General features: G+C 33.7%; 2 protein-coding genes across 2 annotated transcripts in view; both read left to right on the top strand.

The window, feature by feature from the left end:
• Positions 1-39,660, top strand: part of LOC129231624 (synapsin-like) — a 47,363-nt gene extending 7,703 nt beyond the window's left edge. Inside the window, exons 3-6 of the mRNA XM_054865989.1 lie at positions 2,245-2,422; positions 19,266-19,375; positions 28,210-28,285; positions 39,622-39,660. Coding sequence (XP_054721964.1) covers positions 2,245-2,422; positions 19,266-19,375; positions 28,210-28,285; positions 39,622-39,660 — 403 coding nt within the window. The remainder of the gene's footprint in view (positions 1-2,244; positions 2,423-19,265; positions 19,376-28,209; positions 28,286-39,621) is intronic.
• Positions 39,661-64,340: 24,680 nt separating this feature from the next.
• On the top strand, positions 64,341-127,217 carry LOC129231500 (short-chain dehydrogenase/reductase family 16C member 6-like). The gene is made up of 5 exons (XM_054865827.1): positions 64,341-64,411; positions 71,519-71,984; positions 108,833-109,077; positions 122,656-122,772; positions 126,980-127,217. The coding sequence occupies exons 2-5, from the start codon at positions 71,529-71,531 to the stop codon at positions 127,080-127,082; spliced, it is 921 nt and encodes a 306-aa protein (XP_054721802.1). The 5' UTR covers positions 64,341-64,411; positions 71,519-71,528; the 3' UTR covers positions 127,083-127,217.
• Positions 127,218-144,179: the final 16,962 nt, after the last annotated feature.

Here is a 144,179-nt window from a genome sequence, read left to right as displayed (position 1 = left end):
GAGGGTTACAAAGAATAACAAGAGGTTTCGTCTATCGTTACTCACAAATAGAATACAAAATAAGACTGATAGATCCGAGGTTGAACTAACCTCAGAAAGTAATGGAACTAGAAGTGCAAAACTGAAATAGGTTTATGCTACGTATAAAGTTATACATTGTATATTTAAATCCATATAAACGACTTTTTGAAGATTGCTCGAAACACAAACTAAAAAACCAGCCAAGGGACTATAGCTATGATTTTTATTTAGGGTTATTGAATAATATAAGTTAATAATTTTGAAGGTGTATTCAAACAACAAATTGATTTAAGTTTCATTTCATAGAGTTAAGTTTATCAACATTTTATTATATCGTACACAATCATCCTACATACTAAACAAAAATATTACAACATAACATTTTGATATGGATTACTATAAATGAATACAGAAGAGATTTAAAAAAAACTTTAAGTTTCACTAAAATTCAATTATTTCCGGAAAGGTAATTTTTATCGTATTGAGACTGATATACTGTATTCGATTTAGATCACTTAAAATACTCGTGAACAGCTCATGAGAAATATGTTTAATATAAAAATGACGCATTTTAAGAATTGAACGCGCTCGACCAACGGAACGCTTTTTTTTTATGTAAGTTTTTTTTTTTGTTAAATCACTCCGGCCGCCAAAACGTTCCATAAGAAGTTCAGCTTCAAAAGCAATCATACAACACAAGAACAAAGTAATAATCAAATAAGCAAGTTTTTTTCACTGGAAAAAAAGTACAAAGGACAACGATGCCGAAGAAAAAGTAATAATAGGGAAAGATAAACATTTTACTTAATCTACGCAAATACAACTGAAAAGAGAAAAATTGTGTTATATAGGCCCGACGAGAGGTTATGTCAACGTAGTCCGAAACTAGGAGCCCGGCCTTGGGGGGAAGCCCGGCTTGGAGTGGGAGTATTATTAGTTTCATAAGTTTTGTGAGGAGGGAGCAGCTGGGCGACCAGACTGACAAGGATCCTTGGCGATTATATTTTATAATGACTATATAGTTTTTCGACTCTTACCATACCTACTCAAATCATCTATATATATGAAACGCTTAAAAGGTGGCACAAAATGATTCTCTATTTGTTTCTTTCCGTCGGCACCGATCAGCTTATTTACGAATCTCGATCAAGGGACTGGGAGTCCGTCGTCATTGTTTTCGGTATTTTTGCTGTGTATGTTCTTTGCTCACTCGCTTCTAGCGTTTGATTTGCACCTATCTGTCAGGATTTTGATTTTAGAATGAGTGTCTTAAAAGCACTTGAGTAAAAAAGGTGCAAAATGAGCCTATAATTGTTTCTTTTTGTCGATAACGACCAATTTATTTACGGATCTCGATCAAGCGTCTAGGCATCCGTCGTCTATGGCTTCGGCTATTTCGCTGTCTATGTTCTTTGCTCACTCGCTTCTAGCGTTTGATTTTCCCATATTTATTAGGATTTTGATTTTAGAGTGAGTGTTTTGAGAGTACGTGAATCTAGTTTACGAAGAAGAGAGTAGCGGGCTAGGGAGTCTTTAGATGAAAGATCTTAACATAGATCGGTCAGAAATGTTGCCGCTATGCTTAGGCACGCTAATGCAGTGTGAGCTACAAATTGAAAAGAGTGAATTCCCAAACTGAAACAAGTGTTTCCGAACACAATTTCAGAAGGATGACTGAAATTTGTGATTTTTGTTCTGCACTTTACTGGAGAAAAAAGTTGAAATCCATAATAAATACACAAAATACTGTCACGATGGTTAGGTGCGTCTATGGTTGTAAATTCAATTCAAAAATGTTTCCTTTGATACTTCTCTCAAAAAATGACGGAGTTGCATATTTATGCTTCATAATAATCTGTAATGCACGAGTTGCATGTAAAAGTAATTGTCCCTTTTAGATGTATGAAAATAAATAGTATTTCTTACAAGATTCACATTTAAAAAAAAAAACACTATACGTTTTTTAATATAAATACAGCTAGACTAACATTTAGTGAGCGTAAGCGAGCAGGAGGCTTACTAGTTTGTATTTAATTGATTTATGGCCTATTTACCCATTTTAACAGTGATTTATTTCTGAAACTAATTTTTTTTTCAATTTTGAATCGATCTCGGTTGATTGGTCGAATGAGAACAAACTGGAAATATTTGGTGTAAGGTAAGAATATAAGGTAACTTTTCTTCATTTTTTTTTTGTTGGTTCAGATGATTTTTATAATCTAGGCGAAAATCGATTTCTGGAAACTGGAAGGCAAATATGGGTTCCGCCATGCTGGAGCAGATTCCTATGACAGAAAGATACAAGAAATGGGTAGATGAAGTTTCGGAGCTTTTTGGAGGACTGGATATTTGTGCAGTAGAAGCTATTCAAGGCAAAGACGGCAGGGAACATATTATAGAGGTGAGTAAGAACAAAATTTATTTAATTATTGGCACGCTAAACTACGAGGCGTGTTTTTAAAGTAAGGTCCGTTTTGAAATGAAAAAAGAACGAGTACAGATAGAGCAAAGAAATTTATTGCACAGAAATCTACCACCCTCACGCTATTTTCCGACATTGCTCCCGTGATTTTCCAAGCATTTGTCATAGCATGGTACAGGTTTTTGTATACCTATTCGTACAAAGTTGCCGCCTGTGTAGTCAACCTTGAAGACTCTTGGGGGGGGGGGGGGGCTTTGGCTGGGACGTTTTTGAACATCCTCTGGTCTGCTCCCACCTCGCTCGCAGCAACTTTCATTTGTTTAGGCATCTAAATCATTTTCTAGGTGGTCTGTGGCACAACAGCAATCATGGGGTCAGAGAACATGTTACCCCATGGTTGACTACACAATTTTCTACGAATAGTTATTCAAAAACCTGTGCCACGCTATGACAAATGCTTGGAAAATCATGGGAGCAATGTCGAAAAATAGCGTAAGTGTGGTAGATTTTTGCGCAATAAATATCTTTGCTCTATCTGTACTCTTTCTTTTTTATTTCAAAACGGACCTTACTTTAAAAACGTCCCTCGCATGCATATAAGAATCTTCCTCGCTTAACCTTTCATGAAGCAAAACTTTTTCAAGTGCCAAATTAGATTTATTATTAAATACCGTTCTGCAATACCATCTATAGTAGGATCTAAGTTAAATTAACTTGATTGGCACGTTAAACTACGCATTATGTTTAGCACGAACCTTTTATGAGGCAAAACTTTTTCTGGTGCCAAATTAGATTTTCAATTAACAACATTTCTCGGATACATTTATGTTAGGATTTCATTTAGCTAAGTTTATAGGTACGCTTATATATATCGTATATATCACTCAAATGTTTGTGGAGCAAAGTTTCTTCAAACTTTGACTTCTTCAATTAACTATTATTGAAGAGTTCAATATGTAATACAAGAAACTCGGGAAGGCTCTGGATGAAAATTGTTCATTAATTCATGCTGATATTACTACTCCAGAGAAATATTTTCAATTAAACTATCATATTTAGCTTTAAAATAAATTTCTAGTATGCTGTATGCTTTTAGAATTTTTACCTTTAGAAAATAGTAGCGATATTTTGACCTTAACGTTAAAACGATTGGTTGGCTTTAGATAGGTAAGTCTGAATTTGTAACTATTTTATTTTTACTTGACCTGGCACATTGTACGAAAAAGTTTCGCATCATTTAAGGTAAGTCTCGTAATACAAATTTTTAAACCAAACCTTTAAGTCTATCTGTTGTACATGTTGTATCAAAGTTACGTAAGTTTCAAATGTGAAAATTATTTAAGAAAATTTCTTTGAATGCTACTAATTTTAAGAAGCTTGCTACTTTTCTTGCAGTACTTCTAAATGTAGTACAATTGAATGAATCCAAACTTGTGGAATATCATGATATTTTTTTAAACTGCTAAAACTAAGTACGTGCAAAGGAAATCATTTTAGTTCCGTTTTAACGAGAGAAAAAAGAAACACTTAACCAAATGCGGTTTAAATTATATTACCATTATTTCTAGCCGTAAACTTGTTCAGAAATTTCAGAAAATTCAGCATAAGGCATGATATAACAAATTTTCATCTTTAAGTGTGCTATTAATAACGCGATTAATTTGATTTTTTTTTTTTTTTTTAAAGCTTGGAAAGAATTACGAAGTTAAAAATCAATTAACTTTATAAAACGATATTTTGCTTTCAGATTTAAATGTTTTCGATTGGCATTTTTTAAACCAGAATTGTTTAGTTACAGTATTATTAGTGTTATTTAATATTGGTGTTCCAAAAATGTACTATCGGAATTGAAAAGAAAAAAAACGGACAGAAATGTTTGGATAATTCGCTATCTGCAGTAGGAATAACTTCTTCCGCTGATTTTAAAGTAATTTCATTTACTTACCAAATGATAATAAATAAATAAATTTCAGGAGACTGAAATCGGTTAAACAAGGTTCCGGCTAAAAGACTTTCGTATAATTGACGATATACTATACATTATACTGATAAACAGAAAGAGAAAATGTGGATTTTTTATTTTTTTCTTATGTTTTTTTCCAAGATAATACTTTGTTCCTTTTCTAATGTGTTTCACATTGCACATTAAACTGGTAACTCAGGTGTTTGCCTAGACTTCATAATCTTTGAATTGTAATAAGCTGTACTGCATATCAACATTTTCTTAAATCAGAGACAAGTTCTATTTTAAAAATTCCCGTAATGTGAAACAACGACTAACTAACATTAAAATTTCACGGTAAAACAACTCGCTATGTGTTATAGGAAAATCGAACTGTGTTTAATCTGACATTTTCAAAATTTTTCTCGATGAGTTTGAATATGTGTTGATTTTGTTTTTAATATAGAGCTCTAGTTTTATAGAAAAGTTATGATAAAGTTATCATAGTTAGTTATCATAGAAAATCTACTATTATGAAACCATTGAAGATTTTTCTATACTGAGCAATAAGATGCATATTTTTTTCAAAAGTAACCAATATGTAATTTGTATTAATTAGTTTTGATTAAAATTACCTTCTTTTAATTTGTTAATTATAATTAATTGGTCAGTTGATATAAAAATTCTTAAACTTTAAAATTGCTTCGAATAAATTACGAATATCCAAAAAAATATGTTTAAAATTGGACACATCTTAATGTATCATTTCAATACACTTCTACAAAAAAAAAAAGGCATTTAGAAATAGTTCAAAATCAAAATAGGAGCTATTAATAATGGCATAAACGCCGTGTTTTTTAAATAATATCATAAATAAGCCTTAAGAGTTAGAGCTGTGTTGCTTTAAAAGAAAGTGAAAACTAATGTCAACCCGTCTTGTTGAAATGCGAACTTGCTGAAACATAGTTTCAAATATACTTAATTTAGCAATTTGAATGCAAGCTACTTCTAAAACAAAATTTGTAAATAGCATACGTCAGTTTTATTGCTTATAATTTTAATGACCTACACTTGACAACATGTCAAGGTTTCAACCTTTCAACGACTCATTTTACCATTACTTTTATACAATTTTGTTAGTTTTCAGTTTCATGCAATTCTTGTCAAATTCTGCTGTGAAAAAAAAAAGAGTAGTTCTGCCATAGTTCAGTGCAGAATTAAGTGGCTGACGTTATACATTATGAGTTGCCATCATTCTTCGAAAAAATTTATTTACAAAAAAGGTTATGACCCTGACCAATTTCATCATGACCAGGTATCAAAGTCAATGAGAAATTTCAATTTTATGCAGAAAAGGGATTTGTCACGAAAATGTAAAATTAAGATTATTCTCAGTTTGATATCCAGAAATTAAATGTAATATAAATTTAACAAAAAACTGATTTTTGTGTTACCTCGCGCATGCTATATATCACTAAAAGTATTGTGACACATTCTAGCCCGAAAACTTTTCAGCTTTATTTTCATTCAGCAAAAATTTTCCGTAAAAAAAAAATAAAAAAAAAAAAAAAAAAACCTTAGTTTTAAAATGTAATATTGGTTCTGGAGTCCCCTATATTTCCAGTTGGGAAGGGGCTCGAAAGCTTTTCAGCTTTCTTTCATTCAGTTACACTTTTCCGTAAAAAAAAAACTTAGTTTTGAAAGTTTATATTGGTTCTGGCACCCCCTACAATCCCTACTGCCACGGTAAGAAAGGGAAATTTCTGAAAAAAAAAAGGAAAACAAGGGAAATATCCTAACCGTAATGGAGCCCGAATAAAAACAAAAAACCCGACTGCGTAGAAACCAAAAAACCTTTTTAAAAAATATAAGCTCAGTAGTTTAGAATGTTATTAGATACTACTGAATAACTGCACCAATGAAACGGTTTTATAATCGATACACACTTAACAGAAATCATAAATTAAAAAGTAGAATAGAAGGATCAACAGTCGGGGCCTGACCAATCAAAGAACCCCGTAAAATTAAATGGGCCCCGACTGTTGATGCATTTATTCTGCTTTTGAAATTATGATTCGTCTTATGTGTGTATTGATAATGAAAGTATTTTAATGGTGTAGTTATTCAATAGTACTTAATAACATTCTAAACTACTGTGCTTAAGCGTTAAGTGCCCTGATTCACGAAAAAAAAAAAACGAATGCAACACGTAAAAGATGAAAATCGAATTAGTAGACTTAGTAAACAAAACATTCAGGCAGTGAAAACGCTGCCTGAATTATTTGCACGCTAGGTTACACGCAGGTAGCGTGCGAAAAGATCCCGAACTGACAATATGGTGAACGGTTGTTGATATGGTGAATTTCGATTATTGTCATGTTAGATGACACTCCGGAGGTTAAGACAAATCAAATGACGTAAAATCATCAAAATTGGCCAAGGCATTTCCAGGAATCACTCATTAATTTGCCATAAAAGTCTACACCAAGTACAAATACCGTACTTGAATTGAATTATTTTCTTTTAATCGTTATTCCAAAAAAAAGTAATAGATTGATATTGTTAAAATGAAGACATTCGTCAATCAGTATCGCATGGCTACCACTTTTGTTAGCGGGTGACCACAGGCAAAGATTATGAGGCAAGTTGTGCCATGTAATTTTTTTTTTTTTGAAAGGGGGGGGGAGATGATTTTCGATTTTTTTAAATTTATTTATTGATTTATTTTTAAATTAAATCACTTGTTTTGTTTTATTCAGAAATATTTTATTTCATTTATTTACTTAGTTTGTGTGTCTTTGTATTTGTTTAGGTCATTGGCGCAGCACAGAACATTTTCTAATAAAATAATAATAAATAAAAATAAGAAATAAATAAAAAAATATCGTAAAAAAATACATAAATAATTTCAAAATAAAAAAGGGTTGAGATTTTTTAATTTTTTTTGGGGGGGGGGGAATGGGGCAACCCTGCTTGTCATCACAATTGCAGTGCACTTCTAATATCTTTCTGTTTGCTCTGAAGAAATGTTGTTAGATCGGAAAAATTGTAAAATGTGTGTGTGAGGCCCGTTAGAACAAAAACATGAGGGGTTTTTTTTGGGGGGGGGGGAGTAGGCGGCAGCTCGTGTTTATGCTCGAGGTGGCAAAACTGCTAGAGCCGGCCCTGACTGCCAATAATGGTTTAAAAAAAAAAAAAAGAAAACAATGTCGTTAAAGACTGGGTTCATTTCTTCATATTAAGTTCATTCGAAAATAAAAACATATGACGCTATAGCCAAAGCGTAATTGAATCAATAGTTATGTTTCATGTTTATTTATGTGTAAAGCATATGCATATACCCATTTTCATAATTGTTTTAAAAGAGTTGTTTTCTGATCCCAAAAATTACATATGCTCTCCTTCTCATTGTATTTTTTCTTGACTGTCAACAGATGGCGTAACCTTACAACTAAGGTTGCTTCAAGAGAGTCTTCGGTTTAAATATAAAACTAATGTTTTTTAGTAATGCATATCATTATTATATGTACAATTCTTCTTCAGAATTGCTTTGAGAATTGTAATCTTTTCCTAATATCCAATATATCGTATCCCTACAAGGAGAAATACATTAGCAAAAATGGAGGAAATCAGGGTCGGTTAGTTTTTAATGTCTAAATAAATAGTTCGTATTTAAAGTTCAAAAATATGTTCTAAATCATGAAATTTTAATGAAGTGTCATTATTGATAATATCGTTTTCACGCCACCATGCAAAAGTTGCGCAAGCTAATTTCGTGAAAGTCTTTGGATAAGAAAGAGCATTAAATTTAGTTTTTAAATCAATAGTTAGTACGTTTTCCCAAAATTTTCAGTTGTGTCACTTTCTTCGCAGGCGTACGATATGTGTTACGTTTTTCTTCTCTTTGAATTCTTCTTTTATTTTTCATAGATGAAACTAAGTTACATTTTCAGTGAAGCCCTACTGTGTGAGGGCTTGCAAAAAAAAAAATCCACATGTGGATATAAACTATCAAACTAGGACTGGAAATATGTGATAAAACCAAACGTTCAATAGGTTTAGCCTTTAAAACCACTCTCCCTGCGCCCCTGGAGTTTATCCTGTCATTGAAGGAAGTTATTTTCAGTTTTCGATGTTAGCGCCAGCTAAGATGCATTTAGTTAATGTTTTACAAATGAGGAAAACAGCTGGATTAGATAAGAAACTAAAAATCAAAAAGAATTACTTGTTAATTTTGAATAGATTTTTTTTTTTTTTTTTTTTTTTTTTTGCATAAATGTTAGACTTAATACCCTGTAGAACTGTGTATAACTGCTATAGAGCTTTTGGGTGATGACATTTTAAAACACTGCCGGCTAGTTAAAAAATTGCCTTTCTGTGATTTAAAAAAAATATTTACTCATCATTTATGAACGATAAATTATTTTAAAAATCATATTGGTGTAAATACAAGGTGTCAATAAAGAGGAAGATTTTTAAAAGCTTCATGAAAATCTGCCATGTTGATTCAACAGGGAACGACTCGAATGTTTGATATTATCTACCAGTTTAATATTTTGAAAAGTGCTTATTAATATAATATGTATGAATTCGCATGTCTAACATCCAGATAGTGATCTCATCTGTAGGGGATGAGGTCAGCATTGATAGATAATTAGGGCGGATAGTGGCGTCAATTTTTCAGGGTGAGTGTGTTTGTAGGGAAATTGAGTTTACGACAAGGGGGAGGGAGTGGGTAACAAGAAGTGCGACATCATGCATTGTTTATTAAATGATTCAGTAATACGACATGACTTCTGACAAAGGGGAAGGAGTTAAGGTGAAGTGAGACACTTTGTGAGAACAGGGGGTCAAATATGAAAATAAAAAGGTGTGACATCACTTATGTACTGCCCCATAAACTATTCTAAAAACACAATTTTAGATGATTTGTGGTCATATAAAGAGAAGAGGAAGTTTGAGGGCTCTCCCTGGATATTTTACGAAATTGAAATCTTAATTAAAAAACTAAAAACACGGTTTAGTAGCAAAATGAACTAAAACGTTAAAAATAATCTTTGCATGACAAGTATATGAAGTAATTGACCAAACCCTTAACTTTACTGAAATAAAAAAAAGCGTGGAGGGAGGGCTGCCTATTTACATTTTTGCATGGATAACAAATGGAAGAAATTTAAGACAACTGAAAAGAAGCCCCCCACGCTTTTTCTATTACAGTGAAATTAAGTGTCTGGATGACAAGTATGTAAAGTAATTGACCAAAGATTATTTTCAACTTTTGAGTTCATTTTGCTACAAAAGCGTGTTTTTTTAGTTTTTATACTATTATTGTATTTATTTCTAAAAATATAAAATCCTTATTGTTTTTTTTTTTTTTTCAAACAAGATTTAGATACTAAATATTGCTAACACGTGTAACTCTTAAATGGAATCTTTGTGCGTGTGTTCGATTTTTATATTGAAATGTATATTCTATTGCATTACTTGCATCAGACATTTTGAATGCTTTCTGGTAAATTCATGTGCAAACATTGTTACATTCCGCAACTCTAATTTGTACGTTGTAAGTAATTCTAATAAGCCACTGGCTATTTGTCCAAAGAAAAGTTGTATCCACAAACATACAAGTTAAGCTAATAAAAGCGTGTTAATTAGAATGAACTATTAATTTATGGTTGATAAATTAATTTGATTACAGAATATTGCATTTTCATCGGGTCTGAGGTTACATTCCAAATTTTAAAAGAATCCGATCACAAAAAGTGGGCGAAAATTGAGTTGCAAGATTATAAATTTAGTTTCGGTGTAGATGGTATTAAAAGGCACGCCCAATGATTCCCGGAGTTGGACGTCAGCGAAGACCCGCGACTTAGACCGCTCGACTACGAACGTTCCTAAAGTGGTGAAATGTACTAACACTAATAAGCCACTAGCTCTTAGTCCAAAGGAGAGTTACTCACAAACATTCAAGTGAAGCTAATAAAAGCGTGTTAAAAATGCAATTGCAAGCCATTGTTGGATATGTTTCGGGATGGGATGATGTTCAGGAAATTTTTTGAAATTTGAAGTTATGAAAAGACTATTTTAGATGATCATCGATGATATTAGAGAAAGGGGAATTCGGGGGCTCTCCTCTGCAATTTATCCAAATTGAAAGTCCCAGAAACAAGTCTTTTAGTGATCTTAGAAAGGGAGGCAGTTTCTGTGAATTAAAAAAAAATAATAATTACTCATCATTTATGAATGATAAACTATTTTAAAACTGATATGCGTGTAACTTCAATGTCAAAGAGGAAGATTTCTAAAAGCTTCATGAAAATCTGCCACGTAAATTCAAAACGGGACGACTCAATTGTAATGAAAACAAAAGTCCTTAAGTGATGTTAGGAAGAGTGAGGCAGTTTCGGGGAAGCGCCCTTAGAATTTTTTCGAGATTGAAATTCTAAACACTCAATTTCAGACGACCTTCAAAAACGTTGGAGGGCTTCGAAAAGGTTCGGAAGCAGCATTCCTCTTCAGTAGGCTAACTTTGATAATGTTAGGTTAAAGAATGGAGCTCAATGAGTTTCAATGATGATGGGGGTAAGTGATCGGTGGCACTCCGCCAGAAATTTTTTGTAATTGAACTAAATTTTGAGCCATCTTTGAAGACGCATGGAGGTGAGTCAGGATTCAAGGCAATATTATGATCCCCGAAGAATATTTTGAAATTGAACTTCCAAAAACTCTATTTTAGGCGACGTTCGATGCTCTTAGGGAAAAGATAAGAAAATGATTCGGAAATGATTCAGAACTCCTAAAATCGAAATTTTAGTTTTATTTAAAACTGCAAGGCACTCCGGATATTTTAAAGTTGAAGCTAAAATAGCAGTTTTAGTCCATCTCGCATGACGTTAGGAAAAAGGATGTAGTTCAAGAAGTTCCCCAGAAATTTTTCGAAATTGAAATGCTAAAAATCCAACTGTGGACAATCTTTGATGACGGTAGAGCAAGGATGGCTAACCCGTGACATGTGTGCCACGGTGTAGCATGGCGGAGTACAGAGAGAAACACTCGAAGACTTATTGAAAATTTCCAAAAATTGAGAAATTTATATTGTTTTTAGGAACTTAGTCCAACTCCGTAAACCCTACTCATATTCTAAGAAAACATTTAAAATCTTACTTGTAATTAATTTTTACTTAACTATAAATATAATATAATGATCAAAATATAGTCAATATGATGATCAAAATATAATCAATATAATAGCTTTACCAAGAAATACAGTTATGTGTCGCTTAGAATGACATGGGCGAAAAGGTTGGCACACAAATCATCTGAAGGACAATATTAGAAATTCTGTCATTAGATTCGATTGAAAACTGATATTACAAAGAATGCTCAGTTAAGTAGCAATACGTTACGCAAATCGTAATTTCTATATTGACGAAGAACTTCTGCATTTGCGCCAATTAGTTTCAATTACAAAACAGGACATTTTTAAGGAACTTAAAATTACAAAATTATATATTGTTTTTACACATGAAGTCCTTTGCATGTTTGGCAGTATAAAATGTTTTGTTCAACTGCTTGAAAGTTTTTTGGGTTGAAAGTTTTTAAGTAAATCATTTCATTACCAATCAGTAAGCAATTTTTTATAAGGACTTAAATTTATCTTCCGTTGCTGACCCTGCAATGCGCCGTCAGAGCAAATTATAAGGTCTAGCTCGTATTTTTAAAGTGACGAGCTTTTCCTGTTCTGAGCTTCTCCACGACTCTGGCTTACATGCAAAAATGGGCTATTTCAATCAAAATCACATAATCAGCCTACAAAAAGCATCCCCCCCCTCCTTCCATTCTTCATTATGACAAAACAATTGAATGTGGCACGCAGAAATTCTCTCTAGAAAAAGTTGCTCTCTTCCCAAAAAGCGTTGTCCTCCCCTGCGTTAGAGGAAGAGATAAGGGTAATTGATTTTTTTTTTCTAATTTGTAGTTTTAAAAACTAAAATTTTGATTCATTTGTACTGATATTGTTGGGAGGAGAAGGGATCCGAATATTTTGAAGTAAAGCTAAAACAGAAAGAGTAGGCCATATTTTATGACGTTGGGAGAAAGATTAAGGTTAAGGACTATCCCCAGAAATTTTTCTCGAAATAGAAGCTCCTAAAACTCTCTCTCTAATTTTTAACTTTTCTTCTATACATAGTACATTTCGGCGACACCTGACACATGTACTTTTCTTCACTTAGCTGTAATTTGAAAATTTTTGTGATGATATTTTTTATTCAAAAATTGAAAAAATGATTTGTCGGCGGTTCCTAAATTATAGTGCTTTTTTTATCCAATCATTTGTTTCTTCCGAACTAAGGACTTTCACCTGTTCGCGAAATTTGGCGACATTTAGCAATTTTTCGCCAAATTTGGTGTTAAAAATAAGTTGCCAAATATTACGCCAACTTAGCAATATCTCTTTAATTTCTCGCCAAGTCCATAGTAGCCACTCCAAGCAGATATGACATCACCATCGTGTAATTCGCCGCAGGACCCGAACGTTACCGTCGAGCTGAATCTAGTCAGAATAGCTGCTAGAATAATGCCTATATTTTATAACATTACTGACAAGTAACCCTTACATGAAAAATGTTTAATAGTTTATACGGGGTGTCCAAAAGTAACTTTTCCTATATACGGAGTCCTAGCGGCCTATTCGCTGAACCTATTTATATGCGTTTGAGATTGGTGATTTTAAACAACGCAGTGATCTCCTGGCTGCGGTTCCAGTGATAGAATCTCAAAATTTTCAAATGACAACACCCACTTTTTCCTTGTTCAAATTGATCAGTGTATTGATGAGCCAGAAATGGCATTGTGACAAAAATTGTTTGTTTGAAGAGTTAAGCACCAACTGAAGAAACAATTTTCCACTCTGCATTTTTAAGATTTTTTTATTAAGCTTTGCACATGGTGTTTAGTGGTTGGTGCTTCTACTACTGTCTTACCCTGTAAGTTATGCAAAATGCTTCTCTTTACTTTTCGATTGTCACTAGGATAAACAATTTTCATAGTTGCAGTTTTTGTCACACGCCACTCGTTACAACGCAATTTGAGGTTTTTCAATACGCGGATCAATTTGCGCAAGAAATATGTGGGTGTTGCAAATCGAAATTTCCAAAATTAGAAAACTATAACAAAATCTGTGTTAGTACTGCTTTGTTTAAAATTTTCGCAATTAGGAGAACATCTGTTCAAATAACCGTATTACATATTTTGGTTCTATTGATTCAGCGGACAGGCGGCTAGTCAATTACTTGCAAAAATCTTAAGTAGCATTATATTTTTATTTTAAGCTAAAAAATGTTTCTAATCACTTTGGTTGCGAGAAAAAAAAAGCTTTTAAACCAACATAAGTTCATTACTTGATCGTTCTGGTCAACTACTGGCATTAATTGCATTTTAGACAACCAGTAGTTGACCACCAATCAATCCCAGCATAAATGATCAGTAAACTGATGCAATTTTTTTATTTACTTAGTATAAACATGGATGATCAGCATATATCAATAAATCAACCTGAAGAATTTAATTTAACGTCGAGGAATACGATTAAATATTTTATTTCATGACAATTCTCACTAGTAAGAAAAGTGATTTTCTTGAGATTTTTTACATGTCTTTGTAATTGTACCGTCCTAACTTCCGATCAAAACTTTAGTTACAACTACAAATTATAAGACAACACCTCGTGGGATGCTATAAATTATTTCCACAGCAATCAGATTAAAAATATCTACTTATTTATTCTTGTATTGTACATATATGTGGTCGAGTGGTCAACTACTGGCAAATCACCCTATAACAACCTTTTATGAGCAAGAGTTAAAAATTTTCATTTCACTCACAAACCGAAATTTTCCATCAATACGTAAAATCTCGTCAAAATAGTGAATACAGGACAAGCCTCTAAAGTACCAAAAATTATTACCCAAGGAAGCGTACGCAGTAAGTGAATCAGGTTCTGAAAATCATCTGTCTCCAAGCTAACATTGGCAGAAGCGCCATCTAGAAACGAGACTTCTAACTATATATATATAAACCTAACCTACACGTAAATATCCGACAGAACGGAAATTAGAATTTTCAAACAGATTAACTTTAACTCCGCCGAGTTAAAATAATTCATCATCATAATTGAGTTATAAAAACGTATTTTCACAAGTAACTCGACAAATCTAAATTTTTTAACTAAAAATTATCATTTTGGTTGTTAAATCTCAATCATCATTTAATTTCTACCAGTTTTATTTCGCTTGCAATATAAAATATATTCGATTACGCTTTTTCTAGAATCAACAGTTTCCTCAGTATATGGTCTTCGTGTTATTGCGGGAGCGAAAATATGATTTGCACCTGCTTAATAATAAAGAGGTAGGTCAAAGCAGGGACGTGTCATTGGTTTGGCGGGTGCCAACATTGACTTCTATGGGGCGCACTTCAGAATAGAGGGTTCCGATTAGATACCCTTTATGTGGAGGGAAGCCAGGCGCGGGATGTCCCGCTAGCCCGTCCCAAGCGGTGTGTGTTTTCTTTACTTTTTTTTCTTTTGCGCAAACTTGCGCGACTTCATTTATCTCTTTAATTTTTCATTTCGCCCTTGAACCTTTTTTATTTTATTTTGTTTGCCCCGTCGAACGTGCGCGTCTTTATTTTTAATTTCTTTTTACTTCCTTTTTACATAAAAGGAAGTATTGTATTCGCGAAAAAAAAAATCACTCAAAAATCGACCTTAATTTCCATTTTACTCACCCCCGAATGAATGATGAGTTTTTTTTTTTTTTTTTTCGACTCTACCACACATAGAAAGGTGCCTAAGAACGTATAGACACGCGAAATATCCATTTTGACGATTTCCGAGTTAATTACAACGAGTTTTCTCGGGACGTCTGTATGTATGTGCGGATATGCGTATGTATGTCGCATAACTCAAGAACGGTAAGTCCTAGAAAGTGGAAATTTGGTACGTCGACTCCTAGTGGGGTCTAGATGTGCACCTCCCCTTTTTGTTGCATTCGGGTGTTTCTAAAGGAGTCTTTTGCTCCTTTTTGGGGGAAATCATTGTTAATTTCGATGTAAACTCAAGTGGTACTATTATTTGGCGGGCACTTGGCGATATATCGCCAGTCTTTTGGTCGCCAAGTTTTGTCGCCAACTTGGCGACAAATTTGTCGATTTTTTTCAAAATCTGTTTCAATTTGGCTGCGGTTGATGATATCTAGAGAGTAAACTAATGAATCACATTAAAATTGCCAATAATGGGGAAATGACATTAAATTGAAGTAAAAGGAAGTCATGTGAGGCACACATCAGCTCGTTTCTTTTATTTTTCTGCGGCCTCTAAACTGAGCGCCTTCGTTTTTTTAACACCCTCAAACCCGTGCGCCATCGGTTTTGTTGCAACCTTAAAACCTGTGCTCCCTCGATTTTTTTTTCATCACAATTGAGTTATTAAAACGTATTTTCACAAGTAAATCGACAAATCTAAATTTTTAACTAAAACTTATCATTTTGGTTGTTAATCTCAATCATTTAATTTCTACCAGTTTTTCGTGCAATATAAAATATATTCGATTACGCTTTATCTAGAATCATCAGTTTCCTCGGCATATGGTCTTCGTGTTATTGCGGGAGCGAAAACAAGATTCGCACCTGCTTAGTAATAAAGAGATAGGCCAAAGCAGGGACGTGTCATTGGTTTGGCGGGTGCCAACATTGACTTCTATGGGGCGCACTTCAAAATAGAGGGTTCCGACTAGATACTCTTTATGTGGAGGGAAGCCAGGCGCGGGATGTCCCGCTAGCCCGTCCGCAAGCGGTCCTATACGCCCTGTGTGTGAGTGTGTATGTGTGTGTTTCTTTATTTTTTTTTCTGCGGCTTTAAAGTTGCTCGACTTTGTTTATTTCTTCAATTTTTAAACTCGCCCTCGAATCTTTTTTTAATTTAATTGATCAATCATGAGTTGCTTATTAATTTCATTTGAACTTTTTGAATGACGTTCCTATGATTTTATTTTCACCCCGCCTTTCTCTGCAGCACCACCGTCGACCGGCCTCTCCCGATGCTGCTCCTCTAGCGAAAACCGTCTTTAGTTTGCGTCCATATCCTACACACTGTTGCACACATACACACATGAATGCCTACACACTGTCGAACACATATACACATGAATGCCTACACACTGTCGCACACATATACACACACATGGCCACATACACACACGCGTGCGCACATACACATACACACGCCTACATAAAGTCATACTTGCCTATATCTACACACACGCCTACACAAAGACACGCCCGCCACATACACACACACGCTCATGATTGCGAAAAACGTAATTTTCATTTAAAATGCCAAAATTTCAAATTTTTTTATTTTTTTTTCGCCCTCGATTGTGTGCGTCTTTGTTTTTCTACCCTTCTTTCTTTCATTTTTCTGCGGTCTCTAACCTGAGCGCCTTCGTTTTTAAAACACCCTCAAACCCGCTCGACTTCGGTTTTGTTGCACCCTTAAAACCTGTGCTCCCTCGATTTTCCCCCCATCATAATTGAGGTTTAAAAACGTGGTTTCACAAGTAACTCGACAAATCTAAATTTTTAATAAAAACTATCATTTTTATTGCCAAATCTCAATAATCCTTCAATTTATACCAGTTTTCTTTTTGCATGCAGGTGAATTCCAGGAAAAAGGGGACACGACACTTGAATTTAAAAAAAAAATAACATTCTGTCACTTGTCATATACCATTCTCTTCAGAAATTAATTAACTTCTTGAATATTAACTTGTTTTTTCCCAATAATTTGATGACTTTGAGAAACTTAAGTGCAAAATAGAGTTTTCTCTTTATGTTTTTACAGAGCAAAAAAATCTCTTTGTTACGTACTGTAATTTCAATATATTTGTTATCAGCATATAATATTTAGGTCAACTTTTATCTTTTGAATATCTAGTAAAACTTTTCGGTAAGTAATTTAATTTTTTTTTTTCAACCATGAAATAGGTCTATTACTAAGGCGGCAGTTTGATGTCCTTCCGTTACCAAAATACTACATCTCCGTTAGTTCACCAAGAACCTATTGGGTATAGAAACTAATGTTTTTTAATGCAAAGCAGAATTATGTTCCTTGTCAAGGTGGATCTGTTAGAATTTTAATAGATTAAATTTACATGGTTTTTAACGGTAACAGAAGGACAAAAAAATACGATAACGGAAGGGCATTTATTTATAAGCTGATACAGGGTAAAATTTTAGCATGCTATTGGAAAACAATCTATTGTTAAAAGTTAGTAGTCACATTTAAAACATATGTAAGTAATATTTATGCAAAAACAATGTGTGCTTTAATTTCAAAAATCAACTTTTATTTAATTTTTTAAAAAAATGTTTTGTGATTTTACTTACTCTAAAAAATCATGAAAACTCCACTTAAAAGTTCCTAAGCATGTGAAAATCATTTCGGTATGACATATTTGTAATATGACAAGCCAATTTAAGCAGAAACAATTGCTTACAAACTTGATATTTATATTGGAACAATACAATATTGAAACTGCTTTCAGATTTGTTAACACAAGTCACGGGAAAGCATTGGTCAGAGTATTAGTTCATTTTTTAAACATACTGCGAAGAGATCAATGAATTCAAAGATTAATTTTCAAACGGATGGAGTAATATCCATTCTTATACTGACACACAAAATATGCATTATTTGAACCCTGTAAATAAAGTCCCCCTGAATAAAGTCAGTATTACAATAAATCGAAGGAGATTTCACTTCAGACTGACAGTCAACAGACTGACAGTTACAAATAATATTAAAAAGAAGATACAGCTGAATCAAAAGCACCAAATAATGAGAATATGCGAAAGGATTCATAATATTTGGACAATTTTTGTTAGTTGAATGGAAGGGAAAGAAATTTACAAAGGGCAATGTTGGACAGGCACTTCATATAGAAGATGGAGTAAAAATATCTTGTTTGAGAAAGCTTAATAATTTGGGAATGATCTTTGTATTCCCTGACAAAGAAGATAAATGTTCTATGGATTCTGATAATATGAGTATTTCAAGAATTTTCAGAATTGTAACAGATGACTCAGGTATTAGAGGTCATTGTTTCAGATTGCTGTATTAGCTGAATAAATGTTTGTAAGTTGAATTTTTTCAAGTTAAATTGTTTTCGACTTCTTGTCCTTCCGTTACTGTCCCTCCGTTACCCTTAACAAATACATAATTTATGCGCTTAAAATAACTATTTTTTTAAATAGGTGAAATTTAATGGTTGAACACTCCTGTTATGTGCTCTAGTTTTTATAGAATTTTCCCTTTTATAGTTTGGCTGAACTTTTGAGAAGAACATGATTGCGTGAAAATCATGTCGCAAAAATGTCCTTCCGTTACCGCTTTTTAAATTTCATTTAAAAGAAAGGTTACTGGCAAAAGATTCCTGACTATTACTTTTTTAGCAACTTACTATGATGTGTATAAAAGTCGGTGCATCAGTTTTTGAAAAAAATATATTTTTTGAAATGCTCACAGACAGAAATACATTATAAATACTCTCCTTGGAAGAAACCTTTAGAGCAAATATCGTATGATACCTATGTAGGATACTCATTTTTGTATCTAAGTATCAAATAAATATCTCCACAACGAGAGCTAAACAGCTTATTTGAATGTGATATCCATGTTCAGCGAATCACGTTCATTCAAAATTGAGTAATTTTCCTTGAAAACCAATTTTGTCCTTGTCTAAAGCTTTTATCAATAAGGGAGAATTATTGTTTTCCTGATACATTCTAGTTATGGTAATCATCTTGTTCCATATTTTCCAGGTGAATACGTCTTCAATGACTCTTTTGGGAGAAACACAAGAAGAAGACCGTCGTCTAATTGCAGATCTAGTCGTACAGCGTATGCAGACGTACTGCAAGCCAGTACTTGCGTGAGTATCTCAATGTTTATGAGGATACACGTGTTGCATTAATATGACAAAAATACGAAACATAAGCTCTCCAAAAACGCGAAATTTGTTAAAAATAGAATTTCAATTTCATGTTGTTTGTACCATAAATTGGTGCACATATTCGAAACTGCCAGCATGGTGCAACCAGCTGCTCCAATATTTAGTTCTCTGCTCTAGCTGCTAAAACAACTAAAGCCGGTAAACTAACCAATTAGAAAGCGTTTAGTCACTGAGGCCAAGTTTTTCGTTGGCTGGAAAATAGACGTTCAAATATCACAGGCGGTAAAACATGTAGACACCAATTCTTTGATCCCGAGTCCGAATCCTTTAAATACTAAAAAATTTGGAGACATGCTAAACAGTACAAGAAACTGGTGCACGAAAAGTGAGGGGGTGTCAAAATAGGAGCAGGGACGGCAGGTTAGGTGCTCCCCCCCCCCCATTTCATGCCGTAAGAGCAGCATATGTCCATTCTTCCAAAAGTTAAGAAGAAGACAAAGTAAAATTTCACATCAACCAGCTAATGTTTCTAGCAGAAACACATAAATTTCCAAACCGTATTTTGCAAAATTAACATTGTGGTTGCTGAAATATTCATGTAGTCCTTTGGGGCAGAAATCTTCGGATGAAAGGTTGGAATGTAGAAATGTTTTTTGTGTTTGAGTCAAGTTTCTTAAAAAATGAGTACTGAAATATTCAAGGCCCAAAAAGTGAAAAGAAATAGATATATACGTATATTTGCATTTTTCAATTCATCAATATGGTTAAGAATCTTGGTTCTAAATTTTAAATCTAACACTAGTTAGTTTTATGCTTTAGATACCTTTCAAGTTTCCTGAACTTTATCAGCGAACATACTCGACAGCCGAGAAAGAGCCGCGGCAAGGTCTCTCACATTACATGCATAACACGAGAAAACCTCTCAACAATTGACATGTTTTGAAAACATTGTGCCCAGAAGTAGTACACTCTCCTGTTTGAAAATTGCAACACCACAAAGGACTTACGCGAGTGAGCTGAAAATTGCAGGAAGTTTTAAGTAGGGCATGATATACAAATGATTAGAATTGCAGACCGGTAGCGCATGCGTATGCTGAGCAGCTCCCTCTGGAACGGCGGATCGAACCGAATATAAATAGACGGCTGTAGCAAGGCGTGTATGATTATCGGTAGTTATATGCTGGAGTAAACGTTAACTGAATCTTTACTATGCCTCTTCGACGAAAGAATGCGAAATTTAGGCAAATTTCGGAGTTTGAACAGGGCAGAATCGTCGGCCATCGTTAAGCTGGATTGTCTTATCGTGCAGCAGCTTCTCGTGTGCAGCGTAACAGCAGCAGCACAATCATGCGTGTTTGGAAGCAGTGGACGGACGAGGGTCGGACAGCTCGGAAATCCGGGAGTGACCCCGAAATGTGACGTCAGCTCGCAATGACAGACACCTGGTGCGTATGGCGCTGACGGACCGCACAGCGGTCAACAGCTACAGGTGTTTCATTGTGTGCTTCATCAATTTGGAGACGTCTGCTGCATTGCGGGCTGCACGCAAGGATTCCTTTATCCAGGATTCCTCTCACGCAAAACCTTCGCCGCCTGCGGCTACAATAGGCCAATGTGCATAGTAGCTGGCGTGCTGATTGGCAGCAGGTCGTCTTTTCTGACGAATCCCTGTTCAATTTGTGGCACCATGATGGCCGAATTTCGTGTCCGGCGCTATGCCGGTGAACGGCACATTCCGGAGTGCATTGCCGAACGCCACAGTGAACGAACACCCGGAGTTATGGTCTGGGGTGCCATAGCATATCATGGACGATCACAATGGTTACGAATTGTGGGCAATTTGAACAGTACCCGATACTTAAACGAAGCTTTACAGCCCCAAGCTATTCCTTTCCTGCAAAGATTGCCAGGGGCTGTATTCCAGCGGGATAATGCCCGTCCACATGTCGCCAGGACTGTCAAATCCTACCTTGATTCGCAGCAGGTACAGCTTCTTCCTTGGCCTGCATATTCCCCGGAAATGTCATCGATTGAACGTGTGTGGGATTTCGTTGGGCGGCGTCTCACTCGTGATCCTTGTCCTGTTGCTTCGACAGACGAACTTTGGTTGAGCATACAAACAATATGGAATACTCTTCCGCAGGCAGATATTCAAACTTTGTTTCATTCCATGCTGAGTTGTGTAGCAGCTCTTATTGCGGCGTGCGGTGGCCACCCAAAATACTAATTTCTATCTCTTTTTATTGTTTGTTTGGTTTGAAAATGTAATCATTTATTTGTACCATTACCACTCAACTGTGTATTAAATTTCAATCAACTATGATGCTTCCTTCATGGTGTTGCAATTTTCACAAACAGGAGTGTATATTTAAATATAGTCATTTATTATTAATACAAATCATCACTGATATAGAATGTAAGACCCAAAAACTTAAGTCTGAAATTTTACAGAGTTTATTTTATTCGTCAATTAGTACTGTAACATTTCAAACATCTTTTTTTTATTTAAGAAATATTTTCAAGACACAAACTCTCTAACGCATACAAAAAATACTTAAAGATTTTTGTTCAGGGGGACAAAATTTCTAAACCCGGTCGAGGATACAGAGATTACATTGAAAAAAACCGAGAAGATAAAGATTTAAATACTTTAATACCGCTCCATATTTATATAAGCAGCCGACGAAGGCGACTACTTAGAGTAAACTAGTAAATGTCATGAAAAGCGAATCAGTGGCGGATGGGGCCACATGAACCGGCCCTGGTATTTACAGGTTAACCGGCCCCTCAAGACTTGCGCCTTGAAGAGGAGACGCTCCCACCGTCCTTGATTTTATTTATTTATTTATTTATTTATTTTTTTCAGATGTAAAAGATAGAGCGGATACATCTTCTAGTTTTAGTTGGGAGTCACCATTAGAATTTCAGTATTCAAATTAGGAGAACTGCGTTTACGAATGTGAAGAAAAAGAATCAATAATACGAACACCTGCTACCTGCATAGTAAAAATTAATATTCTTGCTGACGATGGGGGAGGGGGGTTTCGGGGGCACTCCCCCGGAAAATTTTCAAAATTATAGCTTCAAAATCGCATTGTTAGATTTATTAAATGATCTTGGGCGATGTTTGCCGGCGGAAGCATTTGGAGAATTCCCCCAAAACTTTTTCAAAATCAGAGCTCTAAAACGTATGCGTAAGCAATGTTTACACTAGGAGGGAGAAGGGCGTTCAGGAATTCTTTCTGGGCAAAATTTCTCAATTGAAGTTCCCAAAGCGCCAATTGAGGTGACAATGGACGATCTTTGGGGGGAGGGCCATGTTTTTGAAATTGAAGTTCTTTAAAAAGTTTGTTACCTATAAGTTGCCCCCCTCCCTCCTAAAGTCAGTATCTGAAGGTCTTATGTGCAATAACGATTGATGAGGAACTTTTCACGCGATATTGCGTGAAAAGAGAACGTATAATTTTGATGAAAGTCTTTAAACCATCATTAATGAGAGCAAAGATCTGGTGTCCCCATCTTCCTTCCGGGAATTTTTTTTAATTAGTTGTCTTAAATGCATTCTAGATGATCTTAGGTAATGTTTGGGAGAGAAGAGGCTCGAAGGTGCTCTCCAGGAATTTTTTCGTACTTGAAATCTAAAGAAAGGGATTGTAGGTCTTCTTTGATAACGTAAAGGGGACCGACAATTCTTGGAAACTGAAGCTTAGAAAACGTTATTTCGTCGACTTTCAATGACGAGAGGGGGAAGAATTTTCGGGACATAATTTGCAATTGAATCCCATAAAACGAAATTTGAGAGGACCTATAGTGATGCTGGCGAGCGTAGAGAACAAAAATTTTTCCAAGTTAGCATTTAAAACGCAGTTTTTCTCGATCTTTGGTTATGTTAGTGGGTGAAGCCGCTCGGAGACTTTCCTTCGGTAACTTTTCGAAATCTGAATTCTAAAACGCAGTTGTAGATGATATTCGCTGATGTCACCAAGGGTTCAGGGGCTCTTCTTAGAAATCTTTTTGGGATTGAAGCTCTAAAAAATAAATTTCATACCATCTTTGGTGATACAAGGGGGAGGAGAGATTCGAACCTCTGAAAAATTTCTTAATTGTAGTCCTAAAAACGAAATTTTAGATGATCCTTAAAGATGGGGTGAAGGCGCTTCTGCAGGATTTGGGTGATCACTCTCCTGGAAGCTTTTCGAATCTGAAGTCCTAAATACGAATTTTAGGCCATCTTTGATAACGATAGGCGATATGAGATGGGACTGGGTTCCGATTTAGAAACTTCTCCTGCCCTCTTTCGAAATAAAAGTTTTAAATACGTTTCTAACCTATCTTGGAGGTGTAAAATGAATGGTAAGGCTAGAGGATGTTTCTCCCTGCCGCATTCTTTGCTAAGTCCCTATCTTTTTATCAAATTATTGATTCAAATGTTATGGAAAAACCTCCCCCCAGTATATCTTTTCCGAGATCAATTTAGTTCTTTGGTTTTTTTTTTCCTAGTACATTTTTCAATTTCACACCTGATGTTTGAATTTGTTTGAAATTAAAGAGTTTGGGATTCGTTAAAATGATTTTTTTAACATTTTGGACTGATGTGGTACTTTTCAGGGACACCAGGTCTTCTTCCAACTTTATTTTACTTTAAATATCCTCCAGCTAGAATATTTTAATAAAGTTTTATTTTACTTTCGTTTTATACATTCAAACACTTAGTGTACATTACGTTACAATGTTTTAAATCTCCCTTACTACATTTTAACTTTTTCTCTATTTAAAACATGCTTCGGTGGCCCCTATGAAACTGCCATTATTATCTAGCTATTCATTCATTGTATTAAATTGAAACTTTTCATAGGTTTGTTATTACGTACTGAATACTTTTTTCGTTGATTTTTTTTTTTTTTTTTAATTTGTCAGAATGCCTCGAAAAATTCCAGCTGCCTTTAGTTATGTAAATTATAATAAAGAACCGTGGATGTTCCTAAATAATATTTAAAGGTTTAATTGTTTAATATTCAAGGGTTGCATTTTCTTTCAAAATTTTGTTGATAAAATATTTTTTGTCACGGGAATTCAACTTGGTATTTTGTTACTTCTATTTAATTTTTTTAAATACTGAAAAAGGTTTCATTTTTTTTTTAACTTTGTTCATCCCTAAATTAAAATTGGCAACCACGGTTCTACCCCTCACCTGGAGGCGGCCCTGCCTTTACGTGTTCATTGTCCCCTACAGACTATTATTACAGGCAGCTGTTAGGGCCTTAGAAGGTCCTGGACAGTTATGCAACAAAGTTATCTTATCGGCCAACCAATGAATTTACAGACACACAGTAAAGCATCTTATTGTTCACAGAATAAGTTTGCAGAGTTCTTTTTGTTTTTAAATTTTTCAACCATTACTTTTTTTTTTTTTTTTTTTGCAGCAATTTTCTTATTAGTCGTTTAGAAATATACCGGGTTATAATAATATTTTCAGAGATATTTATTTATTAATTTTTTTAAGGAAGAAAAAATGAAAAGAAAAAAAAATCAGTTTTTTTTTTTTTTTTTTTTTTTTTTGTACTATTCAATTGAAAGATTTAATGCGGCCTAAACCGCGGCGGCCCACCGGGCATTTGCCTGGCTGCCCGCCCCTCCCATCCGCCACTGAAAGCGAATTGAGTTCAATAGCAAACCAGCTATTGGTTAGAACACACATTAGAAATTAGAAATTAGATAGAAAATTAGAAACACACATCCAGCCACATCGAAGGTGGCTGGATGTGTGTTTCTAATTCTTTTGGAACAGTTTATTATTTTTACAACATTGTTTTAATAATTAACGAACTTATGATTAAAATAAACCATTTAATGAATCGTGTAGAATATTTTTGCTCTTATTAGGCCATTTATACTAATTAGTAGTTAAGTTCGGTTCTGAAAAGTAGTCTATTAATTTGGGACATTTTTATCACTCTTTCAATGAACGCCAAAATAACAATGCGCGGCAAGAAAAAGAAAACCTTCAAAGTTCTTCTGACATAATTCTTGCTAGTTCTTATGTAAAATGCCCCTGTGAATCCTAATATGACCACCTTTGTCTATAACTTCGAAAAGTTAAGACAAAGGCAATATAAAAGTAAAATTTCACATCAATCAGTAAATGTTTCTAGCAAAACAATATAAATTTCCATACCATGTATCGCCGATTTGTCGTATGGGTTGGCTAAATACTCCTCTGGGGTAGAAATCTTCGGAGGATAGGTTGGAATGTAGAAATGTTTTATGTGTTTGATTCAAGTTTTTTTCAAAGCCCAAAAGATGAAAAGAAATATATAGATATATGAATGTATATTATTTTGCATTTTTCGATTCCTCAATATGGAAAAGAATCTTGGTTCTAAATTTTAAATCTAAAACTGGTTAGTATTATGCTTTAGAGATCTTTGAAGTTTCCTGAACTTTGTCAGCGAAGATTCTTGACAGTCGAGAGTGGTTGTCCGGGTCCGGTGCAACAAAATTTGTAAAACCGGTCCAGGATGCAGAGATTAGATAGAAATAAATCGAGAAGATAAAGGTTCAAATACTTCTTATTCCGCCTCATATTTGTATAAGCAGCCGCAGAAGGCGACTACTTAGAATAAAATAGTAAACGTCATGAAAAGCGAATTAAGTTAAAAAGCAAAGCAGCTAGTCGTCGAAGGTGGCTGGATGTGTATTTCAAAGTATTTTGGAACAGTTTATTATTATTACTATACATTGTTTTAATAATTAATGAATTTATTATTAAAATAAACCATTTAATGACTGGTGTGAATCATTTTTGCGCGTATAAGCTCATTTATACTAATTAGTATTTATGTTCGGCTCTGAAGAGTAGTCTATTAATTTTTGGGATATTTTTATTCCTCTTTCAATGAACGTCTTAATTACACTGCGAGGCAAAAAAAAAAAAAAAAAAATCAAAATACTTCTGATATAATTCTTGTTGATTCTTATGTAAAATGACCCCCTGGATCTACATAAACATATTTATTTTTCTGGGTATGCACTGGCTCCATTGCTTATCATTTCGGTGAGAAATAATGTGGGCAGTGCATCCCTTAGAGACATTATTTGTTAATGCTATACTATAAGCCTACTTAATTCACATATAAAACTGAGATCAAAATGATCTTAAAAAGAATAACAAGGAAAGTTCTTCATTGAAGATCTGCGAGCGATTCTTGACTATGCAAAATGCGATGCTTCCAATATTTTTTAAATTTTTTTAATTTATAACGTTAAGAGTTTTTCGGTTATGGGGCTCATAGTCCCATGCTCTGGTTTTATGTCGAAAAATAAGGGAAGAAATTGTAAGACAAGCCTCTAGGGAAAAATATCGGTTTTGATGATTTTTTTTTTATAAAAGGGGGAATGCCCCCCATGAGTCTTCCACCTTGCTCCAAATATGTTCATGGTTCTGAAATTTGCACCTCTCTCTAGACCCTCAGAAGAGAGTTAATGGCTAATTTTTCTCTCCCATCCCTTCCAAATAAAAATAATTACGATGACATTTTCGAAAACAGGAAAAAGTGGGGGCGCTATTTCAAAAAAGTGGAACGTGTCAGACGGGGGCGGCGGTCATATTTGTATTCAGGGGGTCATTTCACTTAAGAATCAGCAAGAATTATGTCTGAAGCATTTTTTGCTGCACAGTGTTATTACTAAATTTGCTACTTGAAACCGATTAAAGTTCTTTCATTAACTAATATTTTTCAAAAACGTCAAGTTTCTTATTCTAAATCTTCTGAATTCAAAGTAATTCATAAACTACGCCATTGGTTTGACGAAGAAAAATGACATCATTGCATTCGGTACTTTATTTCACATCCTTCGAAGCTTCGAAACTGAAATCTAACGAGAACACTACATTTTTCACATGATTATATCGAAAATTTTCTCCCGTAAAATGAATTTCTAAAGTAAAATGGTAAACTACATCTCCTAAAAATGTATGACTGTTTGGTGGCGCCATCTCTTTAACAATAATAAAGTGACACATTAGTTATCCCTTTATAATCCTGATGTTTCAGAAGCATTGATTCAATCCCTAAAAAGTTTAAACTTCTTTAACCGTTTATTTATCTATATGAAAAATATATATATATATATATATTGCCATTAAATAATTATTTTAATTTGAAGAATTTCCGACGAAATTCATCAAAGAGGATACTTTAATCTGAAGAGATATTTTTTAATATTAATATTAGTCGAATAAATTCTCTGGTGAAGTTATTTGGCTTATTTAATGGTCAGAAAAATTAAATTCCTGTTCATTAGACGTTCAAATCAAGTAATTCATGTGTATCAAATTTCATATTTTTTATTTTACGCCAGTTATTTTTAAACCAATTTCCATTCATTCTATAAATGTGTTAAATTTCAGGAGAGGTTTCAAACGAAAGACCCAAAGAAAAAAAAAAAAAAAAAAAAAGTTATCTTATGGAGTATTTTATCACTTTTATTGCCATGATGTATTTTTTTTTTTTTTTTTGATGTAAAATACGAAATTGTTTTAAAAGCGGACTTGAGACATGTTGATAAAAAATATATTAAAATGATTTTACTAGAATCCCTTAATTTTCCCTGTCCTTTTTTTATTTTTCTCTTTGTCCTAAATGTTGTTCTTTTTTTTAATGCATGCTATTGCATCCCTTTCTAGTAATGGCCAGTTTGTTACTCATACATGTCGAATTCGTGGAACAAAACAAGTACTAAATCATAATATACGCACTAAAAGCCCTTCAAATTTGAATACTGATTTCTTTTTTTTTTTTTTTCCTTCTCAGGAAACAAACTTCTAGAACTAGCGTGACGAATTTTGGTGCTGAAGAAACTTCTACTGATCACGTGCCAGCAACTCAGGTAAATGAAGTTATAAACTTATTTTACTGCAGTGCGGCTTTGATAAGTTGAAGCTTGACCTTGACAACGTTTACTCATTTTTGAGAAGTTTAGTGAAAAGGGGAAACGTTAATGTCGCGGAATTTGAGTTTGAACACCAATGCCAAACTACGAAAGCGATTCAGCTCAACTCAGCGTGAGTCCTTCTTCCCAATAACCCGCAAAAGAAGTAAATGTTGTCAAGACCAAGCTTCAAGTAATCAGAGTCACTTTATAATATAAGATGGAAAAAATCTACAGCCTGATCATGAGAACTGATAGCCGAAGCAAACAAAAAAAGGGGTTGCTATTTTGTCGCTAACATTTGCCACATATACGGATTCTTCGCTGAGTGGACGAAGTTCTTAAGATCTTAAAACAAGATTAATCGACCTTTCTCCTTGTATAGCACCATTTACAATTATTTTGATGCCATGTTTATTTCTACGTCTCTATACCTAACATAGGTAAAGTTCGGAAACACCTCTCCGGTCGCACCGCGCGGTTGGTCAGGTTGCGGTAATGACATCACTGGAATTTTTCTGGTTGCCCGGTGGAACAGCTGTGTTTCCGAACGCTTGTGGTTACAACGCGGTAGTTTTAGTTCAGCAGCAGACGACGCTCTCATAGAAGCTCCAATCACAGAGCGTGTAAAATTTAAAACACGATCGGATTGGCCGAACCATACCACGTGATCTCGCAAACCACTTCGAAACCGTGGTAGGAACGGTTGCAACCGCATCGACCGCTGTAGAGCAACCGCATGCGTTTCCAGACGCTGGTCGGTGGCACCGAAAATCAGCTGATTGCGTTTCCGAACGCTTGCGGTGGCACCGGTGCGACCGCGGCGAGTTTCCGAACTTACCCATAATTTCTCCTTATTTATTTTGCTCAATAAACGTTGACTTTCTAAAGCTCAGGAGAAAATATCCCCCCAGTGATTCATTTTTAACATTTCTTCCAACTTAAATGTAATCAAATCCGAACAGGGGAGTGAAAACAGAATCCCATTCTGCAATCATACTACACATGCATGCTATTTATATTGACTTCTGGGTCACAATGCACCCAAATATTATGCAGTGGCTTTAAATGTCTATTTAAATACATAGAGGACTCTTCCAGGCTGAACTGACAAAGGAAAACACTATTTTAAAAAAAATTACAATTCCTCGCTTAAACCAATTGTTACTCATATGTTTATCCTAGTATGACTCCTGCGTACTTTCAAAGCATCAACCTTTCAAAAAATAATAATATTATTGAAAAACTCAAAATATTTGGGTTTGTGGCATTAGTGCACTGCAATAAAACCTGCAAAGTTGATCACCCTTGGTAGCTGATCACCATTAGTTGATCACTTTTGTCAGTTACAGAATGTCCTATAGCATATATAAAAATATAGATACATCAACCTCTATAAGTTGAACACTACAATATTTCGCAGCAAGCACAATTTCACAGTACTTTTAAATAATTAGAGAGTTAATATTGAGACTATCACCCAACTAATGGTGCAGTTCCAAAACAGGTAGGAAAATCATTTCATATGCGAAGCGAGAAGACATAGAAAGTGGAATAAGGAAGGGAAGCCGGTGGACCCTCCATTCACTACACCACTGTCATCAACCTCTCAGACATTCTTCAACGTCTTCAAACCTTTTTTCCCCTCCCCCCCCCCCCCCGTCTATTCATTCTCTGTCTTTCTTCTCACGTCCCTCGCTTGGGTTTTTCTCTCTCTGTATTTCTCGAACTACCTTCTTTTCTTTCTTTCTCTCTCTCTCTCTACTTAATTATTCGCTTTTCTTTGTCTCTGTATTTATATGTATATATTTCTTCTTATTTTTATTTGCCTTAAAAAGAGCGGCGAGTTTAAAGTTTTAAACCCCTTTCATGGTAAATAAGATTACATTGAGATATTAGTAATAAAATTATTCACAAAAATATATAGAATTTGTTAACTCTACCTCATTCGGGAAACAGTTGAAAAAGAAATAAAACAAAATATGGGCATGTAAAATACAGCATATCCGTTTTTTTTGAGCAATCACGATTGCTTATTGCTTTCATTTGACTGTTTTGAGGTCCTTTCATTTTATTTTCCCGCCAGCACCCTCGCAGCATCACCGTCGGCCGGCCGCCTCACGATGCTGCTCCTCTAGCGAAAACCGTCTCCAGGTTGCGTTAATATCCTACACTTACACGTATACATACACGCACGTACACACGCCTACACACACATACACAAGCACATATACACGCCTACGCACACATACACGAACACATACACACACACAATCAAACACTTACACACACAATCAAACACTTACACACGCATACATACAGACACCTACACATACACACACACACCTACACAAAACTACCTACACACTCATGCCTACACCAAGGGCGATCCAGAAATTTCTTGTAAGGGGGGTCAACTTTCGATGGCCTGCGTTATTCTTCCAACATAAAAAAAGTATCAGTTAAGGGGGGCAAGGAGGATAGCAGACCTCCTCATATGCTATAGAGCCCCCTCCCCCCAAATGAGATCCAATTTCTTATCATTTCAAATTGCCCCCCACCCCTCCCTTCCCTAAAATTTTGTGCAACTTGCGACATAGATCTTGGCGCAAGTTGCCTTAAAATATAGTTGCCTTAAATTTTCAGTAATGTCATACTTCTTTAGGTTAACAGGTTGGACACGTTGTCGTTAACTTTGAATATATTTTTCTTTTCAAAATGAACAAAAATCTCGAAAGAGCAATAGCTTAGTAACCGAACTCAGTCAATCCTCTGAAATATGACATGCTGAGAAAAAAGTCCTTGCAGATAGAGCCAAACAAAAAAAGGTTATCATTGATTTCATGTACTATTTTTTCAGATCTAAAAATTCAAGTTTAGTAAGAGTCATAATAAAATTCATGCCACAGGGGGATCAGCTGACCCTTTGACCCTCCCCTGAATCCGCCCCTGGCCTACACACACATACACATTCCCCCACACACAAACACTCGTACACACAACTACCCACACATTCATACTAAATATTAGGAAAAAAAAGGAATTATTCCATTTATTTGTTTTATTATTTGGTTTGGCTACACTTTTTACTTCCTTTTACAACGAGCTGATGTGTGCATCACATGACTTCCTTTTACTCCAATTTAATGTCATTTTCTCATTATTGGCAGTTTTAATGGGATTCAATAGTTTACTCTCTAAGTATCACCAACAGTGGCCAAATTGAAACCTGATTTAAAAATAAATAAATAAATAAAAATCGCCAAATTTGTCGCCAAGTTGGCGACAAAACTTGGCGACCAAAAGACTGGCGGTAGATCGCCAAGTGTCCGCCAAATTATAACACCACTTCAGTTTACATCGAAATTCAAAATGATTTCTCCCCAAAAAGAGGCAAAAGACCCCCTTTGGAGCATCCGAATGCAACCAAAAAAGAAGGTGCACAACTAGGCCCCACTAGGAATCTAAGTAGCAAATTTCAACTTTCTAGGACATTCCGTTCTTTAGTTATACGACATACATACACACATACGCACATACATACGTATATACAGACGTCACGAGAAAACGCGTTGCAATTAACTCGGGGATCGTCAAAATGGATATTTCGGGTGTCTGTACGTTCCTAGGCATATATCCACGTGTGGTGCAGGGAGCAAGTCCAATCAATTGCCTAGCAAAAGCTGAGGCAAAACCCCCAAGTCACGTGACTCAACAATGACGAATGCTTGACACTTTTTGCGTGAAACTAGCGAAAGAAATCTGATTTCTTCCAATGCTTTGCTCTAAAACCTATCGCGTGACTTGGGATTTTTGCTTCACGATTGAAAGTTTTCACTCCTTTAATTGTATCTTTTTTCAATGCTTTGAATAGAAGTTCCGAAAACAGAGACGGCTAGTGGGAGGAGTTACGACCTTACAGCAGGAGTAAATGGAGGGAGCAAGTCCAATCATTGGCTTAGAAAAAACTGAACCGAAGACCCCAAGTCACGTGACTCATCAACGACGAATGGTTGGCACGTTCTGCGTGAAACAAGCGAAATAAACCTGATCTCTTCCAACGCTTTGATTTAAAATCTGTCGCGTGACTTGGGGTCTGGGGCTTCACCAATAAATCTTCATTCCCTTCATTATATATCTTCTCAATGGTTACGAAGTCCATCCGAAATAGAATGCTACCGATGTTTTCTGGAATAGGGCCCTATGGTTCGATTTCTCTTTTACTTAACTCTTTCTTTTTTTAAAATTTAGACTCAGATCTGTGTAACCGATTCCAAACTTCTCTTTCTCAATAATGTCAACCAGAATTTCTGGCGTAAAACTTCAACATTTATCTGAATCCTCCCCAAAACCCCAGATGGCATTGTTTTTTTTATCCTTAGTGTCTGCTCTTTATTTCCGAATGCCTTTCTCGTTGCTCTTTCCTTTCTTTAACCTAATTAGCTTCTTTTCTATCTGTTTATCTGTCTTTATTCTCTGTCTCTAGTTCACTCTTTTTTTCTCTCTCTCTCTGCACTTTTCTGCTCTCTATATTTCATAACGGAAGGGTAGCAGTTTGAAGTTTCGCCTCTGCTCATAAAAATCGAAGATCCGTCACTGCATGAACTATGTTCAGCAAATAAATGCACTATTTAAAGAAATTTCTTTGAAATTTTATGTGTTGTGTAGTATGTTTATTATGTTAGATAAAAACTAATTGAAGCACTTTGATCATTTCAGCAACGAATACCCCATCAAAATGTAAGTATTCGTTGAAGTATATTATTTCTGTAGGTAATAGTTCATTGCTTTGTGTAAAATCCAATAATGAAAAAAAAAGTATTTCAAGCGTTCGTTTCCAGTTCACCATTTAAAGAAAAAATCTTGCTGCTCTGATGGTCGAAACTTACAATAACGCGACCCATCAGAAAGTTATCGAATGCGCAAATTAAAATTTCTCTAAAATCACTCAAATTTATGTTCATCAAAAATCAAGAAATGAATTTTTAAGGAAAGCAATTGAAAGTAGCGAAGTTAGGAAGACATTTTCATCGGCCACTCTGATGATAGTTTCATTTATATCGCACAGAGTGTTTAACAATCAACTTTTAAATGTGGCTAAGACTGAGACAAAAACATATTATCATAATTTAAAAATTTAGACGCTAAATGGCTTGTGGCTTGAATGTCTTGCGCATTTTTCTTGTATATTTCAGAAGATACAACGTTAATTGTCATGATTGTCGGAAAACTTAAAAGGGATTCATTCTTTAAAGGATAATTACTTCGGCAAAAACAATTACGCTGAATTCAACGAAGGAATCAAAATCAGAGGATCATATTTTGATTTTAATAAAAGAAAAAATACAACTACAGTGAAGCACGGTTGATAAGTTTTTCATTTATACTTTTTAATCATTTATACGATTTTGTAATCTGAATAGGCCTCCTGGCCGGGTCTAATGCATATTAATGTATACATACCAATATTATGTTTCAGTTACTAATGTTCAATGTATGAGCCATTGTTGTTCGACAAATATCTAACCTGTAACAGTAATAAACAAGGTAGATCAAGCACACACAAGCAACTGAATTGCTGACACGTGTTTCAAGGCTCCACTGAATCCATTTTTCAATGCAACAAATGAGTTTGGGGATATAAAGTCATTCGAGAAAAGCAAATATAATCTGCGTGCGGAAACGGCTACAACCTAGTTTATTCCACAGGGCGCGACGTAAGATTTCTTTTGACAGGGTTCCATAGGGCACCATTTATCAACAATTGCTGCAAAAAAGAACAACTTAAAGAACGCATCTGTGCAGTATTATGAAGCATTTAGAACATGGTACAAAACACGCGGAGCAAACTGAATTATAGATTAGATCTTTGCCTTGAAACAAAAAGTTCACAAAATAAGCATTATAACTGAAATAACTTATGACATATTTTTTTTAAAGCTTCGAGTATCAGTTATTTTACTATTTCTGATACAGTAGAACCTCGATTATCCGAAACTCTTTTATCCGAAACTTCATTTAACAGAAGTCTCGGATTTTACTATGTCTGTTACAGTAGAACCTCAATTATCCGAAACTCTTTTAGCCGACACTTCATTTAACAGAAGTCGTTTTATTGCATTTTTATCATTTTCTTCTGTAAGAAAAAACATCGCCTCATTTTCACGTCAGACACAAATTTCCCATGCATTTCTATCATTTCTGTTTTTTTCCTCTTGTAACCTAGCAGTAAGTTTTTGGAATACGAATAATTCTGTTTCTTTAAAATGCCATTAAATTCGAAAAAGCAATCATATGTGAAAGTAAAGTATTGTTTGGTTAAGTATTTATTTTTAAAGTACATATCGTCGCCTCGGAGCAACAGTAGGATATCTTACTGTTATTCCTGGGATTAGGTATCTTAGTGTTGCTCTGAGAGAAATGATATTATGTTTCAAGTTAAATTTAAGAATGCAGTTCGTTCTACTATTAACAAAGCAATGAACATTAAAATTTACTATATGTCTTATTCATTTTACATTGCATTTTCTGACTTTTGTGGCATTACTGAACAAATTTGTTCATAATTATATTGCACTGTTAAAACTGTGGATTGCATATGGCATTTTTTAGGGTGAAATGTTGTAGCACCAGCAGCATCTCCGTAAGGGTGCCAATTAACTCCTTATGCCACTCCTAGACACCCTTAAATGTGCCATTTGGTTCCAAATGGTACCCTGTGGCACTTCTAAGGGGACCATTTGGCTCCCTCTGGTACTCTTAAGGGTGTCATAGATAGTCAAGTAGCACCCTTAAGACGGTGCCGCTGATTCTACAATGTTTCACCCTTGTAAGTGCCATGGAGATCCAAATATACTGCCCTGGTAGAAGAAGTTGAAAAACAAATCTGTCAGTGTTCCTCTGAATGGGGTAACCACGTTAGGACCCAGTGACGATAATAACTCATTTTTAATTAATTTTGCAGTTACGTCAATGTTCCACCGGAACATCGATATCTAGTAGTCATTTTGCAAATATGAGCATATTTAAAGCCAGAGCTAAATTTCTGCTGTCTCCTAACAGTCATTCTTCAAGTGTCTTTTATCCGCAATTATCGATTTCCGAAGAAAACCCGGTCACAATCACTTCGGACAACCAAGGCTCTATAGGGGAGAGTGTTGTACCTTGGGACAGTTTTATTATTTTAATTTTTAACGTCAATTATTCGAATCAAATTTAAAATCTAAAAGTCACATTAAAATGCCCTAACATACTTCTGTGCAATGTATATTTTTGAAATTCAGACAGTTTGAAAAAAAAAATATTGCCAGGCATTTAAAGTGAAAGTTCAACTATCCCAAGGTACAATATCCTGTTGTACCTTCTGACACATCCTGTTAATTATGAATTATTATCTAGCATTAAATTTCTTTAAAAGACTACATAAGATTAGAACATTGCTCCTAAACATATCTTAATTAGCAAGAACCATGCATATATTGTACCTTGGAACGCGTCCTAAGGTACAAAATGTTAGGCTGTCTCAAGATACAATCAGCACGTGGCTTAAGTAAAACCAAATAATTGTCAATCTAGATGCACTGTCATTATTTTCTCATAAGCTAAATATTTAAAGTACTTCTCTGTTATAATAAAATTCAGTTGATTAAATTTACAAATGCAAAGACAGAAAATGAAACAATATTTACTTTGGAGTCATGAAATTTTCTTTCTCTCACAAAATCGTCAATTTTACTCATTTGATGCTTATTTTTACTATGGCACCATCTAGTGATGAAAGTTACTTATTGAGATTACAAAAACAAGGCTGCCAAAGAAAAACAGTATCCCAATGTACAACACTCTCCCCTACTGTAGTTAAAAAGATATAAGTTTATAAAATATCTTTTGTGCTATTCACGTGCAGAAAAAAACTGACCTTTTTTTTCAGCCACCTGGTGCCCCACCACCCGTGCCCCAACGTCAAGAAGCAAGTCGGGGTCCGCCAAGCGGGCCACCCCCAGGTCCGCCCCCCGCAGCTCCCCCTCCAGGCCTCCCGCCCCCGCCACGCAGAGCCTCCCAAACTTCCGCCTCGGACATCGCTGCTGCGGCCCCGGCAGCCATGAGCGGGGCCCCGCCTTCTCGGCCCTCGGGCCCCTCCCTCTTCAGAAGAGAGTCGCAAACAGATGGTGAGAAATCGGAGAAAGGCCCTGAAGACAGCGAAGATACAATGCGTAACCTACGAAAAACCTTCGCCGGTATCTTTGGAGACATGTAACCGATCACTATCTTCTAAAAACCACTGTTTATTTTCATTTAGTGTACGGATGAAATATTTTGTTTATCCTTCAACCACTTGCTGACGAAAAGGTCTTGCTGTAGATAGGAATCTTCGTATTTGGGGTACTTTATGCAGTATGTGATATATACATATGATAGATGTAAAGCGTGATTCAGACATCGTTCGTACGACACGTGAGCTCCGCTTTTTTCTCCCTAAAACCAGTTTTTAGTTGGCGTTGCCATGAGAGCAAACCGTATTATACGGGACCTGTCAACGGGACGAGAAACTAGATATCTGACGTCCTCTGACGTCCGTAGAGTTGGAAGTCGCATTTCATTGGTCTACACGAGATGAGTGCGCTCTCTCTATTGGGTGAGAGTACTGACATGTGCTTTACTCGCGTTTGCAATGTATGAATGCTTCTCCCTTTTCGGAAAACGTACGTCTGCCCGCGATACGTGGCGAACGTGATGTGCGGACGATGTCTGAATTACGCTTAAGATGTATTTTGCGAAACTCTTACGTGCTAGAAAAGGAATCTATTTAAAGAACATAAGAAACACATTTCTTTAGCACAGTAAAACTCTTATTGCGCTTTTAGTCGGAAAATTATGTTTGAAGAGACCCCATTACAGCAAAATTTCTTGATGAAAACTTCAAATAAATGATGACATTAAAAGCAGTTACATAACGACTTTTTCAAATGATGCTTCGAGTCTATCTCGAACATCATGTAGTTTGAAGATAAAGTTGTGGGGTGTAAACATTTTCCTACACACAGACTTTAATTACAACTAAATTATTACTAATAGGAAGTAAATGTCGTTCATTGATGTAAATTGTACAAGTAATGAAAACATTTAGTGCCTTAGTTTCTTTGATGGCGCGATAAATTCAAATTAAATTTTAACCAAATAGAGACGATCTCAAAGTTTATCCAGTTTTTCCAACAAGCATAACATTTAATTGGTTGCAAGTATTGCTTATGATTTTTTTCTCCCATTGCTGTATCGATTTTCGTCTCTAGAAAACATTGGGATGAAACATTTAAAGAAATCCATATGTTTTTTTACATAGAATTACTAGACATTACCAAGTTCGAGATAGACATTTTATTGAAATTTAAGGAACACATTTTAATAAAAATATAAAAAATTGGTGAGAATAGAGCATTTATGCTGCAGGAAGATTTTCTTCAATGAAAATTTGAAATGAAAAAGCAAACCTTATATATAACTATTCGAAACAAATACTTTGTAACTAACTTGAAATATAGACTGCAGAGTTGTAGTTTACAAGCATCCAGGATTGGGCATATAATTATCACTGCCATTAAATCAAGAAAGCTAGTTTGAATATTGCTTTCAGAGTTTATATCATTTTTAAACTACACGTAAGGCTCGAGTGCTAAAAACACCAAAATCATGCTCTTTTTTCGATTTAAAACTTCAAGAAATGTACCCATTTTGTTAAAAATGAGTAATATTTTAAACATTTATAATAAAAATTATCAATAATCAAAAGTTGAAAACACTTTTAAATGTAGTTTCTAAATTGATTTTAAGATTAAAGCAATCGTTAAGTAATTCTAAATAAATAAAAGTTGATATCGTCGAAACTGCTGTTATTTCAGAAAGTATAGTGTTTAGGTCATAAATAAATGACAATGCCTGAACGGCATTCGATTGAACTTAAACTGAATTTCAGCTTAAAAAAAAAAAAATCAAATTTGCTTTATTTTACATGTAACACAGATGTGTTTACGAAAACGATCTTATAATTACTATGGAGCACATTTTAAAGAAACTATCAGACACACATTTCTCAACATTGCACATCATTTGAGGCAGTGAGAAGCAAAGGGATGCAAGTGGACTATTTTAAGTTTCGAGTAAAACGCGTTTAAAAATCAGATCCTAGGTAAGCTTTCATTGAATTTTTTTTCTAAATCATGCTATACAGCAGCACCTACCAGGGCTACTAGTACAATCTCTTGTCCCAATACAGAGGAGAGGTTCGCCTACCATTTGTACTGGTTATCTCCAAATTTTTAATTTTGTCACTTGTGTGCATCCCTTTGTTTCTCACTACCTCATTTCAGAAAATACTTATTCCGGCATCCGCACGGAATCATTTCGCTTCGGATGGACGTCATAACTCCTCCATCAAACACTCTCCTTTATTAGAGGAATTTCTAGGCTGCGACGGGAGGGAGTTCAATGACGTCAATTTAAAACGGAATATTTTTTTTCTCTGGAATACGACCCTAATATCTTTTATAAGAAAGACTTCGCTTATTTAATGAAAAGCTCAAGCGAAGACACCTATTTTTTAGTTTTCTGCTTCGAACAGATTATGTAAAGAAAAATGTATTTCTCGGTATTGTTTGTTACCGAAGCTAACAACCAATAATTTGCTTTCCACATCATATCAGTTTTTATTTTTTCTTTCGCTTTACAAAAGCTTATATTAAAAAAGAAAAAGATTTTTAGAAAGTTTGTAGTTAAATATGAAAATTAGGTTTCAAATGACGCACAATTTTTTAATGGTAGAATATTATATTACTTTATATTAAGAGGAAACATTACGTGCAGTAGATCCTTTTTATAATTCAATTTTTCACAAAACATTAACTTCCTTTAAGGACCAAAACCTTTGCGGTAGAATATGAACATATTTTAGTTGCAAAAACGCTATGTTTGTTGAACTTTTAAAATTGAGTCAGTCGATTTTGTGTAAATGGGAGATGCCTATGGATCATTACAGATGCAAAACTTCAATTTTCCGAGTTTTGATTCATTTATCATTCAACTCGGAAGTACTTGGATAATTAAAGACATTATAAACATTTAATCTTCAATTGAAAAGTAATCTTGAACAAATGTGATGTCTGAGTAACATGGAAAAAGTACAGTTTGAAAATTATTTCTATTCGAAAATTGGTAAGACAAATTTTGAACTTAGTACACACACATATGTCCCGTGGTCCTTGAAGGATTAATATGTAACAATGTTGGTTTGATATTTTCAGCAAAACAATTTTGAAATTGGAGGTTCTGATGAGTACTGAGCTGGCAAAATCTATTAAACATTGCTTTTGCGCTCATTTTTTTAACACACTATTAATTCTACATTTCATTATTGTTCATCCCATTACAAGTTTCTTCAATACAGTATACAATTGAAAAACTGAAGGACTGAAAATGTTTGTTACAACCAAGCTATATGATGCCTTTCAGAGGAATGTGTAAGTTTTCCTAGACATCGATGTAGCAAACATAATCGCATGTGTAGCTTCTTAAATCATCGATCTTAATAAAATCTGTTAAAATCCGTTTCGTATAATGCAACCAGAAATCAGCAGGAGGGTTGAAAGGATGTTGTAACTTCTAAAATTAGCAGTGTGGAAATGCTGTTTCTACTACATAGTGAGTGACTGAAACAAGTAGTGTGATTTTCCTATCCATCTATATGTTCATGTCTAGACACCTATGTCAAATATGAATGTATGTTCTTGGTGTTTGTTGGCTTAACGCGGTTTCTTACTGCATCTCACAAGGGAAAGTGAGTTATAAATTAATTATGAAATTTGTCATGTTGATTTTTTTATGTGTATAAGCAGGTTAGTTTATGATAATGATGATTCTTGTTAAATTTTATGCACGTTAGTTGAACATTTCATATGTTTTTAATGATGACTATTTATTGATTCGAATGGATGCTGTGGATCAATGTGAATAAAATAGAATTCTTTACGAAAGTTGCTTGTTTGCAGTTACCTCTTTCCCGTTATTACGATATAAGTATTTAAGAAGAAAGTCCTATCATTTGTGAACTTAAAAAACATTTGTATTTGTTTGCAAAATCAAATACACTAGTTTAAACTTATTGCAAAATTACTGTGTAAGATTCTAATGTTTCTATCATTGAAATTTTTATTTTTATTACACTTGTTGGCATTTTAGTGTAAAAAGCAATATGAAAAGCTGTATTGAGTATATATGGAATTAGGAAATGTCTTATTATGCTTCATTTTAAAACGGAATAACAGTTTACAAAATATTTCACTTAGAAATATACATAATCACCGTACTCTTTCCTGCTTGAGGGGATGCAAAATCCGATTCAACATATATCAAAAATGTTAGTTTCTATTAAAGCACTCTTTATCAAAATCAGTTGAAATTCTATTCAGTTTAAAATGTATAGTATGTGTCAATGAAATGAGAAATAAGTTTTATTAGCTTTTCAGAATGATAAAAGTTCAAAAAATTTATTTCTACCATCAAAGCGTTATTTACACACACATACATATTATATAAATATAGTAATGCGATTAAACATGCTTTATTATTATCAAAAAATGTCTAATTGAAATGTTTCCCAGCGTTTTTCTTGATGAAAACTTAAATAACTGAAATTATTACAGAAAAACAAAAATATTTTATTTTCTTATTCTCTGTGAACAAGCAGATGCATCTTGCACATCTTATACGTACAAGATACAATTAATAAAAAAGGAAAATTAACTCTTTAAGCATCTACAAGTAGGTGAAGTTATGTGTTAAGCTTCAGAAAAAATATGGTTGCCTTTAGTTAAAATGAAACTCAAAGAACATGAGAGAGATGGTATTACAATTTAAAAGGAGTATACAGTTTAAATATATTTTGCATGCAGCTTTTGATTAACTAATGTAAATGAATACTCATGACAACACTTAGTATTAATATTAGTATCTTTCTCTCTCTTTTTTTTTCTTTCTTTTTGCATCTATCCCGACTTACAAATATTATGTTTGATTCTTTTCCTATTTAAGGAAAAAAAAGTAGAGGAAAATGCCGTTGCTTATTATGTTATGAATATTTATCCATTTATATAGTGGGGAGGAGTGAATTTGTGCCTTCAATTTTAAGAGGTCATCGACTTCTCTATCGGCCCTTTTTCACTTTTGATATTTTCATTGAAAGCTTTTGTATGCAATATGTCCTATTACAAGTTGACATTTAAATTCGTGTTATCAAACGAGTGATTACATACAGTTATTGTTGCTTGCAGGTTGAATTCTTTTTAATGATACGCCACTAAACGGAGAATGACATTTTAGCTTTTTTTTTCTTTTTTAAGTATAGTTATATATGCTCTTTTGCTTTCAAATTGGATGAAAATTTTGTTTTCTTCAATAAAATATACTAAAATAAGAAGAAACTTTTTGCAACAGACGTGTAAAATAAGGGCAGTTGAAACAATATTTCTTTAAAGCATCAATACGATTCTTTCAAGTAAGAGTTTTTCCCCCGTGATGCGTTTATTATACGTTTCAATACTTTAAAACGGAAGACAGCTTCTGAAAACTAATAACTTATGACATTATTTAAGATAAACCAAACTCCGGAGTTGAAGAAAATTCGCTAAGAAAACCAAACAAATGCTGATTATTTGATTTAACAATATGGTGACAGCCGTTAGATTGTATTTACTTACTTTATTTGATTTTATACTTCAATGTGTCAGTCATTTTTGTCAAACATTTGTAAAATTGTGGTATATTTGTGCGGTAAACTGGCCTTAAATTTTTATCCTCATATACATCGTAATTATATAAATTGGCATATTTTAAAGAACAATTTGCGTGAAAATGCATTTATTTTATTTTGTTTATTTATTTATTTGATTAATAGTGTCCCTGATACTTTAGCAATACATTTATAAAATCGTTCTAAAAAAATTCTAAGCCTTCATTATTCGGAGATAATTATTTGTTGAAAACATTTTAAGGTTTTGATAGTATTTCCAAAATGAACCCAACCGTCAAATCAAATCTGACTCGCAGATTAAATCAAGCAAATGATTCTTGACACAGAAATTGAATGACAACTGAAAGATCTAATTTCGTTAAATGAATTTTTATTTTGTCGGTTACAGTGTTGAGAAAAGACAACCGTTGAAAAATATATTCGTCAGGAAGTTTAAGTTTACAATCTTTTAAACATTCCAACTTTACACTTCCTACAAATATTTGCTACCATTTTTATAGATGTTCGAAATAAATCTCCTAATATTTTCCACAAATATAGCCTCATATATTTGCTACCATTTCTATGGATGTTTGCAATTGAAACTCCTAATACTTTCTACAAATCTAGATTTTTTTTTTTTTTTTCATTTCTACGAAGTCATATAACATCCATCTTTTTTATTTATTTTTTATTGCTTTTGGAAACATCATCAGGAAAATTGCTCATTACAAATAACGCATGAGTTTACTAAGCAGAATACTGTACAATAATGCTTCATTTGCCTGCAAAGAGAATTCAACTGGAAAAAATATGTAAATAATTAATCTATTACCTGTGGTTTTTATAAACCACAATAAGCAAGTCATCTGTATGTTAGCGAGATTTCACGTTGTTTAGAGCTGAAAAAAATGATGTTTATTAATATTCGACAGTTTATCAGAGTAGATGTTTGAAGTTTATCTAATACTTATATTTCGTATGCTTTTGTTTTCACATGTGTATTTGATGCAAACTATAAACTTTCCAACAATGCAGTGTCATGTGTGTACGTTTTGAGATTTCCCATATAAATGTTCTTCGTATTTAATGCAGAAATAAATCAGATTAATACTTGGTGCTTCTGGTACAATGGTTCTCAAACACATCAACACAATCTTTTTTTTGCATTGCGTTTCAACTCATACTGAAATTTAACGTATTACAAAATATCTAATTCCGGTAAAACTACCAAAAGCAAAAGGTATTTTAAACTAAGTGATATTTTTATCCTTATAGTTTAACTTCCTACTTCGGTATTTCATAACCTTATAATGATTTTAAACATAACTTTGCCTTTACTAAATGATCATGCATGTGATAAATAGAAGCCCAGTACGCAATGACAAACAATTGGAAAACTTAAAATATATTTTCACAAATGCGTTAAAGAAGTCATCCATTTTCGGTTTAAAAATAACGAGTTAAATTTCAGTTATAATGAAAGATAATTCATGAACGGCTTTTTTTTTAGTCAAACAGCAGCTTATTTAGCTTTTAAACTACTGCAGGCATTTAAGTAAACGATGAAACAAACTCTTTATGGGAATTAGGATGCAGTGTCTCTAAATGGTTTTCATATCATAGAAACCAAACATCATGTGAACCACTAATATATATTTTTATTATTTTCCTCAAGTAAAGTTCAGAAATTTTATGTCTTTTTTAAATTAAATTTTGCTTGCTTATTTTAGCCCCGAAAATAGTTGTTTTCATCGAATGGTAGAAGAGAATTGTATAGATATATATTGTTTCCTCTGGAGTTCAAAAGTTTATACTTCATTTCAAAATTTTCTAAACTTTCAATAGAAAGTCTTTTTTTTTTTTGTTTGCTACTTAACGCATATAAATCATAATTTGCTTACTGAAATGCGTGTGATTTCAACAGTTTTTATTATCAATAACAAAATTACTTTTCGAGCTAAAAAATAACATTTTAACTCTATGAGAAGAACTTAAGATTGATTTTTCTTTCTATATATGAACTCGTAAGTGTAATAATTAAAGTAGTTTTAAACATAGGATTAGATGGGAGACAATGAATGTGCATGCATTTATTTCCACTTTCCAATTGAATAGATTTTTTTTAATCCTAAATACTAAATATATTAGCACTTAAATAACATTTTAAATTCAAATTTCAAACCATATATCAAAATAAATGCAATAAATCAAACTGTGACCGAGTATTTATTTTCTCATAGTCCATTCAAAAGGCTGTGCCTATATATAAATGAACACGGTTTGACCTTGAGAACCACTGTAGTGGGTGAACATGTAAGATCTGTATTATTGTGAATGTCAATTATTGAAAATAAATGTCTGGTGAAAACATGATATGCGTCTTAATTTAATCAATTTTTTTTTCAAGAGCTATTTTATTCTTTGATGGAATTAATCTGGACTGTTACAGGTAACTTTTGCATTTTGAAAAACTCAGAAATGAAATTTAAAAACCTTTTTAGGTTATGGTTGATATTAAGCAATGTCATATTTAACTAAAAGTGCTGCTAGCAGAGTAACTTGACAAATATGAAGTTGTAATCAGAAGTTTTTTTTTTAAGAAAACTTCGGAAACAATTCGCTTATCACCCCTTATACTTTATACAGTGCAATATCATACATTTGACAACCTCAGACATCCTCGTACCTACCAATTGCTTGGTTTATCGGTTTTAAATGCTCAGATAAACTGAGCAAGTGGGTCCCTGAGGAACTATAACGATATACAAAAGACCTATCGCATTTAATTGCCTTTAACTTTTTAAGTAATCAATAGTACATTTTACCAAACACCAAGATTTTCAGTACTATACTAAAGTTTATTCAGTAAAGGTTTCTTGTGAGTGACTGTCGTTTATTTTCTTTTTCACATTACTAATATTTAAGAATTGTTTCCTGTTAATATTAAGTCTCAAAGGTAAATGAAAATGAGTGACGAGCGAAAAAGGCTGAATAATCTGACGACTAAAATACGTCCAGTTTTTGACGCTTCTGCAAAAGACGAAAATTCAGTCTCCCTGAACCATTGCTTAGCTACTGGACCAAACTATATTGAAATGATCCCTTCCATTTTGAACAAATTTCGCAAAGATAGACTAGGAGTCATTTCAGACATTCGCAAAACATTTTTGAAGATTTCAATTTCCCCTACAGACAGAGACTTTTTGCGATTTCTGTGGTGGAAAGATTATGAAAAACGCGAAATTGAAACGTATAGACATTGTCGAGTAGTCTTTGGTCTTTCTTCCAGTTTATTTTTGCTTATCATTTAGATAAAGAAAGTAGTAATGAAGTTGCAGTAAAATTGAAAGATTTTTTCTATGTCGATAATGTTGTTGCTAGTGTTCGAAATGAGATAGAACTTCAACAGTTTCGAACAACAGCTTGTTTAAATAAAGGAAACATGCCTAAATTAAAAACCGATGAACATAAAAGAGTCTTTAAAAAAATTTTAAACGTGATTTTTTTTTCTCAAATGGACAGTTTTCAAAAGCGGAAACTTTGGACTCTTTGCTAAGTAATCCAGTTACAATTTACTAATGAAATACCATCGAACAGTGAGGAGTGGAAAGAACACAATTGAGTGAACGTAATAACAGAGGAAACTATTCAAATCGTTGATTCTGATTCGTTGATGAAAAAAAAAACAGGATAAAGATGCTGTTATAAATAAAGATGACAACTGATGAAGTGTTTAAGGCACAAGACATTTAAGTTCAGTTAAAGTTCACTGCTCATCAGAGATTCAGCTATATAGATATTAAATAACTAAGCTAGAGTTTCGATTTTAAAACACAGTTTTGATCACAAGAGCACTAATACGAAACATTTAAAAAAAGTAATAAAATTGATTCGGAAAATAATCGTTTTTTTCTGTTTTTTTTTTCTTCTAAAATCAAAATGTCTTTTTGAGAAAACGATAATGAATAATGGAACAACATATTTTTTTTTCTGAAAATAAAGATGCTGTCGTATGTGAAACATACTAACATGCTTAGCATTCGAGAAAAATCTCGATTATTCTTTATCTCCCCCTTTTCTATCGTTATATTTGCCCTTATAGGTCTAACTCAAGTCTATATCATTTTTCAGTAATTCAGCTGCGATGTCATTATAGGGAAATGTTTTAAAACTTCAAAGAATGAAAGTGAACATGTTTTAAGAAACTATTGGGCCATGAAAAAATAATAACCATGCTCTATTAATTGGTAATGGTAGATAAATATACATATTGTAAAAAAATTTAAACTCATTTTATGTGAATCGCTTGATAACCTGCCCAAGAGCAGTACTTGAGCCATGAACCCCTCCCCCTCCCCCCCCCCCCCGACGAACATAATTAAATAATATAAACGGAAGCGCATCGAACTAAAAGTTTTGGGAGGAGGGAAATTCTAATCGTACCGAATAATAACACAAGAGCTTACCCGCATATTATACATATTCGTACACAGCATCTAATGGAAAGGAACGTTAAGTATCATTAAAAAACAATTAAAAAAATTTTAAAAAATTAAAAAATATATGTTTCAATATTATCTCTAAATTTTCCGAATCAGTAAAATTTGCCGAATAAGGAATTTTTTGGGAGATCGCTGTGACCTCCCATTGGAATGCCCCTGAATGTCAAACGTCATCATTTCCTTGACAGTTCAAATTTCGGGAACACTTTTTTGCTTGTTTTTGAATTGGAGTTTTTGCTTCTTTTAGAGGGTAGGGGCAGCAGATTTCAAATGTGCCTAGGAGTAGCATGGAGCTAAATTCGATCCTGCTGTTGTTCCACAAAAAGAGTAACTAAAAATATCTTAATCGTATAAATTGAATTTTGGAAGACTTCAGTCATCCCTGAATTTAAAAACTTTTTACGTTCTATTAATATTTTTAAGATAATATCGTTTTCCAAATGCCTTAATTTTTGGATCAAATTTGAAAAGATTTCCCTTTCATACCAACTAATGTTTATGTTAACAGCTGTTATCCTCATTTGATGTCATTCAACATGATTGACCAAATTCATTTACTTTTTCAAATTAGAAAAGAAACTGATATGCCTGATTAAAGCTCAACAGGTTTGAAATAGCGAAACTGTAAGAGGAGGGTCGTTTACAAATGATGTTACACTGTGAGGGTGGGGGGAGGTTAGTGAAATTGTGAGTTGGTTTCAAAGGGCAAGGAGTGTGGCATCCCACGTTTTGGTTGAAGTAAAAACATGTTTGGTAGCGAAAGGTTCACATAATATAGTGCGACACGTGCCGAAAGGACAGGGTTAATACGAAGTGTGACACTTTATGACAAAGGGGGAAGGGATATCAAATGTCGAAATAAAGTGACATCATTTTTCGCCGATGCTTCGCGAAGTGTGACACTTTGTGGCAAGGGGGGTGTCAAATGTTGAAAAGAAGTGTGACATCATTTTTCGCCGATACTTCATTCTGATCCTAAGCATTTCAGTCCTATCCCTTTTGACACGCTGAACGAGGAAACCATGCTGGGCAGAAATAATGATTCATCTGTGCTCGGAATTGATAATATGCAGGTGAAGCTGCGTTTTAGCTATTAGGTGTTGCAAAATAGCCGCGCTTCCTCAACATCCTCACGACACGGAAAGTCCTCTCGAGAAAGAAAAAGAATTACGGCTACTTTATGAAAAGTTAAACACTAGAAAGCGAAAACGAAACTTGTCATTGAACTTCATTTCTGCTTATCAGAAGCTGCAGTAATCATAAGAACGGTCAGTCTGATATGCAACTCAGGGCCCGGTGAAGGCATGGTCATGGGCCCCCGGGGCACCATAATTCAGGAGAGGGGCACCTATTTTGCAGCTGAAGTTCAAAAAAATCGGAGTAATTTCATGTCGCATTAAAGCAAAATGAAGACATTAAAACAAAAAAAAAAGGCATTTTTCCTTAAAATTTTAAATCTCTTTCACAAATCTCAAATTTACTCCAAGCTTTACACTATATTTACACCGGTTGGCATGACTCAGGATTTAATTTTTTTTTCTCGTTGACGTTTTGGTAGTGAAAAATTTACGAATTCACACCTAATTTACACTGTTATTTCGGAAATAAGTTACAGAAAAGATGCTTGGAATGTTAACATCTTGTTGCAACCAGGTAAATTTGATGACATCTTATATTTTAATGTATTGTTTTCATCATATATGCATCGCATCAACTTATATTTTTGCTATTTCTCGACTATATAGATATTGGTTTCACCAAATTTGGCTGGGTTGCGGTAATATGTTAGTAACAAAACATTTTGTAGCTTCACTATATAGCAGGGATTCCCAAACGTTTTCGATTCGAGGCACCATTTGAAAAATTACAATTTTTTTCAGCGGCTTCCTAATCTATCTCTATTATTAATTTTCAAATCCCTGCTATGGGGTATAAGTTTCGGACTTCAGTTTCCCATTATTCCTGATTTTCCTCGCAAAAATCTTTTGTCTTGATTTGTAATGAATTTTTAGATTTTGTCCAAATATTTCTTTAATTTTTGAAAAAGTGACCTTGATCTTAACTCAAAAGGGCAGATATTTGTGATGCACTGATTAATCACCCGTAATCGGTAATTGGCAAATTTGCCGATTTACCTATCGGCCAATTGTAGCCAATTAATGGGCAGACAAAATATTTTTATTTAAAATTACTTTTGCTCAGAGCTAAATGAATTTCAGCCGATTAATTTTCTTTTTTTCAAAAAAAAAAAAAATAAATAAATAAATAATAATAATAATAATAATTGAAATTAATTTGCTTAGAACAAGAGACTAAGCTGAATGAATGTATTATCCCTAAATAATAATTCGAACGTCGCACATAAGATTATTTGTGAAATGGAATCAAATTAAGTTCGTGCCCAGAGGGCTGAACATTACGGTATGTCATAAAATAGAAATTTTTGAACTTTGACTGGCACATTTATGATGCACTGTATTTGCACCCGAGAAATTCATTTCCAGCATTATTTTTGAAAAATATTATGATTTAGCTACCGAGAAACGAGTTTAAAGGTTTGAAAAGAAAGGGCAAAAAATGGCAATTTCCAAAAAGTTTTATGAAAATACAAATGTTTAAAATTCTTGTTCTAAAACCATTGAAATGCTTCCTTTTAAAACTTTTCACACATCTTTATGATTGACTACATTTTACAGTTTTTACTGCGCGAATAAACCGTACATTTTCGTGAAATTAAAAAAAAACTGATTTTTTTTTTTTTTAAAGCTTTTTTGCACATTGCAATATTTTTTTTATATTTCAGCTGTAATTTTTTTCGCAATAACTGTGTACTATGCAGCTCTTTGTCGAAAATGCAATTATATTTCAAGTACATTAATAACCGCACAACCATAAGGAGGTGGCTGCATTTCGAGTTCCATTCTACCCTTCCCATCGCAGTAGCCTAGTTATTTACCGTATTTACGATTACTATATGACTTTAAACACGTTTCTACTTTTGAGTACTGGTTTGAAGTTGGATTTTGAGTTAGTTTTAGCATTGACGATCCGAAGTATATTGTGTTTCTTATAAATCCATATCTTTCATCTCCTCTAAATACCAATCTACCTACTCTTTAAAACCAGTTTCATTACCCTGTCAGCCAGTGGCGTAGCGAGAAAAAAATCCTTGGGGAGGGGGGGGGGGATTTTTTTTGAAGTTTAAAGTATAGTTATCTGAAGTTTAAGATTATATATATATATATATATATATATATATATATATATATATATATTAGGGTGGTCCTTATTTTTGAAGTTGTAGATATTTGACACGACGCCCCCTCAATTTGTTCCATTATACAAATAAATGATCCATGCAAAATTTTAAGTCAATCCATGAATATTAACACGTGCCCCTAGGGCCCTCTTTTTTGAGTTTCGAAGAAAAAACTGCGGATTTTCTCATTTTTATGTAAAAATATTCCTAGGTTTCATATTTAAAGTAATTTTGAACCTCAATAGATGTTGCTACTTCCAGACCAACCATTCTCTCACTTTCATTCTGTAAAATTTTACAAATTACATAGGGTACATGTACACCAATGGCCCTGGGACAGGCATACCACTATTCGCGCTCATTTCAAACCAAGCGGCAGGGGAACATTTCTTTCCATCAAGATGGGCACAAGGGTTTCTAAAGGCCATTAATGAATGGCCTAGGACATTAATGAATCATTTTTGACAACAACAAATTGCCTTCTCCAGGCTTTAGTGGTGTTGATTTAGAAAATTTTCTGTGTATGTAATAGGTGTGGTATATAGGGTCACTAGGTTTCCATGCTATAAATATAAATAATGACAATTATATTTTAATTCGCTGTTCTTTAGTTATATACTTAAATGTTTATGCATTCTTATAATTTAAACTTTGAAAAATCCTCGATTAGCCTACGATAAATATAAACTCTATTTTCCATATCTAAAATATAAATTTAAAAAAATTCTAGATCGGAATTATGTAAAAATCTATACTTTAAACTGTCTTCCATTTCAGTACATAGTCCTTTATTATCATCAAATTCCTCTTGCAATTCCCAAGATTTAGAAACCGAAATGGGTATCTATCCTAACCTGTTGAACTTTTTTTTCTATATCTGGTTTAAAACAACGCAAAAAATCTTGACAACTATTGATATCTGCTCGCATTTCATCAATGTTAGACAAATGCCATATTAGGGACAAAGATGCTGCTCATTTATTAACTGCCTATGTAGATGCAGTAAATTTAAATCCAAATAACCTTATGATCAATCGTACATCCCTTAAGAGAGCAAGAGAAAATCTTCGAGAGGTAAAATCAGATTTCATGAATTTAAATTTAGATTTTTTAGTTATTCCCTGGGATACAAAGCTACATCCAAATGAAACTGGAAAAAATGCCGATAGGCTTACCATGATAGCTTCAGGTCCCAAAGTTGAACAGCTACTCAGAATTTCTGAGATATTTCTTCAGTTGTATATAATATCTTAGATGATTGCTCTTTATTGCTAACTGTTCAAGCTGTAGTGTTTTATATAGCGGCTTACCGGTCGTATAAATTGTGCATGTAATTTTTTAGAGCAAAAGCTGAACGGTGATCTATTGCATTTGTATTGCTATCATCATGCACTTGAAATCGTACTGCAGAGTGTCTTTAAAGAAGTTCTTGCCTTTCTTAGTTCTAGACTCGATATTCCATTATTTAAGTGCTTCAAAATTCAAAAACTACACATACCACTTAATTTCTAAAAGAAGAATTTGATGATATATTATTGTTCGTAGAAAGCGGAATTAAGAAATATTACAGAGAATTCTCATAACGTGTAATAATATTTCTTGGTGAAGTCCTCCCTCCTACAGCGATATGTTTTCGGCAACCTGGAGCTTATCTGTGAGCCAGATGGGTGGCAAAAGGAATTTATTGTTTGAATATTTATATATTTAGGAAACAATTTAAATTGACCTTACATTAAGAGACTGCCCGTAAATGCTGTTTTACAGTTAAATGTTGTATGAAGATGTAGTTTATCGCAGCAACCCATTCTAGGCGTTTTAAATGAATATAAAGTCTAGTGTCTAAAAAACCTGCTTCGTACAAAATGATGACAAACATGCAGCAGAAGCAGTGATTGAAAAATTCCTAAATAACTTATGGTACTTATTAGGAGATGAACTAGTAGCTTTGTCCGTACTGGATGAAGGAATTAACTTTGAAGATAGGAAAAGATTAGTTCAAAAAAATGCTTGCTGAATAGGAAGACGTGTCTGATGACTGTATAAAAAATTTCAGATAACAGTAGATGATTTGGAATACTTTCTAAGTAAAGCTCTTCTTCTTTATAGAATCAATTACATGTCAATAAAACTATTTGATAAGTTACAAACACCAAAAGACATTTTCCTATTTGATCCTGATTCATGGCAAAATGAAGGAAGCTATTTAAAGGGAAGAGATATCGTTAAAATGCTGAAAGTTGTGAATGATACAACTGAAAGAGGAGCACAATTAATCGAGGAATTTCACAATCAATTTACCAAATATGAGTCACAAAAGCAATTTAGTATTTTACAGACAGTCCAAGACTATCGGGAAAAAAAATGCACACGATTGATATACATTGAGAAAAGCGTACGATTAAGGTAAAGTTTCTATTGCACTATTTCATTCTTATTGAATATAAAATCTTTCGACAATATGAAGTAATTAAAAAAATTAATTTTAGTGCTACCTCGCTGTAAAAATATTATGCAAACATAGGAGAAACGATGTACGGGGTCTGAAGTAAAAACTCGAAGATTTGTGAGAAAATTATCAAAAGTGTTAAAGTTCAACGACCTAGGGGCACGTGTTATTATTGACCAATCGAGTTCAAATTTTGCACTGATTACTTTTTATTATAGTGTCACAAAACTAGGGGGCGTCACTTGTTGAATTCCGAAATTTTTTTTTCCCATATAAATAAGGACCGCCCTAATATATATATATATATATATATATATATATATATATATATATATATATATATATAGTACTCTTTATCAATTAAACAACAAAGGACATTATAAAACAATCTTTTCTTTGAAAATACCTTGATCAATACTGCCGTCATAAGAAAGTCCTGTCTCCAAGAGAAAAAATGTTGCGCAAAACAGGAAAACATAAGCTTTTTACCGTCATAAAACCTATTATATTAAATACAAATCTTTTAGCTCATAAACAGAACACTTCAAGTTCGACTGAAAAATGATTTTTTGGGGTTCATGGGGGGGAGGGTTCTGACCCCCCCCCCCCCCCCCCCCCCCCATGGCTACGCCACTGCTGTCAGCTGCCGGAGTGTGAAAAGGAATCATTCGTTGAATTAATGATAAAACTTCAACTGTTTTTGGGTTATCATCAGCTGTTCTTGACGAATATTGTCTATGTAATACAGGAAGAAAATATCACCCTAATCTTACTGTCAAAAATTCGTGACATTTCACTCATCATCGTTCGTTAACGTGAGCTAATGGAGTTAAAGCTGCATATTGTTCAAGCTGAACTAACAAGATATGACCAGTGGCGGCGCTAGGCCTCGCGCAGATATTGCCTCACAAAATTCTCAGAAGTAAGTTATCAGGAGTTTTAAGTTATTTCCATGTTTTCGATTGAAGCTCTTATTAAATACAATAGACGCAAAAGAAATCAAAATAGTGTGTGCAGGGGAGACTGCACAGAGCCCAGTCTTAGCAAATGTTTGGCCCACTTCTGTCGGAGCCTGAGTTAAAAATATTCAACGGCAACAGCTTATTGATCAGCTAACTCTACCCCCCCCCCAACCCCTTCTTTTTTTCTCTTTACAGTTCTTTTCTTTTTTCTCTTGTTTCCTAAGTTCATCTAAAAGTAAGAAATCATTCAAAATGCTGCTCCTACGAACTCCCCCCCCCCCCTCCACACGCACACACACACACACCGAAAGCATTATGGAGCAACTGAAATTTTGCTTCCAGATCTTAAATTTCGCGATATTTCCCGCTTAAAGCCCTCAAATACTCAACAACATCGGAAATCGCTTAAAATTGCGTTTTTTTTTTTTAGCTTGAATTTTAAAAATTACCGAGCTTAATATTACAATAAATGGCCCTACAATCGCATTTTTAAGGCTTGAATTTCAGAAAATATTCGGGCAAGGGTCCCCATATCGCCTTTCTTTTATATCATAAGCAATTAGGCTTTTTAAAATACATTAACAAAAAGTTTAAGTGGAATGGCTCCTGAATATAAAATATTTCTATAGTTTTTAGGACCATAATTTTCAAAATTTTTCGAGGGAAGGGCCCCCTTCCTTCCCGTAAAATCTTCAAAATTTGTCTAAAATTCCGTTTTTGAAACTTCAATTTCAAGAATTTGAAGGAGATTGGTTTTGACCTTTTTTTTTTTTAAAGAATCGATCTGGGATAGTCTGTGACCCTAAAGTCCATAAATATGGCCAATAATTGCGTTTTTAAGGCTTCAATTTCTGGAAATTTAAACCGAGACCCAGTGTACCTTTTTTTCCTTAACATCAGCAAAGAAAGCCTAAAATAGCGTTTTTTAAGCTATAAATTTCAAAATTTTTCCTGGGGTTCTCCCCCGGACCCCCTTTCTATCAGGTAATTTTTTTTCTCCGTCAATGTGCTGCCTCCTTCCCCCTACCACCAAAAAAAATTCTTTTTGACTGCGCTACTAATCTCGAAATGTTTTTGTCCTAACAATTAAGTGAATTGGGAACCCTAAGTGCCAATATTTAGTACAAAAATTAATTCCATGAATTCAATCATTTTTCTGAGAATATTTTACGATTAAAAGGGCCTCGCAAAACTGCATCGCCGACGTCTACTTTTGCTCTCGCGCCGCCACTGGATATGACGATGTTCTTGTCATATCTTAAATTATTCTTCATATCGCTAAATATACGGGGGATTAAGTGGATCTTTTGCTTATGTCCACAATTACTTAAACTGTAAAACCAACTGCTGTGGAGCCATATCGCGCGTTTTCATCAATCGCATTATTTTTTGAACAAAAATCCAGTCCCATTCTATCCGAAGCGAAGAGCACACTTTTACTTAAAAAATAGATAGTTGCTAATTATTATCTGACTTAGCAGTCCTCTACAAATTGTGTACGGAATTTTAGAAAACGATTAATTCAAGTAAAAAAAGCAGCCATTCATAAAAAGCACAAATTCTTCTATTTGACACTAAGATTAGCTTTAAGAAGAATAAAGTCAATCCCGTGGGATTGGCTCTAATCACAGAGAAGCTAAAATCACCCTTCTTTTATTAAAATAACAAGGGCTTGGAAACTGTCTATTGAAAACAGCAGCTGTGCATTTTCCAACCCTCACACCTCAGGGAGTCCCATCTTTCAACAATGTCCTTTTCTGCTATTCCCTTTAGAAGCAGAATTATGTCAAACACCTTTTGAACTAGCAAATAGCTTTCTAGTACTTTCCCTTTTTAAAACGCTGCGAGACAATTCCTGAAGGAAATCAAATCCTACTGATTCGTCTAGATTAAATGAATCAGAAAAACGAGGTAAATAAAAAGAAGCACTTGTATTATTTGAGATCTTTATTCATTTGTTAGAGTAAAATGGAGAAAAACTGCAATATTGACAGTGAAACTTCGATTTAGAATGTTACTACCTGCTGCTTCGTTGTTTGGTTTGAAAGCGTAGAATGCGCTCCTTGGCTTTGAGTGTGAAACATAGTCGCTTTCATGGTAGGGTTTATTTAAAAAGGGTTCGCAGAAGAAAAGAGGTTTTGCCCGATACAGATTCAAATACAGAGAGAGAAAACTACGGAAAAGGGACAAATTTTCCCCTGCAAATAAAAACTCAACGTTCTTCCACTATAATCACTACTAATGAAATAGTCTCGGGGAAAATTCTCAGTTAAGATTGGAGGAGGCTTTATAATACATGCAAATACAAAATTACCTCTTCATATGCGGTAGAAAGCTAATGTTTCAGGGGAGAATACAGTAAATGCGTATGAGTATTTTCTTGCCCCATTTCAAGACAGATTTAAGGTGTATTTTGTTTCTCAATTGAAAACTGAAAAACAAAAAATAAAATAAGACCGATTTACTTCCAAACCAGCTCAATCTAAATTATTTTCAGCTGTAAATAATGAAAAAATACTGCTAATTTAAAATCGAAAATAAAAATGAAATCGTACTCTGAAAGTTTTTCAAGCGAAAGATAAGATGTTTTGGGGAAAAAAATGACGAGCTCTTTTTTTTGTCTCTCCCGTAAAATTTTCAAAAATGGCTTGAGCTGGTTTTTGATGCGAAACACTCCACTTAAACTTATGAATAATCATATGACTAGGCTTTTAAACACCACCCAATGCCCAACGAATTAAGAAGTAAAATGTTTAGCACAATCTAATCAAAATTCGCCCTAAAGCTTTTGCACAAGTATAGGAGAACTGACGACTTCACATTACGAGCGTTACATTAAGATACATTCACAAAAATAAATCTGAAAAAAATCCCCTTGCGTAAATTTTAGACCTGTCAAAGGGATTTCAACTCATTAACAAACCCGTACTTGTAGTTAAAAAAATAAATAGATCAATGCTGCCCTCTTATTGGTTGGGTTACCAGAAAGCACAGAATAAAAAACGATTTTTTAAAATTTCTAAACATAAATATGTGAAACGTGAAGTGATATTTCTTATTTATTTTACTAGAAAAACCCAGAATAAGAAAAATAAAATATTTTACATAATAAATGCGCCTCCCCCCCCCAGTGAAATGAAAGATTACACGATTTAAAAAAAAAATAATAATAATCAGTGACGTATGCGCAAAATGCCAGAGCAGAGTTATGCAATTCAAATATTTCCAATAACGCTTTCAAAATTATGAGCTGAGGGGTTTTCTTTAGAGAATTTTGTTTTTCGTGTAAAACTTATCTTTCCTTCATTCCGTCTTGCTAAGCACATAAGTAGTTACTGCTTCCCGATGCCAAGTTGTACTAGAAATATTTTTAGCCATGAGTATCAAGTGACATTGATACTCACGAGATCTTTAACATGGAAGTTGACAATTTTCTGTATCACGAAAATCCACGGACTGGAGCGGGGTTTGAACTCGCAAAAGAGACCAACGCCTAACCACTACGCCAATTTTTCCGGCACATCGGAGTTCAAAATAAGAAATTGCTGACATTAAAGTTACTATTGGTGTGATGTTGATGTTCTCGAAATACCGACATTTTTACCATCGATGTTCGAGGGTCGATGTTATTCTTTCGATGTTTTTCGATGTCTATCTTTTATATTTTAACCATAAGTGTCCTTAAAAATAGGAATGTGTTCGTAATTTACAGTTATGATGAAAGTTTTATTATTAATTCATTATTGTGAAATCTATCGCATCGGAAAGAGTTTTCTATTGTTAGTTGTCTATAGAAGTAGACTCACATTGAAAAAAAGGTAAATCTTTTTTGCAGCGCACTGGTAGAAAGAAGGTTTATAAAGACTTCCCCAAACATTTTAAGGGAATTTTTTTTTTAATTGTAGAACCTTATATCCTTATAATATTGTATCCCGTTCTCAATAAGTCGTTGATTTTTAAAAAAAAATATGTTACTTTAAATATGTGCTTAAAATGTATTTCATTTGCTATGAATATTTATAATATTTTGATATAACTTGAGTTTTAAATATAGTTTATACAATTCTTTCATGTAATTCCGCTCAACTTTGAAAATGTTTGCAAATTTCTCCAATTGATTTGCATTTATTATTAAACTAGAAAATCGCCCCTCAAGGTACAACGGGTGAAAATTGCTTCTACATTTGAACGAAGCAATTGCCTGTTTGGTGACATTTTGATAGTTGAAATTTTAACCCTAACTCCTGTAGATTAACCCGAAACTCCAGTAGATAGCGTTCAATTTTGATCACTTTTTCGTTTCTTCATTTTCCTAAAATTATAAGTCATTTATCCCTTTGCATAACTTAATTTGAAATGGTAATTATTAATCATCATTATTATTGACTATCATTTGACTGCTCCAAAATCTTCTTAAGTAACAAATTGATAACTGAATTTTTTTCTCGCATTGAGATCGATATATCGACACCATCGATGTTTTAATGTTTAACATCGATGTTTTGAAGCGTCGATGTTTTTCAAAGGTGCACAACTACCGTATACTTGATTCAGATTCCTTTCAGATTTTTTTTTCAGTATATTTCCTATTCACAAATGTGTGCAATTTAATTAACAAATAAATCATTGTATTTAGGTAAAATATATTAAGAAGAACGTATTAGGGACAATAATTCAATTTTGCCAAAAGCTGCTGACCCGACGTTCGAGCTTAGCACGGCATCACTATACTTATTGTTGATGAATTGTAAGACTGTACGATGTTTTGCTTATGAATAAGTATTTTGGCCTATGAAATGAACATATGCTTAAACAAAGAATAAATAATTCTGGAAACTTGAAAAACGTAATGGATGTGAGTATATGCAGCTCTTCATTTCCAAATTGTCTTGGTTACTGAGAAATGCGCTCCCACGTCGCGGAGAATCTCAGGAAATGACTGCTTCTAAGAACACTCTGTAAAACCTTTTATTCAAAAGCAACAAATATAAAAAATTATACTTTTAATACGCAGGTACCATGAATTTTAAAAATCCAAATACACAATAATCTACAGAAGACGCGTCAAGGGATTTGACTGGGATGTATTTAATGGGAGAATCTTTAATTCCAGCTCCATCTTTCTTTTTTTTTTTCAAAAATTATAATCAAAGTTATAAAAATTTCATGTAATTCAACCAGCTATGCCTGGTTAATGTCTAGAGTACTTCAAAACAACCGAAAGGCGTGAAATATTTAGTGTAAAAAAGTCTGCGAAAGTGATCCCAATAAGTACAGAATTAGCATAAAGGAACATCAAAGGGTTAAAAATTCATATTTCATAAACTATTACACTTACCACCATAAATGATACATAAAAATAAAGATAAACTGTCCAAGTTTTTTTTAACGAGCGTAACTACTTAAATGTACACTCTCCGCACTAACGCGGGGGGCTTACCCCCCCCCCCATTCGCGGCGGCACTGACATTCCGCAACGCTGGATTGGCCGTACAGGTGGATGATTTACCCTTTACGAGTTGGGCAGTCAGATCCCCAAACCTAAACCCATGTGAGATAATTATAATGTTTCGGTAAAGATCGTGTTTATACGCCACCATTACCTACAACATTGCAAGAGCTAAAAGATTGCATATGTGTAGCAATACGGAAAATCAACAGTGAAACCCTCCAAAATGTATGTCGCGTTACGAAAGGCGGACAGGGGCCGTGGTAGCCCGATCGGTAGAGTGTCGGATTCGGGGCCGGAGGGTCCTGAGTTCGAACCTCGATGGTCGAAGATCCACCGTCGTCATTAAAGGGGACTGGGCGACGTTAAATATGCTCGTAGTCTCAATGTCCTCCAAGTGAAACGATACCTCTGGGGGCGCTAGCACAAGGTAGCTATTAGCTCCTGGTCTAGTTCTAAATTCTCATTAACTGTTCGATCCGGTGATGGTGCTGCCATCTATCGGTATAAAAAATAATGGAGGCAAGGCACTTAGTATGCAGTCCTCGACATAAATACAGTTGTAGTCAGTGGTGACTCGGAATCGAAATCGAAAGGCGGATACGCCGAAAACTTTCCCAGTTAATATTTATTGTTATGTATCATTTATAGTGCTAAGTGTAATAGTTTATGAAATATAAATTTTTAAAACCGGGATATTCTTTTATGCTAAACCTGCATTAACGCACAAGCCGGACTAAGCCTCGAAATTGGTTGAAAGAAGGTTCGTTCGCTTTTGAAGAAGCTTATTTTTCTGTTATAAAGATGATTAACTATAAATCTAATGGATGTAACAATTAAAGGGAAACATAGAACTTCAACAATAAGACTTTTAATGGCACCAGTTTTTTTTTTTTTTTAAAAGGCCATTTAAATGTTGCAAATGATTTCAAGTTATCTACACCTTCAAATTTATGACTACAGAACAATGCTGAGCTGATATAAATCTTCATCAGTTTCTGGTTTGATTGAATATTCAGTAGAACTCATTCAATTTTACTAGCCTCGCGAAGTTTCTAACAGGTTTTCAACCATTTTTTTTTAATATCCTGATTAACCTCACCAGCTGTTTGCCAGATCCATAGCTGTTAAGTTAGAAACAAAAACGTTCTAGAAAGAATGGCATTGCAAGGGCTTTTTTGTTTGAGGCAGATTTAATCCTCTTTAGAGGATCCTCTATGAAAGGAATGTCTAATTGTATAAAACTAGAGTCACTAAAGCCTGATGAATGAAAAAGGAGCACAAGTGCTAATACCCTGTCTTTGTATCTGTAGGGTTACTGCGAAAGTAGTTATAAATATTGGAGGAGAATCGAATAAAGCTATTTTGGCGGAAGTCTGGTGTTTAAAGAACGACTTTATTCCTCATATTTTTGCTCCTCTTCATGAATAGAAAACTAATTATGCAACCAAGTCTTACATAATGTAAAGAAGAAATTACAAGCATTAACAAAAATCAACTGCGCAAAAGAATCACTTGCTAATTACAATCATATGTATTATTTCGCAAATATGCTTTTTGAAACAACGCCAAAACTTCGTCAAAACCTTATCAAACTTCGTAACTTCGGCATTATTTTAAAGAGTTTTCTTACTCTTTTCGGCGAGAAATAAAGAAATAATACTCATTTTGGTGCAGTTTCTTTTTTTTTTTTTGTCGAAAAACCCGATTTATTTATTTATTAATCATGCATTACTTTAATGTCTTCCCGAAATAAAGACTCATTGGCTCAGTTGGTGAGCGGGTCGTTAAGAACGACGCGCTAACATGCACGACTCGTGTTTAAAGGTCGTGAGTTCAAACTCCCTGGCCCGAAAAATTGTGTTTGATGACTTATTTTCTCCAGCGGAATTCTGATCCAAATCTCCAGGAATATATAATTCAAACTCAACGGGATTTACAGTTTTGCTCTTGTACAACAAGACATTATATTCAACATGGCAAATCGCAGTTTAATTAAAAAAAAATATTTTTTGACGAAATTAAGGCATCGATTTTCATTTATATTGCTTAATTACGCATTGCTTTAGTGTACAGCAGCCCGAGATGGATGCCCATTAGCTCAGCTAGTAAGATCCTCCTGCTATTAATGTGAAGGACATGAGAACGATCCTCTCATAGGGTGAATATGTAGATTTTGAATGAGTAACTTTTCTCAGCTGAAAAATGATTTCAATATCCATGAATATATGAGGCCCCTAGTTTCAAAACCGGATACTTGCAAAAAATTAGATTTTCTTTTTTTTTTTGTTAATCTTGTAGAGAATCATAAGGCCTATTTGCCTGCTCAATAATTAGGTTCAAAAACCGCTTCTTTCCCCCTTGAAATGGGGCGGGAAGGTCTGCCTCAGTTTCAAAACCGGACTTTTTACAAGTTGAGCGTTTGTCCGCTCCTACAAGTATCCGGTTTTGAAACTAGGGGCCTCATATTATCTTTACTCATTGGGGGCAGGACTAATCCACAGTTGCATTTCATTGAAATCAGAGGAGAAAACACGTTTATTTTGACATCGGAAATTACGTAATCACATATTATTTCTCAAAGGTAAAGGAAAACATTATTTAAAGATGTTTTTACCTTTATCAGCGAAAAATAAGCAAACAGGTCAGATTTTTGCTGTTATTCAAAACAAAAAAACTTGAAAAATACTGAGTTTTTGAATTCCTCCTGTCGAGCGGAAATGCTTCGCACGGGTCAGCTCGTTCCACTTTCATATAAAAATTGCGATTTTAATCAGTGAACATTGAATAATAAATAGCATTTTCTTCTCAAATTCGATAAAAATAAACTTTTTATTTATGTAAAAATAATAAAAATCCAATCAATTCTCTTTAGAACGACCTCCCATGATTAAGACTTTTCCGTTATAGCGACCGATGCAAGAAATTTCATTCCAAAATTGTTTCAGCTTATTTGTGATTCTCAATACTATCTATTCCAAAACTAATGGTTCACAACATTCCTGGATCTGAGTACCCACAGACCCCGCGGTTCGGGGGGGGGGGGGGCGTGTCCTTAAGGGACCCAAAGGCTCAAGAAATTGAAAAAAGAAACGAAATTGAGAAAAACATCGCTGTTCTCTTTCTAAAGTTGATTTAATTCTAAATTATTTCACACCTTTTCTACACATTTAAAACGATTTTCAAGAAACAATATTATGTCTCTTATTTAAAAAGAAATCTTTTAGCTAATATAAGAGAGACACCAAATTTGTTCTCTAAAACGTTACGCGTTTTGTTTCAGTAAAGTCCAACTTTCGAATTAATGCCCTATTTTCTCAATAAGAAGATTTGAAATTCAAGCATATTATTTCTCAGTTTATAATATGTTAACAAACGAAGGAGGAATAAGTGATATAACTTATAGAAGAAATTTCCCCCAATAAAGTTTCGCACCTCAATGCGTAAAAAATGAATTGAATAAATAAATTCATAAAGTACAAAACATTGTATACTATATTCAGTAAATTACCGTCCATTAGCCAGGGCTAAAGCAGAAATACGTGAAATACACCGCCAGCTTAGTCATTTCCAGTCGAGGACTGCAGTTTCGTGCTTATTAGCACTCATCAGCCCGGCATTGAGAGATTTTCCATCTCCAGCTCAGTCACTTTCCTATGCCGGGCTGATGAGTGCTAATAAGCACGAAACTGCAGTCCTCGGCTAGAAATGACTGAGCTGGCGGTGTATTTCACGTATTTCTGCTTTAGCCCTGGCTAATGGACGGTAATTTACTGAATATACCTTGCCTCGCGTTCAATCTTCAAGTTGAACCGAACCATTGCTTCGGTCACTCGTCTGGTCTGCTAATTCTATATTAGCTACCAGTTTGTTTGGCACTCTTGGCTTCCTTAAGAGGTTTTCCATCTCCAGCTCAGTCACTTTCCGATGCCGGGCTGATGAGTGCTAATAAGCACAAAACTGCAGTCCTCGGCTGGAAATGACTGAGCTGGCGGTGTATTTTATTGTATACTATATTTTATAAAGGTATAAAATTTCAATTAAAATTAAGATGACCTGGGTTTAGTCCCAGGGGCGCCCATATGCAAAATTGTAAGGGGAGGGGGGTCAGATATTTTAACCATGGTTAAGTAGGATATTTTCCCCGTGGAAACTGATTTCAGGACAGATTAGAGTCATTAAAATTTGACATTTTTAATAACTTATTCATGAATGGCTGGAGAAGAACTGTTTTTACATTTTTGCGAAGAAAAAGGTACAAAAAGCAAGGAAGTTCTAATTTCTAAGGGGGGTTGAGCCCCCCTTGCCCCCTTATATGGGCGCCCTTGGTTAGTCCTGATCACTACATTTCTGGAGTAAATGAAGCGTGTAGCTGCAAAAGAAGGTATCTTCATTTTTTTCGCAAATGCGTTTTTTTTTTCACTGGTGTTGCAATGCTTAGAAAGGCCAACAACCAGGGAAAATCAGAGAGTTTCAAAATGGTCCCTTAAATGGTCTAAATAAAGCAGGAAAAGTTATTGTAACTCGTTTCCTTTTGTAGCGACAGATGTGATTGCTTTTTCTAGATTTTTCTGAGATGAGAACTTTTGCAGCCATATGCTTCAAATAATGATCTCCTAGTTTTTATTTAAAAGGAAATAAGTTTTCAATGAAATATGAAAGTTTTTCAGGAATCCTAGAACACGTTATTGCAGTATAACTACATCTACTCAATTGTAGAAAAAACTGCTTAGTTTATAAAATTAAGCATTTTTTAAATCTATTTAACTTCTTATTTCAAAGATAGATTCCTTTCCCATATACGCAATATCTTTAAAAATTCTATTATATGAGTTACTTTTTTTTTCAAAGTGTTTCCAAAAAGACTGTTAACTTTCGATTAGTCTTTCCAGATCTGTTGTAAATATTAAAATTATTTTCAGTCAGGTATATTAAATATCGTCCCTTATATGTAGGCAATTTTTCATCACTGGGGTAAAAAGTTACTGATCATGTTCCCTTCTAGCGGTAAATACGATCTGAAAAAGAAAATGGAGGACAAAATTTCAGTTCGTTTAGCCGACAGTTAACATTTATTTACGGAAAACATTATAAACTTACTAAAAATGCTAAAAAATATGGAAAAAGAAACAAAAGGTTAATGAACAGGATTCAAAGATGTTTTGAGATTTTAAATTTATTTATAAATTTCTGTAATTCAAAACTAATTATAAATTTAGTTCAACTATTTGAAAAAGAAAAATGCAGTATTGCAAAATGTATTAATGCGAATTGAAAACGTACATAAAATATTGAATATAGAATATTGAAAAAATTATTTAAAAGCAAGAATTTTCAAATCAAAAGTAGTTTGTGATAAGGGCAAAAAAAAAATGTCTTATTGCAATTGCTTTTGATGTGATTCCCCGTACTTCAACAATACTTTTTATTAACACGTACCAAAAAAAAAAAAAAAATAGAACCGGAAGCTTTACCGAACATTTCCGAATTCCGGAATAGCCCCAAAAAATCGCAAAGTTTAGCGATTGGTCAATCCTTCTTGTAACCCCCGTCAGAATGTATTACCTAAGCAACCCTATTAAACCGCGAGGCTACTTTTCTTTGATACCCACTCTCACTGCGTGCTTGGAACTCAATAACTAAAGAGGTCAATTTTGACTCTTTTGATCCTAGGAGGACAGACAAGGTAAGAACTTTCTCTCTTTGTTTCTCTGTCAGAAGTAACAGACGGATTCGCTTATTACTAATTGAAAAGCGTCAGGCGCTGTCAAGTTAAACATTTGCCTTAATTGAACTATTCACATACGTCAAGAATATATTTTAATTAATTGGAGAATTTTGTTTGTAATGAACTAAAATCAATATTACACTTAATAAGTTGCTTCATTTTTATCACAGAACCAGGAGAAATGGGATTGCGGCATTTGAATTAAAACCGATTAGACAACGAAAAAAAAAATACATATTTAAATACAATACTTAAACAATATTTAAACTATTAAGTATGCCTAGAAAAAACTATGCGAATAAGTTCATAAGCAATGAATGTAATTTTCTGCTACAAAAAGATATATCATAATCTTAAAATAACAAAAATTTTTTTTTACAAGTTTAAATCATTTTTCAAAACATTTATTGAATTAATTTTTCTATTTTTTTTTAAGTAAGAGGTTATTAGATGGTTTTATGTGCTTTCCTGTCAGTTTCCTCTCTCCTCTCAAACGTTTGAGGGAACACTCACTCACACACAGATTATTTTTCTTTTCTTTTCTTTTTTTTTCTTGTTATTCGGTTACTGCATTCAGTGTTTTTTTTTTTTTTGCATACAACTACAGCACACATTTTATAATTTGCCTTTAAATTAACTTCCTTTTCATTAAATTAAAAATTTAATGCTATCAAATCAGGCAGTAAGAAGCAAAAGAATCTAAGTACCAAAATTAAAAATTTGGAGATAAACAGTACAAATTGTAGGTGAACCTCTCCTTTGTTTTGGGGCAAGAGACAGTAGTAATAGCACTGGTAGGTGCTGCTACACAGCATGATTTAGAAAAACTTTTCAATAAAAGCCTATCCAGCACCGGAGAGCTTTAAACGCATTTTTTTTTTCAAAAACTTGAAAACAGAATTTGCTTTTCACTGCCTCAAATATTTTTCGATTTATTTAATTTTTTTTTCATTTTAATTTTATGAACATCCTGAAGCAATGTTATTCTTTTAAATTTAATTTTTCTTCTTTCTGTTGATGTGCAATGTTGCACACATCTCAAGTGTCAATATTTTTCTACACACACTAACTTTAACTTCGTGCTACAAGATTGCTTTATAATGGTCATGCAGATTACACGCCTGCATTGAATAGATACTAATACATAGTAATATAAAGGTCAAAACTACACTGACATACATGAAATACACCGCAAGCTCAGTTACTGAAAATACACTGACATATTTGAATTTTCATGTCTAGTTAGCAACAGAATATAATTTTACTGAAGAAAATGATTTCAGAATTAGAAATAAATTTAGAAACATTTTTGAGAAAAATGATAAAAATAGGAAAATAAAACATCATTCAAAGAAATAAACAAATTATTAACTAATTCTGAGAAGTCGAAAATGTAATTTTAAAAAAGTTGGAGAAATTTCATAAGTAAAAATTATTATCATTGTGTAATTTATCGACAGCCTGTAAATAGACATCGGTCGATTATCTTTTGCTGATTAATAGGTAATCGGCCCATTTGCCTTTCCCAGTTTCCTAATTTATATTTCAATACAAAATAGGAAAAAAATATTTCTAGCTTCTGCAGTAGATGTAGCAACTACAAACTATTGCTGCTATATTTACTAAACAAGCTTGAAATACTTTTCATGTATTAGTTCGGCATATAATTGCAATTAAAACTAATCCCAGTTCTCCTCAGTGATAAAAATCATTTAGAAGAATATATATCTCCAATTAAAATACTGGTCTTACAATTCAACATCATGTAAGAATGAAACTTATCTACATGAAAAATACCATCAAATTAAATAATCAAATGAAGTAAAACTATTTTTGTATTTCGCGTGATTCAATAATATTATCAAATAACACGAAACGTCCTTGTTTCAACGTTTTTGTAAATATTTATCACATAACTTCCGATGCATTTAACCTCTTCAGATTTGACGTCCGGTTTACCGGAAATAAGCTTTAAACAGCTGCGAATCATTTAATAATTGATTCCATTACTTTTTTTTTTGTAATCGACTCTTTAAATTCTGCTTATTATTATCTTAAAAAAAAAAAATATTTGTTTTGGGACTGACAACACTAACATATAAGGATTTGGAGATATAGTGACTCATTTTTACTACTATCGAAACTATCGATTTTCGTCGCAAAGGCGAGGGTTTTCTTCTGATTTAAAAAAAATATATATAATATTTTATTATTTATTTCAAACGCTTATATTATGTTTTAGCATTGTTTGAGAACATTTTACAATGAAGTTTGTTTAATACTTCATCATTTTTTTATCTGAAATATTAATTTCAAAAATATAAGTCCAGAATGTTAGACGCATCATAACTCGCTTAATTTTTTTGCTAACAAAATTGAAATTTTGTCTGTAAGATACTCATAAACATAGTACACTGTGTATCAAATGCAAACATCTTTGGCTAATTATTTCATAATGCCGAATAAAGGGGTAAAAGAGTCATAATATTTAGAATCCCTACAACTAAATTTTCGTATAGAGCAACAAATTCAATATTTATCTATCTATATCTTCAATTTAGCAAGGCATGATCAAGGATATTCAGTGAATGCTGAATTCGGCTCCTCAGTTTGCAGCAACATTTTGAATCAATTAACGCATTAAACATTTCTAAATGTTTGCGGATTTTTTCTTTCTTTATTATAAGTAGGTATCTAAAAAAAGGGGGGAGGGGGACGAAAATATTTGAGTAACAATAACTTTTTTCCTGTTATGTTTGAACCATGTAGGAGACAATTCAGAAACCCTGACTATCTCAAGTTGTTGACCTACATAAGTATTGCAACGGAAAAAAAATGGAAAAGCCATTTTTTGATAAAATTGGAACTGGACATTTACTTTTCCCAGTTACACGCCTCACATATAACATCAAAACTTTTCAATTTCAGTGCAACAAATAAAATTTCCTTTTGCGTTTTCTTTGTTAAGCATATAACATTTTGATTTTCTCTTGAAGAAAACATTTTATGGTAGTTTCGTTTAATCGAACATCCTGTTATTATTTAGATTTTTTTATAAATCAGATAGTATTAATTTTTACTGAACTTAAACGAAAAAAAAATCCACCCAGATAATATTGCATAACTTAGGAGTCGTTAACTACAATATATGTAGCTCAAAGATTGATATGCCTTGTCTTTCAACATTATTTAGTTTAAAAAACGCAAAGATTGGTTCCAACATGATAATTCATCTGAATCTAAGCAAATTAAGTGAAGATTTATTTTATCTTCTAGATAAAATACACCATTGTATTTAATTATAAATAACTTTTAGCATCCAGTACACCTTTTAAACAGAAATAAAAAATAAGCAAATAAATTGAGATAAAAAATGCAGAAACACCACTGAAAATACAATGAATCCCTTATTAATTAAAAGATAGTAAAAAGCAACCAAATTAGTGGGTGTATACAATCGATAAGTATGGATTCCTCGTATTGTTATACAATGTTTTTGAGCAAAACTCTCCGTCCCTAAAAATAAATCACTTACTGCGTTGTTTGGATTGAGTGAATAATAAGTATGTCCTTATATTAATATTCAATAAGCGTAGTTCTCTGCGAATCTAACATGTATTTTCTTTCGTTATGTTAAGCTTGCAAAAACAATTGTCATTCTATCGCTTCGATAGAATGACAAATACGAAACAAACCTCATTCGTTCATTTATCTGAAGATGAACTAATTTTCTTTCTTTAAAAACTATGAAATTTGCTACCCGCGATAACCCGCACGAAAATTCACCGTAAAAAAGCAAATTATACAGTATTTGAATTATGACTTAGCTTTATTGCATTTTCCTTTTTTTTTCTTGTTACAGCTAATGTAATAAAAATGAGTTACAGCTGCTGTAATTTCACATCAATGTTTTACTTAGTTTATTCTGAGACACCTATAAATTCAGTTTCCTTACACTGCATGATTTATCTCGTGCATAGACACCGTACATAGGCACATACATTATATGAATCATATATGCTCACTTCTTTCAAAAAAAAAATAGCGATTTTGAATTATGCTTTTTTTTTTTTTTTTTTGAATTGCTATGAATGAGTAGCATATCTCTAAAGACCTGTATACTAAGACTAAGATATATAGACTAATTTCAAGAACTTAGTATTTGGCCGTTAGAGAGCAAAAATGGCATATTTACATTTTCAAGTAATGTCGGAATACTCTTTTAAGAATGACACATCTTGGTTTGTGTTTGATCCATTAGGCATGAAACATCCAAGTCATTTAGTGAAAGATGTTACTATTTGTTCCAAAAACAGTATTGCACACAAAAAAAGAGCATTTTTCATTCTTACTTTAAGATCAAGAACGCACTAGTTGAATTTATGTCGGTACTGTCGGTATTGTAAGGAGAACAAATAGTAACAATAATGACATATTTTAAAATATTTCAAAGTACCTTTGGAATTTAGTGCAAGAACCTCATAAATTGAAAGCAACTTTAAAAAAAATTACATTTTTTTACACTTCTCCATGTCATGAAACAGAAAAAACACCAGATTTTCTTGAAAAGACCTTATTGCGTGAGAAAAGGTTCAAACAGTGGCTTGAAGTCTAGTTTTACTACATGATACCTTACATTTAATTATTAAAATCGATCTCCTGATAAATCACGTTTTTTGAGATAAGATGTTGAAAGTAGTGAGCAAGATGTGTTGGTCTTTGTTGTGTTTCTATCCTTTGATTTCATTTTTTAGGTCGCGAAAGACTAAAAACACTACTGCAAAACAGACCTAAAAACTTTTATTCGGTATGTGAAATATTTTACTCTTACATGAAATACACCGCCAGCTCAGTCATTTCCAGCCGAGGACTGCAGTTTCGTGCTTATTAGCACTCACCAGCCCGGCATAGGAAAGTGACTGAGCTGGAGTTGGAAAACAGTGTTGTTTTTCATCTCCAGCTCAGTCACTTTCCTATGCCTGGCTGTTGAGTGCTAATAAGCACGAAACTGCAGTCCTCGGCTGGAAATGACTGAGCTGGCGGTGTATTTCATGTATTTCTGCTTTAGCCCTGGCTAATGGGCGGTAATTTACTGAATATATTTTACTCTTAGTTAAATTGTTGGGTCTACCTTGAAATTATTGATCGTTTCTTTCTTTTCTCTCTCTTTCTTTTTGCGAGGAATTTTAAAATTTTTCTTTTTTTTTTTAATAACTTGTCCACACTTACAAAAAAAAAAAAAAAAAAAAAAAAAAAAAAAAAAAAAAAAAAACAGAAATGTTTTTAAATTCATTCCCTACTTCGGCATTCGGGAAACAGTTTACTAAATTCAAATTTTACTTAACGTTCACATTTTAAGCACGTATCTTTCGACAGTACGTAAAACCGGGACGCGTTTTGTAGCATTAAATATAATATTGTAATATTTTGGGTTATATCACGCGTGATTCTTAAAAAATCCAGTTTAAGAGTCAAGCGTTATAAAATGATTTTTAGTAGTTACAAAAATAGCATACAGTGAAGTCTAATGACGATTCTGACAAAATTGACTCGAAATAAAACATGAATGCATTTTCACCTTAACAGAATCAGATTTCACTAGTGTTCGCTTTTCATTTTTTAATGACTTTGAAGTTAAAAAGAAAGAAAGAAACAAGACTAGATAGTTCCAGTATAAAGCATTGGCGATACTTTATTGTATAACCCTTTTAAATTGTAAACTGATTTGTGAAGAAAAAAAAAGAAAAAAAATCAAAATGGTAGATTTTTGTTTTTACAAAATTAAACTATATAAATAATAAAAGATATGCAAGTAATGTCAATAAATAACACTTAAGCTACTAAGTTGTATTTCTTTGGTGGAACTTATGCAATCAGATGTATAGCATTAATAAGTTACTCTAACGAAGAAAGATAAAACTTATATCTTTAGTGCTTATCGGGCTAGAAAAGTGATGTCGATGTCGTTTAAAATAGTTAGGACTAAGTTTATTCATCGATTCATCCTGAGTTTTTATTGTCGAAATCTTCACTACATACATTATATAGTATATATAAAAATGAATGTTTGTCTGTATGTCATCCATGAACTCAAAAACTACCCGCAGATTTGGCTGAAACTTTCACCGTTTGTTATTTTTGGTACTGGGAATGTTTATAGACCAGTTCGAAAAAAATCCGATCGATAGTTCCTTTTTTATTCCAATTTAAGTCACAATCCATTGGATAAATACGAATAAAATGATCGGCTGCAGAAATTAATTCGCGTCAAAGATCTCATTGATAAGAAGTTAGCTGTTGCCATTTTTCTTGAGTTTGAACAAATATAAATTCTTTCTTTATTGTTTTATGGCTTTTCATGCAACGGGGGGATTTAAAACTTTTTCTATTTGATATTTTTAGCGATTGATTGATCTTGCAAACTGCGTGAGTACAAAGTTTGAGTATAGTCACGGCTTCACTTGATACCTGGATCGATTATTATGAAAATTGCTATATATATGTATTTTTCCACGGAGAAGGTGCATAATATGCTCATTGAAGCCACTCGCCACCAGGTGGCACTGCAGAGTAGCAACTTCTGCTCCGTTCAACCGATTGTCATGAAAATCAGTATAATGATGTATTTTTTTTGTTGGCGTAGCAACGCGCGTCGGGTACAGCTAGTATGGTATATATTTATACTGTAGAGAAAGAGCAAAAAAGTTTTAAAAAGTGAACAAATAGTTGACAGTTTGCTCACAGCGTTTACTATAAGTGTAAGAAAGACTATATCGATTGATATAATAATAAATAAATGTATATACAGGATACATATATAATGAAGTTAGTAATGAACAACAATGAAAAAAATGGAATGTCACAAAAATTAGAATATCTGTTTTTCCAAATATTTTATTGATTTGCAATCACGAAAAAAAAAGTAGTATATTCGTTCATTTGAGTGATTTGCGTGAAATATACAGCATTGCAACCTTTACTTGTTCGGAACAAATGATATGATTAATGGGATTTATTGTTTTTCAATTTTGCTGATTTTGAATATTTTTCCTTTGTGACTTTCAGGTACCAAGAGATGAAAGAAATTATAAAAACAGTTCCTCAGATTCTCGTAGTTTTATACTACTGGATAACAAGCATTATCCTATATTTTGTTCCAAATCGTTTCAAGTACAAGGACATTACTGGTGAAATTGTACTTATAACAGGAGCTGGAAGCGGCATAGGCCGTCTTATGTCATTGAATTTTGCCAAAAAAGGTGCAATACTAGTTCTGTGGGATGTAAATCAGAAAGGAAACGAAGAAACTGCCCAACTCATCAGAAAAGAAGGTGGCAAAGCTTACTGCTACAAAGTGGATGTTACAGACAAATCTGCTGTTTATGAAACAGCCGCCAAAGTGAAAACAGATGTCGGAATTGTTTCGATTTTAGTTAACAACGCTGGAATAGTCGTCGGAAGAGGCATTTTAGATTTGGACGACAAGATGGTTGAAAAAGTATTCTGTGTCAACGTTCTGTCTCATTTTTGGGTAAGTTCAACCGACTCATTTCTTTCCTCCCTAACTTTAAGATTTCAAAAGTCTCGTTAATTGAAAAACAACGAAAGTTCATGACCTAAGATAACCGCTCACGAAACATTTGAGACGGTTTTCCCTGCCTTCAGGCTCCTAGACACTGAAGAGTAGGTTTGTATTTTTTATTTTATTTTTGTTTTTTTTTTACGTCGTGCGATCTATCATGTTTCGCAAAAGCCTTGAACGAGAGGGAAGCATTGGAAGACGTATACATTGGAGGGAATGAGCTGTTAGGAAATAAATAATTCCCTGGAAGCAAAAAGCACTAGTTTCAGTTTCAGCCATAAGCTTGGTGCAAACAGGTTTCATAAGCAGAAGCTGACGATGCAATTAATAGCGTGGTCGAAATACACTGACAGCATTTGCAACAGATAAAAGGGTTGGTTAAGACACTTCGGAATTTCTGTGTGGCTACCCATTCGCTCGAAATGAGCAAATGGATAAATTGCTCAAAACGCACGGTATAGCCAGAAAGAAACGAAAAATATAATAAGTCACTAGTAAAACCATGAGTAGATTGGATTAACGGATTAAACTGGCGATGCAATTAATAGTGTGGTTGTAAACACTGACAGCATTTGCAACAAATAAAAGTGATGGCTAAGTTATGTGGCACTAAATTTGCATTTTTGTACAAGTTACAATTTGTACGTCCTATCGATTCTCTTAATATGTATGTTACAACCAAAAAGGAACAAAAAATTTAATAGGAATATCACGAAAAGAAAACGGTGCAAAAAGTTTCCCTGTGGTGCATTTGTATTTACACTTTTTACAGTTGAATAGTAGATTCTTAATTTTCATTTTAATCTTTATTTTACGATTGTTCTACAATCGAGTTAATAATGATGAAAATGAAATTGTTGTCACACCATTAGTTTCTTTTAACCGTCATTTATATGGATGATTATTTCTACTAAGCATATTTTTCACACTGAAAACATTATAACACAGTAGCAAATTTCTATCATTTTTTTCAATCGTAACAGAAAAACAATCACAAGTGTTTGCACATTTTTTGTTCTGCATGCAATACTATACCTTTGAAAAAAATTTAGTATATTGTGCTAAAACCGTCAAACCTTTATTAAGAAAAAAAGATCATTTTTTAACTGAAAAAGTAAAATATAGTCAACATCAAATTTTAGTGAGTTAAACCAAACAAAGAAAATATTAAAACTTTATGAACACATTTCTTAAGCCAGACTATTTTTTTGTATTAAAAACAAATTTTGTAGGTGGGTGAGCATCTTATTTGATTCCCCTAAAAAGCTTCTTTTCGATCTAATCTGCCTCAGCGGCAATCGGTGAACCGGTCAAAACCAACTGTAACTTCTATGGATGAACCGGCTATTTGATAGAATAGTGGAAATAGGAACCATGAAAATGAAAGAATATTTTGAGAATTTGTTGCTAAATGAAGATGAACCATACCGTAAACGTGGGCTACTTTGACCCAGATTTTGGAACGTTTCACAATAATTTTATAACTATTCATATTTCCAAGCTGTGAAAACTTGTTTTACACATCATCTAGAGATCTCTTAATTTAGTTTTTGAATAGTGATCAGTTTACTTCCAAGTATTTTTACCCTTTATTATTGTTTTTTGTTTGGGCAATGTTACCTTTGCATTTGGGTTACTTTGACCCAAAGTGGGTTCTCCTATTTAAAATCATTGTAGAACTAACTAGAGCGAAAGAAAGACGTGTGCTCGTAAAGGAAAATATTTATGTGAGAGAAAAATACATTTTACAAGAAATTTGAGTCACACATATTTGTTTTAAGGAAAATTAATTTTAAAGAAAAAGATGTGTCCGCATACCTAGTTATTGTCTCAGAAATTACCGACAGAGAACAGTCATCTTTTCATCAGTTTTGGAGATGGAATAACTTTATTAAGATAACACCATTCGTAAAACAAAGGATCTTAAATTTTGGGTCACTTCCAAAACTTTTCGGGTCGTTTTATACTCTCAACATTAGCTCCTTCTTCTCTCGCATGAACAGCTATCTTTGGGGAAACCTGGGCCCATTCCATTCTATAATAATACAATTCCGTAAACTTTACAACAAATTTAACAAAATTTGTAAAAAGTAGATGCAACTGGGTAAACCTTTTTCTAAACCTCCTGCAACTTTTAATTCCTCTTCGTCTTCCATAATGAAAACCATGTAACTGAGCCAAGATGAATTGGGTCTGCAATCTCTCTTTATCCGTTGTCGAGAATTCCAGGTTTTTTCTTGTGTTATAGCCTGTTTATAGTCTTACTTTTAGCTAGTCCTTACTAATCCAAATCTCTCCGGAGGATTTTTTGAAGTTTTGATACTGGGCCAAAGTAGGTCGTAATTTTTGGGTTAAGAGATATGTTGTCATTGTCAAATTTAAAAAAAAAAAAAATCCTAAACAGAAATGAGACGTACAATTATATTACGGCATAGACTATTAAATAGTGCTCATAAATATATTCTTTAAAAAACTCTTAGCTGATGTAGAACTGTTTCTACATGGAAAAGTTTGAGAGGTCATAAAAACACATGTTATACAAGGCACGCATAACCACTAATGTCGCTTCTTGAACAGAGCAATGGAACTGCATGGTATACATTACTGAGTTCTTGGGGATTTTCTCTAGCGGTTTTTGTCAACATATGTTTAAAAATTGCATCCTGAAGGTTGGCAGAGAACGTTGTATCTTTTTCTCCATTGGGCCAAAGAAGGACCCTATGGCCAAAGTAGCCCGCGTTTACGGTACAGTTACAACTGGATACTCTCTCTTCCAGCATAGTACTTTTAAAATGCCAGATTATTTTTCAAAAAGAGGATTCAATAATATTTCCATAATTTAGTCTTAATAATATTAGTCTACTGTAAACTGCTAGAAGTGTAGGAAATTAATTATTTGGGTATTAAGTGTTAATTTAATCGATTTTAAGAATGGCTTTTTCTTTTCAAAACACCCAAAAAAATATTTTTTTTTACATTTTTGGGTTTTTTTTTTTAAATATGCATATATGAAACCACGAACAATGTTCTCGCTACACCACTGGATTGTATATTACTCGGCGTCAGTTCTGTAAGTATATAGTATCGTGAAACTGTGCTAGGCTTAATGCAAAATAGACTATCTTGGAATAAAACTTGCAGATAATGTTACCAATAATATTGGCAGATTTTTTTCTATATATGCTTTGAATGCTTAGTTAGTTTATGCTATACAATTTAATCTCAAGAATTTGCACCATGGATCACTGAAGAATGTCTCAAAAGATTCTGCTACAATCAATCAGTGCTTTTAAAAGAAAATTTTGACTGAAACCAGTACACAATTACAGTTTAATCCAAACGAAATTAAAAATATGATATTGTTTAATTTATTGTTCATTTCAAAAACACAGAGAGAGAGAAGGAGAACCCTAACTTAAGTTTAAATATTCGCTACAACTGCTGCTGTGCCCTCTCCCTTCCTTTTCACGCATTTGTGTATTCCAGAATCCATTTGCAGCTTGTGTACCTAGAAGTCTTTGAAACAAGTTTTTGGCGCTATTTCCCTCCTCTAATCGAATATTTAAAAAATAATTAGTTTCAATGGAATAATAAACTTGGACGGAATATTTTATGCACTGACAATTATTTGTTAATAATATGAGTTTCTTTGTTCAAAATGAATTTAATTTGTTTCATATAAATAAATTCGATAAATTTCTTAATTTTATAAAAATATCATGCTTGGTTCAATCGATTTTTTTTTCTCCAAAACCCAGGAGGGTTCAAGTGCACTCGACTGCCGATGTCCATGCACATATTGCTAACAATAATTTTCGCTTTGAGTCAATAGAAAATTGCGATAGGTGTTTGCACCATTTACACACTTTTATTGATACTTTAAATCTTTAATGTCATCAATGGTATGAAATGCATCATTCCTGATGTGGATTTGCGGTCCATCAATGCTACTTACATTTTAAAACATTCTTTGAGACACTCTCTAGAAGATTTCTGTTGAGAAATAAGCAATTTACTTCAAATTTTAGCTTAAATAATCAATTACAAACAAATTGAAAAATTAGAAGAAAACAAAAACTCTACGAGGTGCAAACCCCCGGAACTCCAAGTAATTTCCTATAAAATTTCAAGGTTGTTGGTGCTAAGGGGTCTCTTGGACGTAGACTTGCCACAGGCATCCTAAAACAGTTTCTTTGACGGTACTTTTTTCTAAATATATATGTCGACTCTCGATAGCTCGAATATTCCTTTATTTCCAAGTTTTATTCGGTCTCAAAGTAATTTAGTGTTTTCAATACAAAGTAGTCTCTATATCTCGAATATAGTTCTTTTAAGTCAAAGTTTTTTTGCGAGTTTCGTGTTCATTTTATGTATAAAATGCAGTCAAAATAAGAAAACAAAACAGTATTCAATCCCTTTAACACATTGTTTTGCTTCTCAGCTTATTTGAGGGGGATAATTTATTTATAATAGTGCTCCTTAATGTACACAGCGTATCAAGAATACGTTGGGCACCTTTTTGCCGTGACTGACGATCTCAAATTGAAAAAAGTGGGCTTCATTTTCTGGATGGCTCAAATAATCTGCTTTTAAACCACAGTATAAAAGCAATATGAACTGAAATCAAGAGGAAAAAAAGTGGCTATTCCATACACCTCAGCAAGTTTTCTTTTCCCATGAGACTGAGAGTAAGTGGGAACTTTGATTTCCTTCCCCAAAAGGTTGATGTAAGCAGAAAATTGTGGTTTGTGCACTTTGCTTAGTGGCTTAAGAAATTTCAGTGCAACGATGATCAACCTGCGATCGCTGAAGATTTGTGGTTGCTCAGTTAAGACGCATGACAATTAGTGACATAAAATTTTTTTTGTGCAGACGTACTTTTTTCTTTTTTTAAGCACAGAATCGCGGTTTATTTGGTCCTGAAACTGTTTGAATTCAGCGATATTATCAAAATAAAAAAAATCATAATCAAAATTATTTTTTTTTGATTGAATCATTTCCGAAGCTATTTAGCAGTTATTTTGTATAAATCAAAGTTTCTTCATAAAATTTCACTTCATATTTATAAAGCTTTTAATTTTTCACTATTTCCCACTTTTGCTTAATACATATATTTACAACGCACATTATTCACATACTTCATGAGACGTAGTCAATGTGTGTTGTTGCATTACTGCTAATTCGATTAGTAAACGCATAGTTTAATGCATTGTAAGCAAATAGCGTCTTTTATTACGCCATAAATAATTCATCGCTATATGTCACGCAACAGTTATGTAAGATCAGTAGAAATAGAGAACTTTCTTTAACAAAGATAAATTATTTCAAAACTTTCTTTTTTAACGAGCGTTGAAAGTTTCTCACTTTGCAATAAACCCAATTACGCCGTGGCCTACAAGCAGAAGAGCATGACGGTTCCGCAGTTATAAGCACTTTCAAGAAGAAATAGCTTTCCTTTCAGTGTCAAAGGTGATTTCAGTACATGAGATAATGTATTTAGAATGATATTATCATGTAAAAAATTGTTTCTGGTATTCGTATACATAAGAAAGCGGCGAAGCGGATCGTTTCAAAGAGCAATTTACTGCAGGCGATGGTATAAGAGTTATTTTTATGATATTCATAATATATAATGATAATTGAAGAGTAATTTATCAAAAGTAACATATTTTTTTTATCCATTTTTTAAGAAAAACTCATTTTATGACATTTTCTAAATTTTTCAGATGACCTTAATCGAATCACTTACTCTTAAGATTTCCAAACGGGTCAAATCCTCGTTTATTTAAGGTAGAGTTTGACTTTTCGATCAAAAGGCAACAAATCTATCTTCTACACTTTTTTATTTTGAACAAAAGGGGACACATCCTAAATGTAGCACGAAAAATTTTTATTTCAAAAGAACACATGTCCAAAATCTTCAAATTTCAATTCACTAGTTTTAGATTAAGTACTTCAAATAGAGAATATAAGAAGGTGAAATATTAGGGTTTTGGTGAAATAGGAATTCTCAACATTCGAGTTTTCGTTCAAAAGGGCACATATCCAAAATTAAGATTGAGATGTCTCCTGGTTTTTTTTATACAAACGTTTCTTACTCTGGGATATAATTTGCCATGCTTTTGTGTTCAATTCTTTACTAAAACGATCTGATGTGTGCATCACATGACTTCCTTTTACCCCAATTTAATGTCATTTTCTCATTATTGGCAGTTTTAATATGATTCAATAGTTTCTTCTTCATCAGCACAACAGCCTGGTGCAGGCCAGGGCTTTCTCAGTCTGCTTCCTCCAGGCGGTACGACACGTTGCCAGGTTTCTCGACCTGTTCACTCCCAAAATTTTTAGGTCCTTCTCAACACTATCCAGCCACCTTGTTGCTGGTCTTCCCCTTCTCCTTGTACCCACCATTTCGAAAAAGTTAGCTTTTTAACCGGGTCCAGATCTGCACGCCTAAATACGTGCCCCAGCCATCTGATTCTATTGGCTTTAATTACTCTTAAGATGTTGGGTTGTCTGTATTTATGGTATACTTCAAAGTTATATAAACTTCTCCAAGCATCATTTTCTTTTACTGCTCCAAAAATTGACCGAAGGATCTTTCTTTCAAAAATGAGAAGTCTGTTTTCCTCTGTTTTATTAATTGCCCATGTCTCACTACCGTAGAAAATGATAGGTCTTATGAGGGTTTTGTATAGATTTATTTTTGTATTAATGGAAAGGAGCTTAGATTTTAATTGGCTCTTTAAGCCAAAGTAGCATCTATTTGCCATCAAAATTCGATTTCCAATTTCAACTTCAAACTCAATTCTTTACTAAAGCGATCTGATGTGTGCATCACATGACTTCCTTTTACTCCAATTTAATGAGATTTTCTCATTATTGGCAGTTTTAATATGATTCAATAGTTTACTCTCTAAACATCACCAACGGTGGCCAAATTGAAACCAGATTTAAAAATAAAAAAAAAAAATAAATAAAATATTGCCAAATTTGTCGCGACAAAACTTGTCGATCAAAAGACTGGCGATATATCACCAAGTGTCCGCCAAATTATAACAACACTTGAGTTTACATGGAAATTAACAATGATTTCCCTCCAAAAAGGGGCATAAGATCCCCTTTGGAGCATCCGAATGCAACCAAAAAGGAAGGTGCACAACTAGACCCCACTAGGAGTCTACGTAGGAAATTTCAACTTTCTAGGACATTCCGCTCTTGAGTTATGCGACATACACACATACGTACGTACAGACGTCACGAGAAAACTCGTTGTAATTAACTCGGGGATCGTCAAAATGAATATTTCGGATGTCTGTACGTTCCTAGGCACATAACCACGTGTAGTCAGGTTGAAAAAAAAAATCTCAACATTCATTTGGCGGTGAGCAAAATAGAAATTAAGGTCGATTTTTGTGTGAAAGTTTTTTCGCGAATGTAATACTTCCTTTTTTGTAAAAGGAAGTAAAAAGATGATTAAAAACTATTTTGCTTTAAGCCCAAATTCGTTCTTTTCACCTCCTGAACATTTTTAAAAAATGGATATGTTCCCTTTTGATTAATTAGTCCTCAATTATTATTGTTGCCTTCAAATCCTGATAAAGCTGGCTGGTGGCATGCAATCAAGTTTTCCCAGGTTTGTAACTTCAATGGATACAGCATAAGTGCTGACTTATTTGCTGGTGACATGCAAGTTTTCTGAGGCTTGTTACTTTGATGTATGCAGCATAACTAGGTTAAAAAACTTATTTGCTGGTGCATCCTTATATATTATTTCTGTAGCCTGTTTTTGGTTTCTACGCCAGATTTTCCTCAATTCTTGATCGATTTCTTTGATTTACGCCTTATTTTAAAACTTATGGTGCTGGCTACTGACGAAAAATAGACCCACGGTCAAAAAATTGTTTTTTTCAGCCGAAAAACCTCTTTTAAAGAACCAGAATGAGGTTTTCGGTTAAACTTATAACTTTAATTTGCGCTATGACCGACCGAGCTGAATAGCTTGATCGGCAGAGCGTTCTCTTCGTAACCAGGAGAATCCGTGTTCGGGCCCACGTCCGGACAATCTGCAACAAAAAATTAAGAGAAATATCGTGCATTATATGAACACTTAATTAAGTGAATAACGACTATGAAGGAATAAAATAAATGAGAAGGAAATGCTCCTCGCTGATATGAAAACTTGAAGTGACGTTGTGCTAAATTACTTCGGAATCGTACGATTTTTTTTTTTTCTTTTTAAGCTTTGGCTCTGGTAAGAAAATTAAAGCATAATGTAAGCGAAAATATAGGAAACAGGTTTAAGATTTGAGACTACAATAGAATTGTTTTTTGTCCAGAAAAAAATAATAAATCCTAAATTGAAATATATATTCTTCTAATGAGTTTTTGACTCTTTGTACAAATAAAAAAATTACTACCTCAATTTGAGGGGTAAAATATATATTTTTTCTTCTTTTTGCAAAAAAACAAATAGCTTATCACATTTTTACTACATTCGAAAAGCTACGCTTAAAAAAAGAGCATAGTTCAATTTATTTTGTATTTTAACCGTTCTGTTAAATGATGAACACGTGCTGCCATCTAAGTTATAACGGTTCAAGCAGCCTGCGGTAACAAATTGTAAAAATTTTCAAGAATAAAAAAATGTTTCTTCAATATCTCATGTTATATATTATTCCCTTCTCATTTTAAAACTTATCAGGCTGGCTAATGAAGAAAAATAGACTTACGGTCTAAAAATCAAGTTTTTGAAAACGCCCCTTGCTGTTTCAAAACCTTGATTCTGCCTGTAGTTCTTATGCATTTTTTAAAAGCAAAGTTCTAATGCAGTTTTCCATTTTTTACGTCACTTTCATCAAAAAAAAAATAGCCTGTGTGTGTGTACATATTTTAATAAAGCTTAAAAGCACTGGACGTAGGTGTTCGGTTAAATTGATAAGTTTTTTTCGGTAGAGCGTTCGGCTATAAACTAACTGAACTTCGGGCAAGTTTGGGTTGTCCGAAAGAATATCAAATTTATATTAGTATTACGCATTACATGTACTCATAACATACAAACGTAATAAAATAAATGCAGTGGGATTGCTACTTGGTGTTTCGACTCCTTTATGCAGGCTACAGTTATCATTCGGATAAGTTGACTGTTAATCGAAAAGTGTTTTTCCTTTTTTTAAGCTTTGACTACATCCAGACCACTCAGCATAATGTAAGCAAAAAAAAGTATTAGATTTACCAAAAGGAAATCCTTTTTGTGCAGAAAAACATTTTCATTGTATGCTGAAATGTAGATGTTTCTAATAGCAGTGTTCGACCTTTTGTACAAATGAAAAAATACTACGCCAAATTAAAACTACGAGTTTCACCCAGTAAACCTTTAATTTTTTATTCGCGTGAATACGATAGGAAGCATTAAAATTATTATCAACTTCATTAGCAAGAAATCATTTTCTACTTCTCTGCTTTCTGCTGAAAAAAAAAAAAAAAAAAACATTTTGTCTACGTTCGAAAAATTACACTTAAAAAACGGACTCAGTTCAACTGGTTTTGGTTTTGAATTTTAAGTGCTCGATTAAAAGAGAAACATGTGCGGGCATTTAAGCCGTAACTGTTAAAGCAACCTTCTATGTGAAATAGTTCAATATTCAAAGATAAAAACACTTATTTTCAATCTAATTTATTACTTCTCTAGAATGTTCGTTTCAATCGCTACGTGAGATCTTCGTCATTCTTTAATCAAATTCCATGCTTTTCGAATAATTTTAAATCGTATCATTCTGGTTAATGACAAAACATAGAAGCATGATCTTATTATTATTATTATTATTATTGGCAAAAACCTTTTTTGCTGTTTCTTACTGCGCATTCCTTCAATGAATAGCTTTCGAAAAGGAAGGCGCAATTGCTAGGTTTGTTGGGGTGTCGGGCTGTTACTCAGAATGGCGCCAATTCGAATCCGTGCCAATAAATATCTCTTTAATATTTCTTTTTTTCCCGTCAGATGCTCACATGGGCAGGACTCTGTTTGCCACAACCTGTTGTTTTACATGCACAATTATTGCTTTTTCACGAGTCACTACTCAGCCACACTTTTAATGATATTTATGTTTGAATTGAAAATATGTACGACCAAAAGGTGAGCGATGATCAAATTATCACAACGCTGTATTTAACGAGGTTTTGTTACTGATGTCTTTAAATTACATGCCTTCTCTTCTGCGCTTACTTTTTTTTCGGTTCTTCTTCATAATGTTCATCCTTCGAAATTCTTAAAGAGCGAAATACCTTATGAAACGATTCGAAGCACAGTGCGGAGTTCCGCACGGGTCGACTAGTACATGCAAATTTTCTGAGATTTATTAATTTGCTAAATTCAACATAATTGGTTTAAAGCTTACTTACTGGTGACATACATGCAATTTTCTCAGGTTTGTTACTTTAACGGACACAACATAACTCAGTTAAAAGTTACTTGCTTTTGTACCACTAGATTACAAATAATGCATCATTTTTACGTTTCCAATCAAGACTGCCGTGGGAAGATAAAGCTCAGTATGCAGAAATGAGTTTTTGAGAGATTTGAAGGGAATGCGTTTTGGATTCCATGCTAACAATAGAGACATGCTGGAATCGGATGTCTTTTTTTTTTGTCCTTCATTTTCATCGGAAACTCCACAGTTGTATAATAGTCATCTATCATTTAGTTAGTTGAATGCTACTTACCCCCCCCCCCGAAATTGTTCGCGCACTAAGAATATCCGAAGATACAAAGAAGTACTATCCTAAAAAACGCAAAATAGTAATTAATTGCTACATTCAACTTGATAAAGTAAAGTATTTTCTTGCGGGGTTACACCAATAGAGAGGTCACAATATAGAAGAGGAATGACACTGAATAGTATTACAATAGTTGCTCGATATCCCCCCCCCACCCGCCCCTTATGGCACACTGTTAAAAAAATTTCCTGAAAATAACGGAGAAAGTACCGGCAGCAAAGTTGCCGTAAATATTACGTTTCCGTTCAATGACTTTCCGTGATTTAACAGAAGTTCCATTTCTTATTTCTCCGTAGTTGTAGTTTTCCGTTTATAAATTTCTCGTGACTGAACGAAAATTCCATTTCTTATTTTTCCGTTCATTTACGATCTTTCTGTGTTTTAACAGAATTTACGTTCCTTATTTTTTCATTGCGATATTTTATCCATTTCTCACTTTCCCGTATTTATATAAAAAGATTTTATTTTAAAAAAATATTTAAAAAGATATGTCAAGTATTGACTTTTCGTTTCATTAAAAATTTAGTTCTTTAAAATGATATATAATACAGATATAGTTAACTGTTCCAAAAATATTACTTTTTTTATTTGCATTTGTTACTCAAAGATTTTTTAAATTAACATCTGGAGAGAGAACTTACCTAACATACAAAGCATCCATTTGCTGACCAAAACTTTTTATATCAACTTCAGATGAGTCAAATTAATCAAATAGTACTAGCAGAAAAATTGATGGATTTGAATAGGACACCAATTATCCCTGCTGATACTGTTCGATATTCCCTTCGTCGTACATTGTCTGGGGTGGCATGGAAAAACATACATGAAAAATATGATATTTTTATTTGCAGAATATGTCAAATAAAATGCTATTAAAAGCAGGTTGACGTTATCATATAATAATATACCTGATAGAGAGTACCGCATATCTATTGTGTTTAAAAACAGAATCATTGACATGCACGTGAAGAATTTTTGGTTCCAGATGCTACATTCCCCCCCCCCCCCAATGATATCCAAATTTTTCACTCATTGGAATCGCAACGTAGATTTTTAGTACATAATCATTATTACTGAAGCATATATCAATCAGTTCGTTTTAACCGAACTGTTTTTCCAAGAAACTTGCAATAATCTCAAATAAGTTGTTGGATAAGATCTTAATAAATTAAATTAAGTACTTATTGTAGCCAAAACTTTCATTGTATATATTAAAGATCAACAATACACCTTTATTTAGAGATTTAAAATAGTTACTTTCAGTATTCCAAACTGTGAAGCGAATCCCCCCCCCCCCCCAAAAAAAGAGTGATTTTTCCTATGTTGCTCGCACACCACGATAATCTCCGGTATAGATACGAAATGGCATTTAGTGTATTAACTTTCAAGAATGCGTAAGAGCAATAAAAAATAACTCTATAATAGTTGTATAAATTCTAAATAAACTATCATCGGAATTCTATCAAATGCATATTAACAAGGAAAATACATTTGTATTAACATGTACAAAGATATTCAACAACACTTACATATGACCAGCGGTGCTAAATGCATCTGGATACAGCTAATCAAATAGGCTTTATTTTAAATTGATAACACGAGATCCTTAAACTATTCTCACTGCTAGAGCACACAATGTGACTAACGAATCGAATTGTTCAAAGTATTGAGCAAAATATTAAAACCACAAAAATATTCTAATACTGACTCGGTAAAACCCACATCAAATCACCAGGGCGATCAAAACACATCTGCCAGTCTAAAAATGGCGCGAACATTTTTCCAAATCTACAAAGTTCAAATGCTTATAAACAATTTCGACATACGAGTATATTACTCTCCAGACATGAAATAGCAAGCTATGTATTTTGTCTACAGCATCTGAGTTGTTATTCTAAATATGCTTTTAATTAGCAGAATGTAACAGTGCGATTAATAAGCACTATCAATAAGTGATGTTTATCATGACTTGAAGACTAATCGGAGCAAAGTATACAGCACAGCGGCAACCCTAGAAATGGAAAAATTCCGTTTTCGTCGGGATGTTTACGTTTTTGTAAGGAAAAAATACATTTTGAAGCATTACGGAACTATTCTGTTAAAATCAGTCAGAAAACTACCTGAATTTTCAGGTTTTTTTTAACAGTGCATTCAAGTTTTCCTCTCCATAATACCGATCTACGTTATATTAACTTCGGCACTTCCAGTTTCAAGTTCCTCTACTTTTTTTATGTGATTTACCCTCCCTTATAGTTAGTACATTTCTTCATTTCCTTAGGGGTCGTCCGCAAATGAAGTCATGCTTTGAGGGGGAGGGGTGGAAGGTACATGAAGTCGACAGTTAAGAGAAAGGGAATGAGGGAGAAACTAAAAGTGCGACATGACACATTTTGGTTGAATTAAAAACATTTTTTCAACAATGACTATATTTTATGGCATGACATATGACAAGGGTGTAAACAAGGGGGAAGGGGTAACATTAAGTGTAAAATTTTCTGACAAACGAGAGGGGAGGGGGGGTAAATTTATTGAAAACAGTGCGAAGAATGTGTGGGAAGAAAATAACTATTTTTTAGTTCCTGAATCAATGTACTGTTAGCTCCGGAGATGAGTTGAGGAGCTAGATCCTGTGAGCTCCCATACAATTTTAGTTCCGACTCGAAAATACTATGCCTCTAAATTTTACGGCTGAGCACAGACACCATTTACCTTACTGTATATAAGAAGAAAGACTTGGGTGAAAGCCTACAACTTATAGACAGCCTCTAGTGTACCCGCTGTTATACATGTATCTACATAAACTGAACTGCTTCTTCTACAGGAGTTCTGCCTCGCTTCATTTCCCTTCTTAAGCAAAGACATTCTCAATTTTTTTATGGAACATTTTTTTTTAAATAGGAGGATCTCTCACTAGATTAAGGGCACGTTAATAAATATTTTTAATGAGCTACAAAAAAAAAATGCTAATTTCTATAGACCAGCGTTTCTTAAATTGTGTTCCGCGGATCCCCAGGGTTCCACGAAGCTCTCTCAGGGGTTCCATGATACTTGCATGTTTTTTTTTCTCACACCTTTCTAATTTGTTCTTTAAAAATCGATCTGAGTGGTATTATCCATCAGGAATAGTCACTATAAGAATAATTTTATTTGTGGTCGAAAGTAATGCAAATTTTAGACTGTCAAAAACATCCTGAGATTGTGCCTTCAAGGTTTCAGCTTCATAAGTTTTTCCTAGATCAATCCCAAATAACCCCCTTCTCACCTAATGTCTCCAAAGGTAGCCTAAAATTGCATTTTAAAAACTCCTAGTTCGAAAAATTTCCGGAAAAAGATGTTAATCCCCTAATATCACCAAAATTATTTTAAAAGTGATTTCAATATTGAAAATTTTTTGGGAGTTTACACCAAGCCCAATTTTTTTTTACAGCATTACCAAATATTGTGTTCTGCAGTTGAAAGGACAATTTCAACATTAAACGAGTGAGGACCAATTTAAGGAGCAGTACGGGTAAAGGGCGCCTCTGTCTGACGTCTAAATCCATATGATTTATAAATAACTAAAAAAATGTTGAAATATTAAACATTTTAATTTTTAAGGTCAGTTTAAAAACTTTTTCTGTATAAATTTAAGTGAATTATTAATACTATTGTAGGTAAGTATTTCTTTTCCTTTCGAAAAAATTCTGAGGTTCTTTGTCCCTTTTAAAAATGCTCAGAGTTACAAACAGGAGTGCATTGGTATTTTACAATAACAACAAGTAGTAACTAGCAGTTATCACTAAGTAGTGTGATCGTTAATGAAATCAATTTAATTAGCGATTTAATGACCAATAGTTAATATGTTAGTCTGTTTGAGGTAAGAACCTGGATCCCCTCTGAAATAGAATCCTGGCTACGCAACTGTTGACTAAGAACCAGGGGTTCCACAAAAAAAGGAAGCATTAAAAAGGATTCCACAAATAAAAGAAATTAAGAAACGCTGCTATAAACAAAAAAACGCAATTATTGAATGTGTGCGAAATATATAGTTAGAAAAAATTGCTGTACCAAAAATTAACATTTTGAAATATTTTTACCTCGAAGGAAAGAGGCTTGAAATGTGCTGAGATAAATCCTAGGCAACTAAGTTGATCATGAAACCATTCAATATAGTTTTCACGATTTTCTTTGCAAAAAAAAGAGGCAAATAATAGTTGCAACTTTTAGAGACATTCCAGCTTTGTCTTCCACCTTCAATTTTTATTTTCACGCCATTTTTGCTTTCCTGGCGATAAGTCGATTCTACTACTATATAACGAACACAAACATTTAGAGCAAATATAAATACATTAGCATACAAAGCAGATATGAATTTCTAAATTTGCGCATGATGAAAAATATTCTTAAAAATACACCGCTAATGAGATCGAATTACCTCGTCACAATAACAAACCGAAGTTTTTTTTCCTCTTATGAATCGTTTCAAAGACTTGAAATCGTATGTTATTTTTTCCGCTAAAGCATTTGACTCTTAGAACGAATGCAAATTATTTTAATAATATCAATAAAAATGTTTTTAAGCGGATAGACAAAAGACTGACCTGACAAGCCGTTCCTTGTTCTTGTCGCTCATATTAGTCGAGTTTCTGTTGTTTTGTGGCTGACAAATGAGGTGCAGCCTATAGAAAAAGAATAAAAAAGATTCAGTGCGCCATCAGAATAAAATGATCAACTCGGAGAAACAAGCAGCTCTAGGTCCTTAAAAACTAAAGAACTAAAGTGATATTCATGCAAATTTTTCATTATTTATCAGCATGCTTTTCAAACTAATAATAATTACAAATTTTCACTCATTTTTATACTACAGTTCCAAGGCAAGTGAGTTACTACTTTACATTCGTCGAAAATGTTTTTAAATTTTTCTCACTTGCTTTGTCCCCAAAAATGTGTTAAGATCATTTATCTCCATTTTGAAAATAAACCATAATTACAGTTAATTTCGAAGAACATCAACCCTTTCTGTGAGATATAAGACTCACAGAAAGGGTTGATCTTATATCGTTTCTTAATAAGTTTTACTGTTCGCAAAACTGACTAGTTTATTAAATCATTATTTAATGCCTCACATTTACTGACAATATAAGAACTGCACAACCCGAAAACGTGGCTTGTTCTCAAAATTTCTGCTCTAAAAATATCATAGTTCTCAGTGGCAAGCTATGCAAGTCAATCACAGCTAAGTAGGGTATTTAAGTAGCATAAGTACGTTCTGCTTTGAAGCGAAATTAAAAGAGATTTAGAGATATTTCTACGATAAAAATTGGCCATCATACTTTCTTATTCATTTGAGAGGCATTATTCTGAGTTTGGGGGTGCTTATGTTCATAGTCATTTTATTACTGAGTTTTCGGCCAACCTTAGCAAAAAAAAAAAAAACAGCTTTGTCCTATAAGTAGGGTAAAACCAGACAGACACCTTATAAATTCAATGGAAGAAAAGCTGGTTCAAAAAGTTTGAGTAAAAAGTTCCGAAGTAGTCACAAATTTTAAGTTGTTTCATTTGTTGATGATAGTAATATACACATTTAAGCTCATTCATTTTCTTTTTTTTTTAACATGGTGGGGCAAAACCGACCAGAAACGCGGTTTTGCCCAAGTAGGTAGCGTGCGTTTTTACCTCACAATACATAGCGAACCAAAATTGGTTCATTTAGGGCTATAATGGAAAACGGGGCATTTAATTACTTAGCTAAATTACTCTAACAAATACAGTGAGTTCATTCAATAATTTTATATTAGTGTTGGCGGAAATATTTGTTAACTTTACTTTGATTAGTGCAATCAAAGTGTTATGCATTTGTAGGAAAATATGGGCAGAATCATCAACATTGTTTTATTCCCAATCTGGGTAATTAACCTTTTATAAAAATTTATTGGAACTCTGAATTTAGGGTTGAGTGGGGTAAGTGGGCCAATGAGGGGAAAAGATCCCCCTCCCTCGGAAACAAATATGTATACGACTTTTACATATATATTTTTTAATTATTTTATTATCATGTCACATTTCCATCACAATGATTGATTTTGCGTATGTTTTCAATTTCTCCATCTCTATTCAGCTCTACTTCTCTTTTCAAAAAAGCAGTCTTTGTTGACTTACCCGCCAGCCATTTTTTCTCTTTGTTCTTTTCAATATGGTGAGACAGAGCGAGTCGATGGCATTAATCAAAAATTGAGAAATTCATTATTAATGGCTGGGAGATCAACTTCCTGTGGATCCCCAGCCATTTGATAACGAGGGAACTGACCAATTGGCCAAACAAGGATCTAAACTTACAAAGCCCTCCTTACCAACCAATTTCTTCCATCATTGTTAGGGTTTCGAGTCTTTGATAAAAAAATTGTTAAGCTTTGGATACTGTGGGGAAGGTGTGATCTACGTATTGTAGTATGAGTACAGCGTTCTCGATTAGGCAATATTGTTTTTAGCAATAAATTATGAGTTAAAATTTAATTTAAATTATTATGAATAACAGTATCTAACCATCGCCGTACTGGAATGAATAAGGTAGAATGCGTCATTGCTTCTATATAACTAAATTGAGGCTGAATATGGTAAATCCCAGAAATCATTTGCCGTGTAGATCGAACAGAAAGTGACTTTTTTTATTTTTGACATTTTGCATGCGTGATGCTTATCTAATAGCTTCTTATGCAAAAAGAATGGAATACGCTTATGCAATGGTTTGCATAAGTTTGCAATGCCCAATGTTCATTTATCAAACTGCAAACTTTTCTAACTCTAGTAACTTTTCTAACACTCGTTTGCGCATCAATAACACTTTGGTTTTATTAAAATATGCTTTATTAGTTAAAATTTAACCGTTAAAGTTCAACTATTAAAATTCAATTACATATAAATAATGTAAATAAGTTTGTATTAATGATATATCAAAAAAAATCTGAGGAAAGAATTAGTGAGAACGCTGAGAATTTATTTATTTATTTACAAAGTTCATTGATATTTGGCTCGAGCCGGGTCAAATACAGCCTCAAATGAGTGCTCAACATAAGCTTGTTTTTATATATGCTCTTCAGGTAAGTTTAACTTGAAAACCCTTTTTTCGCATTAATCAGTTTTAAAATTTGAAGACACAACAATCTAGTTGTGTGTGTGTTTTTTCGATACTAGTGCAGAATTTAATGAACTGTGTTTTCAACACGCTTTTATTAGCTTCACTTGTATGTTTGTGAGTAACTCTCCTTTGGACTAAGAGCTAGTGGCTTATTACTGTTAGTTCATTCCACCACTTTATGAGCGTTCGTGGCCGAGCGGTCTAAGGCGCGGGTCTTCGCTGACGTCCACCTCCGGGAATCATTGGCCGTGTGTTTTAATCCCGTCTACACCGAAATTAAATTTATAATCTTGCAACTCAATTTTCGCCCACTTTTTGTGATCGGATTCTTTTAAAATTTGGAATGCAGCCTCAGACCCGATGACAATGCAATATTCTAGAATTAAATTAATTTATTAACGATAAGTTATTAGTTTATTCTAATTAACACGCTTTTATTAGCTTAACTTGTATGTTTGTGGGTCCAACTTTCCTTTGGACAAATAGCCAGTGGCTTATTAGAATTACTTACCACGTACAAATCAGAGCTGCGAAGTGTAACAATGTTTGCACATGAATTTACCAGAAAGCATTCAAAATGTTTGATGCAAATAATGCAATGCAATACTAAGATACATTCCATTATGAAAATCGAACACACACACAAAGATTTCATTTAAGAATTACAAGTGTTAGCAATATTTAGTATCTAAATCTTATTTGAAATAAAAAAACGCTTTTTGAAGCAAAATGAACTAAAAAGTTAAAAATAATCTTTGGATGACAAGTATATAAAGTAATTGACCAAACACGTAATTTTACTGTAATAGAAAAAAGGCGTGAGGGGGGGGGGGGGTCGTTATCAGTTATCTCAAATTTCTTCTACTTGTTATCTACGCAAAAATGTAAATAGGCAACTCCCCACGCTTTTTTTCTATAACATTAAAATTAAGTGTTTGGTCAATTACTTTATATACTTGTCATCTAAAGATTATTTTTAACTTTTTAGTTCATTTTGCTACTAAAGCGTGGTTTTTTTTTCTTTTTTTTTCGATTTTTAAACTATTATTTTTTTTAAATAAATCTTTCGTTTCAACTTGGGATCTCCCGATATTATTACTCAATATTCCAATTAAATTCTAGCTTTATCAATATAATTTTGGATAATTTTTTGTAGTTATCCGCGTACTCCGTATTGGCTTTCGTGTACCTCGAGGGGCACGCGTACCACCAGTAGAGGAGACTGTGGATACTTGATTCCATTTTAGTTTTCATTTTTTTTTCTCTGCTGCAAATTATCAGTTTTTTTTGTTTTTTTTGTTTTTTGTTTTTAAGAGTAATTGAACAAAGGTAATTTTTTCCTCTATCTGACAGTTTTTTTTTTTTTTTTGTGAAATCAAACAGATAATTTTGGTTAAATATTTTTTTCAAAAATTTCATAAAGGGATCATGTATTCCCACATCAAGGGATACATGACCCCTTCATTGGGGATACTTGATCCCACTGAGAAAATACATAGACATTTCATTACACCGGCAATTTATTTATGGATTTTAGTTTTCTACATAATGTTTCTAAAAATAACACCATTTTTAATTTTCTTTATTAAATTATAATCATGTGAACACAAAATAACAGTTTCAAATTTCACTAGAAAATAACGTAATAAAGTAAAATTACAACAAATTAAAAAAAAAAAAAAAAAAAAAGAGATGACAAGCACGAAAATCATCTTATTTGCTTCACGTCTTGCAATAATAAAATTAAGAGCTTCATCAATTGAACTAATTTTTAAAAAGAGGGAAGAAAAATGTAAGTATCAGTGTACTTATAAAAAAACAAAAAGCCAAGCATATGTTTTCAAAACCTGAAAAGTCAAAGGCAAACAATTCGTTTGTTGTAGTTCTTCAAGTTCCGCTCAACCCAACTAGATGTGTGCAGATTAACACATTTTGTCAATTTTTCAAGGAAAATAAATTGATTAAGCATATTACCTTTTCGCTTCAGAAAACTTATTTCAAACTCTAGATATCCAACTTTTCATTCTATCCGCTAATGGGTCAATATAATGGGCAACTCACTTTTTTTGTTGTAAATCTAACTATAGTAAAATCATTTATTTTTTCCTTCAAACAAAGATTTGACATCTATTTCAACTTGTTCAAGCTCATTTGGCTGATCAGAACATAATTTATCAGTAGAGTTAGTTTACGTTTAGATGTTTGAGTGTTATGTGGGTTAAAAGTGCGAACTGATATTTCAATTGTTTAGCGTATTTACATTAGTGATTGTTTAAATCTATCACTCAAACTATGATTACTTTTATTATGTTAACATGGTTTTGAATGTTTAAAGTTAATGTCAACTAAGTAAACAACAGTTATATTGTTTTCATTGAGTTTATATTGTCGTATGGGTACTGTGGTGTATCGAACTAATTGAACTCCGCTATCGTAATCGCAGTGACGTCAGAAGCCACTGACGTCACTGAGGAAAAACTTCCTCTCAGGAACAGAAGAGATCGGAACGAATTCCGGAGATGTGCGCATTGGCGACACACTCTGTCTTGTATATAGTATTATGTATATAGTAAATGTAGCAATTAGAATAGTAAAGTCTAGTATTATAATTCCTGAATGATTAATAATCCATTACATGTTCCAGCGAGCATAGGTTCCCTAAAAAGGAACCATAACAGGTACTTGATCCCTGGGATCATGTATCCCTCTAAACGAAGGTATCAAGAATCCCTAATATGCGATTTTTAAAAACATACTTGTTATATTATTAACAATCAGTGGCAATTTACTAAAAATATGTCTCAGTTATTAAAGACTGTCTATACTGTAACATTACACTTCGAATTTTTTTTAAAGTAGTATTTAACGGATAATGTAAACTTCGGAATGCTTTCCTAAAAAAGAAGTTTCCCTTGTCACATTCAGGCGCTCATTTCTTGAGCTAAAACAAAATGGCTGAAAAAAACAAAATGTTGCCAGTTTTTATGTACAAGTATAACTTTAATATAATTGTCAGGTTTCAAATCTACTTAATGATTTTGGTACATTTTTGGCTATGGGTTCATGTATCCCTAGGGATCAAGTATCCTCAGTCTCCTCTACAGAACCACGAACTACTGCTCTAATACTTTTATCAATTTGTAACAACCTGTTTGTTAGCAACAATACTCATTTATCAAACAGCAACCCGAAATTGGACTTCAAGCATCAAAAATGACTTCATTTCAAATTTTGTAGTTTCAAATTGCAATGATAAGTTTCCTTCAATATGCTTCAATAATAATTACTTTTAGATTTTTCACTTCAGTTTTTAAATGAGAGAGTGATGTGTATCTGTCATGTTGTGTGATGGCATTGCAGTGACTATTTAAATTCAAATTGGGTCGTATCAAATTTTAGAGATAAGAAATTAAATACAGAGAATTTAAATTATCTCAATTGCATCGCAGTTATATTGCTTTATTATGAACTCTGTCTTGTTAAATCGTGCAGTGTAAAAGCTTACTCTAAATTCCCTCCTGTGCATACTCTGAAGTAAACCAGCTATTAAAGTCATTTTTCTTTCTTTTCAAGCACTTTTCCCCCACAATTGAGATTTTCGTGTGTCTTCTCGCATCTGATATACATCTTAAACTTCCTATGCTTGCAATAAAAATGAATACCTTTATGCCTACTTAAGAATAATTACAGTCGGACCTCCATATATCGAAGTGGCAAATTGCCGGAAAAAAATTCGATATATAGAAACTTCGATACATCGAAACGATCTTCTTTTATCCTAAAAATCTCATAAAACATTAAAATTAAAGCTCATCCCTATCACAATTTTCGTGTATGAAACCTAATTTCTAATTTATACGACCATCGGATTAAATGAAAGTTAATAATTAAGAAAATAACAGAAATTGCATTTTTGCGCCTTCATACATCTTCATTCTTCGGCAATTCAACTTGATCCCCAACAATAGGGGGTTTTCGTTTTGACGATGTAATCGCGAGAAAAGTAAAAAATCAATCTGCTTAACTTAAATGATTTTTACTGCAGCTAAAAAGACTAGGAATGATAATCAACAGATAGAAGAGCTAACTTGAAACTGATTTTACAATGTTAGTGGTTACAACTGAGATATTTGAAATGAACTTGAGGGAATTTAAGAACTGCAGAACGAAACAACGACCTATCTACACACCCCTCAACCCCAGATTACTTATGACTTTCGTAGCAACCTTTAGTGAACATAACTTTCTCCCCTAACTTTTATTTTTCCATGAAAAAACAATCTGAAGTGGAAAAAAAATCTACGAATGTCTCGAAATTTTTTTCGATATGTAGAGATTTTTTCGATATATGGAAACAATTTTTCTATGTAATGAACATAGAAATTTGTTAGGATTTCGATATAGAAAATTTCGATGTGTGGAAGTTTGATATATGGAGGTTCGACTGTATTCTTTAAACATCATTTTGGAGAGTGCAGCAAATGTACTATAAAGTGGATTTATCGCAGAACCTATCTAACTTTAATCAAAGTTAATGATTGCCAGGAATGGTATTCTGCAGTCAAATTTCAATGAATGGGAAATGCACGTATCAATCTTTGATTGTTTAACTCATTAAGAAAGAGTGAGCTGGACTCATTCCTTAAGGGTATGGAGATCAAAACAAAGAAACAGTATGCTTAAGAGAAGTAGTGCTATGCAGTGACGGGTCATAATATGTAGTCCAAATGAGATACATTTTTGCAGTCTTGTCTTCCTGTCCTAAATAATAAAAGCTCTTGGTCATAATGCTGTTCTCGTTTCTTCTTCAGGTAAGATTTTGAGGGATAACGTACGGCTTCCGTGTACGTCACAATGGCTCTCATATGCTGTCTTTCTGCTATTTGGCGACAATAAACCTTAGAAAAAAACTCATTGTTCTTCGATGTTTATTGTACATTTAAGTAATTAGGACTCACATTGATTACGTGATCAACAAGCATCATTTGGAGTTTTTATGTATTCATTTTATTTAGTTTAATGTACGCCGCTGTTTCTAACATAATCATCAATCAACTGTTTGAAACTACAGTCAACTCGCGATAACTTAAAACCTTTTAACGCGAATATTCCTTTATCTCGAAGTTTTAATTGGATCATGCGTCTCAAACTCTTACTAAGGATGTAGTAACTTCCCATTACGCGATCAAGCTGCCAACTCGAGGGTTTTTACTGGTATCTTGCGACTTCTGAGTTACCGAGGGTTGACTCAACTAAATTTTTTAGTTAACGCTCGATATTATGAGCTTCTCATTTACGAACTTTTGCGGTTTTGCGACTATTCCGTAGTTCGGAAAAATCTTCCATTCAAACAATGTCAGTTTTCATTCTTTTTTATGAACTAAAAAGGACAAAAACTAATTTTTTTACTAATTCGACGTAATCTGCGCAGTAAGTAACTAGGACTATTATCTACTTTGAAGACGGATATCCCCTCAATGGTAGTTGGAACAGCAGAAGAGGGGGGGGGGGTCCATTATTTTCCTCCAAAGGAAATTATAGGAAAAACCTAGTGTTTGTCTTACTAGATCAAGACAAACAAAAATGGAAAAAAAAAAAAAAAAAAACAACGACAAAACACCCTCTCAGACGCAATACACGGTAATGTAAATGTCTTACAATCAGTTTTCAAAGTTCTATTTTAAATATTAAGAAAGTATCATTCCCTCTTATCTAGATGATTTGGTAAGTACGTTTTAAACATTTAATTTTGATGAGAGCATTGGGATGCAGTTGCTGGAGAAAACATCTTTAATTTTGCTTGTGTTTAAACTATGCCAATAAAGATATTCTCCATCGTAAATAGCTGCATGTCTTATTTCTTCCACATTTAGCGCATTGCGTTTTAAGATTTATAAGTTCAGAAAAAGTTCGAAAACGTGCAGGGTCTGTTAAGGTAAAAGAAAATAAACTATTACTTCACTAAATGGTAATTTTAGAAAAGTACAGATTAGGTAACATGTACAAGGTATTCTAAGGTTTCGCGTGTTTCCAAACAACTTTGTAAGCGTCATCATTGGTGACACTGAAAAAAGTTGTTTTCTTAAGCTTGTTAATCTTACATTTTCCTCTCCAGCAAGTCTATATACAAAGTTGAAGACTTGCTAGCAAACTAGTTTTATTTGTCGTGTGGAAGCAGGGGCATGCACGCCGAGGGAGAGGGGGGGGGGAGAAGTGCCACACCTGTTGGCCCGAGCCCCGAGTCTGAAAGGGGCCCGAGATTTTTTAAATGAGTGCTGAAATATGTTTAGGGCCGCAAAGGTAAACAATATGGAGAGCGCCCGTAAAAGTCATTTGTGTTGGACCCCAAAATTTCTGTGCATGCCCCCTGTATGAAAGGCCACCAAACACATTTATTTATGAATTTCACCTTCGCAGCTACTTTCGATGAACAAAGGTGTTTTCAGTAACCCCATAAATGCTGTACTTTGGGTTAAGTGAAAACATCCAAGTTTCTCATTCTTCCTGAATTTTTGATGTAAATAACACTTTGTGCATATTTTACAAAACATTTAGTGCGTAACTAAAAGTTCTGCACGATTTTTCTTTTTAAATTACTTTAGATTACATTTGAAGACTCCATGCTACGTAAGGGCCGCAGATTGAGTATTGTTGATGTTGATCTTTTTAAGCTTCTAAACTGGATGGTGTATTCCTTGAATATCTAACTACATCAACCATGTCGGGAAAGTAATCATTGTTTCCGTTTACCCCAGTCTCGGTGGATACGCAAACAGGATTTGATTCATTCGCTAATTAACAGTCTAAGTCAAATTATTCACACCCAGTTACTCTCAGGGTGTGATCTAAGACACGATGCACAAATTTTTATCTTTCACTTCATTCAAAAAAAAAGGAATGATCCAAACTTAAAACATAATTTATTTTGCACTTTACCCCAACTGAACAATCTCTCGGAGGGAAATCTTAATATCCTTCCCGGAGGGAAGGAATCTTAATGGCAGAAACGGACAAACTAAGCACATGTCAATATAGAACTTTCAGATGATGTTTCACTACCGTGTGTATACGTAACAGAAACCTTTTGTATCGAAAAAAAACATTCTTTACCAAGGTATAAAAACTTTATAAATGTTTTATAACGCCCGTTCAGATTTTAACTTTCGTTTTTTTTTTCGGACATCCACACTTTTCTCACATTTTCTTAATTTTATCTTTTCATTAATTTTATGACCATTCTGATAGTATGAAACGCTTCCATACGAATTACGCTATTTACCACGAAAGCAGATTTGGAATGTGTTTTTCATCACAGACTTTAATAAACGGTTTCAGAGGGTTTTTAAACCAAAACAACGTTTAAAATTGCTCAATTCAACTGTTTCCGAATGCTTGTTTTATTTGCATCGTTCAATAGCAATTGCGGGAGGAACCTTGTGTCGAAATTGATAGCTGCGACGATAGTGCGAGGCTTTACAGCGTTATTTACATAAGCGTAGTAACTGCATTTATGTTTTTAAATAATAAATTGTTAATATTGCTTAAGATTAACAACTGTACATTTTTGAAACGGTTCCTATTAATGAATAATAACTGACCATGAAATCTAGTCTTCATTCATTTTTCCGATAAGTGCTCAATATTTCCACTAGTAATTATATTTATTAAATACTAGCTGCGTTGCGTGACGAATACTCATTAATCACGTTTAAATTAAAATAATAATAGTGTAAAATTTCCCGTCAACGTTCTGGCCCCCCTATAGGGGGTAAAACCCCTCTTATGTGAATTTCTGAGCATCAAAAAATCTGTGCCAAATTTGGCAAAGATCCGACTTAAACTGGATTTGCATTAGGAACATACACACCCAGATGGATAGATATAGAGAGATAAAGATATATATATATATATATATATATATATATATATATATATATTATATATATATATAGAGAGAGAGAGAGAGAGAGAGAGAGAGAGAGAGATTTAAATCATATGATAGCTCGACCAATGAGTGAATACCTCGTAACAAAATTGGAAAAAAAAAAGATTTTTCTGAATTGAAAAGGCAACTATAATTTCCTACACAGTAAAAAAAGTGAATCCCAGTGGCTCAGTGGTAGCGCTTCGGGCTCCCACGCTACAGGCCCAGGGGAGGGGGGGCTATTCCCGGGTTGGTCATGGTTGACTCAGCCGTTCATCCCATCAGTGGGTCGATAAAATGAGTACCAAGAGTACTTGAGAACCAAACACTGTGGCTTCCGCGTTAGGCCGACCACCTAACCGGAACATAGGCCTTGCACCCCAGTGCCCCTGGTCAGAAAAACTGAGTTGGGCACAGTATTCCTTGGTCCTCATGGACTGTTGTGCCACAGGGTTTGGGTTTGGTAAAAAAAGTGCCCGTTTACTAGAAAATATCCAGGAAACAGGGATTTCATAAACTTTTCTAGTAACGAGCTTTAGTAACGTTACTTAAGAAAAAGCTGTACTTCGAAAAGCTGCAACTCTTCAGTAACGGTTTTGAATAAGAGGTGCTGTATTTAGACTGTGTTACTAAAAAATTTTATGATATCCAAGTTTAAGCCAGATTTTTTAGCACACAGACAGTTTTTTTTTAATTCCAGAAAGAAAAAGGCAAGGAAATGTTGTTCTTGTCCAAATCTTAGACGTGTTCATTTACTGGGTGGGTTGCTGGTTTTCCTTTAAATCCCCCAAAAGACCTAAAACAAGACTAGAAAAAGTGTTTTCTCAATAATAACATAAATCACTGAAACTTTTTTTTAACGTCATGTACTAAATGCTGCAGTTTTTATTATAAATTTCTAAAAACGTTAGTGCGCCTTTAATTTTTATGGAGATAAAAGAGGTTATTTGGTTAAGCAATATAACGAGCGGTTACGTCTTTCCTTATAGTTAAAAATCATGTATGAATATTCATCTTGCTTTCTACAACGTATGGAAAGCAGATTTTAGCGTCACATACTGGCAATGTTGTAAACGAAAAAACGCACTCCAAGATCTTTAAGTTTAGGTGATGCATCAAGCATCCGTATATGTAGAGCTAGTTCTCTGCAGGGCTGTGGAGTCGGAGGAAAACTGACAAAGCTTCTGGAATTTTAGAGCCTTCTTCTACTGTGTCTTCGATTCCTTTACCCTAAAACCAGTCCAGTCCTGACCCCTTAGTCATTGGCCGAATTTCGGAGTTGCCGGAGGGAAAATGACAGACTCCGACTTCTGGAATTTTAAAGCCTTCGACTCCAAACTCCATCTCCTTTGCCCTAAAATCAGCCCCCGATTCCGCATCCTTGGTTTTCTGTTCCTTTTTGCTCTATGAAATGTTGGCAGTTAAAAGTATTAGGGGCCTAATATATAAAGCCATTAAGTTTTATATTTAAACAACGTTTAAGTATAAAACTTAAGTATATAGTTTAAGTATAAAGTTTATGTATTTAAAGTATAAAGTTTTTATATTTAAACAACGATGCAAATTTCCTCGTCATCAAAAACCGTATAGTGCAAATTTTCAATTCCTGACAGATAAAAATGAATCGGCTTTTGAGCAAAATATCTGGGATATCGAACACATTTTCAAGGACTTTTTTTCCTTTGTCGCATTGCGATCAGATTAAAGGGAAATAAGATGGTGCACTGTCAAGTGAGTATAGTGGATGAAGCAGCCCACCACAGCTCATTAAATTTATCGGCTTCGTCTTGAGAAGTGTGGTCTTGAATTGACAAGTTTCGGGATGGCTCCTTTTCCGCAGATGAAAATATTCTCTTCGCAAATTGCACCATGTGATTTTCCTTTCCACCAATTGCTAAAACACTCTCTGTGAGACAAAATTTGGCTTGCATGCAAGATGAAATTTTTCCTGAAAACAATATATTTTTATCTATCCGGGATTGAAAATTTGCATACTAAATGTCAAAAGACAGTAGATAAAGAGGGTAATTACATCGTTGATTAAAAATAAAAGTATTAAAATGTTATTTCTTGGAAAAAAGAACATTACTTTCCGATCCTCTTAATAGTAATACCGACTAAAAGATACAAAGAAAGAAATATTTATCAAAAGAAAAAAACGTTGGGGAAGCATTTTGTGTCCAGAGTCTTAGTTACGCTCCAGTGATCCAGCTATTCTTCTTTTATATCGACTAGATATTACTTTGTATTATGTCGTGGGAAATTTTCACGGAATTCTCAGTTGAATAATGTGTTGCGAAAAAGTGATATCATACATAACGGTTATGGCTGAGAATAAGCATACAATGGATATTTTTTAAAGAAATATTTTACGTATCGGTAGGGCAAAATCTAATGTTTTACTTTGTAACAAGATGTGCCGAATTTTACTGCCATTTTGATTAACTTTTACTAGAACTTTATTTTTAATATAAATTTTAGTTCTTTCATACTGTGAGTAAAAATTTACAGTAGGACTTATTAACTTCAAAATTATTTACAAAACATTAAAGTTTTAAGAATCAATTAACAAAAGATTTATTTTTAGTCATGAAAGTAAAATGTTGCACTGTATTTTGACTAAAATATCCTGGGAGTGCTTGAAGTTACTTTCAAATCAATTATAAATTACTTAAATTAACAAATGAACAGTTTTTATATGGATCAAAACTTCGCAATCATGCAAAAAGAAAACAAATTAAAATCCCATACATTTGCGTTAGGATATTTTCAGCAGCCTTTTTTTTTTTTTTTTTTTAATAAGGAAAGGTAATATCATGAGTAGTAATACCATTTTTCCTGCATTTAGAGAATAATTTCAATGTTTTCCACCATGTTTACCTAGAATAAATTTGTCTGAAAGCCTCCATCTCTCGAATTTTGGCAACATTTCTAAATTTGATACCCAACGAACTTTATAAACAGCAGAACTTCAATCAAAAAGCATTTTTATAATACATATTGGCAGTCATACACTCAACCAAATCTTGTATGACATATACCCCGGGGAAAACTATAAGCTAGTTTTCTAGGAATTCCATTCACTTGAAAGCTAGGGGTAAAGGATGTTGTTAAAAAACGAAAACGTTTCATGAATTTTTTTTTTTTTTTTCGAGTCTTTGAGAACAGTTATTTTGTTGTGTTCTTTGGTGGGTTTATACCGTTTCTACGAGTAAATTGTTTCGATTGATGAAAAAGTAAAAATTTCAACATTTTCGAACGAGTCATTAAAAGATAATTTCCTTTCTTAAAGGTATGTATAAACATGATATCGATATAATCATTAAAATTAGTAAACCGTCTTATCACAACAACTCATACAGAAAAATGTTCAGTAAAAGATATAAACTCTTTGACTTTGCTCCGAAATTTTTTATCAAAACCTTTGTATCTAGAAACCTTCTTAACTGGAATTTCTCTTCTGTCCTGCGAAATTTCTGATATACAGGTTTGACTACGGTTGTAGATACGCAACGAGAGGGGTTTGGTGGTTAACGAACTCCTGTTTCAAGCCCTAGCGCCAACTCTAATGAAGTAGTCTATGTGCATAGAACTGCTCGCCACCCTTCACCCGAAGGCAAATTCTGTCTACATTAGTGTATATATAAACGAAAAACCAAAGACTTCGTTAAACTTGTGAAAATGTCGGGAAAAAAAATAAGAAAAGGAAAAGAACTTATTCACAAAGCCATTGTCTAAAGATTTAAACACCAATACAAGAGAATGACAAAGAGGTCATATCGACTACCTGTTGAGTGACGTTGATTAATACACGGGAAATATTGACAACAGTTTCTCCAAAACCGGGAGATTTCAAGAAACGGAGAAGACAGCGCTCCTTCGTGAAGATGTCATTAAGAAAGTTGCGTCAAAGAACAACATCCGAGCATCTACTAATTTTTAGGACATAACTTTTATAAACTGAATTTGTTTAATCTTCGTTATTTCTCATTTCAAATTCATTTTCCCCAACGAAATCTCTACTGAGTTCGATTTGCTATCGAATTAATTTTCGATGAATTATGCAGATACTTGTATTCAGTGCTTAATTTCTAACGAAAGAAGTGCGGTAGCCCTATAAGTTGCAGAACTTATTTTAATGCGTAAATATTCTAAGTCCTGTCCATTATATGAAAATTCGCAGAAAATTTAAAATAGCAAGAACTGAGCTCCCAAGCAAATTCAGTTCAATTTGTATAGCAAGTAAAAGTTTAGGTTTTGTTTGATAGTAACTATCTGTCCCCTCCATTAGCCCCCATCATTATCTCTCGCTTTTATTAGGCTAAATTTGAACAAAGCAAGATTTTAACATGTGTTATGATTCACCCCCTATCAGCGTATTCTTACTTACTTTTGCAGCTACACGCTTCATTATATGCATATCTAAGCTTAATTTTTGAATGGTAAAGGCAGGGGTACCCCGAACTTAAATTTTGGGAGGGCGGAAATTATCAATTTGCCGAACGGAATTCCAAATTTCCCCGAATCATTAGACAAAATTTGCCGAATAAGGAAATTGTTGAAAGGTCACGGGGACCTCAAGTGACCTACCATCGGGGCGCCCCTGGGGAAGGGTTCAGCGAAAAAAACGAAACTTTTTCATCGACCCACTAAGCACTTTGAGGTAAACAAGCCCAGAATCATCATCTATCAGCGAGTGAATAGTATTGCTTGGAGGCTGAAAATATTCTCATTACAAGTTTTCTTTTAAATTTACGCGGTATTCTAGAAACGTTTTATGGGGCGTGATGTTGTTTTGTTGTTTAATTAGTTGTTGTGGCCCAAACACGTGTAGCGTTCTTATTCTTACCAGAAAACCTTGTTGTGCTCAAGAGTCGACATGCGTGAGCTATGAATCGTTCGTGTTATGGTTTGAAGAACATTCTCACTGCAAATTCTCGGTGACTTGTCACGTGTTTACTTGCAGTTAATGTATTTGTTAGCTTTGTGTTAGAATAATAGTTGCGAGATGTAAAAAAAAATTGTGTTGTAACTGCAACTTCTGTCCACCGAAATGACTCTTCAGGGAATACATAGACCGGAAGTAAACAAAGAGTTTTCTAGAAGGTTTGCCGCTGTTCCACTTTTCGAGGTTTTCTCGTGAATAAAAAAACACAGCTAACCAATAGGATTCATTTGCCATCTGCACCAATTTATTCTTGTTTAAGCCAAGCACGTGTTTGAGGTCGCCAAATGGCGCAATTCTTTGTTTACATATACAGTCAGACCTCAATATAAAGTCACCCGCATGTAAGGTCACTTTTGTGAAGTTCCCGCCCACTGAATAGGAATTCTACGTTATGTCTTATCTGATATATGGTCAGGTCAAACTACATTAATCGCTTATAAGATCAATTCTGTCTGATTTCGTTATATATTTTCAGCGTTTAATAGATTCACTTTCAAGAAATTTCCGCGATATACCATCCTTAAAAAATGAAAAATCCGTATTCCTATTAACGTAGCGTGTAGTGCAAAGAATGCAGTAGAAAGCAAGTATTACGACAGTGACGCTAAAATATACGAGGGCACTCAGCGGGTACATATCACACTTTTTTAACCAGTCAATGAGAAGCCGAAGAAAATTTTCACGAAAAAAAAAAAAAAAAAAATTAGAAACCATTGTGCTTAAATTAAAGAAAAACTTATCTGTCCTGTATTAATGATAGTTTTAAAGCTTGGTAAGTTGCATATCAGTTCTCTGCTTGGGCATATATGCAGCTTTACTCTAACTGAAAATTCTAGAAAATCATACTAAAATTTTTTATTGATTCCAAAAGTTTTAATTGGTTCAAATCTATCAAACTATTATAATCCAATTACTGATATGTTTGAACATATTAAATTTTGAAAAGAATTAATGCACTATATACATGTTTATTTATCAATAAATAAATGTGAATCTGTTATAAAGTCACCCAGCTTATAAGGTCAGTTTCCTGAAGTCCTAAGGGGTGACCTTATAACGAGGTCCCACTGTAGTCTTCTTTATAGTACAGTAAAAATAGGGGTCGGACCCAAACATCAAAAAAAAAAAAAAGCTAAACCTGATGCAAATTGTTTATTACCCTCCCAATAAGAACAGGTAAAAAGTCCCACCCCATTGTGCGTCGGGTTTTGGAATGGGGGGCATCTAAAAATTGCAGTTTTGGGTATTTTTTCAGAATTTTTAGAATAAATTTAAAGTGAGAATATTGTTATACTAAATTTAAAAGAATAAAATTAAAGGTGTTTGACCCCCAAGAGGGATGACAAAACCTACAAATGCTACAGAGCCCCCCTATCCCCGTAAAGCGAAGCAGTACCCCCGAACCCCCCTCCATACATTTCATATGGAAACATTATTTTATGCTAAGAAAATTGTTAGAAATCAAGTGTGTCCATTTTCCAAGAGCGATGGTGCACCTCCTCTCAAAGCTACAACACCCCCCCCCCTCTGTCAAATAAAATAAATCCTCACCCCCCCCCCCCCCACCTTTTATTTCAAGTAGAAGTATTATTTCATGCAAATCTAAAATGCATAAATCAGGACTGTCCACCCCATAAGAACAGTAGCTCACGTTCCAAAACGAAATTATGTACTAAAATATTATCCTCCCCCCCCCCACCCCCTTTGATGGTGCACATTTGATTAAATGGCCAGAAAAATAACGCTGAACTGTTTTTTGCTTTCAAATGATTTCTCCTAAACTTGTAATAAAAAGTCTTCGTTATCAAGATGTTTTTTGGAATCTAGATCCTCAGCAAAATCGTTATTGTTGCAGCTATGTCTAACACAGTTTGTGCATATAATTGAGCACTTCAGTCTACTTTCAGACTTTTCAAACATTCACTATATCCAATGAACCCCTCAGAGCAAGCACAAGATTTGAGACGCAGAAAGTCTTCTAGAGCAGAAGGCTTGGCTGTTGTAATAGGACTTCATTTATATTTCAGTGGTGCTTTCTTTACACCCATCAAAAATGACAATAGCTTTCCCATACTTACAAGTGACCTACACGCTGCATTGCTGGCATATTTCCTTGAAACTTACATATCATTACCAAAAATATGTTCAAGCGGGTATCTTCCTTCTATTACATATGAGACAGTGAGAAGCAAAGGGCAAAATTAAAAATTTGGAGATAACCAGTACAAATGGTTGGTGAACCTCTCCTCTATCTTGGGGCAAGAAATGGTACTAGTAGACCTGGTAGTTGCTTCTGTACAGCATGATTTAGAAAAGAAAATCAATGAAAGCCTACCTATCTTATCTTTAAACGCGTTTTATTCAAAACTTGAAAATGTCCACTTACATCCCTTTGCTTCTCACTGCCTCATATATGACACCAGCTGTTCGTTCTGTGATTTTGGATGAACCTTTTGCTTCAGATAATAGTACTTTAACGATACAGGATTTCTTTCCTTCTGAAACCAGATTTATCGAATACTGATGGAGGATCAGCGCATAACTCGTACCAGAAGTTTTTAGCAATTTGTTATTCCATCTTTACTGTTCATACCATTCGGTGTAAAAGATGGTTTGGGCTTACACATCTTTACAGATAGCAACTACTCTCGTAAAAGAAGCTAAAGACATAACTGCTTACCTCCTTTACAAAGAAATGCCACAAAATTGTTTGACTTCAATATGATTTGATGTTACTACCCGAACGTTAAAGGTCTTATCGCAACTCACCTTATCATCAGCGAGCAATACCCATACCAACTTGAGAGGGAAGAAACTTCTGGGGCTTTAGAAACGGATTGAGATTTCCAAACTGAGAGACAAAAAGGTGTAAATATTTAGCATTCTATTGATGTATTGCTCATCGCTCTCATCAAGACTTGTTCTATCGATGAATCACTACAGGTTCTAGACCACCTGAATTTGTCACTGCGTTAGATCTTTGGACAGCTGATGTTTTAGCTGATGTTTGATGTGATCAAAATTTTTTTATCGCATAATGTACTGAAAGGTTTCAGATAGTGTTGCAAGTATATGTCCGCATATTTAGCATAATTCACATAACCAGGTGCGTAAAAGAGAGGTAGCTTGGTGTTTGCAAATGAAAACCCCCACCGACTTAGAGGGCGCAGAATTGTAGCATTGCCCGTCTCACTATTGGCAATTCCGGTTTGTCCCACCCGTACAGTGATGGCAAAAGATTGTAGAAAAGTTGAAGTAAGTTAATCAAGAAGAAGTAGGGAAACTTTGGTCAATTTGGACTTTTTTAATGCTGCACAGGAATTTTGTTTTCCTGCGCTCTAAACAGTTTAATAACTCCAGTCACAAATAATTTGGTTACTGAGCTCGCTTAGATCTTTTAGAATTATCATTCTGACATTACCATATCATTGTGAGGCATTTTGTAATTCGGAAAAGTTTAAGTCAGGGAAATTTTTTCGTGAACTTCACTGCAAATGTGCACTCACTGTGATTTTGGAATGTAAATTCAGGGTCCCCCCCCCTCAAAGCGATGGCGCACCCCTTAAGTGTGACGGAGTATCCATCAAGAATAAAAGTCCTCAATAAAGAAAGAAATACCCCTTGAAAAAACTGCCTTAAAAATTCCAATGACGCAAAGCTGCTCCATGGACACCCCCCCCATTCCCCCCCCCCCCGCCTGTACACCCCGGTTAATTAGCATTTTTTTATGTGAGAGTTTATTGTTTTACTATTATAGAGTGGTTTCTGCGAGGTTTCAGAATTTTTTTTAAGTAATAGAAATTATTTTTATTTAAATAGAGGATTATTTCGTCTCCCCCCCCAAAACCCGACGCGCAAAGTGCTGGGACTTTTTACCCCTTCTTGCTGGAAGGGTAAGAAGTAATTTGCACTTTTTTTTTTTTTGGATGTTTGGGTTTGGCCATTTTTTGGCCTAATTTTACTGTACTATTAGTGCTTTTCTCCCGTGAATGAACTGAAGACTATACTATCAAATGGTGGCCGAATCAACTGAGTAACAACCGCTGAGATGTAACGAACAGTTTTAAACACCGATCCGTCTGACTTAGTTTTTGTAAAATGACTGCATCATTTTCAGAGAAAATCTCTCAAACTACATTTTAGGCGTTTTAAATATTGTGAGAAGTTACATAGGTTATGACAGTTCATTAACGATCAGATAAGAAATTTTTTTAATGAGCTAGTAACTGCTACACGCTCTCAGAATAACCGTAAGAAATAAGAAACACAAAATAAGAAGAAAGATGCCTCCCCCCTCCCTTTTAACACTGGTGTGGGTGGTTTAACACTGATAAATAATAATTTGAAAATTGACCAAGAATATTTTGAGTTTTAGCGCCTTAAAGCACCTCATTTTTTTAACAAATTAAATTTAAATTAAAAAAACGTTTTTTTAATTTAAATCTATGTTCTGATGATGTGTCCTGGACCCCCTTAATAAAATAAACATCAAATAATTGATAGCAATTATTGGCATTTAATTTTCTTTCCTTTTCAAAAATGTCCATGTTATTTAGAAAGTAATTAACTATTTTGAAATGTTATGTCTGTTCTGGCCCGCGAGAGAGATTTTAATATGGCCACCACTGGTTAGTGGGGCATTCCACGGTATTTTTGACATTTATGTAGAGTCCGTAACGTGACCTTTTTTGCCATAACTTTTTAATTTACTGTTTGATAAGCATATCATTTTATTTTGATCTTTTCCTACCAACAAACCAACTCAAAATAAAATAATTTGCAAATCAAACTGTAAATTAAAAAGTTATGGCAAAAAAAGGTCACGTTACGGACTCTACACAATGTCAAAAATACCGTGGAATGCCCCTAGTACTAGTTTTCGTTTCACTTAAATTTTATTATTCTTATTTGTTTTGCAGTAATAATCAAAGGTATTCCAATGTTCTTTTTAATAATATTAATTTCACCGATGCAATTTCAAGAAAACGTGTTGTCCTGGGAGCAGCCTTAAAAAAATGTTCTTGGTTAATAGGATCTGTAAAATATAAAACCGATACATTCGGTAACTGAATTTAAACCGTGGATATATGTGAAAACAATAGTGGCCTACTCTACCTATGGCACGTTTCCACAAGGGAAAATGCATTTTAAAATCAGGTATTAAGTATGCAACAAACTAGACTTGCTTGCAACTTAAGTTGACGTTGACGTCACGACGCGCGGAAGAAAAACAGAGTTAAAAAAAAATAAAACGTCACATTTACTACCTACCTACGCTACCTGCTTCGCGAATAAGAGAAGATCGCAACATGTCTATGAGCTGCTACTGGCTGACTCGCTTGATTCAAATGGATGAAATGCTCCTCGGATGAATTTACCGCTTCGCTGGTGAAATTGAAAATATTTAACGATTGATAGAAATTATGACAGAAAAAAGGTTACGTTATGCGTGTGTTTAACTAATCCGATCTCTAAAGTAAAGAGCGTCATTTCACCCGAGTATCGGACATGGTGCTAGGAACTACAGTTGACTCTCTGTTTAACGACTTTCAAGGGACCACAAAAAATCGTCCGTAAGTAGAAAACGTCCTTAAATAGAATGCTCTTAACACTAGAGTGGACCATCTGGGACCGTGAAAAGCCGTCGTTAAATAGAGAAAGTCGTTAAATAGAGCGTCGTTAAACAGAGAGCCCACTGTATTTCCTTCGAATAGGTCTCAGCTTATTTCTCCATTGTCAAATAAGTTTGCAGTCGAGTATAGTGCTGTTCATAAATATTATCCTAATTTCTAACCAACTGAAAGGTGCAAATAATTGCTATTTTTTTTCTTGGCATTGAAACAGAAAATAATGCTTTTACTTTCATCGATCTTAATTTTGAACAATGTCTACTGTTAACAGATGGCAACGATAATTCAAAGTTACTTTACTGATTAAATCTATAAAACAATTCTAACTCACGATTCCATGCATTGCTGATATGAAAGTCATAATATGACTCGTAACAGTTTAACTCATCTTGTATTATTTTTCAGATTATCAAATCGTTCCTGCCAGATATGATCCGAAATGACCACGGACATCTCGTAACAATAGCAAGCTTAGCTGGACTAGGCGGGCTGCCTCAATTGACTGACTACTGTGCTTCCAAATTCGCTGCTGTTGGTCTCTTGGAATCTTTGTATCTGGAACTGCGTGCTGAAGGCTATAAGAACATTCATACCACCACCGTCTGCCCTTATTTCATTAACACAGGAATGTTCAATGGTGCACGGTCGAAGTAAGTGCAAAATCTGCAGGAGAATTTGGGCTTATGAAAGACAAATTTAACTGTTTAAATTCCAGTGTGGTAACTCTGCTGACCATTTTTTAGAATTTTAGAAATTATTTAAGTTAAATCAGGGATTTCTCAGGGACTTACTAAGTGGCACGCAAATTACACCTTTTTTTTCGATTTAACTCTTTTTGACAACATAATGTGGTTAAAAGTAGCATTGATAGCATGCTACACCTGCCTCCATTGAAATAAAAAGAAGTGATGCAAACGTTTAATTCCTTCTTGTTAACACTATTCTTTTTTTCTTTTGACTTGACAAAATGTACGCAATATACCGACAGCCCGATTATTCGATCCAGAGATTGCAGTTTCGTCCATGTTATAGACTCATCAGTCCGGAATGGGGACTTACCGAGTTGGATGTAGATGTCATCTCATTGAAGCTGAGATGGTCGAAAAACTGGTAGCTATAGTAAGTTCAACTCCCCGGCGAGAGTCCGCAGCAATAGTGCGGTTCAACTCGTGAATTGAAAGCAAAGCTTTTGCAGCAGTTAGTTACCGCCCCTAAGTCAAGGCTGGGGCAGAACAACATGCAATACAGTCGAGTCTCGACTTACGCGAGGGATGCGTTCCAGGATACCTCGTGTAAGTTGAAATTTCGCGTTGTGAAAAAGGGTTATATATACAGCTTTTTGAAAAACAAACTACTGCTTTAGACACTTGTAAACACCCTTCAGACTGCTTTAATCCATTCCTTAAGTATATGTGAACGCTTTCCACATAAAGAACTGAATTTATACCACAAAGAAAAAAAACTTACGTTATTCAATATAAAATATTGTTATGATGCACAAAATCAACGATCAATGGGAGAGTTAGACAAATTGCAATACTATATGTACCGGAATTCAACACTATTACACTACTATACAGTAGATAAATATAATAATTACTATAACTAATAAATGGATGGTGGGTGCCGTGAAAGCTTGACCGATAGATATCAATGTTCTCCTCCATATCGATGACCCTCACTTTTTCTCCAATTTTAAGAAACTTTCTCTTCCCTAGCTTAAGCAGAAACAGCTCGCTTAGATGCTACTATGTTAAATTAACTTTCACATTCAGATAGAAAATACGGAGTTGTTATTTGTATACACTAACAAAACGATGATTCGACTAAAGTACAGTGTGGGAACTTCCGCACTTCAATGATGCAAAAAGGATGAAGGCTATTCACGAAACCAATATTCAGTAGCCAGAATCGAAGACAATACTTACGCCCAACGATTCCTCAATGGAAATTTTCGTGTTGCGACGAGGAATTCCCGTTAGCTCTAAAATTCTTTACTCGTGAAAAACTCGCGTTATAGCCGTTTCGCGTAAGTTGTGGAAAATCTCCATAAAAATCCTCGAGTATACCTGTGCGCAAGAGGGCGCTTTTCGATATGCAAATTTCCCACCTGTTGGTTCAATTTAGTTAGATGTCTTTCTGTTCATGTATCGTGGATTCGTGGCATTCGATAGCTTGATTTTTGTTGATGTTGGTCGTCTCGTGGCAGTTCGAATAGCAAGGGCAGTTTGGAAGCCCTTTCGTATGTAGAATCCAAATAAAGTTAATTTAGTTTTTAGATAGTTGCCTTAACATTTTCTTTATGGTGCATCGGCCGCAAGGTACGCATAACCATTTGATAGTTAGAATTCGTCGAGTAGTGATATGTTATATTGACATCGTTGTTGTTTCGTACCATTGGATATAGTAACTGAAGAAATTTGGGTGAGTTATTTGTTTTCAATTTGTATGTCAATTAGTATGGATGCTGAAAAGATAAAAAATAAGCGTAAAGCGCTTAAATGCAGTGCCACTAAGTTCGTTAAAAGTTTAGACGTCACTTTAGTAAATGAAACTAATGTTCGTAATTTAGAAGTATTATATAATCAATTAATTGATAAAATTGACTGTCTTAAAGTGGCTGATAATGAGCTTCTTAATGTAATCGAAGCAAAAGATATCGAAAAAGAGGTGCAACAATGTGAAGACTTCATGGAAAATTTAATTTTCTATAAATGTCAAATTACTCAAAGAATAGCAGCTCTAACACCTCCGGCTGTACCTTCTACTATTAATCCCGCTAATTTATCAAATTCAACATTGGAACTTAGTAGTCTAGTACATCAAGAAACTAGATCGTCGATTAAATTGCCAAAGCTAACTGTTAATAAATTCTACGGTGACCACAGGTATTGGCTAGAATTCATTAGTCAGTTTGAAAATGCAATAGATAAAAATAGCGGCTTATCTAAAATTGAGAAGCTTATTTACCTTAAGAATTTAGTAGGTGGTGCTGCAGCTAAAGCAATTTCCGGATTCGCATTAACAGAAAGTAATTATGATGCAGCCTTGGAACTTTTAAAATCTAGATTCGGACAAAAGAATTTGCTCATTAATGCGCATTTAGGATCGCTTTTGAACATGACTCCCATAAAAAATACAAGTGATACGAACAGTTTGAGAAAATTATACGATAAAGCTGAAACTGAAATCAGGAATTTAGAAAGCTTGGGAATAAATTCAGAATCGTACGGAAATCTCTTAACACCGATAATTTTGAAAGTATTGCCCTCTGAATTAACTCTTGAATTTAGTAGAAAGAATAAAAGTGATAATTGGGATTTAAAAGCTCTTCTCGAGTTCTTAGGTGAAGAAATACAAAGTCGCGAAAGAGCTCAATCTTTTCATTCTCCCATAAAAGAAAAACAAAATTCGACCCATCCGCTCCAAGAACGCAATCGAGGCGCTTCAGGGTCAAAATCTTTTACCAGAGATACTTTTCGAAAACAGAAAAGTTACAATTCTTCAGCGGCTGAACTCTTAGTCAATCATACAGTTGCTAGTTCAAAATGTGTGTTTTGTGGTTCGAACTTGCATGATTCAGTTTCGTGTGACTCGGTAAGCATAGAAATGAAACGGGATTATTTGAAAAGAAATAGACTTTGCTTTTTTTGCTTTTCGAATAGACACTCAATTTCTTATTGTCCAAAGCTTAAGAAAGAAAAAGGTTGTTCGTTTTGTGGTTTAAAATCGCACCCCAAAACACTTTGTTATCGGTTTTATCAGAATTCGGATAAAACAACTTTCACCTCGCCCCAAGAAGAATCTGATGACAATGTTACTAACGTTTCTTCTTGTCAAACTGAAAACAAATCGCAAAGGGTTTTATTGCAAACCGCATCGGTAGTTGCTCGTTATAATAATCAATATAGAAATTGTCGTTTGTTAGCAGACACAGCGGCTCAAAGAAGTTTTGTAGATAGAAAATTTTCAAGATTATTGAAACTTCCCATTATTCGAAAAGAAAATCTAACAGTTTATTCCTTCGGAGATAAGTCTCCTATTGAAAAAACGTTTAATGTAGTTAAAATAAGATTGGAAAATAAAGAAGATCCGAATTTGTATTTGGAAATCGAGGCGTTAGAAATAGAAAAAATATCCGCGGCACATATTCCGCCGCCTGCAGTAGATACTTCCATTTATAGCAAGCATTTGAAAGGTTTGAAATTAGCTGATACTTCGAATAAGGACGTTAGTGTTTCAATTTTAATCGGTGCTGATAACTATTATGACGTCATGACAGGCAGAATTAAACGTATTAATCGAAAACTTGTAGCTGCTGAGTCGCTCTATGGGTGGTGTTTAATTGGAATATCAGGCTCTCCAAATAAAAATTCAGGTGATTCTTTCGCCATGAAAGTAATGGTTGAGGAAAACATTTCAAAACAATTGGAGACATTTTGGCAACTAGAAAATCTTGGAATCGAATCAGCTAACGATGATGTAAGTTGTAATGATAACAAAACTTTACGAGAATTCGAAGATAGTATTCGCTTCCAAGATGGTAGATATGTGGTTAAACTCCCTTGGAAGGATAATTTTAAAGAATCGCTTGAAAACAATTACGAAGTGGCATATGAAAGATTTTCAAAATTGTGCTACAGGTTTCAAAATGATCATTCTTTGTATTCAGAGTATAGGAGGGTTGTGAATAATTACATAGAGCAAAACATTGTAGAGCGTGTTCCTGAATCAAGTGTAGCAGATAGTCCAGAATTCTATTTGCCCCATAGGGCAGTAATTCGAGATGATAGGGTGTCTAGTAAGCTGAGAGTTGTTTTCGATGCGTCTTCGCATAAAAAGGGCAAGTTTTCGTTAAATGATAGTTTGCATATTGGACCTAATTTATATCCTGATTTGTTTGAACTGTTGTTGTCATTTCGAAAGCATCCAATTGCGTTCACAGTTGATATTAAACAGGCATTTTTGAATGTAGCAATTGACGAGTCGGATAAAAATGTAACAAAGTTCTTTTGGACTGAAAATCCATATTCCTTTTCAGACTCTTTAGAAGTTCTAAGGTTCAATCGTGTTCTCTTCGGAATAAATAGTTCCCCCTTTCTCTTATGTGCTACTATTAAACACCATTTGAAGAAGTATTCTTCTATTTTTCCGCAGACTCACGAACTGTTAAACAAATTTTGTTACGTCGATGACATCATAGGAGGTCAAAATACTGTTGCATCGGCATACGCAACTAGTTTAGAATGCGTCCAGATCTTTAGAGAAGCAAATATGCCCTTGCACAAGTGGGCTACTAATTCTGCTGAATTGCGAAAACTTTGGGAGAAGAACGGGTTTTCTACTGAAACGTCATCAAACCCAATTGGTCAAAACATGATAAACTATAAAGTATTAGGCATTTCCTGGGACGCTGACAGGGATTTATTTTATTTTAACGTAGAAAATCTGATATCCCTTGTATCGAAAGGAATTGATACAAAAAGATTCCTGTTGCAAGTTGCTGGTCGAATTTTTGATCCTATAGGATTTGTAGCTCCTTACGTAATTCGTTTGAAGATTCTCATTCAACGCGTCTGGGAAATGGGTCTTCTTTGGGACCAGGAAATGCCCCAAGTTATCAAAAAACCTTTCAGACAATGGTGTCTTGAACTGAAGGACTTAAGTTTAATTGAAATCCCTCGCTTTTATCATTTCACGGACTCCTACACAGTTGATGTGCAACTGCACTCCTTTTCGGATGCATCTAAAAAGGCCTACGGAACTGTAATATATTTTCGAGTCATTAAGACTGACGGGACTATAACGACTAGTTTTATCACTTCCAAGAGCAGGGTTGCCCCGTTAAAGACTCTTTCTTTGCCGAGGTTGGAATTGATGGGAGCACTGCTTTCTGCTAGGTTGTGTGCTAAAGTCTCTAAAGCTTTAAAATTTGAGAAATCCTGCTTTTTTCATACGGATTCCTCTATAGTTTACCATTGGATTAGAGGGGAACCGTCCTGTTACAAACCTTTCGTCAAAAATAGGATAGAGGATATTCAAAGACTGACTGAACCACCGAAATGGAATTTTTGTCCTGGGAGGGACAATCCAAGCGATATTGTAAGCAGAGGAATATCTGTTCGGGAATTGAAAGATAGTCAACTTTGGTGGCACGGACCACCCTGGCTTAGCCAAACAGAGCAGTTTTGGCCAAAAATAGAGGCCCAAAACGTCAGCAATCATGACCTAGAACTAAAGAGTAAATTTAGAGAAGTTTCGCAAAATGAAGTAGTCCTCGAAAATCGCGAAAAGCTCATAAACATTGATAAATTTAGCAGTTATCTCAAACTATTGCGAGTAACTGCCTTCGTATTTCGATTTATACACAACGCAAGAAATACGTCGAAAAATAAAGGTGCTCTCGAAACAGATGAGCTTAAATTGTCTGAAGAATACTGGATTAAAGAAACCCAGAAAGAAGCTTATTGGTTAGAAATAGTCGATTTAGAAAGATCTCAAAAAGTTAGCGATAGTTCAAAAATTCGTTCTCTAGTACCTTTCTTAGATCCCAGGAATATTTTGCGAATAAAAGGGAGATTAGATGAATCAGAATTTTCTCTAGACGAGAAACAACCCATCCTTTTACCAAAAAACTCTAAATTTTCGGAATTATTAATCTTACATGAGCATACTAAGAACTTTCATATCGGAGTAACAGCTACTCTAGTAATGCTTAGAAGAAAGTTTTGGATAGCGAAGGGGAGACAACTCGTGAAGAAAGTACTTAGAAAATGCTTCATTTGTAGAAAATACAAATCCAAACCAGCAAACGAAATAACAGCGCAACTTCCGAAAGACAGAATTGTAGAAAATCCACCTTTCGAAATTTGTGGCCTTGATTTTGCAGGAGCTATTCTTTACAAATGTGATAAGGAAGTTAAAAAGGCTTATTTTGCAATTTTCACCTGTGCTGTAACTAGAGGAATTCACTTAGAATTAGTGTCCTCCATGTCTACAAAACATTTCTTACTAGCCTTTAGAAGATTCATTTCCAGGCGAGGTAGTTGCAGTGTTGTTTATTCGGATAACGCAAAATCATTCAAAGCCGCAAATAAAGATCTAATGTACTTCTATAACATTCTACAAGATTCGGAATTTAAAGATTTTATATCTTCACGTGGCATTAATTGGAAGTTTATCGTAGAAAGGGCGCCCTGGTGGGGCGGATTTTACGAACGTCTCGTAAAATCAGTGAAAGATCCACTCAGAAAAGTTCTCGGAAAAGCTCTTCTCACGTTTGAAGAACTTTCAACTGTTTTGACTGAAATCGAATATGTCGTTAATTCGAGACCTTTAACATACGTTACTGATAATTTTTCTGAGCCCAAGCCATTAACTCCTCTTGACTTTTTGCAATATGGAAGGAAAAATCACGACTATCCATTTAATTTTGCTGAGTTAGTTAATAGAGTGTCAACTAGAGAGTCCTTATTAAAAAGAAAGCAGTATCAAACTACACTTTTGAAACATTTTTGGGTTAAATGGAAAGAACTATATCTACTTAATTTGAAAACAGTTCACCATTTCAAATCGCCTAACATTCACAAAGAAGTAAAGATGAATGATGTAGTGCTCGTCGAAGGAACTTCAAAATCTAAACTACAATGGGACTTGGGAATCGTTCAAGAAACTTTTAAAGGTAGAGATGGACATATCAGAGCTTGTGTCGTCAAAACCAAAAAGGGACTTTTCAGAAAACCTGTGCAGCTGATATATCCCCTTGAACTTTGTGAATGAACTGGTTTCACGTATCCTTTTTATGATTAATCAGTCGAAAAGTTTATTGAAAATAATTTGTTTTAAACTCTTTTTTCCTTCAAAATTTTGAAGTATTTGTGTTGTTGGACTTTAATTAACTTCTTAAAATAATTTGCTTAAATATTTCATTAATTTTGGAAAAAAAAATCTCTTGTTCATAGTAAAATTAATTTTGTTAACTTAAGTTTAAAATTGTAAATATGTTTGAACATAAAATTCAAAAATAGAAATATATATTTCATATAATTTTGTAACCATATGGTTTATGGTATATTAATCCTTTATATTTAGCAACCTATAGTTATTGCATCCGTTATTGTTTACTGAGGAGAAGAATTTCCTTATGTATTTGCCTTTGTTATAGTTCTTTTTATAGGTTCTATTGATGAACTCTTAGAGTTCATGGTGGGGAGCTGTGGAAAATCTCCATAAAAATCCTCGAGTATACCTGTGCGCAAGAGGGCGCTTTTCGATATGCAAATTTCCCACCTGTTGGTTCAATTTAGTTAGATGTCTTTCTGTTCATGTATCGTGGATTCGTGGCATTCGATAGCTTGATTTTTGTTGATGTTGGTCGTCTCGTGGCAGTTCGAATAGCAAGGGCAGTTTGGAAGCCCTTTCGTATGTAGAATCCAAATAAAGTTAATTTAGTTTTTAGATAGTTGCCTTAACATTTTCTTTATAAGTCGAATCGCGTTGTAGCGCGAGTCGACTGTATACCGATAGTCTGGTTAACATATCTAGAGTTATGATCACTGTATATGAGTATCATATCTTATTAACTGAATATGAGTATCATATACAGTTTGGTTCTATGGACTCAAATGTAAGAAATTGCTTTAAACCCATTAAATGTGTTTCAACTACATGGTACGATTCCATATACTTAATAATTGATTACGACTCATACAGTGGGGGTGGTTCGAAAAAAAATCGATTTTTTTTTAAACTTCGGAATTGTGTTTCCTCTCAAAAGTTGCAATTTGGTATCCTTAATTGGGAAAAAATAAAAAATGAATATTCTAAGTGGACATCTTCAGCTCGCGCATGAGGCTAAAAGTTTGAAAAAATACGTTAAAAATTGAATTTTTCAAAATAAATGAAATTAGGTTTTTTGTATTTTTTTATAATATATGCAACAACCATAAATTATCAGCATTTAAAAAATTTTTACAGAGCTTTTACATGTGATCTTTCGTTCGCTCATGTATGCCTTAAGTTGAGCTAAAATCGTGTTTAATGTACAATAATACATACATGACATATTTACGTTTCAAAAGGATTTTAAAAATTCTAAATTTTATTACAGTATTATATGAGGCAGTGAGAAGCAAAAGGATGTAATTGGACACTTTCAAGATTTGAGTAAAACGCGTTTAAAGATAATATCCTATGTAGGTCTTTCATTGAATTTTTTTCTAAATCATGCTGTATAGCAGCAACTACCAGGGCTACTAGTACCATATCTTGCCTCAAGACAGAGGACAGGTTCATCTACCATGTGTACTGGTTGGCTCCAAATTTTTAATTTTGCCACTTACATCCCTTTACTTCTCACTACCTCATATGTACAAGTATACTGCCGTGTGCAGGTAAAAGGCAGTAACTGCAAATTTTTCATTTTTCTTTTTCGCATTTTTGTCATCTATTGTACGTTATCTTTATTGTACAAACTCGCTTGTTTGGTTTCCGCTGAAAAAAAGGCGCGAAAAAGAAGTCTAATTCCAACATTTACCTATTATTGAGTTGAATCCAAAACGCGTTTCGTCAAATTTCTCGAAAACTCATTTCTACAGATACTGCCGTTTACCTGCACACAGCAGTATAGTTCCACACATATATATTTACATATAAAAATATTACATGCCAATCAATCAGTAATTAGCTATGACATGTAATGTTTTTATATGCATATAAATGCTTCTGTCACAATACTTTTCCTTATAGTAATGTAATAAAAGATTATATTCAACAAATTTAGAATTTTTAAAATACTTCTGAAACGTAAATATGCCATGTATGTATTATTGTATATTAAACACGTAAAGTTCAAGTTTTGGGCGATTTTAGCCCAATTCAAGGCGTGTGCGGGAACTAAAGATCTTATGTTATACTGATAATTTATAGTTGTTGCATAAAAAGTTTAGAAAAAAGATAATTTAAAACTATTTTCAGCCTCATGCGCACACTGAAATGTCAACTCAAATATACATATATATATTTTTTAATTCCGCAATTAAGGATACCAAACTTTTAAGAGGTAACACGATTCCAATTTTTTTTTAACCACCTTATTATACTGCCATATTAATTTTTTTTGTAATGTAAATATTAGCTTCCAAATGTCACCAATCCGGCAGATCCCTGTAAACATACAAAGTGTTACATAAACGATATCAATAATGTTTGCATTTACTGTTTCATGCAAATTTTGTACACTTCATTACTGGGCTTTTGTCCGAAGTTTTAATAACAGTATTACGTTTCCTCTACCGTTTCTATCAACATTAATAAATAACAAAAACTACAATCCAGTAAAAGAATCTAAATGCATACAGTGAACTTGCGCTACAACGCGATTTGATTTCCACAAAATGGAGTAACCGTGAGATTTTTATAAGAAAATATCTCTGAGTTGACGCTTACTCCTCACCCACAACACGATATTTTTCAGGAGCGTGGGGTGTAATATCGGCTACAAATTTTTACTTTAGTGAATAGACTCATCTCTTTAGCACACTGAAGACGGAAATTCCCGCACCGCATAAGTCTACAACCCGCTTCGTTAGTGTGTACAAATAACCATTTTGTATTTTCCATTTTAAATACGGAAGTTAAATTAAAACAATGGCACCCAAGCGCACTGATTCCTTGAAATATTGAATGTAGGAAGCGAAAGAGAACATTTCATATAGTTAAAAAAAGATTTTTGCACCATAACATTATTTTATTTTGAATAATATATTTTTTCTTTCTTTTTGGTGCAGTATAATAATGTTTAAAATAATAATTCATGTTCATCAAAAAGTCGTATACATACCCTTTTCCACAACACGAAATTCTGACTTACGTGAGAGATCTTTCAACGTATGAGATATCTTTTGACGTTGTTTTAACATCAAAGCTATGAACGAAAAATATGTTTTTTTTTTTGCGTCCCCGAAGAGAAAGTCATGTTTAGTTTAATAATCATTATTTCACTAGTTGCGTTGTATTTCACTAGTTTGTGAAGATAAAGGCCAGAAGATTTTTGATTTTTTTTTTTTTTAATTTCATAGGTACCAGGGCAAATTGTTGTCAGGGGAGGGACACTATTGGCAGAATCCTCAACGTTACAGTCTATTTTTGTTAATTTTCCTTTTCCAACAAATAGTTTTGCTTTTCTTACTCTTTTAATTCATAATTTTTATCCGGATCATTTTTAATTCTTTGGCAACGTAATCTTTCACCTTGACGCTTTTTCCCCAGTATATCTTTCACTGTTTGCCTTCTTTTTAATGTTCGTCATGATATATAACTTCGAGCGAGCAACTAGAAAAAAAAAAGTAATGAAATGTTATAATCGTAAGGTGAATATGTATTTCCTGTGGCAGAAGAAATGCCAGACAAGTGACAAAACCAGACATAACCTGCAAAACCAACATCACGCGTTCTTTTTACGAGAACTTAAACGTAATCCCTGATGTCTACACACAATAAACATTGCATTGTGCATAGATTTAGGTATCGATAAAATATGAAAACATGTCACCAGGGGAAATATTGCAACGACTAGCACAACTGCGCTTAGTGGCAGTTAAAACGAGAATTGATGCAATATTATTTGAATTTTGATCTACACAGCTTACTTTTAACTTTATTCTGTATTACGCGGATTGTTCGCGGTAAAGGAGATCCTTTAGAAGTTTAAATGTTGAATTTCAGTCGTACAATTTCATCAGGTGACTGTGACATTATTCTTCCGTGACGTAAAAAATCACTATTTTTTTGGATGTTAATAAATATTTTTTAAATGTGTTTCGATAAAATATATTTTGATATTTATTTAGGTGCATCATTATGGTAAAATACGTTATGCTAGAATATTTGAAAGAAGATCGATGAACGTGTTCGTTCAAAAAGTAGAAAATATACAAGCCAGGGGTGCATATATTTATAACTACGTTCAGCTATTAATGCTAAAATTAAACAGTTATTGAGAATAGATTGTGTGGGCCGAATAAAAGAAAATTAATTTGAATTTTGGCATCTGGAATTCAAATTATGTTTTTCGCAATCACGAGTGTGTGTGTGTATGTAGGCGTGCGTGTTTGTGTGTGGGGGTATGTACATGTGTGTAAGCATGTGTGTTTGTGCGTGTGTGTGGATAGTTGTCTCTGTGTAGTTGTGTGTTTGTGTGGGGAGGTATGCTTATGTGTGGGTAGTTGTGTGTATGTGTAGGTGTGTGGGTAGTTGTGTGTATGTGTAGGTGTGTGTGTCTATGTGTATGTGTAGGTGTGTGTGTGTCTATGTGTATGTGTAGGTGTGTATGTGTATGTGTTTGTTAGTGTGCGTATGTGAATGTATGTGTGTGCGTATGTGTTTCTAGGTGTGTGTATGTATGCGTGTGTAGGTAAGTGACGCAACCTGGCGACGGATTTCGCTAGAGGAGCAGCATCGTGAGGCGACCGGCCGACGGTGGTGCTACAGAGTAGAGATGAGTTCAGGCTCATTTTTGAGAGCCCGGGCCCGCCCGAGCCTGAAAATTTTTAACCGAGCCCGCCCGAGCGATATTGTCTCGGACCAAAATCCGAGCCCGCCCGAGCCCGAAACCTATTTTCGGTTCCAAAGCCCGAGCCCGTCTCATCTCTACTACAGAGGGAGGCGGAGAAAAAATAAAATCATAGGACATCAAAATAGTCAAGTGAGAACAATAAGCAATCGTGATTGCTCAAAAATACTCTTTATCAATTAAGCATAGGATAACAAAAATATAATTTGTTTAACCTAAGAACATTTCTACGCTCTGCTGAAATTCAAATAGAGTAATACCAGTGCAATAATATTATATTAAAAAAATATTCTAGAAACTGATGGGGGGGGGGGGGTCATGACGAGCACTAATGTTAGCAGTTGAAACTAATCGCACCGCAAAGCTGAGTAACGAATTTATTCTCAGTGGCAAAAACTTAGATCTGTTTGCGGCTTCCATTGCATTCTGTGACATTTAAGATTCCCTCAAAACTTAGGCAATAGTTCAGACCGTTTAGTAAATATCAAAACCAGCTCAATCCATGAAGTTTCAAAGGGGCTTTTTTTTCTCTTCGTTATACTTCTTTGTCGATACTATCACACCACGCAGAGATTTGGAACGAACCCCACGCCATCAAGTCGAAAACCGCTGTTGAAAACCAATTTCGTTTCAAAACCAGCTCAACCTACGCCTTTGCCAAATGGCCAGCTTGAACACGTTTATGGGTAACATAAACGACATTATTTTTAAAAAAATCTTAATCACTTCACATGTTTCACTGTACAGTCTACTACAAGGTATGAAATTGAAATACCACATGAATTTAATTAGAATTTGAATCGAAAACTTAAAAAAATAAACTGTTAACTTGCTTCAAAACCAGCTGAATCCATATTAGAAAATACTTAGACGATGCCTGCTCATTTAAAAAAGTAAACAAAAATGAAGTCTTGGATCGAATGTTTTTCAAGCGGAAAAGAAGGTTTTTCAAAAATTATGTAGGCAAAGCGTGAAATGTTTTTGTCTTTCATGTAAAACTTTAAAAAAGGGAGGGAGATTGAGCTGTTTTTGATATTAAACGCCTGAGTTTACACTCATACGGCAAGGGAGATCCCAAATCGGAATCCCCAAGCCTTGACAAATGAAGTTGTTCTATTTTCAATAGAATACTATGAACTCGAAAGGTTGATTGGTTTAATTGCTTATCCCGCGTTGACTGCTTTTGGAATGAAGATACTGTTTGCCGAATGAGTGTAAACTTAGTTTATTCAGGCAAAAAACAACACTTTGTGCTTGGTGCTTGAATGTTTTTTGCCAATGTGTTGAATTTATTACGAATTGATAGGATTTTACCTCATCTTTCGACTCAACAATCGATACGTTCCCCATTATTACCGGAAAAAAAATCTACTGTTTTTTTTTGGAATTATACGATTTTCCCACTTTAATCATAAAAATACTACAAAAAAAAAAAAGAAAAATAAAATTAAAAGGTATGTCTACTTTGGAACATGATGGCACGTTCGCTAATCAGTATATGGTACGTTATTTAAGATTTAAAACCCTTTATGCATTTTTATATTTTTGTTGTTTCACGAAGCATGCTTATATTGTAGATTTTGTTACTGAATGTAATTTTATTTATTTCAAAACTATTGTTGAATTTTTAACTAAATATTTATTACACACATTTCAGGTTATTTAACTTTCTTGAGCCAGATTACGTGGCAGAACGTGTGATATCAGCTGTATTGTGCAATCAAGAAATCATTTTAATGCCAAGATTCTTTTATGTGTTAAACATTCTAAAATCGTAAGTACTTTATTTTATGTCAAAATAATTTTCTTATTGCATTACATTGTTTTGAATCAAAAACTTATACGGTATAGGCGCAAGTTTGTGTAACTTCGTTTAAACACTTAATCACATTCTTCATGCTTTAGTTTATAAATACATTAATGCAATTTATTTTGTGTATCCAAACTCAAATTGCTCTGCTGGGTGAATAAAAGCTCTTCATATAAATCTCCATGACCAAGACTCGACAAAATCGGGGCAACAAGATATCATGGCTCACAGCTTTTCAGTGATGGTGCCAAAAATTTGAGATTCTACAATTCCATGAGCTATAACATTATGGAATTGTACATATATCCCTTTCACCGTAAATGCGAAGCAAGTTTTCGCATACCCGTGAGTTTACCAGTATAATGTTGCATTTGTTTTAAATCTTTATCTCCATCAATAACTGCTCTATTTTTGGGACAACATAGGCATAAGTACTTTCAGAACAGTTACTTGCAACATCTTTGCTCCTTATTGTCAGTATAAGATATCAATTTTGACATTCAGAATGGAATTTAGGAAATGACTGAAACAGTATATCAAGCACATTAGAAATAAAGGTCCAACGTTTCACCTAAGTTTGGTTAATCTATGCACCTGCAAAAAGGGGCACTACTTTTCTGGTTCACTGAAAATGCTTTCGATCAATTAATCCTTACTTGAACCTAAATATCGATTAAACTTCCGAGTGAAAATGGTGGACGAGCAAATCGAATCACGTCGCGTGAAGAAATTTCGTCTTGTGAGAGTATTTTATAACTAGTTTTATATGTATAACGTATTTAATGAAAATTCTCAGACCCGTTGGATTCCATTCAGATTTTAGCTGTTTTTATTTGTACCCAGGGGTGTTCACAGTGGGGGGGGGGGATAAGGGACACCGGTTGGCCCGAGCCTGAAGGGCGCCCTAGATTTTTAAAATTAGGGGTGAAATAAGTGTACAGACGTATGGTTAAAAATATGGAGGGGGCCCGTAAAAGTCATTTGTGACGGGCCCCCTCCATGACATAACTTCTCTGTGAGGTTTGCGGTGATATGTTTTTTCATATTCATTTTCCATAGGTTTTACTGACCTAAATCTATATCCAAAAGCTTTCATGACTGAAGTAAATTTTATATGATAATACTTACTTAAAATTTTAAGAATGTTTACATTCCAATACGAATACAGCATTGTACTAGGAGCAAGTTCACTAACGTAGTTTAGTTTATTGCAAATCAAAACTGTGGAATTTAATGTAATATTTCATTTTTTTTTAAATTAATCAATTATGAAAAAAGAACGAATCCAGCTTGTTCGCAGGAATACAACCAATTTCTTTAAATAAAAATCTATGAAGGCTACGTTATTAGAACGTTAAAGTATATTATGCATCAAATTATAATTTGAAATTTTTCTTCACAAATATTTTTGAAAAATAGTACAGGTGTATATTAAAACAAATAGAATTATATTGAAGTAACCTATAACAAACTTAAGTCCAGGTTTAAGCTGCTGGAATAAATAAAATGCTGGCCTTTTTTTTTTTGAGTTGTCACTTTTTTCGCTGGGGCGCAATATGTTCCACTCTGGGGCGGATTGACGGAGCGTCCTTGGAGCAAAGTCAGATTGGTTGAGGTGGTGCTGATTTTGAAGTGTTAGGGAGCTTTGTAAGCGAAAGAGCAGAATGTTTTCAAAGATTTTTGACAAAACTGAGAGAAGGATTATAGGGCGAAATGAGGAGAATTTGCTCGCTTTGAGAAAGAGGATCAAAACTCCTACGGCCAAGTATAAAGCACTTGTTGAAAAAGTCACGTAGATGGGTTGCCGAATAGTTTATGAAAACAAGGACCAGATGAAAACTCCAATCCATCTTTACCTGGTGCTTTCTTCCGTGGTAGCATTCGTATTGCTTGGTTGGTTTAATTTTTCGTAAAGAGAGTGTAATATGACGGTCGACTATTGGGGGTCGCCTGCAGGATCGGGCTGATTGGGAGGTTAGAAGTGCTTCAAGAGTTTAGTGTTGTACTACATCTCGGTTTCAGTTGCAGCCGTTTGTTGGTGCAAGTAAGTTGGAGCATACGCCTTACCAAATGAAATTTTGTTTACCATACACAATACGACTCTTTCTGTAAAAATCCTTCCACGAGTTGTTTTTTTGTTCGCCTAACTGCTTTTTTATGTCGTGCAAGAGCCTTTTTGTATGTGATGACATAGTATGCCTCTATGGAAGAGCCTCTGTTTCTCTGGAGATTGATATCTGGCTGCAAGGACAACACTTTTTCAGTGTCTCAAGGCCTGCGTTCCACCAGTTAGAGGGTGATGGGCGCTGAAAAAAGCTTTTTTCTAAAGGTCAGCTCTGCACAGTCCTGTATTGCGCAGAGAACCGACGTAAAATGATCCAAGATCTTCGGCTGAAGATATGGTTGGCAGAGTCTTTAACTGAGGAATTTTGATTTTTAGCAATTTTTGGAACGGTAGCGTGTTTATAAAAAGTTTTATATGCTCATGATGCTAATGAAAAAATATTTTAGGGTGTTTGCCGACGCGTCTTTGAAGATTAATCTGAACTACTTTAAGTTCTGGGAAACTGGTCGATGAGTATGAGTTGAGCGGGGAAAGGGCGAAACTGGACGCCAACCATGATTCCCAAAGGGCACACAGGTTCGAGGGCACATCGGCCCACAGGCGAATGGGCCAGTCCGCTCCTGGTCCCACTACACAATGGTGCTCAAGATTTTCTTGGTAGGAGAAGATTAATTCATTTTTAAATAAATAAATATGTACTTTTAAGTCCAAGTGCAATACAGCTTATTTCTTCTGGGATATACGAAAAAAAAGAAACTGCTAGTTTTTTGGAAAATATTGCAAACTACCATTTACTGAAATAAATTTCGTAAATGGCATATTATTTAAATTCAGTAGTTTAATTTCATCCAGAAACTGAGATCAGTGGACGATTTAAAACATTATTGTGTCACTCATGTTGTAAGATTCCGGACTGTTATGCTGTGGTCTGAGTGATGTTACTCCAAACCTTTCGTCGGCATCTGCGGCGTCCATCTCCAGTGTTTACGTGGTCGAAGCTTCCAGGGAAGCGACTTCCTAGCAACTGATGCAGATATCGAAGTGATATCACTATTTCATACTTGCTAACTCTACTGTTTTTAACGGGAGACTCCCGTTTTCTTTCTTCCATCTCCCGATTTCCCTTTTTTTTTTACGATTTTTCTCCCTTTTTTTCAGTCAATCATCAAAAAGTTTCACTTTCTTCTCAATAGATAGCGCCCTTTTCCAGTCTACCAATGTCAGGGAATTAGAATTTTTCCAATTAATAACTCCGTTAGTAAAAATTAATTTTTTTAAGCTTTCCACATTGCATGTTCAACGAAGCACGTGCTCTGCCGAAAATTGCAGCAGATTTCAATCTTTTTGCATCTTGAAAATATTTCAATTATTTTGAAAGTTTGAAGTTATTTTAACATGTGCCATTCTATACCTACTTATTATATATATTATTTTCATTATATATTGATTTTTTCGGATTTTAGTAATTAAATTTTGGTAGCTACTTTTCTGGAAGAGACTGGGGAATTTTCAAAACTTTAAGCACGTTTACTACTTATTATTAGGTTTTTCCTTTGCAGTATGTTTTTCTTGCTGTTACCAATTAGCTTACATCTGCGAAAAAATCTCCATTTCACTTTAAATTTAGCATTTATGTTATTTAAAAGCACAATTTAATAATTATGTTGTGAAGATATGTCGCTGGTGAATAACCCATATACCTCTAGTAGAATCTCCTGTTTTTTTTTTTTTCTTCAAAAGTTGGCAGGTGGGTATTTATGTGGGAAGAGCAAGCTCTCCCTTCGTTTTGGGCCTGTATCAGTTGCTGGGAAGTCGCTTTCCTGGAACTGGAAGCTTCGACTACGTAAACACTGAAGATAGCCGCCGCAGATGCGGCCGAAACGTTTGGAGTAACAACACTCAAACCACGGCACAACAGCCCGGAATCTTACAACATTATCGACACCCGCCGTGAAAGCCTTCATTCTTACATTATTGTGTCAAAATTAGCAATATATGGGTTATTCTTTTAGCAGACAACATAATTTAATTACTATTTGCAAGCAATGAACTATTAATGTTGAAAATTTAATGTATATGCATATAAAAGTTTTGATTTTATTTTAGGATGATGCCTACTAAATCATTATTAGCCCTTCATGGTGCGTGTGGAGGAACTGAAGCTATGAATGAATTCGAAGGGAGAAATCCCAAACAGAAGTCTCAATAGAAGGTTGACTTGAACAATCATTTGTACAAAGTTCTTCATGATGATCAAAAAACACTTTACACTTACTTTATAGAAAGTAACTACGGATGCTATGTATTTTTATATTGAAAAATACATTATATTTTGCAGTATCAAATAACACCAAAACTTGTTATAAATTTGTTTGTTAATTCATTTTTTGCGTTGTGTCACATGATTTACCCTGGCTCCAAATGATCGATTCTTAAACGATTCCGTTTGTTAAAATAAAGTTACTGTGCTAATGCGGAAGTTAAGGAATATTAGAAACTCATGTTTTCATTTAGATTTGAAACAGTATAATATTGGAAACAACAGACACAGACTTCGCACATGGAAAGTTTTAAGTTTTCTACTGAGCAGTTTCGAGTGAAAATTCTGAAAACAGCATAAATTCTCTTGCTTTTTACATGAGATTCCGTAACAATGTACAGCGTGTCCCCGTTTAAACCTGCAAGACTTCTATTTTCGTAGCCATTAGTCTTAGATACATAGAGGAAACTAGGGAGACTTGACACAATTTTTGGTTTTTCATTTCAAATTTCTTTTGTAGAATAGTTAGAACGAAATAAAAATATCCATAAATAGTTTGCCATTTTTCATATTATTATTTTCATATTATATTCAGCTAAAATAACGTAATTCCAAGTAGAAATGGTGCAAAAAAATTACATTCATCAAGTCTACAAATAAATCAAATGTCCCTAGAGCTAGGGACACTTGACCCAACACTAAGGGAGACATGACTCCCCTCATGAATGTTAGAAGAATTATAGGTATTGAAATAAGAAACGTAGGTTAGATGGTGTTTTTTGTATAAATAAGTGATGCTTGAAGTGAATATACAAAATATTCACTTTTTAGGTGAAGTGTTACATAAAAATATTTTTTTTTAATTAAACTTACTCCTTATCAGTAGGAAGATTCATAGATATTGAATTAAAAACGCAGGTTTTTGTTTTTTGTTTCATTAAGTGACACTTAAAGTGAATATACAGAATGTTCACTCTTTAGGTAAAGTGTTATACAGGGTGTTCCGTTTTCACCTGCAAAGACCTCTATTTTCGCAGCCGTTAGTCCTAGATGTATACTTCCAATTGCAAAAATGTTCAAAATCAGATGCGGAGTTATGATATTGAAAGTTAAGCAAAAATAAAAATGAGTCAAAAGATACAAAATTTAACTTTTTCTACAGACCCCTAGGTCCCCTAACTAATATTTAGAGAAATGATCTCCGCTGAAAACTATTACTGACATAAAAAACTTGACATTTGTACAACCAAAACTCAAGGAGATATTCCATTTCAAAGTTTAACGGGATCATACAGAAGATGTGATTGGAACTTATCGCCCTTTCAGAAGTATGACAGGTCATCAAAGTAAGAAAAACAAGATATTTATATTTTTCATTGTTATTCAAAAACAAATGCAAATGTTACGCTGTGATACGCAAAAACACACTGCAAAACCTCGAAAATTTTAAAAACCACGCTCTATGCACACATGTAATTTTAAACACTTATTAACCGCTATATTTTCCCTCAAAAGGTGTTATTGACGGCGAGTGAAAAGTGGTCTAAGTCACAAACAGCTGCATTTCATATCTCGGTGAATACTGGTCGTACTAATTTCAAAATTTTCGTGTTGTAATTATTTTTCAATAGAGATTATTTCCCTAAATATAAGTTAGGGGACCTGGAGAACGTATAAAAAGTTAAATTTTGTATTTTTTGACTCATTTTTATTTTTACTTCAAATTTTCCAATACCTCAACTCTGCATCTGATTTTGAAGATTGTTGCAATTTGAAGTACGCATCTAGGACTAACGGTTGCCAAAATAGAGGTCTTGCAGTTTAAAACGGAACACCCTGTGTGTATATATATATATATATATATATATATGTGTGTGTGTGTGTGTGTGTGCGTGTGTATGTATTATATGTATGTATTATTAATCTTACTACATATAAGCAGGAGAGCAGAAGTCAAATTCAAAACTTTATCAGATCAGACCAAAGCAATATTTAAGTTATTTTACTAAGTAACAACCCATTGGGCTCAAAGATTATCAGTATTTTAATTATTTGTCGAATAAAAACAAATTTTAGACCAAAATATTACATGTTATAGTTATTCAGTAAAAAAATTTTAAAATATATATATAAATAAAACAGACCTTCATATTCACAATATTAGAGTCATTGCATGAATAAAGTCAAACCATTAGGCCTAAATGCCAATATTTTATCTTTTCAAAAATAAAAATTTATTGGAAAAACATCAAATTAAACAAAAATATCAACTTAGTCTTTGGGTCATGTCTCCCTACTTAGCTTGGGTCAAAGCTCCCTTGTTAGATTTCTTTTGTTTACCTTACATTTTTAGTAACTTAGATTAAAGTTGTATAAAACTACTGTATATCAATAGCTAGCTATATATATATATATATATATAGAAAAGGGACTAAAGCATGCATACTTTTAAAATTCATCTCCCTCAAAACTGGAAGTCAAAATCTAAAAAATTCCAAAATCTTTAAACTTTACTTTTAAAGCGTAGTATTATTTAACACTAATTTCTCGAAAACCACTGATAATTCTAGAATTTCATGTTCCTGCAAAATACTGTTGTGTGACTGGTCAACCAATAATAAGAATTAAGTTTTCCCAAAATATCCTTTTCATGGAAAAAACCATCATTTTTCAAGTTTCCCTATTTGTCAAACCTCCCTAGTTTCCTCTACTTCTAATTACGAAAATGGTCAAAACAAGGTGCAGAGGTAAAGAGGTAAGATATTGTAAGTTTGAATCGAAAAAGAAAATTTGAAAAAAATCGAAATTAACTTAGACATTTGAAGGTGTACTGAACCTATTTCGATCATTCTTGAGAACTATCCGTTCGCCTGACTGTTGGTATATGCAGATTTTCACCTTCATTTTTTTTTTTTTTACATTGAAACCTGTGTAAGTTGACCACTTGCGGTGCACTATTTTAGTGGTCAACTTAAAGAGGTGGTCAACTTACAAAGGTTGATTTATATGATAAGGGCTAATTCCGTGCCTGAGAAAAGTGGTCAACTTAGACAGGTGGTCAACTTCACAGGTTTTACTGTAATTGTTTTCCTTTTGGCGTTCAAACTCGAAGCGTAATGTATTAAATCTAACGAAATTAAGTGCACACCACACATGTTAACTGGCGATGATTAATTTTTATCTCCAATCTTTCCAAAGGGTGGTGGTCCAATCGCACCATTTCCGAGTTAAGAATGACTGCTGTTTCTCAAAATATAGTACAAGGATTTGCATAAAAATTGGTACATATACATAATATCCAGATGGGAAAGGTACAGATTAAATTTTGACACCAACCGTTTCAAAGGAGTGGCACAACAAAATTTTTCTCGTCAAGTATGACCGCTCATGTCTCGAAGAATAATGAAAGAACTCACGCATCAACACAAAACTAGTTTTGCATTTCGAACTGAAGTAGAGAAGATACAGCTAGCTTTCTAATCCCATAAACGGGTAACGCAACCTAATATTCTTTGAGTGAAACAGAATCAAACTTGTGCTTCAAAGCAGAGAAAAGCGGGAGTTCAATTAATGCTTCATACTCTGGCATAGAACTGTAGTGTCATATCTCTATTGCTAAATGGAAAGTGTATCGTCGATTCGAAGTCAATATGAGAGTGCAGGAAGTATACCAACAGGGTTTTATAAGTTTTCTCAAATGCTCAGAATGCTTCTTTTAATTTCATGCAATTTTATTTTTTGTTAAATTACTGTGGGGAACATTAACTTTATTCATTAACTAACTCGTGTCGGAACCCTTCTCATCCATCAGAGGGGAAATTGAAAAATAAGGGTTTGTATAAAAGTTCGATTTTATGTTTTTTAACTAGTTTTCTTTTTCACTTCAAACTTTCAGTATCTTAACTCTGTACCTTGTTTTGATCATTTTTGCGATGGAAAGTATGCATCTAGGATTAACGGTTGCAAAAACAGAGGTATTGCAGATTGCACGGGGACACATTGTACAACTTCAAGACAGTTTATGTTTTTCTTTCGCAATAGTTCTGACAACCGTAAATTGGATGTGTCTCAATAAATAAATATATAATTTATATTCCAAAGAAATAATTAGGATCGCAAAAGGGATATCAGCAAAAACTGGCGCGATTGCAGAGGGAACACTGAAAAGGACACAAAAGGACCCAAGAACGTTGATCATGAAACTGGACATATTTTATCAAATATTTCAGCGAAATGTTGCAAAAGGTTACGGTGTAATTAAAACATCAAGACGCGAATTGTATTTAAGATTGAAAGAAGCTTTGTTCGTTTTTCCTGCATGATTAATGTAAAATGAAACTCATCTGCATAAACATCTAGATTTTGCTCAAAACTACATGGCTGAAATTTTTACAATTATTAACAGCGCTTCACACGAGTCTGATTATTTCGTGCTTACATAGAGCGAATATGAACAAGATGGTAACATTTCAGATTACTTAGTGCTTATACATTGCGAATCTGAGCAAGACAGCAAAACTTCAGATAACATATCGCTTAATAAATTTGAATCTGAACGAGATGGCAAGGCTTCAGATTTTTTAGTGGTTATACAGGGCGAATCTGAACATGACGGCAAAACTTTACTAGGTAATTTATTAAACAAGTAAGAATATGAACGAATATATAAACGCCGAACACCAAGTCAGAAACTGACAGATGCGAAAACAGGCCATAAATTTATAGCTCAAAGACAATTTTGCAGAACATTTAAGTTTATAAGAAAGGTTTAAAGCGGTTGATTCAAGTTGCGGCCTGTGGCTCAAATACACGCGTAGCAACGACAACCGAAGGATTTGTGAAATCTTGTTAGAAATTCTCCTCGTTGCGTTGTCATTGCGACGCATACAACACAGCTCTATTCCACAAATATCAAACCCTTCTTTAAACCTTTCTTAAAAATGGAAATTTTGTTTAAAATCGTTTTAATGAAATAAACTTGGGGCCTGTTTCGCATCTGTCAATTTTTTGCGCGAAAGACAGCATATTAAGTTGCAATTGCAAAGCAGTTGACTTATTGCCTTCATAACACCCAAGCAGATGTGGCAACGCATAAAAAAGTCCAGTTCAATATTTTTAAAATTTAAAAATACATCGACGATCTAATGAACCGAATTTCAATAACTTTTGGACAGGCAACTAATCGTAAGGTATAACAAATTTGTGAATGATCCCTGACTGCAACCGTTCAGTGGAACAGGTTTCAGAAACAGATTATTTGTAAACAATCCGTTATGATTCATCGCTCTTCCGAGAATCATCAAAATATAATTAATTAGATCGCCGATGTCTTCTAAATGCGTGGGTGATTTCATTTTTATTGGAAAATTATAGCTGGAACATACCTTTCGTGTGAATAAAGTTAGACTGCAATTAATCTCTTATTTCTCGAGAAATCCGTCAAAATGTGAAGTTTTGAAAGCGAAGTCCAAATACTTTTGGTAATATAGTGTATATTCTGGCTCGTTACGATGTTTTCGACCATGCAGTTAAGTTGGGCTGCTTTGTTCAGACTTCCCTGTATGCCTGTTTTAGAAGATTTTACGTACTCTTTACAATTGAAAAACATTAAATACTGCAGTTACGGCAGAAATAAAATCAACTTTCAATAAACGACCCCATTCATAAAAAAAAAAAAAAAACACTATCTGTTTCTTCAAATTAAAAAAAAATCTATGTTTCTTCAAATTAAAAAAAACACACAATCTGTTTCTTCAAATTAAAAAAAAAAAACACACAATCTATCTGTTTCTTCAAATTAAAAAAAACACACACAATCTATCTGTTTCTTCAAATTAAAAAAACAAAACAAAAACAGCGATAAAAAAACAGTGCTAAAAGCACTTAGACATTTTACATACTAGAAAGGTTTTGTTGAAAAATCTGCTCAACTCTCTTCAGAATTTAAATCGTACCTTGGCAATAGAAATGTCACAGCTAAAAACAAAATCAATATTTTAAGAATTGGAAAAAATCAATATTTTAACTCGATGCTATACTGCTTTTAACTGATTTATTCTCAAATACTACGATACACGCAAAAACCTAATGTTATGTTTACCGGTTGGTTTTTGTAGTCGAAATTAATACTAATTGGAAGTGACGTATATTAAATCTAAAACATTTTCAATCATCAGTTATTTAAAAAGCTTTTATAAGTTCAGTTTTAAAATTAAAAAAAAAAATTTTACAAAACAAATGACAAGAATTCCTTTAAAATTACTTTCAACAGAATTTAACTGGCCTGCATTTATCGTATAAATTTAGTTAATGTAATGCTGGAATATTAATGAGGTGACTTTTTTTGGTGGTGAGATGTGGTGTATGTAAATGTGTATTCCACAAAAGTTAGCAAATTAAAACACTGATAAATGAAAGCTGAAAACTTCTAATGATTTTTGTGTTATTTATTTTGTGTGAACGCAACCCAAGCAGCGCCGTAAATGTGCATACATAGTTACGTAAACATATGATACAATATGTGTTAATGTCACAAAATTTTGTATAAAAATCATAGAACTCTTGAAATTTCTATTATAAAACTATTTAAAGGCGAAATTGTGAAAAAGTTGCACTACATCAAATAGAATGAAAATAATTGATTTAAATATAGAACAACAATAGGTGAAAAATTGTTTTTTTACCTAATTAAAGATTACAATGGGTAAAACTACTACTCAACTACTGGTGAGGTGGGGTACATCACATCTCAAACTGCAAAGTAATCGACTGCATTTTAACGGTAATTGACTCTGATGTGTTCAACCACTCGGTATTTGGCATGAAAAAAAAATTATATGGACTAACAGCACAACCTGGCAAAGTAAAATTCTAATATTTTAGAATTTAAAATTTGTTGTTGTGTTAGGCAACCGATCTCACCAGTTCAGGTTAAGCTTTAACACCGAGTTTTATAGTTACTAGGGGGCTCCGTTATCTGCTCGTTTCGCTCGATCCCCGTTTGCCACCTGCGGCAGGTGACAATTGATATTTTTAATGCTTTTGTCACTTGGTGGTAAAAGCATTCCAGTGGTAAAAGCAAAGCCTCACCACTGGATGTCCTAATAACATCCAGGGGTCAGGAATACTGACCTGGTAGGGATTGCCAGTCCGTAGGATATATAGTTACACACACAGGCACGTACAGGTTTTAATAGTATAGATAATCTATTATCGAAATTCTAACATTTTGTTTCAATTGGAAAGTCATTAAAATCTGTTATCACGTACGTTGTTTTCAACACGTTAATAATTAAATTTCCACAATTCGCATTCTTTTAAAACTAGAACATATCGCTACAACCAGCAACAATTGTGACACACCTCAAAAAAACTTTAAAAAAGGGAAAAAACTATTCATTTCAAATCTGAATTTACTGCACTTTCTTGCACGGTATTGTCACAAAGCTAGTTTACATAGCTGATGGCGAGTAAATAATATAATCCATAGCTGCACTTTATTAAAATTTCACAATATAGAAGAACAATTTTCAAGCTTAAACTATAAAGTAATTTAAACTACAAATAACAATCAGATTGAACATATTGTATAGATCTTTTGCATATAATAGATTTGAGAAGATATCAGTTAAAAGATGTATTAGTTAAAACCTTGACTTTCTCCAGTATAGTTCTTTTGGGATACACCTCTAATGTCACCGGTAAGCTATATGACTACGTGCTTTGGTTCTAATAGCATAACCCTTGTAAACGGCCTCTTTATAAGTATACTGTTATACATTAATTACCTTCCCTATTAACATAGACATTATTAAATTAGTTTGAGCCCCTTAACTGGTGAAGTGTGAGGCGTCTTACACCCCACAAAAATTGCACTTAATCATTCAAACCTTTTGTAATGATTACCCATATACGTCTCCATATTCAGATTCATGTCACTACAGTACTGTTTCAGTTGAGTTCATACGAATACGTAAATGCAAAAATCACTACAGTCATGTTCACTAACAGTACTGTTTCAGTTGAGTTCATACGAATGCGTAAATACAAAAATCATGGGAAATATTAGAATTTTTTTTTTTTTTTTTTGTCGAAGTATACTTGTAAGGAATGTAATGTTAGGATTTCATACACCCCGCCACCACCACCGCTACCGTTGCAGAAAAAGCTATTCCCCAGTTAAGGGCTGAAAAAATAAACCTCTTTCTCAACCCTGTAGGCATTTCTTAAAGTATTTTATAAAATTTCGTAGGCTTTATCAATAGTTAGGACTCAAAGACGTTTTTTATGAAGTTCTTAGTAAATATCAGTTTCCGTACACATTATCAATAAACTAGTAATTCATTATGTATGCAGTCAATCATTATACACGTTATGAACTTTCACTACCTGACATAAAATTTTGAAATGTAAGCACAGAAAAACAAAGATTTTTTAGCAACAGAATTCTTACCATGATCTGAATAAGCAGCATTACCTTACAACTGCACATTTAAAGCAAAGTCCCTCCCAACTCAGTAAAAGAGTCAATTTGCATATCTTTGAACATGGACAATATGTTCTTGCATAAAATATTACATAAATCTCCTCTTATTGGAGTATAGTTATGAAAAAAAGTAGGTTATGTGTGCAGTATCATTTTGCTTTTATACATGCAGATAAATTATAGTACTTGCTCCCAATGTTCAATGTCTGTTTGTACATGTTTAAATGACATTTGCTTCGTAATTTCTTACTCCTAGGGAAATTAAATAATATTTTTGCGAGAGCGCGTTTGAAATATGTATCTAAAAACGATAAATCTTGACAGTGATTTAACAACTATGTGTCTAAAAAAGTGATATAGGCTCCTGTAAACATCTTTAAAACATTCTTTATCGAATAGCACTCATCATTCACTACTTCTCACCCACATTAAACTGCATAAACACTTTAAGGTATTTTACATTATTTGTTAGTTGGTTCTTCGCAATTATCAACTGTAATGATCGAACTTCTGTAAATTATTTCGCCATCCCGCAAATAACTTATTCAAAACATACCAACACTAAAATAAAAGATGGTGCATAAATGAATATAATAGAGACGTCGAAAGATTTTAACACAACATAATTAAATGCATTTCTTAATAAAGTTAGTTAACAAATTTAAACATTACTAAGAAGCTACTGAAACATAATTTCATACCATTTATCCTTATCCATCCTGAGCTATTACAGCTTAAAAAAATTTCCAATGCGATCGTTCACGTTCTTGTGGGTAAGACTTTTCTTAACTTGACTCTACAACTAAAATATCAGCTTTCAGCGGTTCATACTATAAAATGGCCGAAGATGCTGTTACTAGACCACAAGAATGGTGGCATATGACATAAGGACTCTAAAGGTCCTATCAGGCGATTCAAAATCGAACCACAATTTTCAAGGAAGTTCATCTTTCCCGGCAACAGTTGTGCGAAAGAGCTAACAGCAAGGTTGCCAAGACTGTTTTAAGTCCTTGCTGAAATTTCAATTTTAAAACTTGAAAGAAACAGATCGCTTTTTTGGCATGTTTTTAATTTTTTTACCATGTGATTTTGTGCTCAGTGTTATTACGCAGTGTAGGCCGCAGTTGAGGAAAAGAGCCAAAAAATATATTTCTACCAAAGTTTTTATTCCACAGTGATTTATTGAAAAAGTGCAACTGTCGTTGATTATCTGCAATAAATACCAGAAAAAAAGGAGACTTATCGCAGAATGCAGTGATTTTTCCAGGGAGAGATAAGTAAAACGCAATTTCCAGTAAGGTTTGTGTTTTTGCCTTTTTTTTCAATTAGACTGAACTTCCATTTACTTGTGTGTTTGATTTTACACTAATACTTATGAGTTATGTTGAATTTCAGTAATTTTGTATTTGTAACAAGTTATTTCGTTTTGTTTTACCTGTCATGTTCTTATAAACATCTCAAAATGCATGATTTTTCAAGGGAGCGATTTCAAAAATTAAAAGTAAGACATCATATAGTAAAACTATATTTCAAGCTACTGATTGAACTTTTTTTTCAAGAAAATCTGGTGTTTCTTCTCTGTGTCATTAAAAAGAAGTGTAAATAGTGTAAGTTTTAAAAAGTTGCGTTTTATTTATGACTTTCTTGCACTTAAATTCAAAGATATTACTTGAAGTATTTATCTCAAAATATGTCATTATTGTTACTAATTGTACCGACATAAATGCAAATAGGCGCTCTTGATTTTAAAATAAGAATGAAAAATGCTTTTGTGTGTGTGTGTGTGTGTGTGCAATACTGTTTTCAAAATAAATAATTCCATCTTTCACTAAACGACACAGATGTCCTAATGGATCAAGCACAACCCAAGATGTGACATTCTTGAAAACAACATTCCATAAATACTTGAAAATTCAAATAGGAAGCTTTTGCTCTCTAAAGTTGAAATATTAAGTTATAAAAATGCAGGTCTTGCAGAGAAATGCTACTCATTCATGGCAGTTAAAAAAAAAAAAGCCTTGTGATATGTAATTTTTGAAAACCAAACAGAAATTTAAAATTTTTGAAAACTTAATTACTTCAATCAGGACACACACGTATGTTCAAAGCTGAATTTGAACAATGATAAGGTCTTCAAAACAAAAACCTTTGTATAGAAATCCATTTAATAAGATAGTGCTTAAATGATTCGTTTTATAACGGAAAAATGAGGGTCATGCAGCTAAAAAGCGCTTTTTTTATCATACAGAATATTAATTGTATAAAATTTTTATCAAACTGATATTTCAATTTTATATATATATATATATATATATATATATATATATATATATATATATATATATATTATTATATATATATATATATATATATTATATATATATATATATATATATATATATAAGTAAACTGTCTCTGAAATCATAGTCAGAAATGCTACTAATAAAAGGAAATAAAGTTATATCGCCAGTTTGGGAAACTCTGGATTAGACTATTCCGAAACTATTACTGTAGTAGGAAATGTTAATGAAACTCATTTTTTTGTAGATTTTGATCTCTTATGAACAAGGGGAATGCAAGAACTTTTTGACAGATGTATGAATTGTCGGTAACGTAGATTGAGGACAAAGAACGAATATCCAAATGCACCTATGTGGCTATTATAATGAGATGCACTTTCTCATCATTATAGAGCAAAAATGAATTTGAGTGAACTATAGAGTGAAATGAGTGAGTTTTGAATTGTTGTGGTGGGGGATTGTGCCAGAAGTGCTTATTTGAGACTTTTAGTGTCAAAACCATAAGAAACCAAATTACATGAATTTAATTGAAATCTTATTAAAACATTAAAAAATAAAAGTAAAATGAGACCGATTTATCTCAAAACCAGCTGAATTTACATTATCCGTGATTAACATTGATAAACATTTTTTTTGGGGGGGGGGGATTTTTAACAAATTAAGAAATGTAATTGAGAAAATACATTGAGCTCTCGGTATCTCGACTTCACTTAACTCAAATTTCCGCTTATATCAAAGTTTTTGGATGATCTCAAATTGCTGTAAATGTTGTATGATGGATTTTATTTTCGTCAACCCCGAAGGTCCCAGCTCCACATACCTCAAAGTTTCAGGCAGCCTTTTCTTTACATTTATTGAGCTGATTTTTGATTATTTGAGAGCGGGAGTTGCACTTGTAGTTATTTAACACTTTCTTCGTCATTATTTAAACAGTTTTTTTTCCAGTGGTTCTGTTAGGACTTAATACAAAAGGGGACATAGATTTTTTTTTTTTTTAAATGATAATTAGAGCATTGTTTGCACTTTTGGTAAAGAAAACAGAAGTTATCTTTGATTTTTGTGCATTTGTGTGCATTTTAATAGCCATTACGATTATCTCAAAAAGGAAGAATTTTAACGTTTCGGTACCTCGAATTTAGGTTACGTCGAATATTTTTCTTGGTCCCAAGTACTTCAAGATAACGATAGTCGACTATATTTATTAAAAAGTGAAGTTGGTTCTCCTTTCAGAAATATCGTCGCTTTAATATATAAAAAAGGCTATTTTTTGGCTTATAAAGTGCTTTGTTTTTCAGAAAAATGATCATGAGAGTGAGTGGTAAGTGACATTTAGAAGGATTTTGTCTGATACTGTGCACCGAAGTTGAAATAAAAAATTGATTTGCATAGCATTTGATAACCTCAAAAAAAAAAGGACTTTTTTAAAATGTATATTTGAGGCAAATTCGCGAACGCCTGCAAAAGTCATTAATTAAAATTGCCAATAAACATTATTTCAGATCTCAAATTGACTGGCTAAAGTTCCCAAACTGCACTCTTGCACTACACAGTCGACTCTCGATAACTCGAAGCCTTATAACTCAAATATTCCTTTATCTCGAAGTTTTCATTCGGTTCAAAAAATTTAGTGTTTTCAATGCAATTTTTGTCTCTATGACTCGAGTTTTCTCTTATTAAGTCGTAATTTTTCCTTTTTTGCATAAAAAAGCAGCCAAAATAAAAAAGGGGGGTTCCTCCCCAATCATACGGTTGCCGTTGTCCGAAGTTTCAATATTGAAACTTTGAATAGCGGTAACCTTATATTTCTTCTGTGCTTGTGTTTGTCACCGTAAGGCTTCTAAATGGCTGGTGCGATTTTGACGAAATTCTTTGTGTGTGATTAAGTTGAGCCGAGAATGGTTTAGAGTCGCAATTAGATCGAATAGGAAATGTTTTAGTTATTAATTAATTTATTTATTGTTTGAAAAAAGTCATTGAAGGAATACAGGACTAAATTATCTTCTTTCATGTGCAATGTATATCCTGAGTTTCCTTTGACAGTACAGAATTCTTAAGGCCATGTCACACGTAACGAAATTCGCTCAACTTATCCGTTCAACTTCAAGCTTTCATTCAACTTTCTTTTGGAGAAGTTGAACAGGGTTGCCAGGCTCTCAAACGAAGGGTTGATCCTAAACGTGGCTTCTGTCTACAATTTTAGGCGAGTTAGCACAATATACTCTGAGCGATGTTTTTTTGGATTTAAAGGGTTTTTTTCCACAATTTATTTCAAAGCTGTAAATAAATTTCAGTTTTGAAAGATGCGATCTTTCGAAATTATGAAAAAGTGATTTATAAACATCTTGATTTTACTAGCTCAATGCAGCGATAACAGCCCTTTTACCTAATAACTATGAGTAAAAGCAGGCCTGGATCTATAAACTTTGATCCCCCCCCCTCCCCCGATAAGAATTGAATAAAAACATGGAAGCTTTTCTTCACTTTTTTTTAATTTTAAATTCAATATTATTATTTGTTTTTGTTTTAACTCGCTATTTTGATTTTCATACAAAGGTTTTTTTTTTTTTTTTTTGACTTATTTTGCTTTTGAGGGAGTTTGAAATTCTTCACTCCTGATTTTTCTTTTTCTCATTTTACGTATAAAATCATTACAAAATCAATGGATCATATAAAACTTTTTACATTAAAAAATTTTGTTTTATTCATCTTTCTGGGTCCAATAGCAAGTTTTTTTTTTGCAAATGTAGGTAACTCCTATGTAACTATTACGTTTTTTACACTTTGATTAGTCTTGCTGCTTTACATAATGTAATTAAAGGTTTTTTGAATAATTTTATTTGAAACGGACATTTTCGTGTCTCATTGAACAATTCTATGTATTTATTTCACATTTGCTGATTTTCCAAAATAAAATATTTCAATTATCCTGATACTTTACAGAAATGTCCCTAATGTGTTTGCAACTTTGAAGATTTAAGTGTATTCGTTTATTTAAAAAGTTTTCCAATTTCTTGGGTCGTAGCCCCCCCCACCCCCCGCCTGCAGGCATGCAGATGCAGACCTGAGTAAGAGTCGATATTTATAAATAATTTGCCTATTAATGTAAAAGTTGTGATTTTTAAACCAGTAATCTTGTCTACCATTTTAAAATATGTGACAAAAATTTAATAACAGCAATTATAAATCAAGTAAACGAACATTTCTAAGTTATTACTTTTAAACACTTATCTGCCCAAAACCTGACTAAAAAAATTGTATTTACTACAAAATTACTACAACAAATGATTCTCAGTGTAAAATATTTTGATTTCATGCACTAAAGCAAACTTTTCGACTGTTTTAGATAAAAAAAATATATGTTTAGTAAAAAATCCCAAACAGAATGTTTATTCAACAAGCTGCTTGTCTGTAGAATGAGAGAGATGAACAAAAGAGCTACTAATCGTATAGGATGAAAAAAGTATTGGAAATAGCAGTATATTGAATAGTAACAATAATAATGACTATTTTTTCCTCTAAATTTTTTAAAGCTGAAAGTGCAAGGCAATGCATACATTTGTCTAGTTTAATTTGCAAACTTTAATAAAATTTGCATCTTTAGTCAACATTTACATTTATTCCCACTCTAAATCTTTTCTCCTCAAAGCATGCAGCGATAAAATACTAATTTCAAATCCTTTTGCACACCATGTCCATTTCTAAGTTTGGAATGGATCAATTCAAAACTGGAGAATATCCTCTCTATTGATGCTGAACAGGGGTACATTGTTTTGTATAAAACTTTCCCATCATACTTTTGCTCAGACATTCTGAATTGAGCGATAACCGCTACAAAAGCCATTAGAGTTGGTATTTAAGTTTTTGACACTTATGTCTTTGGTTGTATCAAGCAACTATTAGTTCCTCTATAAATAGAGAATATTTATATTAGAGAAAAATTTAATAACATAAAAAAAGTAAATAGCACCATTCAAAATATTTAGATACTATTATACCTAACTATTGAGTGCTGATCAACTTAGTTTCACTTTTACTCAAAAGAAATGAGACATTGCATAAATTCTTTCCCGGAAAGACTTTTTGATTGATAAAATTAATTGTATCTAATTGTTACAAATAAATTAAGTTATTAAAAAGTTTAAAACAAAACTACTTTGAAAACAAGATGTAACAGTTTTAATATCCATAGCTACTTTTACAGTGTAACAAATTTACAAGAAAATTTATCAATTAATTTTAATCAAACTTATTAATTGAACTATTAATTTTGATTTTATGTGAAATAATTTTTCAGCATCAGGAAACCATATGTGTTTATAAAAATTATCAATGTCAGTATTGGAGTTTTCAACAGGTCATGTCAAAAACAGGGTTTTTTTTTTTTTTTTTTTTTTTGTCAAAAACCCAACCTCGTTCGTCTATGCATTATTATTTTGCTATTGAATGTACACCAAGTGTACTTGTTAAAATATAATTCTTTTTAGCAATACACAAAAAGTGGAATAACAAAATTTTCTACTTTTATATATACATGCTACTGTTTTTATATGAAACCTCTGTACATAACCCTTTTTATTTTATCTTTCCAACACATGCACATGAAATTTATTACTTTAAAAAAATACAAAACTTAAATTTTTAAATAGTGAAGAGTATAAAGTACTTATTGCATAGTTTACAAGTTACATAGAACGCAAGAATACTAACTTTTCTACTGATTTAAGCAGGTTTGTACTACTTTTCATAGTTTGAAAAATTGGACCTAAAATGGTTCTATTGATTAAATTGAGTCATGCAGGTACATTCAATTAAGTAAGAAATGTGAGTTGTTTTACTTTTGTTCTCTGAGAAGAACAATGCTTCATAGATGTTTTTACAGAGCATACTGAAAGAACATTATCTTTTATAATATGTACCAAGAAAGAAAAAAAAATTCAAAACTGGTTCATTTTTCTTAGTATTCAATTCTTTATAGAAACTGACACATAAAATTTATACATAAGCTTTATTTACAATAAGTTACATACACACACACTCATATGTATTTATATATAATTTCAATTACATTTCAAAATTCAACAATAATTAACTTCGGCCTGGTACAAACAGTTTTTGACTGCAACCTCTATAACTGCATCTGTACACAATCACATGAAATTCTTTCTCACATAATCTAAAATTATGAAAACAAATTAGACAAGTATATATAACATGAATATTATACAGGGAGGAGGACAGGCAAAGTACCCCCCAGCTTTTATGAAATCAATGTTTTTCTTGTTTTTAAACAATCAACCAATTGCTTCACTTGAAAGCAGTTGATGGATCTTTTGATTTTCCGACCCAGGATCATGTGAGCTTCACTGTCCATTGGCATCAGCTCCCCCTGAGTGGTGATATCCATGCTGCCCTACATGTACACACACAAGTGACTACCATAAACAGGTGCACCTACACCCACACAAGCCACCGTTTAGGAGGAGGGACATGCTCGCAGAGGTTGATTGTGTAAAGTAGAGAGGGTCGGGATATAAATCAAGTTGATTTCGGGAACAAGAACCAGTAGTAGAAGCAAGAAACCCAACGAGTAGGGTCCTAACACAGCTCGTGTTTGCGAAAAGCATAATTTGAATTCAATATGTCAAAATGCAATTTTTCATTTTATTTATTCATTTTGATGAAAGATGTTTACAGTATGCATTTACCTCTTCTAGGGGCAGGGGAGGCAAAGGTATGTACGAAATTGATATTAAAAGTAATATTCTAAAGATGATTTGCAATAACAGCTCACTGTGTCTGCGATATAAAGAAATAACTTCAAGTTGAAAAAAAAGAAAAAACAGCTACATTTTAAAGAGCAAGCATCAATGCAGATGTATTACATTAGTTGAAAAGCTTTTTTAAAGGTTTTGTTTCAAGCATGAGTAGCTATTCAACCAATTTCAACTAAAAGTCTCTTCTCTAATTACTGTTCTTAGGAACATCAAGTAAAATCAAGTAAACATTTCAATTCAGAAGAAAACTTATCAGCAGTAAGTTACCTCCCCTAACCCAGATTTAAGGCAGAACCACATGTAATCTACCAGACAGCCCGGTTATCATATCCAGAGACTGCAGTTTCGTTCTTATTAGAAATCAACAGCCCGGAAGAGCGAATAACCGAGCGGGAGGCAGGTGTCATCTCAGCGATAACATCTGCCTCCAGCCTCTGGATGTGATAACCGGGTGTCTGGTATTTTACATGCGGAAGAAAACTTAAGT

Source organism: Uloborus diversus, chromosome 10 (assembly GCF_026930045.1).
Source record: "Uloborus diversus isolate 005 chromosome 10, Udiv.v.3.1, whole genome shotgun sequence".
NCBI lineage: Eukaryota > Metazoa > Arthropoda > Arachnida > Araneae > Uloboridae > Uloborus > Uloborus diversus.
This window is presented reverse-complemented; position numbering and strand designations above follow the sequence as displayed.

Coding starts and splice junctions, on each gene's coding strand:
- LOC129231500 (XM_054865827.1), top strand. CDS start 71,529: ATGAAAGAAATTATAAAAACAGTTCCTCAGATTCTCGTAGTTTTATAC. Junction 109,078..122,655: donor TTCAATGGTGCACGGTCGAA/GTAAGTGCAAAA, acceptor CACACATTTCAG/GTTATTTAACTTTCTTGAGC. Junction 122,773..126,979: donor GTGTTAAACATTCTAAAATC/GTAAGTACTTTA, acceptor ATTTTATTTTAG/GATGATGCCTACTAAATCAT.